Source organism: Sorex fumeus, unplaced genomic scaffold (assembly GCF_029834395.1).
Source record: "Sorex fumeus unplaced genomic scaffold, SorFum_2.1 ptg000003l, whole genome shotgun sequence".
NCBI lineage: Eukaryota > Metazoa > Chordata > Mammalia > Eulipotyphla > Soricidae > Sorex > Sorex fumeus.
In genome coordinates, this window is record NW_026606060.1 from 61,001,558 (window position 1) to 61,143,764 (window position 142,207).

The following is a 142,207-nucleotide window of genomic DNA, read 5'->3' on the forward strand; positions in this document are numbered from 1 at the left end:
GAAGAATTTGATGATAGTTATTTCCAAAACTTTACTGTGCAGGAGAAACTGCTAGAGAAACCTCTCTCTCTCTCTCTCTCTCTCTCTCTCTCTCTCTCTCTCTTTGCTTTTTCAGTCATACCTGGCAATGCACAGGGGTTACTCCTGGCTCTGCACTCAGGAATTGCTCCTGGCGGTGTTTGGGAGACCATATGGGATGCTGGGAATCGAACCCGGGTCAGCCGCGTGCAAAGCAAACGCCCTACCTGCTGTGCTATCGCTCCAGCCTCACTTCTCGTTCTTTTACGGGGCCAGGGATGTTGCCCCTCAGTAGAGCACTTGCTGCCTCTTGCGCCTCTCTCTCAACCTCTTTAGTCATTGTGTGAAAATTTTTTAGTGTAAAACCGTGGTTTACCAAGCTGTTCATAGTACAGTTCAGGCATTCAGTGTTCTGCCCCAGTCCCACCACCAGTGTCCCCGTTCTCCCACCCATCGCCCCAACCTGCCCCACCCGCAGGCACAAGTAAATCTATTATCAGGTTGTTTGTTACAACGGGCGGCAAATGGAATCCTTGAACCTTAGATCAGTGCGAGTCAGCATGGGGTCCCAGTGATGTGACCGAAGTCACTGAAGGTCGACCGTGCTTGCAGGTGCCGGCCTTCTGTGTTCCTCTTCAGGTGCATTGATCTTGGTGGGCTTCTTGGCCACTTTCCCGTCAGATTTTCTTGATCCTACCGGGCTGACCGGACTCTGAAGTTTTGAGATTTTGCATGGCCGCGTGTGAGGCTGAGTGGTCCAGGAGGTGCAAGTCTGGAGTAATTTTGTGGCTCGGCCATGGGATGAGATTCGGTTGTGGAGCTGGGAGGGTGTCGGGTGTGGCTGGGGCTGCTGGGACCTGGTGCAGAATGGGGAATCTGCTGGACTGTCCCCCTGGCTAGAAGCCCTGGAAGTCTCAGTCCGAACCAGCCTCCCTGGGGAGATTCAGCAGTACCGTGTTCTCCTAGAGATGTGACACTGGGACATTTCTCTCTCCAGTCATTTTCACCGAGGGACTCTTTGTCAGCTGATCGTGAAATGTCACTCTCGGGCAGAGTTGATAGGTCAGAGGGCCAGAGGCTAGGCCTGGCTCTCTGTGGACCTCTGAGCAGCACCGGATGTGGGTCTGCTGGGCCTTGAGCACTGCTGGCCCGAGCAACTCTGCACAGCCAGGCCAGGCATCACTGCACGTGGCCCTCCCACGCCTCCTTGCCACTGCTTGGGACTCTGTCCCCCCCTTCCAATAATTCATGTTTACCAGCCACCAGAAGGGGAGACACGGAGCGGTGTTAACAGTTTTATAGGCCAGAAGAACGTTCAGACATTCTTGGACTTGTGTCACTTGTCATCCCGTTGCTCATCGATTTGCTCGAGCGGGCACCAGTGGGCTACACTAGCACGCGTCCCTGTCGCATGCTAGTGTAGCCCATTGGGGTCTACTCCCTCTCCAAAAAATGAAGAGCATCAACCCATTCGTTCAGGGTCTTGACTAAGAAGTAATAGACATTCTTTAATGCTAACAAATACCATGGTTCCTTCCCATCTTTTGCGGTTGTCCTCCCCTAAGATGGCTTCCCTTGAAGGCAGTTGTGTGTGTGTCCGTTTGTAGTGCCGCTGTGGCCACTAGGTGTCGCTGGGCTACAGGCGTTGGTCAGCGGGTTGACGTTGCTGAGGCTTGTGGGCTGTTTGCAAAGACCTTCGGCAAATTAACTTAGGTAGCGGCTGAAGTTCTGGCCTTCCAGGTTACAGCTTGCTTGGAGCACAAGCTGGCTGGAAAATATACCCATCTTATGACACATTTGTAATGTAGCATGAATTATTTTATTGTCTGTTGGGCCAGAAAAGGGGGAGGGGGGAGGAAAAAAATGCCCCAGGAAACTGTTTGGGTTCAGTGACCTTAATTCTTTTGGAGAGTACATGCTGTTTCAATCGACCACGGAATTGAAAATTATTTATGTACGAAATTTCCTTTCGAGTTGGGAATTGCGTCTTGAATCATCGCTAGTTCTTCAGGGTTTAGCACAAAGCTGGACACTTGGGTGGCCGATGTTATGAAGCAACAGTGGCTAAATGCCACAGGGAAGAAGATGGGCCACAGGCTTGGGAAGCCAGACTCTGCAGCCGCACGACCCGCCCCTTGGGGAACTGCATCTGTCAGGAGAGCTCGGGGCCCCTAGGAAGTAGGGGCAGTGAGGAGAGAGAGACTTCCTAGAAAGGGCATTTAGAGATGGAAAGGGAAGGCTAGTCTAAGTGAGGAAGGAAGGTAAATCCAGGTTCAAGGTAGGAAAATTGCAGCACTCTAGCACTGTCCCCCTGTTGTTCATCGATTTGCTCGAGTGGGCACCAGCAACGTCTCCATTGTGAGACTTGTTACTGTTTTGGGCATATCGAATACGCCACAGGGAGCTTGCCAGGCTCTGCTGTGCGGGCGGGATACTCTCGGTAGCTTGCCGGGCTCTCTGATAGGGACAAAGGAATCGAGCCCAGGTTGGCTATGTGCAAGGCAAATGTCCTACCCACTGTGCTATCACTCCAGCCCAGGAAAAATGAAGAAAGGCAGGGCCTTGAATTTTAGCCTTACACTTGGAGATTTTATACACACACACACACACACACACACATCCCTACCTCAAGTGCCTTAGTGACTGTAATCTCTCTCTAGCCCTAGAATTAATAGTTGTTACTATAAAAGGAGATATTAAAGGGCATTAAGATAGGTAAGGAAATAATAATAATAATAAATGAGTTATGCTTTGTCATTTGCTTTGTCTTGAAGGGAGATTTTTTTTTTTAAATTTTAAAATCCTTCTGTTCTAAAGTCTATTCAGAAACCACTTCCACTTAAGTGATATAATATATAGGGCATGGGGCTTGCAGAGCTAGTACTGCATGTTGCTGGCCTGGGTTTGATCCCTGGCAAGTCTGGATGGTTTTCCCAGCCCAGCCAGGAGTGAGGCCCACACACACATGGCCCCGAGACATATATTAGTGAAATTCCCTGGAGGCCCTGATCCAGTGATTCTTGTTGATATTAATGGTACTGATCAATTGAAAATAATTCGGGACACTCCATGGAATATTTTTCATAAGACCCAAAGTTAGCCAAAGACCAAGGATGGCTGAGAAACTTAGAGATCGGGGAACTGAAGAGAACATCTAGCGTGGGGCTCTGAATTGGATGCGAGAGTAGAAGAAGAGAAAAAAAAAGAAGTTAGTTATGGCTTATAGTTTAGCAGCTTGCACTTGGATCACTGTGCCCAATTTTCATGCTAGGGGAAGTGGGGAGGAGCAAGAGGGAGCCCTCTGTTCACAATTTGAGCACCCCAGGGGTGCTTTGGGGTTACTCCTAGTTCAGTGCACACCAGCCCAGGGCAGGCTAGGAACTGGGCACAGAGCCCCTTGAGCTGGATCCCCGTTTGTGGGAGCACTATATTTTATGTGATTTTTTTTCTTGGCTACTTAAAACCACGTTGAATGTAATACTGTTTTTGAAAAGATAGCAATACCACATTGAGACCACGTTTTCTGTTAAGATCAGATGATAAAAGAAATGTTGTTGCATCTCCCACCTTAAAGAATTTTGGGGGATAAGCATCCACTGGAATGACTTAAGGCAAGAGCAAGTTCCCTTGGAAGTCCAGAAATAGAACTTTCGAGACCCTGGAGTGTAGTTAGCGCCTCGATGCATATGAGCGCCAGTGATGCATTTCCCCTGAGTCCTGCCATTCAAGGCCACTTGAACTTTGACTCTTAGACTGTCATTTGTTTATTCATTGGTTTTTGGGCCTGGTTCAGCTGTGCTTGGGGCACACTCCCGGCTCAGTGCTCGGAGATCACTCCTGGCAGGACCCAGGGGACGATTAAACTTACTGTTCTCTCCAGCCCGGGTCTGTGTTTAGGATGTCTATGGTGATCTAATGAAGCACAATCTACTCGTATCCTGCGTGTCAGTGAAAAGTGTTTTCTCAGAATTCTGCCGCTGGGCAATCCTTGTGTTTCACTATCTTTAGCACATGGACCCAGAACAGCAGTGGAGCGAACAACCCTGTATCCAGTGTCCTTCCTCCCAGTGAGTTTCTAACATCTTTGGGCATGACTCATTGACTTTCTATTGCCTATTCCTACAAAACTTCAAGAAATGACAAATAGAACGATCAGAAAAATAAATCAGTAAGAGCCCAGATGTGATTACTATGTGATTCTGACCTATGTAAATAAGAAAATTAAAACCACTTAATACAATATAATAAAATGCCTATTCTCATTTACATATATACATTTCCAACTCTGGAATTTAAGTTATAGTACATTAAATTTGTTTTTTTTTTTATACTTGGATCTTGTTCTGGTAATCACGTCTCACCTGTCATTAATAAAACTTTAAAAACCCTTCTGAGTTAATACATTTTGGAGTTTACATGTAATAGGTAGGACCTACCTATGTGAATTTTTTCCCTATACTTTATGTAAACACTGTGGTTTACAGAGTTGTTCATGATGATTTGTTACAGGTGTTCAGTATTCCAACACCAGTCCCACCGCCATCACACATCCCCTCCACCAACTTTCCTAATCAGCTCTTAAGTCTGCCCCCATAGTAATTTATTTTGTATTGCTTGTTAATAATTTTCTAACAGAATGATCAAAAATGTTTCCTTAGAAGAAAATTAGTGTAAATTGTTGTATTTCACCATGGAGACGTTAAGTCCATATATGAGATATTACCAAGTTTTTGTTACAGGTTAAGCCTTCTGTGTTTATGTTTTGTTAATTGAGATTGGTGACCTTCTACGATACATTCCATCCAATGTGATGCTACTACTGGGTTATCATTAGTAGAATTTGAGGTGTCTCAGGGCTAGGGATATGGCTGCGTACTCCAGGAAGTCTGGACTTTTTTAACAGGGTGGTACAGCTGGAATTAAAATTTTAATTGGGTGGAGGCTTTGGGGTGTGTGCATGACTGCCAGGGCTTCTGGCAGTACAGGGAAATGTGGGGAGGTAGCCATCCCGACTCTGTGAAAGCTGTGAGATTTCAGTCACAGAACCCGCATAGCAATCAGTAGCTGAATAAAGCAGTACTCCTACATAAAAAGAAAAAAAAAAAAGATTGTTTCACTTTTCAACAAATCTATAGTAATTAAAGCAGTGTGGTATTGTGAAAAAAAAAAAAACCTGTATAGCTGAGTTTTTCAGCAGATTAATTTCTGGGTGGGGCTCGGTCCCAAGATATCAGAGTCCAGCCATGGGCATGGTGGTGATTTTGGAGTGTTCTCCTGTTTTTTAAATTGTAGTTCTGGGATTTGTTTTCTTGGTGGCTTCTTAGTAGTTGGAATTGGAGCTTATATATGAATTCAGCATCTACTTCCAATTAATGTAGACTCACTCCCGTTAAAATAAACATTGCTCTAGTATAATTTCATTCTTTTGCTCTTGATCAATGATAATATGTAACATTGGTATATATTAAAAGTATGGGCTGGAGCTACCGCACTCCAGCGGGTAGGGTGTTCGCCTTGCACTGGCCAACCCGAGTTTGATTCCTCCACCTCTCTCGGAGAGCCCGGCAAGCTACCAAGAGTATCTTGCCCGCACGGCAAAACCTGGCAAACTACCCGTGACGTAATTGATATGCCAAACACAGTAACAACAAGTCTCACAATGGAGACGTTACTGGGCCTGCTTGAGCAAATCAATGAACAACAGGAGGACAGTGCTACATATATTAAAAGTATAAATGCGTTAAAATGTTCATTATACATCTATTAAAGTGCATTCACATATGTCTAAATGCATTATAAATACCAAAATACAGTGTCAAGAGTGAACTATTTTTTAAAAAAAACTCTTTCAGGGGCTGCAGAGAGAGTGTAGCGGGTAGGGCACTCGCCTTGCAGTGGCCGCCGACATAGATTTGATTCTCAGCATCCCGTGTAGTTCCTGAGCCCACCAGGAGTTGATCTCTGAGTGCAAGAGCAGGAGTAAGCCCTGAGCACAGCTGGGTGTGAGCCCCCCACCAACACCCCCCAAACACACATGCAGAGCTTTGGAAGAAACTCAGAGAAGGAACAAATAAACATACACACATACACAGGATCTTTCCCCGTAGCCCACAGAGCTACTGTCTGTGGTGTTCCTCACTGCTGCTTGGGACTTGGCTCTCGCCTTAGCATCACTTCAGCCTGGTCCTTTAGGATCTCTTGCCTTACAGATCCACCAGGAATGGCTCATCTCGGTTTTTGCTGAGCTGGGAACAGATCTTACTATTTTTTTTTCTTTTTTCATCACATCCGGCGATGCACAGAGGTTACTCCTGGCTCATGCACTCAGGAATCACTCCTGGCGGTGCTCGGGGGACCAAATGGGATGCTGGGAATCGAACCCTGGTTGGCCACGTGCAAGGCAAACGCCCTCCCCACTGTGCTATCGCTGCAGCCCCCACAGATCTTATTTTGAGGGTCCCATTTGCAGGGTGTGGAGTTCTCGGGTGAGCCCCCCAGCACCTGCCTTGTTTCAGAGAGGTTGACTACGTCCTGGGGTTTTTCAAAACTTCCTTTGTGTCTCTGCCTTACAGCCGTTGCTTATATGTTTAGGTGATGACCTCTGTGTTTGCCCTGATTGTGTGGGCTAATCGTTTTCCCCATGCTGGGGAAAGCTTCTCTCTTGGGGCTGGAGCGATAACACGGCGGGTAGGGCGTTTGCCCTGCACACAGCTGACCTGGTTCAATTCTCAGCATCCCGTATGGTCCCTCAAGCACCGCCAGGAGTAATTCCTGAGTGCAGAGCCAGGAGTAACCTCTGTGCATCACTGGTGTGACCCAAAAAGCAAAAAAAGAAAACCTTCCCTCTCCCTGCCCTCTGGCCTTCCTCCCTCACTTCTTGCCCTGCCTGATGAGCCGTGTTCATTTTCCTTCGCTTGTCTTTCTCACCGGCTGGAGCGATAGCACAGCGGTAGGGCGTTTGCCTTGCACGCAGCCAACATGGCCAACCCGAGTTCGATTCTTCCGCCCCTCTCGGAGAGCCCGGCAAGCTACCGAGAGTATTCGATATGCCAGACACAGTAACAACAAAGTCTCCAATGGGAGATGTTACTGGGCCCGCTCGAGCAAATCGACGAACAACGGGAGGGTCTTTCTCACCATTTTTGTCATGGATCCTTCCTGTCCTCGCAGATGTCAGCTCTTCTCCCAGACGGGTCATTATTTTCCGAGAACTGCGATCACACGGCTGTGGTGCAGTTTCCGCCTCCACGACGGGTCAGGATTTCTGTCCTCTGCTTTCCATTCCCCGTCGCCCTGCTTTTCCCTCCATCTTTCCCATGACTTCCTCTAGGCCCGCGGGTGATGTACAGTAACGGGCGGGATGTCTTTCCTCGAACTCTCGAACCGGGGATCCTCAGCCCGTTTCTAGCGCCTCTTTGTTTTCTTGAGTAGGCGTCACACCTCCCAGTTTCTCTGTCTGCCGTCTGATTTCGTGTTGCGAACCAGATATTTTATTTATTCATTTATTTTCCTATCTTTTTATTTTATAAAGTAGTTCACAATATTTGATTATGTTGAATATTCAAACACCCATCCCACCACCATTACACCTTCTCAACACCATATTTCGAATGTTTCCATCCCGAATCCCCATCCCTGCCCCAAAGCAGAACCGAAATAATATATTTTTATATTTTATATTGTTTGTTAGGAAAAAACACTAAAAATGCTACCAAAAAAAAGTATCATTAGAGGAAAGAGTATGAAGGTTGTCATATTTCACCTAGGGGCCATTAAGCCTTTCTATAAGAGATCACTAGCATTTTTTTAAAGGTTGAGCCTGGTGTGTGTATATATATATATATGTATATATATACACATATGGGGCTGGAGTGATAGCACAGTGGTAGGGCGTTTGCCTTGCACGCAGCCAACTGGCCGACCCGAGTTCAATTCCTCCGCCCCTCTCGGAGAGCCCGGCAAGCTACCGAGAGTATCTCGCCCGCACGGCAGAGCCTGGCAAGCTCCCCGTGACGTATTCGATATGCCAGACACAGTAACAACAAAGTCTCCAATGGAGACGTTACTGGGCCCGCTCGAGCAAATCGAGCAAAATATACACATATATCTGTTAAAAAGTATGTATTTCCCTCTAAGATTGGTTACCTCCTACTTCGAACCCCATTAGATGTGGCGTGGTACTCTTGGAGCATGGGTAAGGTGTGTCCTATGAAGTGTCTCACGGTCCAGGGATAGGAGAACCAAACATTTTAGATGACATCTTATTATCTCATTCCTACTTTGGACAAACTGGCAAGCTACCGAATGTAACCTGCCCACACGGCAGAGTCTGGCAAACTCCCCGTGTCGTACCCAATATGCCAAATACCAGTAACAGTGATGGGTCTCATTCTCCTAACCCTGAAAGAGCCTTGAATATGGCACTTTTAAAAAAATCTCAGGGCTAGGACGAAGGAGACGTTACTGGGGCCTGCTCGAGGCAATCGATGAACAACAGGACGGTCATGATCATCGTGATCATAGAAGATTTGGTTTCTGATCATTCCGAGCTTTCTCGGGGTAGGGTGGAGGTCTTGTCATGCCGCTCAGGGTCAAGGGGTCACTCCGGCAGGATTCTGCCAACCAGGCTAGCCGCTCAGTGCCGGGTTCCTCAGTGCTGCTGGGTGAGCAGAGGTCTCCGCAACTACAGCCAGTGGTGCCCCCGGGACCCTGTGAGGCTGGGGATACAAGCTGGGTCCCTCTGAAAGCTCCCCTCCCCCTGAACTGTCTCCCCAGCCTGGAGATTTTTGTTTTCCAGTTTTTTATAAATTTAATTTTGGGGGGAGGGGAGAAGGTGACTCCATCTGACTGTTTGCATGCTCGGTGGTAACTCCCTACAAGTGCTCAAGGGACCATGTGGCGCTCAGGGTTGAACCCGGGACTCCTCCTGATTGTTCTGGAACAATCAGAAACCAAATCTTCTCTGCCTTCCAGTCTCTGGTCCAGTATATATTTTTCAGTTTTCAAAATTTAATTATTTACTTTGGCGTTTGGGGTCGCACCCGGCATTGCTCAGGGGTTACTTCTGGTTCTGCATTCAGGAATCACTCCTGGAGGTGCTTGGGGGACCCTCTGGAATGCCAGAGATTGAACCTGGGTTGGCTGCGTGCAAGGCAAATGCCCTCCCCATTGTTCTGTCACTCCTGCCTCTGGTCCAGTATTTTTGGGGTGGCAGTTTGGGTCACCCCAGCAGTGCTCAGGGGCAGTCTGTGCTCAGGAGACTGTTTGTGATCCCAGGGATGTAAGTGGGGTGGACCATAAGGGAGGCTTCTGGAACTGCCCAACTCCAGTGTGTGTGTGTGTGTGTGTGTGTGTGTATGTGTGTGTGTATGTATGGATATAGATAGATTTTAGTTGAGGACTGTTTGACAGTTAAAAATAACATTTACAATGCTTAAGTATATTTACATATTTGTTGATAAACAGATTTCTTGTGAAAACTATTGTCCCAATGAGGCTAATTGACAGATATGGTTGTTTCTTTGCAACATGCTTGTAACTCTGCAAAGTCTCTTTCCCTGAGATTTATTTATTTATTATTTATTTATTTTTGCTTTTTGGGTCATACCTGGCGATGCACAGGGGTTACTCCTGGCTCTGCACTCAGGAATTGCCCCTGGCTGTGTTCAGGGGACCATATGGGATGCTGGGAATCGAACCCAGGTTGGCCGCGTGCAAGGCAAACGCCCTACCCTCCAGCCCCTCTTTCCCTGAGATTTTTATTTATTTATTTATTTATTTAGCCCCTTTGATGTCCCTGCTTTTCTTTTTTTAAACTTGTATTTATTTACTCATTTATTTTTGGGTCATCCCCGGTGGTGTGTACTCAGGGCTTACTCCTGGCTCTGCACTCAGGGTTTACTCCTGGCAGGCTCAGAGTATCAGGGATGGAACCCAGATCAATGCAAAGCAAGTGCCCTTCCCACCGTGCTCTCACTCCAGTCCCTCGTGTTTATGTCTAAGCCCGCTTACAACAGGGTCGCCCCCGTGTCTGTGTGACTCACGAGTCCACCCGGGATTGTGCACACCTTACAGTCAGCTGCCGGTGTTCGGTCCTCATGGAGAAGGAGCAGATCAGAGCTGAGGCCGTCCACGCCTGTCCTGTCCCGTCCTCTCCTTTGCCATCACCTCCCTTCTCGGCTCTCGCCCCGCCCCCGAGGCAGCAGGAGAGCAGGGCTGAGCCAGGACCCAACTTGCCCCAAGCGCGACCGCTCCCTGGGCGAGTGGAGAGTTGGTGCTTGCACCGGCCTTTCGCAGATGGCATCCGGCAATGGGTGTTGCCGCCGCCTCCCGCTGCCGCCCGGAGAAGCTTCTGATTGTCGTAACCTGCCCCGTTCTGGCACAATGGCTGTTTCCAGTGCAGCAGGAGGGCCAGGGGAGGTGCCAGGCGGGAAGGCCAAGGGCTCCCATTGTTTCGAGGGCACCCACCTCCTCAGGGGGATGGGCAGTCGGCGCCCGGGCAGCTTTCTCAAGTCTTAGTTAGAGTGGTGGCTTTTACAAGTGGTGTGCACTTTTTTTTTCTTTCTTTTTGGCTCACACCTGGCAATGCTCAGGGATTACTCCTGGCTCTGCACTCAGGAGTTACTCCTGGCGGTGCTCAGGGGACCATATGGGATGCTGGGAATCGAACCCGGGTCGGCCGCGTGCAAGGCCAACGCCCTACCCGCTGTGCTAGCGCTCTAGCCCCCGTCCACATTTGTCATTTTTATTGAAAGAGGTTGTTGATCTTGTATGCCAAGAAGTCGCTGTCTGGCTCATCCATCCAGTTTTGACCCGGCTCTGTGCCCGTGTGGATTATTTTGCAGGCAGAGGCAGAGGCACGGTCTTTGAAATACCATCTTTAGCTTCCTTACATTTAGTGTGATTTTAGTGTGGAGTAAACCCTTCCATCTGGCGGTTCTGATATTTGTTCCAGTTGTTCGTTATTTCTTCCCCCGTCCATCTTTGCTCTAGGCTTAATCGAGTGTGCTATTTTTTTTTTTCAAAGTATTAAAGTTTATTGGAAAGTAAGAGAGGAAGGAAAAGAAACTCCCAATGAGGGGAAGGACTTAGTACAGGACTGACTATAAGTTCTAATCAGGTGCTTTTTTACAGTTCACTTTTTACCATAACTTTTGCATATTATTTCAATCTTACAAGATTTTTTTTGTGTTTGTCCTCAGGCTTATTCACACCTCTTAGTCATCACGGCACATAGTGTAGGATTTACTCCTGGCTCATGCACTCAGGAATTACTCCTGGCGATGCTCGGGGGGCCATGTGGGATGCTGGGAATCGATCCCGGGTCGGCCTCGTGTAAGGCAAACGCCCTACCCACTGTGCTATCGCCCTCAGCCCCAGTGGACACTTTCTATACTCCCAATTTCCACATCATATTATGTGCTGTTTGTCTCATGAATTTTTATTTTTCATAAACCTCCAGTCCACAATGCTTTTTTGTTTTGTTTTGTTTTGCGTTAGAACAGGGTGGCAGACATTTCTGTGATGGACCCTGTCGGTGTTTCAATCCCTGTCGTAGTCTCGGCTACGAGGCACCCGTGGAGTGGGAAAGCAGCCGTGGACAGTGCATGCAAGAATGGGATGCTCCTGTATCCCGTGGAACTTGACGCACAGGAAGTGGCAGAGGTTTAGCCGTTGCCCGAGTTTTCGCCCCTGTGTGAGCCAAGCAGTTGTTGAAAGCGATTAAAAATTTGTTTCACGCTTACCTTCAGTTCAACCAGTTTTTTGAAGCCTTCATTTCTTTATATGGAGGTTTCTGTTTCTGTGTCGTATCATAGCCACTTTGGCTAGAGAATTTACTCTGGTGGGGGAGTGGGGAATGTTTCTTTTCATTTTGGTGGTCTGAGAAAGTGTGTGTGAGTGTGTGTGTGTGTGTGTGTGTGAGAGAGAGAGAGAGAGAGAGAGTGAGAGCAAGAGCGAGCGAGCGAGCGAGTGAGCGAGCGCGAGAGAGAGAGAGAGAGAGATGGATGGAATCTAGGGCCCTCCATGTTAGGCATGCATTCTGCAACCAGCTTACATCTCAGGGCCCTAGTTTGCCTTAGGTATAAATTTTTCCATTGTTTTTTGTTTTGGGGAGGGGGGATCATACCAGGCAGGGCTCGGGGCCTTGCTCCTGACTCTGTGCTCACAAATCACCCTTGGCACCATATGGGGTGTTGAGAGTCAAATCGGGATTGGCTGCATGTAGGGCCCAGTGCTGTACTATCTCTGGGCCCTGGAGGTGGGGTGGGGTTTGTGCCACACTCGGAGGGAACAGCCACATGAAAGGCCAGCGCCTTAATCCTGTCTCTCAGGTCTGTATTTCTCTGCTTTTTTTTCTTCCTCAAGATTGCCCCTCCCTGTGCCCTTGTGATCCTTGTAAAACCAGCAGTGTCCTAACCTTGAGGCCCCTGCACCCCCTCTTCCGGGCCAAGCGTTCTCTAATACTTGGTTTCTCCAACCCGGAAACATCGTGTATTCTGACCGCAAAAACGTGGTCCTAGAAACGTGGCAGAGACCGTGTCTGTTTCCTTTCCTAAGGTGCGTTTGTGTCCTCCAGCCCCTGATCTGGAACCTGCAGGTTTCCGAGCTGGCACCTGAGCCAGCAGAGTGCCCGGCCCAAGCTGCATCCCTCCTGCCCGGTCTGAGGAGCTGTTGGCACCGCACGCAGCTGAGTCAGCCTGACTCATCCGCAGCTCTGAGTGTTTGATGCTCAGCCACACCTCCTGGCCGGGATCTCTCCGAGTCCCGTTTACCCCTGGCTCTGTGTGGATGGTGCCTTGTGTTTCTACTTGCTGACTTATTTGGGAACCCCCTGGTGAGCGTCATGTTGTTATTATTTATTTATTTATTTATTGGTGGTTCTGGAGGAGTCGAACCTAGAACCTTCTACATCTGTAGTCAGATGCGTGGAGCAATAGCACAGCAGGTAGGGTGTTTGCCTTGCATGCGGCTGACCCTGGTTCGATTCCTCTGCCCATCTCGGAGAGCCCAGCAAGCTACCAAGAATATCGCACCCACACAGCAGAGCCTGGCAGGCTCCCTGTGACGTATTCGATATGCCAAAGACAGTAACAACAAGTCTCACAATGTTACTGGGCCCGCTCAAGCAAATCGATGAACAACAGGAAGACAGTGACAGTGAGAGTGGTGGTTCTGGAATTCAAACCCAGGAACATGCTCTTAGTGACCTCACTCGATTTATTGAAAAATGTGCACCAGGATGGACCCCGTATCAGAGGGCTGGCCAGAGCACATGGGTGCAGAACCCAGGCCCTGTGTTAAGGTCATTTCCCCCTGAGTTCTAGCTGGGAAGTTTTATTTTTATTCATTTATTTTAAAAAGTGATCCCTGAGCACTGTCAGGTGTGATCCCTGAGCTCTCCAGGAGTGATCCCTGAGCACCTCCAGGAGTGATCCCTGAGCACCTCCAGGTTTGATCCCCGAGCACCTCCAGGAGTCATCCCTGAGCACCGCCAGGTGTGGCCCCATCCCTCTCCCCTAAATCATGACCGTTGAGGGGAGAATAAAATTGTAAGATCTGGTTCAAACCCAAGTATGCTAACAGTGTCAGAGCTTCTAATTTTGCGTGTTCGCAGCTAGCCAGAGAGAAGGAAGAGCCCCCGGCACAGCGAGAGTGTCAGGAAAGAAAAACGTGTCAGCAAGGAAGCCTCGTGTTCTTTGGACGCGGTCATCAGGAGTTGGTCAGTTCCCTGGAAACTCACGCCCCAAAGCAGTGCAGTGAGGAGGAGGACGAGGCCGGGGTGAGGAAACCATAACCAGGAGGGGCACAAGGAAGAACAGGAGAGAATCCGGCGGGCAGCAGCCCTGGGCCACGGAAGCTTTCTCTTCCTGCTGTTTCTCCCATGTCCTGCTGGGTGCCGGGAAGATGGAAATAGGGTATCAGGGCGTCAGGGCGGCCCCACACAGAAGCATCAGATGGAGGCCAAAAAAAAAAAAATCTGGATTCAAGCCTAGACAACCAAACCATCCTATTAGTAAGCCTCCTCCAATTCTCAGTAAATCCTGGCAAGAAGCTACAGTTCGGGACGCCGATTTTCCTCTTTTAGCCCAACTTTTTGCTCCAATGTGGGGTCAGGCCGCAGGTTGCTGATGCCGGTGCTATGATGGGTTCAGATGTTAATGTTTTTGTTCTGTCTGGGTGGCGAGGTCACCCCTGGCTGTGCTCAGCGCTTCCTCCCGACTCCGCACTCAGGGCTTTCTCCTGATGCTCAGTGCTCAGAATTCAGTGTGGTGCTGCTGGGAGTCGGTCCTGGGTTGGCCGTGTGCAGGCGCCTTGCCCATTCCCTGTCCTATTGCTCATCTCTGGCCAGAGTTACTGATCTCTGGTCAGAGTTTTGTCCTGGGCTCATGCAAATGAATGTTTTGGGGACATGTGGGCGGTACCCAGAGCATGTGCTGTGTCAGGACGCAAATCAGGATGGTGACTTTAGCTGCTGGCCAGGCACGTGCCTTGCCCTGAACCATGATCCCTCAGGCCCCAAATTAATTCTTTTAAAATTTCATTTTGGGGGCTGCGGCAATAGCACAGCGGGGAGGGCGTTTGCCTTGCACGCAGCCGACCCAGGTTCGATTCCCAGCATCCCATATGGTTCCCCGAGTACCGCCAGGAGTAATTCCTGAGTGCAGAGCTAGGAGTGACCCCTGTGCGTCGCCAGGTGTGACCCAAAAAGAAAAAAAAATCATTTTGTTTAGTTTGGGTCATGCCTGGTGGTGCTGAGAGCTCACTCCTGGCTCTGTGCTCAGGGCTCACTCCTCGTGATGCTCGGGGGGCCGTCGTGGGTGTGGAGGATCAACCCAGGTCTGTTATACTATTATGGTGGGGGCTCCCAGGGAATATGTAGTTTGCTTGTTTTGTTTTTGCTTTTGGGATCACACCCGCCGATGCTCAAGGGTTCCTCATGGCTCTGGACTCAGGAATTACTCATGGCAGTGCTTGGGGGACCATACGGGATACTGGGAATCGAACCCGGGTTGGCCACATGCAAGGCGAATGCCCTACCTGCTGTGCTGTCACTTCAACCCCAGGAATATGCTTTTAAAGACGGTTGTGTTACTTTCGGCACCATGGCTCCCAGTGCTGTTGATGGGAGGGTCTCACCTCGGACCCACCGCAGCGCCGTACCTCGGTCTCTCTCCGTGGGCTAACCTCGCTCACCTCTGCCAGGGTCCCTCCCCTCACTGCACACTTGTGGGGTGCACCGGATGAGCGCTCTCGTGCGGAGCTCCACTCCCGGCCCCTCAGTCCTCCTTTGGCCTTGGCTCAGCTGGTGGGATTCCTCCTTAGAGCATTTGCTTGTCCGTGCCGCCTCGGGTCGGAGGGCTGAGCTCATCAGTTTGACAAGACTGAGCCTCTCTGGGCTTCCCACCTGCGCTCTCCCCACGCCGGGCAAGCTGAACTCCTATTCCCCGGCCACCCGGGGCCTTAGTTCCTGCGGGCTCTGGGCAGGCTGACAGCCGAAGTCCTCTCAGGTTCGGGCCGGGGGCTGGGTTCCGGCAGGCAGGATGCAGAGAGGGACACGGGCTCTTGGCTTCACCCCACGCGCAGGTCAGTCTGCCGCCAACCATCTCTGCCATCTCTCGGACCTTGTGTAAGTGGGTGATGCTCCGTCTTCACACACGTCATCGGGATGAGAGAAAGTGCGAGGTATTTGAAGTCATCCCGTTGGCTTGTGTGGAGAACATTCCAGAGTGCGCTCACCCTGAAAGTATGCGCCCGGGCTGTGGAAAGGTGCCAGCGTCACCAGAGGCAGATACAGATGAGCAGCGTCAGGCCCTGTCAGGGCAGCGTGGCCGGGTGGCAAGGTCCAGCAGCGGGCAGTGGACACGGTCAGCCCAGTTTGACAGAGCAGAATGACCTAATAGTGCCCCTGGATTCTGCATTTTCTGTCAAGAAGAAAATAACTGGGGATGATAGACTAAAAAAGTGACTAGGGTCCCCGCGAGAAGAGATATAGCTTTTTCTTTTCTTTTTTTTAATTTATTGTTAGAGATCATTTTCACAATAACCTTCAGAGAGATTAAGCAATTTTTTAAAAAAATTATGACTTTTTGGGTCACACCCAGAGATGCTCAGGGGTTACTCCTGCCTCTGCACTCAGGAATTCCTCCTGGCGGTGCTCGGGGCGACCATATGGAATGCTGGGAATCGAACCTGGGTTAGCTGTGTGCAAGGCAAACACCCTGTCCGCTGTACTACTGCGCCAGCCCCTAAGTGAGAAATCCTGAGAGGTAGGGGAAGTGCGGTGGTGAAGGAGGAACTGAGAGATTATAAATCTTCACATAATTAATTTATTGTTCATATCAGGAGCCAGGGCTGGAGAGATAGCACAGCGTGTAGGGCATTTGCCTTGCATGCGGCCAACCCAGGTTCAATTCCTCTGTCCCTCTTGGAGAACCAGGCAACCTACCTAGAGTATCCTGCCCGCACAGCAGAGCCTGGCAAGCTCCCCGTGGTGTATTCGATATGCCAGACACAGTAACAACAAGCCTCGCAATGGAGACATTACTAGTGCCCGCTCGAGCAAATCGATGAACAACAGGAGGACAGTGCTTCAGTGCTACAGATCAAGAGCCAGTTCTCTTCTCTTGGTCTGTGTCTTTAAACCGAGACTGAATGTTCATATGAGCTGCTGGTACTCGTGTTGGGAATTGTTGCCCCCGTTTGGAAACCAGTAATCTTTCTGTTGATAAAATAATGTTCTTAACTAAGCACGTCTTTCTGGAACACTCACTCAAACAGCACCCGTCATATTTTTGAAAATCAAGAAAGCATGTGGGTGGGATGAAGTCACCTGAATAATTTCCTATAATTACAACCTTAAAGGCCAATTCCTTTGTCTCTTTCTGACTAACTTAAATCTCTCTCTCACACACACATACCACCACACCCGCTGCCACATGCTGTACCTGGAACGCAAATACAGCCCACACTCACCACTATACATACCAGCCCACACACTATACATACTAGCCCACACACTGTACATAACACCCCCACACTCCCCACCACACCCCCATCACACACCACACACACCCCCAACCATGCAGTCCACACACATACACCACTCTCACCACTACACACAGTGAACCTTGCACACAACACGCCCCCAGAAGAACAAATATGTGATTTTTCTTTTTTTTTCCAAATACTTTTCTGCTTTAGTGAGACAGTTGCAGGGACAGGTGTCGGTTTTACCTGTTTCTCACCTGGTTCCTTTGCAGGACTTTGGAACCCCTCATGGGGCTCACTGACCCCCCCCCCCAAAGAACTGGAAGCTAGGAATGACCTGTCAAAGTATGTCTGGCTACTTTTTGGGTTAATTTTGGCTTTGGGGGTCACTCCCAGTGATGCTCGGGGCTTACTCCTTGCTCTGCAACTCAGGAGTCACTCCTGGTGGGCTCGGGGGACCATCTGGGATGCCGGGGATTGAACCCCAAGCCGGATAAGCCTGTAAGTCAGCCACGTGGGGGTCGGCACCTTCCCCACCGCCCTGTTGCACCCCCCTCTCCCCTCCCAGTGCCATCTCTGTCAGCAGATGGTGGAATGACAGTGGCCCTCATTCGCAGGACCAGACTCATCCCTGCAGCCTGGCCATCCCATCACAGTCACAGCGAAGGTCCCCTGCAGGGAGCCAAGCTGGGGCTGTCCCCCGTTCCCGGCAGAACCTCCCAGCCGCCCGAGGAGGGGAGCAGCGCAGGCCTGGCGGGCCGAGGGGGACCCGGAGCTAGGCAGGCCATGCCAGCTGGACCTGCATTCCCAGTGGCGGTGACCGAGAAAGGATTCCAGAGCTGAGCTTATTTTATGTGTCGCGTCAGGGATGTCAGTTTCCCCCGGTGATGGGGGCTGCTGGTGCCCGTTTCTCTCCTCCTTCCCCGCGTCTCACGCCTTCTTCACTTTGACTGGCCTAGGGCCTGGCGTTTTCTTCACTGTCCGTCCCTGTGATTTCTGGAAGTGACGGGGACATTGCCCAGGGGGTCAGAACCGTCCCCGCAGCTCGTCATCAGGTGTGTGCCCCTTTGGTCACAGAGCCAGGGTTTTGCACCCTCCAACCCCCTCTAAGAGGTCAAAAAAGATTTGGGGGTACCTGCGGATTGCGCCTCAGGAACCCCGAAACGCCACGTTCCTGGGCCACACACGAGCGAGCGTCCACCGCACGTGACCGGGAGTCCGGGCGCAGCTGGGGAGCTTGTTGCCTCAGAGGGCGCCAGCGCCTGGGAGAGCTCGTTCTCGCTGGACTTCACTGAATAAGAATGAATTGAGGTCACACTTGGCAGGAAGCAACTCCGAGACCCCCCGCCCCCGAACAAATAGTCCGGCCTGGCGGGGAGCAGGGATCGCAGGCCAAGGGGACAGAATCACGGGGACAGAATAAGCCGGGGAAGGAACATGCGTCCCGGCCGGCCGCTTGCTTCGATGGAAACGCCGTGTTCGCTTTGTTCGAGGGCTTGGCTGGAACACGATGTGAGCGGGGGGGGGGGGGGGGGGGGGGGCTAGGGATGTTGAGGGGGCCTCCACTTCCCTCTGGGAGTGCTTGGGCTGAACTCCCGCAGGGGGTTGCCCCCTGGGAACTGTTCCCAGATCCATACAGCACCCTAGCAGACCCCCATGAAACCGTCTCCAAACAGAGCACAGCTCGACCGTGGTGCTCACTGAGCTTTGTGCCCCGTGGGTGCTTGCTGGAGGCTCCCTGGGGTGGCGGCCGCCTTCACACACATGCTCCTGGCCGGGGTGTTCATTCTTTTTTTCTTTTTCTCTTTTTCCGACCCCACCTGGTGGTGCTCAGGGCTTCCTCCTGGCTCTTCACCCAGGAATCACTCCCGGCAGTCTCAGGGGACCCTATGGGGTGGCAGGGGTCGAACCCGGTTTGGCTCCGTGCAAGGCCAGCGCCCTCCCTGCCGTGTTGTGGCCCGGTCCCACTAGCATATCTCTTTGCTGCCTGGGCCGCGGGGGAGGCTGCCTGAGGGCACCTCCCCCCCACACTCCCCCCAACTTTGTTGCTGGGCTTACACACATCTGTTGGTTCTTCTGTTTTGTTTTTTTGTTTTCTTTTTGGGTTACACCCAGCAATGCACAGGGGTTACTCCTGGCTCTGCACTCAGGAATCACTCCTGGCGGTGCTCAGGGGACCATATGAGATGCTGGGAATCGAACCTGAGTCAGCCATGTGCAAGGCAAATGCCCTCCCCACTATACTATCTCTCCAGCCCCTGGACTTGCACAAATCCGAATGCAGGTGTAGCCCATGTCACATGTGGTACCAGAGAGCTGCCACCGCACCCTTGTCATGTGGACGTAGCAGAGGTTGGTGGTCCGGGGGTCTGGATGCGGGGGACACAGGCAGGCCTTTTAGCAGAGGAGACCCTTCAGACCTCCCCGAGGCCCCTCACCACCCGTGACCCTTCCCTACTCTGCCGGCCCCCTCCTCACTCCAGGGAAGGCTGTTCTGACTTGGCGTGCACCCGTACAACCTAGTTATCTACCTCAGAGCAACACGTCACCTCTTAGGCGTTCGGGGCCTTACGTAAGTTGCTGCATGTGTTACTCATCCATCCCGCTACCGTCCTTTCTGTTCTTGGCTGACCAGGCTGGGGGGAGCCCCCGAGGGCTACTGACTGGCTCTCCTTGGCCCTGCTCACATTGGCCTGTTCCCGGACAGGGCCATCCTGGTGCCCGTCTCTGAGCGTGCTCTCGAGTGTGGAGTGAGGGCCGCCTCGCCGACTGCCCGGGCAGGCGCCGTTCCCGGGTTCCAGATACTGTCCAGTGGCTGATCTTTGTCCTCATTAGCCCATCTGCCACTTCCTGTCGTTCCCCATCCTCGGCCCGACTGGAGATGGTCCCAGCTGCTCCCGCCTCACCCGCTCACAAAGCAGCTACCTCCTGTGGAGGGTCCCGTGCAGACGCGGGTGTTTCCCACACTCGGCTCCCTCCTTCTAAAGCAAGTCCCAAACTTACTTAGCCTGCCACCTCCCCCTCTTTGAGAAAGCTGCTCAGTGCTCTCCCCCTCCCCCAAGAATCCACCTTAAGTAAACAAACTAAATGTGCTCCCAGTTGTCCCTGGGACCCCCCCATTTCCTCATAATTCTGACATCACCCCCACCTCACCCCCCCGAGGACGGTGTCACCTACTTGGAGAAAAACCATCTTTTGAGGGATTGTCTTCCCTTTCAGAGAGAGTTCCATATTCATCACAACACAGTGCCTTTTGCCCACATTTATTCGTTTAAATAATTATTTATTTTAGAGTTTGAGTCCATACCTAGCAATGCTTGCTCGGGTCTCGCTTGGTTCTGCACCTCAGGAATTACTCCTGGCCGTGCTGGGTAGACCATATGGGGTGCGGGGAATTGAACCCGGGTTGGCTGGACGCAAGGCAAGCATCCTACCGGCGGTAATATATGTTTCCAGCCCCTGATATTTACTTTGTATGATCATAAAGTGAAACCAGTATATATGATGTGGGTCACTGTCACTCTCTTCCTGTTGTTCATTGATTTGCTTGAGCGGGCCCAGTGACATCTCCGTTGTGACAATTGTTACTGTGTTTGGCGTATCGAATATGTCACGGGGAGCTTGCCAGGCTTTGCCGTGTGGACGAGATACTCTCAGTAGCTTGCCGGGCTCTCCGAGAGGGGCGGAGGAACTGAACTCATTTCAGCCTGGTTGGTCACGTTGCAAGGCAAACGCCCTACCGCTGTGCTATCGCTCCAGCCCATGATGTGGGTAATTTGGAAAAGTTAGAAAAACATTTAGAATCTATCACTTTGGCACAGGTTGCTGTTAACATTTTTCTGTATATTTCCCTCTACTGTAAATACTCGCGATATACTTTACAGTTAGAATCATGCTGAATTTATCATTTTGATTTTGGATGGTATTTTTTGTCCCACATCTGGTGGTGCTCAGGGGCTGTGTGTCTGACCTTTCGGCTCTGTGCTCTGGGGACTGTGTGTAGGTCGGGATTCAAAGCAGGGTTAGCGTTTAGCATCAAGTGGAACAAGTGCTCTAACCCTGTGCTGTCTCGAATTTGTCATTTTCTACCACAATTTTGCTTAACATTATATTGTCGCGTTCTTTGTGTCATTGAATAATATTTGAAAATACCATTTTAGTAGGTGTATGCCATTTCTTTGTATATCTGTCACATAGTTTAATTATTCTTGGCCTTGGAAGACATTGTCATTTATTTATTGTTTGGTTTGGGGGCCGCGCTCGGCGGTACTCAGGGCTTATTCCTGCTCTACATTCAGGGATCACTCCTGGCAGCCGCCAGGGTCCATGGGAATGCCAGGGATTGAACTCCTGTCAGCCACGAGCAAGGTAAACCCCTGACGAGCTGTACTGCTGCTTTGGCCCCAGGGGAGACGTTTTTTCATACTTAGATATGACAACAGTCAGCAGTCTTGTTATTTAAATCTTCGGGTTTCTCTTTATATTTATTTATTTGCTCTTTGGGTCACACTCGGCAGTACACAGGGGTTACTCCTGGCTCATGCACTCAGGAATTACCCCTGGTGGTTCCCGGGGGCCATATGGGATGCTGGGAATTGAACCCCGGTCAGCCGCGTGCAAGGCAAACACCCTACCTGCTGTGCTATCGCTCCAGCCCCTCTGTTTATTTCTTGGGGCAGCAAATGTTCATGGATTTAGAGGAAAACTGACTCTGGTTGTTACTGGTGGTGGAGGTGGTTGGGAGGAGGGGTGGGAATAGGTGTCATGAGAACCCTGAATTGAGACTCTCTTGTCTTCTGCCTCACTGCCTCCAACCTGGATCCCAGCCCTCTCTCTCCTGGGCATCTCGGGAAGGAGACTCCCCTGGCAGACACCAGAGGGCCGGCTGTGTGTGACAGGGCCGCAGGGCTGCGGGGCCTGCGGGTGGGCAGGGCTGGGAAGGCCTGTCCAGCCTGCAGCTTGCAGAGCTCGGGGACAGAACGCAGTATATTCTGCAGCCTGTCTCATCAAAGGAGGTTCTTCTTTCTTCCTTCTTGTCAAACCCTGGGCCTCATACATGTGACATAAGCTCTTTGGCACTGACCTCCATCCCCGACCATCTTTCTTTCTTTCTGATATCAACACCCCCCTGGATCCTTATACCTCACAGGGTGGACATTTTTCTCAGGCAGATGAAGATCCTAAGACTCAGAGACATTGAAGTTCATTCCTGTCTCACAGCTGTTGAAGGTGGGACCAGGCTTTAAACCAGGGCTAATTCTAAAACTGGCCTACTTGTCTATTTTTGGTGTGTGCGTAGTGAGAGGAGGGGGCGCGTTTGGGCCACACCTCGAGGTGCTTGGGTGCTATTCCTGGCAGGGCAGTGCTCAGGGGAACTCCGTGCTATGCCAGGGATTTGATCAAGGTCAACCAGATGCAAATTAAACACCATCGGCCCTGACCAGCCTGTTTAATATCCATTTTGCAAGCCTGCCTTTCTAACCTGCTTCTGTGGATTCTCTTTAAAAACTTTTTTATTGAATCACTGTGAGATAGAACATTACAAAGCTGTTCATGATTCTGGGAAGGGGGGGCGTTCCCCCGCCCTACCGAGGTCATGAGTTGCCCCCCACGAGCGGCTCTTCAGCACAGCCATGGCTCTAGAGCCACAGAAACCAAATCTCATAATTTTATCTGGCTCTTGGCAGAAATACCTCCAGGCTTAATAAGTAAAATATCAGAAATCCAAAATCGCGCGGCCACTATTGCGGCCGCAACATCATATGGTTCTCATAACTAACTGTAGGAAACAAATTATTTCACAATGCCTTTTCAGCAGTTCTGATTGTTGGGTGTAAACTCTAAACAATAATAGTGCATCTTTTGTCGAAATAATGAATGTAACCAAAGTAGATAGAGTGTTAAGTAGAATTCATCTGCGTCCCAGGCATTGGGAGGGGTGGGAGAGGGGGTATATTGGAGTTCTTGGTGGTGAAAAATAAGTACTGGTGAAGGGAAATGTGTTTGATCATTGCATGACCAAGACTTAAACCTGAAAGCTTTGTTACTTTTCCCACAGTGATTCAATAAAAAAAAAAAGCTCTTCATGATTGGATGTATCATACAGTGTTCCAACACCCATCCCTCCACCACTCCACCAGTGTACATTTCCCACCACCAGTGTCCCCAGATTCCTTCCCATCTCTCTCTCTCTTTCTCTCTCTCTCCTTTTGGGCATTGTGATTTGCAGTATTGATACTGCAGGATTATCAGGTATATCCCTTTACCTGCTTTTAACCCTCAGATCTTGTCCAGTGTGATCATTCCCAGCTATTATTGTCATACTGGTCTCTTCTCTACCTTCCTACCCTCAGCCCCACACACACTTGTGGATAGTTCCAATCATTGACCAGTCCTCCTAACCCCTTTTTTTCTGGCCATTGATATTAGTCTTCTATATATGTGTGTGTGTGTGTGTGTGTGTGTGTGTGTGTGTGTGTGTATAGGCTGGAGTGATAGCACAGAGGGTAGGGTGTTTGCCTAGCATGCGGCCAACCCAACCGACCCGGGTTCGATTCCTCCGCCCCTCTCGGAGAGCCCGGCAAGCTACCGAGAGTATCTCGCCCGCACGGTGAAGCCTGGCAAGCTACCCGTGACATATTCGATATGCCAAACACAGTAACAATTGTCACAATGGAGACGTTACCGGGCCCGCTCAAGCAAATCGATGAACAACGGGAGGACAGTGACAGTGATATATATTATACCACAAACGAATGCAGTCATTCTATATCTGTCTGTCCCTTTCCTTCTCACTCATTTCACTCAGAACATGCTTTTGTTTATTCCGTCTGTGAAGTCCATCGTGAAATCAAACACGCTCTGCTCAGAAGCTGCACCGGTCAGGGGCTGTCTCCCTTTCCACGGTCTGCACTGGGGGTTCGTAGATCCCTTTGCTGCTTGCTCTGTGGCATTCGGGGATGTCCACCTCTCCCCTCTCCCTGGTCTCCTCTGGGTCCTCTCCTGCTGCTGGGGAAAATGCAGGACAGAAGATCAGCAAGGAATCCCACCCCGGGCCGCAGTGCCGTCAGCGGTGTGACCGGCTGTGTTCCACGGGGAGGATGTTTTCACAGCTGCGTGCTGTAGGGACACTGGAGAACTTTGAATTTTTATAAATGCGGGTATCTGCCACGAAGGCGGGGGGGTCACTCGCGTGCTGGAGAGAAGCCGGCCGCCTCAGCTGGTGACAGGCCTCTTGGTGTTTATGGTCACCTTGGGATTCAGATAAGTTATCTCTGCGAACTTGAGGTCAGGAGTCAGGCAACCAAGGAGTGAACTTGCTGAGTACATGATTTAATTACCCCAGATCAATCAAGTCTTGAATGAGTGATGACAGGATATAGTGTGTGTGTATGTGTGTGTGTGTGTGTATATGTGTGTGTGTGTTTTAACATAGTTGCTAGGGGGAAAGGGGCAAAGTTTAATCCTGAGTTGTGCTGACCTTTGGTATCGCTTTTATCTTGTAGTTCCTTATAATTGCCTTCCTGAATTTTCAAAAGGCTGCCGTGAGTGATTTATAGATAAGGCCTCGTTCACTCCTGGCTCTAGGAGGGCTCCTATCTTCAAACAGGGTGACGTCAGTTTACTTTAGAGACAGAAATGAGTTCATTTCTCTGGAGAGATAGGAGCGGCGTGTGTGTGCTTTGCCAAGAAATTCAAATCAGAACTTTGCTCAGAGGAAACAGAAGGGAGTCGCCGGGCACTTACTTGTGCCTTTGGAAATGAGGGCCATTGAACCGCGATCCCGGGGACAGCAGCCGTGAGCTTGGGGGACTCGCGCAACGAGAGCAGCAAACGTCTGCGGAGCATCATGTCATATGCGCATTTCGGGTCTGTCAGAGATAAAATATTAAAATCCGTGTTTCTTTCCCCCAGCACCTTACCTGGTAATTAGAGACACACGGAGAAGGAGCAGTGGCGTGTCTCTTCCAAGGCTGGGGAGACAGCTCGGGGCTCAGGGACACTTGTCTCGTGCGTTTCATCCCCAAGCACTGCCTTCTGTCACCACCACCCCAGCACTGCCAGGGTGGCGCCAGAGACCCTCTGGGTTGATGGACCCAAACACTGAACCATCAGCCTGCTTGGCCGAGCGTTACTCAGAGTGGCCACAGGCCCTTGGAGCACTTCCTCGGACGCCTCCCCACCATGTCCCCCTTAAGAAAGGTTTGGTTGTCAATGAGCCATGTCACCGTTTAAAAGCATTTTGAGGGGGTTGGAGCAATAGCACAGCAGGTAGGGCGTTTGCCTTGCACGTGGCCAACCCGGGTTCAATTCCCAGCATCCCATATGGTCCCCTGAGCACCGCCGGAGTAATTCCTGAGCACAGAACCAGGAGTAACCCCTGTGCATTGCCGGGTATGACCCAAAAAAATAAAATAAAAATAAAAGCATTTTGATTCCAGGGACAAGAGCGATAGCACAGCACAGGGAGGTGCTTGCCTTGTACACAGGTTCGATTCCAGGCATCCCATATGTTCCCTTGAGCACCGCCAGGAGTAATTCTGAGTGCAGAGCCAGGAGTAACCCCTGAGCAGCACTGGGTGTGACCCCAAAACATAAAAAAAAATCATCCCCCCCCCCATAAAACCCATTCTGATTCCAGAGTATAACCAAAGCTCAAATCAGCAAAACTCTCAGGCATACATTAGGAAGAAAATGGTATTTTAAACAGATTCCTCAAGTAATTCCTAAATCGCTGGATTTCAAGAATTGGCAAGCCCAACACTCTCATGGCTTGGTTACTGCATTATCTCCGTTTAATTACAGTGATTTTTCTGTCACCAGAAATTACTTACAGTATTTTTTCCTGTTAATTCTAGCACTTATCTACATTGCTGTATTGTCATAATTATTGCTATTATTTTACCTATGCGAAGTAGTGGCTAACAAAACCTGCCTCCTGTAATTGTTGGGACAGTTAAATCAGAGAAACGGTCTTGCAGACGTAGCTCAGTGTTTAACTGAGACAGAGCTCTTGGTAATGGCAACTATTGATTTTCTTACTCCCGGGGTGGGCTGGAGTGATAGCACAGCGGGTAGGGCGGTTGCCTTGCATGAGGCCGACATGGCCGACCCAAGTTCAATTCCTCTGGCCCTATTGGAGAGCCTGGCAAGCTACCGAGAGTATTTTGCCCGCACGGCAAAGCCTGGCAAGCTACCCATGATGTATCCGATATGCCAAACACAGTAACAAGTCTCACAGTGTTGCTTGGCCCACTCGAGCAAATCTTTTTGACAACGGGAGGACAGTGACAGTGACAAGCAGATAAGGACTCTCGTGAAGGACGGTAGAGTGGAGTGCCTAACAGAAAGCTCTGGAATTAGGGTCTGGGAAGAAGTTCGGTGGCAGGGCACCTGCCCCAGAAATGAGAGGCCCTGGGTTTAATCCCCAACACTATAGAAAGAAAGAAAAAAAACTGGTCTACAGAGGCCAGAGCAACAGTACAGCAGGTTGGGCGTTTGCCAGGCATGCAGCTGACATGGGTTTGATACTCATCACCCCAGATGATCCCCCCAGCACTGCAAAGAGTCACCCCTGAGCATAAGGCCAGAAGTCAGCCCTGAGTACAGCCAGGTGTGACCTGGAAACAGAGCAAAAGCAGAAAGAGTTTGTAGAACCAGTGGTCGGCACCCCTAGTCCAGGCTAGAATCATGTGACCACTTCTGGACCAGGGATGCTTCTTCCATTCCCACTCCTGTACCCCAAGGGGGCAGCTGGCAGTGGGGCTGTTTCCTGCCACCTCTCTGGCCTCACTGGTGGCCTCGCATTCCCTGGCCAGGCTGTCCCCAGGGAACACGCGGTGCGGAAGATCTCTCTGGGGCCCCTTTGCCGCTTGGCAGAGTCTGGGGTGGGTAAGTGGAACAGCCCTCACGCGGGAGCATGTGACAGAGATGGTCCTGGGGTCTGAACTCCTGCAAAAAGGACCCCCCATGCATGTCCTGGACCTTGTCTGTTGCATGAGTAGAACTTGAGATCATTTTCCTTATTCATAGGCTTCGTGTGGGGGAAAACCTGATTTTTTCTTCTTTTTTCTTTTCTTCTCTTTTCTTTTCTTTCCTGAAACGGATCTCATTCGGAATTACCTGAGCGTTTGAAGCGAGCCTAGCCGGGAGCCCTGGCTCTGCCCCTCCGCCCCTCCCCCTGCCAGCATCCACATTCCTGCGCGACTTTCCTGGTTCCCACTGGAACCTCGGGTACAAAGTCCTCCAGGGAACCAGGTAGTTGGCATGAGAAGAAGGATGAGCCCTTTGAGCGAGAACAGCCTGCCATTTAGATTTCAGATGTCTTTTTCTGACTTTTTCTCTTGTTTTGTTTTGTTTCGTTTTAAATTTAAGGTGACTCTTTCACAAACTTCATTCATTTTTTTTTTTCTCTAGCAGGCCCAGTAATGTCTCCATTGTGACACTAGTTACTGTGTTTGGCATATCGAATACATCAAGGGGATATTGCCAGGCTTTGCCGTGTGGGCGAGATACTCTTGGTAGCTTGCCAGGCTCTCTGAGAGGGACACACACACACACACACACACACACACACCCTTTGTGTTATTCAAACTACCTGAGCCACGTTGAGTTAAAAGTGATTCCAGAAAGGACGTATTCCGGGCCCCAAGGCACCCATCAGTGGTCTGAGTAGAGAACACTTAGGTTTGGCTGCCATTACCTGTCCAGCTGGAGAGTACCCAGGTACCCTTGTTCCTGGATGGGCGCTAATTTCCCAGGCAAGCGGGCACTGCGTTCATCCCACAAGAGAGTTGAGTTCAAAGGCTGGCCAGGGTATCTGGATCCTAGGTGTTTGTATGAGACCGCATTGCTCTTTTCTTCCAAATTTTCGTGTTCCTTTCTGCAAACAGTTCTGAATTATCTGCACCAGCACCTCTCAGCCTTGCTTCCTTCCGGCAGCCTCCACTGTCTTGACCCACTGCCCTCCTAGTCTTAGGTGATTTTCCCACCTGTGGCCTGCTTGCAGTATCCCTGGGACCCCCCTGGAGGCCACGAGGCCTCCTGCTGAGGAGCACCACTCTGGTTTGTCGAGCTGATTCCAAATCCTGGCTAGTTGTCCCCATCCTGTAAGCTGAGGTGGGAGGAAGACTCCGGTCCTGGATCTTGTTAACGGAGGACCAGGAGTGCGGCGTTTTGCTTAATTCTTTGGAAGGAGAGAGAAAGGAAGATGGAGAAATGCTCAGTCAGTTCCTCGTAGTGGACGGAGGGAGGGCACGGAGGTGTCTCCTTGGCGGGGGGCAGTCCCCTAGGGTCACGGCAGCCGCTTCTCATGTCGTGGACCCTGTGACAAGTTGGGTTCCCGACCCTGGGTGGCTAAGGGGGTGTGCCTGGGCAGGGAGCCCCAGGCGGGCGAGCACAAAGGACGGGTGACTCTCAGGAGCGCTGGTTAGTCCAGCCCCAGCACTGATGCGGCCAGTCCCCTGGTGGCCAGCGAAGGGAGAGGAGACTCAGGTGAACTGCGCAGCCTCACAGCTAGGAGGGAGCGGGGCTGAATCCTGCCCTCCCCACCCCCCAGCGGGACCTCTCTGGGCTTCTGCAGCCAACCCCAGCAACTGCTTACCTGACACGTGGTGGGAACCTGCGCCCACAGTGCTACCCGCGGGGAGCCTGAGATCAGGTGCTAGCAGTTGCCGCCAGGGATAGTCATTACTGGGCCAGACACTGTGGAAGGGGCATGAGAGTATCCTGGGGTCTTTCAGATGGTCGCTGACACTGTTCTTCAGGGTTCCACCCCCTGACCTTCCTTCCCTAAAATGGGCATGAGGTTGCAGTTTCAACCTGTGACTTGGGGGCCTCAGAAACCGCTTCTCTAGAGGCCTGCGGTAGTTCTTGGGGACTCACAGGAGAGAGCACCCCAGGGCGAGTTTCTGTCCACACTTGCCCGGGGCTCCGTGGAGCTTATCTGCTCTTGCATCTTTCCTGCGGGCTGAAGCAGCAGTGCTGAGGGTCGTCGGGGTGGTCCTCCTCCTGGTCAGGTGGGTGTTCCCGGGACCAGCTGCAGAGCAGAGTTCCTCAGCAAACTTCCTAATGTCCCGGAAGAAGAAATCCTCACTGACCCACTTCCTAAGCTCCTGTTGAGGCGGGTGTCTTCAGACTGTGCCCTTTAGAGAAGGGGAGAAGGTACCTTAGAATGCTCGAGTTTAGGGGCCAGAGTGATAGCGCAGCAGGTAGGACATTTGCTTTACACACTGCCCACCCGGGCTTGATCCCCAGCAATCTATACGGTCCCCCAGACCCGCCAGGATTGATCCCTGAGCACAGAGCCAGGAGTAAGCCCTGAGCATAGCCGGGTGTAGCCCAAAATCTTTTTTTAAAAAAAAGAGAGAGAGAGAAAAGAAAAAGAAAAAAAAACACTAGTGTTTAAAAATAAATTTTTTCTATGAAAATTAAAAAAAAAATTTGGTATTAAAGAATACACACGGCTTATGTGCTTTCATCATTAAACTACATAGTGATAAACAGAGTCAGTAGTGTTTGGGGAAATTTTTTTTTTTTTTTTTAGTTTTTTGGCCACCCCAGCAGTGCTCAGTGGGACCCAATGTGATGTCCCGGGTTCACCCCCACAGTATCTGCGGACCATGTGTTGCATCTGTGACTCAGACCCCAGCATCCCACCTGCAGATCACATGCATGAGCCTTTCGAGTGTTCTGCCTGGCCTGGAAATTTCTATCTGTTCATTATCTGTTGCATAATTGCACCTTCCCAACAACTTTTTGTTTTTTGCAGGGAATGGATTAGGGTTACACCCAGCTGTGCTTAGGGCTCACTCCTGGCTCTAACCTCAAAGACCACTTCTAGCAGGCTCAAGGGACCGCGTGGGGTGCTAGGAACTGACCCCAGGTTGGCTATGTGCAAGGCAGGCGCCCTGCCTGCCAGATTCCCTGTCTGGCTGCCTGATTCTTGAAAGTTATGACGATTCCACCAACTGGATCCCATCGCTGGCTATGGAGCGTGTCCCACTGTTTCTCCAGTCTGGGCCCCGCTTCCTAACACTGCACCCAGCTCTGGAACGAGCTAATACGCCTCTGGAAGTTGAGGAGTTCAGTTAGATGATAGCCGAGGTTAATTTGCAGATGGCTCCGTACTGTCCTTGAGAAAATGAGGCAGAACTTTCTCGTGTTTCACCCTGACATATCAAAAAGCAAAAGATTACTCAGCAGAATATTTTCCAGATCTCTCAACCTGATGATTTTCCCACTCGCCACTTGGTGCGGAGAGGAAGGGAGGGATGGCAGGGGCCCTGTGTCTCGCTCCATCTGGTCCCCCCATCTCTGCACGCACATACCTTTCCTGTGTAGGCACAATGGTTTGGGCAGGGCTGCAGTATTCCACTCCCCCCTCCCCCCCGCCCCCTGCCCCATGCAAACCCACCCCTTAATCCACGCACTGGGTTCCGCCAGGGTTTTAGCTCAGTAAACATCTGCTGTGTGTGCTTCTCAGCTTCAAGCGCTGGAAAGGTTGGAGCCGTGAGGACACTGGTCGTGTTCCCCGGGTGGGGAAGGGGAACAGCCTTAGAAGTGACTTTGGTTTCACAGGGAAAGCTGCCTGTGACCAGGCAGAGGAGTGGAGTCGGGGGAATTCGAGGTGAAATCGATTCACTAAAAATGTTTAGTTGCTGGGACGAGATGGTGAGTGTTTGGTCATAAAGTTTTCTCTGCTTTTTCTGCATGTTGGAAAGTTTATGTTAATAAAATGGGTTGGGAGGCAGAGCCCAATGGTAAAGCGACTCCCACTGAGGAAAGGATTCTATAGGAAACGGTTCCAGATGGGTATGGATCCTTCCTTCGTCAAGGATGAGGCTTTGGGTGGTGAGTAGAGTCGGTGGGTAAGGGTTCCACAGAGACCTGCCCGGATGTGACTGAGGGAGGCTGGCTGGGCCCAGATTGGAGGGAGAGGACATGCACACCCACAGAGAGTGCTCCCCCATGCGTCTACAATCGTGGCAGTGCTCCCCCCGTATGCCTGCAATCCTGCAATCCTGGCAGTGCTGAGCCCAGGTGGAACTGACTGTCTCGGGGCACCATGCTCTTCCCCAGCTCCTGTCTCAGAAGATACTGGGGAGGTTCCATCTTCCAGTGGGAGACAAAGTCCCGTGAGAGGGACGGGCACTCTCGCTTTTCACTGAGTAACCCATCTTTTTTTTTTTTCTTTTTGCTCCACCTGGCGGCCCCTGTGATCTGGCATGATTCATGGCAGTTTTCCCAGATTCCTCCAAGTCCAAGGATAGCATTTGAATCATTGAATTAGGACCTGGGCTTTGGGTTTTGATAAAGGTCAGGGGAGGGTGTAATTCTGGTTTATAAGGATGATTGAAAGGGTCATTTCCTTGACTTGGGAGTTGCCGGAGCAGCTTAATTTCGCCCCTCCCCCCCATGACTTCTTGACTTGGCAGCTTTCTCATGGGGCGTGGGGGGTGGGGGGCCTCCCGGGAAGTGTTCAGGGGGCCTGTGCATGCCAGCCTGACGATAAGGTGCTTGGGCTCCACCATCTGGTTCTGGGGCCTCGGGCTCACTCCAGTGGTGTTTCAGTGGTGCTCACTCCTGCTGCTTCCCAGGGGGCATGAAAGGTTCTTGTAGGAACTGGACATTGGCGCTAGCCCGAGCTGCTCCTTTGCCTGCCCCGACCCTCAGTACGGGCCCCCAGCACTCTGTGCTGCAGAAACTCTCCTGCTTAGCCCATTGCAACGTGAACAGAGAAATGTTTTTTTTTTTCTCTTGAAAATATACATTCAGGGGCTGGAGTGATAGCACAGTCTTGCATGCGGTCGACCTGGGTTCAATTCCCAGCATCCCATATGGTCCCCTGAGCACCGCCAGGAGTAATTCCTGAGTGCAAAGCCAGGAGTAACCCCTGACCATCGCCAGGTGTGACCCAAAAAGCAAAAAAAAAAAAAAAAAATTCACCTGGTTTAAAGGCGTTTAGGGTTATAAAATTGGTTATAAAACTTTTATCCTACTAGTGTTTAAGGATCAGAATTATTCCTGCTATCTAAACAGGGAAATTGATTTAACCTCTCAAGATTCTTGATGAGTGCAAAGATAAACAAAACAAACACTGTCCTCCCGTTGTTCATCGATTTGCTCGAGCAGGCCCAGTAACATCTCCATTTTGGACTTGTTGTTACGGTATTTGGCATTGCCTGGCACCCGGGCCTGCACTCTGCGCCCTCAACCCGTTTCGGAAGAGATTTCAGTGCTCCTGAGAAGCGCCCGCTTTCTGGGTTCCACGCACTCGAGAAAAATGGGAGTTTCTTATGAAAAGAAATATGGAATTACCATATAGTCTGGTAGCTACACTTCTGGACGTCTATGCGAGTTAGAAGAGTCTCTTGAAAAAACATCTTTTTAAGCTTCTGGTTTCTAAAGGTGTTCTACCTGCGGATGAAAATTAGAAAAGGGCTACAGGATCTCCTTATAATTTTCAGTTTAAAAAAAAAAGTTGTCATTGAGAGAATTGTAAATCATGATACATCAGTAAAAATTGGGAGAAGGGACTTTTTGGTAAATGGAGAGAGCATCTGCCTTGGTCCTGTGAGGCCTTGGGTTCAATTCTTGGCACTGCACCACCTAATTATTTATTTATTTATTATTTATTTGTTGAATCACCGTGAGAACAGTAACAAAGCCTTTCACTTCCAAGTCTCGGTCAGTCATACAATGATCAAACACCTGTCCCTTCACCAGTGCGCATTTTCCACCACCAAGAACCCCAGTATACCCCCCTCCCACCCACCCCCCCCACCTGTGTGGCAGATTTCCACTTTACTACGTATTTATTTTTTAAAATGTCCTTTGGTTTACAAAGACAGCACGGAGCAGCCAAGCCGTGCTGAGGTTCACCCGTCAGGGGACAGTCTGAGGGACCACCCAGCAGGCTGCGGGTGGGGGGCTCAGCTTATGGCTGTTTGGATTGTTGCGAACACACGTAGCCCACAGGACCTCAGAGCCAGTGTGGCTGTGACGTGGGGGACAGGGAGGCAGAGTGGGGAGTCTCACCACGTGCCCTGCGCTCATTCTGATACATCTTGTGTTCCGTCTTTGGCTCCAGCGTGGAGTGGGGCTGCGCCGAGCTGTTTCCAAGGGTGGCTGGGGGCTCAGGGGGCTCTGAGGACAAAGTTGTGCTCCGTCACCCTCACTCACTTGCCAGCGACCCTGTTCTCTTAAGCGCGACAGCGCTGCCCCAGGACACGAAGTTGCAGAAGGTTAAATGCAGAAAGCAGGCACCCGATTGTTTCTCATTAAACCAGATATTGAGAGGACAAAGAAGAAGGGAAACCCGTGCCCGCCTTGGTGCGCGTTTGTTTGGGGAGAGAAGAGTTGTTCTCCATAACGTAAGCCATGTGGCACAGCACATTTGATGGGCATAAGGTCGAAGACAACCAATCCCGATAATAGATAACAGTGTAGCACTGTCCGCCGTTGTTCGTCGATTTTCTCGAGCGGGCCCAATAACATCTCCATTGTGAGACTTGTTGTTATTGTGTTTGGCATATCGAATACGTCACGGGTAGCTTGCCAGGCTTTGCTGTGCAGGCGAGATACTCTCGGTAGCTTGTTGGGCTCTCCGAGAGGGGTGGAGGAATCGAACTTGGGTTGGCCAGGCCGGCCACGTGCAAGGCAAACGCTCTACCCGCTCTGCTATCACTCCAGCCCAACTCAAACTCTAGCAACATGTTAATGATTTCTAATTCAGGGACTTAATGGCTCCAAGGTGAGATACAACAATTTTCACACTCTCTCCTCTAAGGAAAGCTTTTTGGATCATTTTTAGTCAATTATTCATCACAAGCAATACAAAATAAATTATTTAGCATCTGCCTTTGGGGCAGGCTTGGGTGGTGGTGGGAAAACTCGAAATAAAGGTGGCGGGAAGGTGTAATGGTGGTGGATTAGTGTTGAAATATGGAATGTACTCTATTACTGTAATGTAATCAGTTACTGAACAACTCTTTGAAAATAAAAAAAAAAATTAAAAAAAACAAGCATAAGCTACGTGGGTTAGATCGTAATGAAGCGATCGTGTTACTTTAAAATCGTTTAGAAGCTGGAGCGATAGCGCCACAGGTAGGGGCATTTGCCTTGCACACGGGCCGACCCGGGTTTGATCCGTATCCCCAGCATTGCCAGGAGTAATTCCTGAATGCAAAACCAGGAGTAACCCCTGAGCATTGCCGGGTATGACCCAAAAAATAAAATAAAATCAATTAATAACGTTCTGGTCGAGACTTGCTGTCTTGGACTCTCTCTGCTTGATTTCTTGTGGGATCAGTGCTGGGAAGCCCCTGTTCTACAGCCTTAAAGGAAGAGCAAGACAGTTGTAGATGAAGGGCTTTGGAAAGGTGAGGCCGTGCACAGCAGGAGACTTCCCATGGCACAGCTAAGCTGGGGTCGGGGGACCGTGCAGAGACGGGGTGTGTGGAGTACTCATTTCTTCTGTTCATGGACAAATCTTTTTCAAAGCGGTTTTGCCCCTTTGTCTTGGCAGGGATGAGTCACACACTTGGTTTTGGTGCTTGCATGCTCTTTGGTGGTCGTGCCACACACTTGTTACCCTGTGTTGGAGGTTCTCCAGGATGCTGTGCTGGGGGTCCCAGTCGGCAGCAGCACCCCAGGACTCTGCTCAGCGTGTGGGCCCTCCTCCGGGGGCCGAACCTGTGACCTCATGCTCGCAGGGCAGCCACTCGACTGTTAACAACATCTTCCCACAGGCGTGTTCCGTTCTTTCCTGTTGGTCATCTCGTCATTTCCAGGACATTTTACTTCTTTTTTCCCAGTGGTCTCAGACAACCCTTCATCATTAAAGGAACGAACTAAAAATAGTCTCCAGAGTTTTCAGTCAAGAAGGGGACCGTGAAGGGGGCTGGAGTGGTAGCACAGCGGGTAGGGAGTTTGCCTTGCACGCGGCCAACCCGGGTTCGAGTCCCAGCATCCCATATGGTCCCCTGAGCTACTGCCAGGAGTAATTCCTGAGTGCATGAGCCAGGGGTAACATACATCGCCAGGTGTGACCCCCCCCCACCAAAAAAAAGCAAAAAAAAGAAGAAGGGGACCGTGTTCCAAAACCCTGGAAGTAGCGGCCTAATGTCAGGGCAGTTTCTTCACCTAAGTCTTGAGTTCCTTGTCTGTGAAACGGGACTGGTGGCATCTTAGCTTGCGGGCAGTGGTGAGAATGAGCACTGATGCACAGGGAGCCACATGCCAAGGGTTTGGTGCAGGAAATGGAGATGCTGGCGGCTGCTCTGTTCGGGGTCAGCACATGGCAAGGGGTTTTTTTGCACCCCAGGTCCTGGAATTCGCGCCCCCCCCCACCACCACCACCACTTTCGCCGCATCTGACCTGGCCCTTCTTCTCTGCCTTGCAGGGCTGCTGAGCGGCCAGACCTCGCCGACCAACGCCAGGCTCGAGAAGCTGGACTCCCAGCAGGTGCTGCAGTTGTGTCTCCGGTACCAGGACCACCTCCACCAGTGTGCGGAGGCCGTGGCTTTCGACCAGAACGCGCTGGTGAAGCGCATCAAAGAGGTAATGGCCCGGAAGGCACCTGCGCTGCATGATCGTTGCCTGCGGTTCCCAGGGCCTCCAGAGCCCTGCACCTCTGCGCCCGGTGGCCACTGAGCCTGGTCCCTCGGAGAGTCATCACGGTCACAGTTGGGGCGTCTGCTCCCACTGATGGGGGGCGGGGAGGGGGGGTCGTTGCCTTTTCTAGCAGCAGCAGATGGCGAAAGAGAAGGGCTCAGGGAACTGGAATGATGGGACCCTGGGTCACCACTTCCCGCACCCGGGAAAGTTACTTTCCCTGTCTTTATCTCCTCAGTTTCCTCATCTGCAAGGTAGCGCCACTAGTGGCAATGCCCCCTGCCCCCGCCCCACCAAAGACTTAGGAGTAAATCACTTGCTCTCACGTTCGGTCTTCCAGGCGACTGGCCGTTTCTGCTCCGAAACTTGTCCTTGACTTTCCCATAGGCTAGCATCCTTCCCAGAAGGAACCCGTGACTGTGGTGTCAGTCACTGTTCCCGCTCGGTGACGCTCCCTGATTGGGGAAAAGTGATGCCACTCACTCACCCACGAGATCTCCAGGGGAAGGTTCTTGCCAGCTCGCAGAGCCAGGGTGAGTGGCAGTGACGGTCAGGGACATGTACCTTTGGCCAAACTGCCTGCTGACCAAATGCCTCCTTATGCTTCCATGGTATAAGTAAATACCTTTTTTTTTATGACAATTTTTATCTTTTTTTTTTCTTTTAAGAAGTTCATCGATTTGCTCGAGTGAGCCCAGTAACATCTCCGTCATGAGATTTGTTGCTACTGTGTTTTGGCATAATACGTCACGGGTAGCTTGCCAGGCTCTGCCATGCGGGCAAGATACTCTCGGTAGCTTGCCGGGCTCTCCTAGAGGGGTGGAGGAATCGAACCAGGCTCAGCCAGGCTGGCTGCGCACAAGGCAAACAGCCTACCGCTGTGCTATCGCTCCAGCCCACGTTAAGTTAAATAAACTTCTTAACTTTATTTAAGAAGTTAAAAGAAAAAAATCACCGTGAGATACAGTTACAAACATGCATGATTACATTTCAGTCACACAATGCTCGAGCACCCATCCCTCCACCAGTGCACGTTTTCCACCACCATTGTTCCCAGTGTCCCTCCCGCCACCCCCACCCCACCCCACTCCCTGCCTCTGTGGTACATACCATCCTTCTTACTCTCTCTCTAATTTTGGGCATTATGGCTTGCCATACAGATGCTAAGAGGTCTTCGTGTTTGGTCCTTGGTCTATTTTCAGCACACATCTCCCATCCCGGGCGATCCCTCCAATCATACTTAGTGGTTCCTTCTCCGTCCCAACTGCCTTTTCCCCCAGCACGTAGGGTCGGTTTCCAATCCATAGTGTGATCCTCCTGGCCCTTATCTCTACTGTCCTTAGGTTAAGCACCTTTTTAAGAGTTTTCAATTGAAGATGGATTTGGAGTCCCAGGGGTTTAAAGCTGCATCAGATAAAGAAAAGTTCAGGAACGCTCTTGAAGAAACCATGTAGGGGGTACCGGAGCCCTAGTCTAGGAGGTCGGGTGTTTCTTTTGCACATGGCTGGCCTGGGTTTCATCCCTGGAACCCGATAATTCGCCGGAGCAGAGAGGCAGGAGTAAGCCCTGAGCACTCACTGGTGTGGCCCCAAAACAAACAAAAAAATGTGTAGACTTTTCTTTTGGGGATACCGGGGGCTGGGGATACTTAGGACATTGGTGGTGGACAGTGTGCACTGGTGGAAGAATGGGTGTTAGATCATTGTATGACTGAAACTTAGACATAAAAACTTTGTAACTGTAGCTCACAGTGTTTCAATTTAAAAAAAAAAAACCTGTAAAGCAAAACAACAAAAAACAGTCGGCCGTGCCCTGGGGTTGCTGCCCATCAGAGGCCAGTGGGCACTGTACCCAGCTGCCTCAGGCATGCCCGTGGAGCAGAGGAAATGCACGCCCCCTTAGGACTCCCTCCCATGACGCACTCTCTCTGCTCCTGAGAAATCCACATCCTTCTGTGCTCACTTCAGACATGGGGACTGGATTAAGTCACTTCCAAATGAGCGAAGGGGAGGACGTCGTCGTCGTGAGATCAAACAGCAGCTTTGAACCGCCACCCCGCCTTGCTCTGGTTTCGGCCCCCCCGCCCCGCAAGCCCCCACCGTACCCCTAGGCAGCCGATGCTGGCTCTCTTAGTGCAGGCCACGTGTGCTATGCTCAGAATCCCACTCTATGTGCATGATGGGCTGGCTGGGACTGGGGGGGCCCTCAACCAGACCCGTGAGGGGCGCCGGAGGGGTCGGTCTGGATGCCAGCGGGGTTAGTCCATAGGGCACCAGGTACCAACGGGAGGCCGGGCCGGGCAAGTCGGCAGCTGTCTTGTGTGACCGGTCGTTGGAGGGGACACCAGAGCAGCCCCCCCCCAAGCCACAGGGAGCATGTACTGACCCCCAAGGCCCCAGAAGGCAGCTTCTCTCTCATGTACCACGCCCAGCTGATGCTCCTGGCCAGCGGGCCACCCTCTGTCAGTTTGGGGGTGCCCTGGCGGCTTGTGGCTCTGCCCTGCCCAAGGCCCACCTCACTCCTGCTGCCAGAGTCAGGGGAAGGAGAGTAAGTAGCATGGATGAGAGGTTGAGGGGCATGGGGGACAGACCTGGTGGTGTCGAAGGACCTGGCAGTGCTCAGGGATCAAGCCTGGGGGTGCTCCTGGGACCTCCTGTGGGGCCAGCTTGGACCCAGGTCAGCCATGTGCAAAACCATCATCCTACCCATTGTCCAATCTCTCCAGCCTAGGTAGGAGGTTCTCAGGGTCAAGACCCCAACGTGTCACCCTTCACACTGGCTGGCCTCAGTCATACCTGGGAGACACCGTCTGTAGGTGGTCCGGGTCATCGCAAACATGTCTCCTCGGCCATCCTTTTATTTGGGTAGGGGGGATACTGCCTTCCCAGGCTTGGAGGTTCAGAGCCAAGCCTCACAGTACTTGCGCCCGAGGGTGCCGGGAGCTGAGGTGGGCAGCGAGCTGCCCAGGGTCCGACCAGGCCCTGTCACACGTGAGGGATGTGCTCGGCCACTTTTTGAGGGTCATCCGGCCCCTCTGGCATCTCTGACTCTCCCTCCCTAACCTGCCCCTGCCAGGCCGGGGCGGCCACCACGTGCCTCAACTGCCTGGGCCCCTGATTGGTCACTGGTTCTCTGAGCACAGAGGGTCCGGTGCACCCCTGGGTCTGGCCAAAAGAAAAACAAAAAAGCCACCTCTGGGCTGGAGCGATAGCACAGCGGGGAGGGTGTTTGCCTTGCACACAGCCCACCCGGGTTCGATCCCTGGCATCCCATATGGTCCCCTGAGCACCGCCAGGAGTAATTCCTGAGTGCAAAGCCAGGACCCCGGGGCTGCTTCGGGACTTAAAGGTCACCGCCCCGACATCCTCCGGGGTCACTCGTGGTGGTACTTGGGGGACCATGTGGTGCCGGGGATCAAACCCTGGGGTTCCCGCCTGCAAAGCTCATGCCCCAGCCCTTTGCGTGGTCTCCTGGCTCTCGTGGTCCGAGCCGCAGGCTCCAGCACTTCCCCTGTCCCCTCCCCCCCGCCCCCCTCATTCCTAGAGTTGTCCTAACACTTGTCCGCACGCTCCGAGAATCGCTCGGGGGTCACAGGCCACCGTCTTCCTGGTGACAGCTCCTGCTTGGAGCATGGCTTGTCCTGAACTAGTTGCTGTGGAGGAAAGGTCCCAGAGGGCCGGTCGACAGTGAACAGGGGCTCCAGCAGGAAAGGCTGAGAGCAGAGTGGGGGGCATCTGCTTCTTGTGGACAGAGGAGCTCGGGTTCCTGGCTGTCCTCACAGATGTTGCAGAGACCAGAGGGTTTTTTTTTTAAATATTTAAATATTTGGGGCTTGGAGGCTTTGCATATCTTGTATTGATCTGTGGAAAAATAACCACAAGATGATCTTCTTTTTGCCAGTTATCATACAGTAGGTCTTATTTAGAAACAGTAGGGGCCAGAGAGTTAGTCCAGGGCTTCGGACAGTTGTCTTGTGGTGCGCCGGGTCTGGATTCAAATACCTGCCAGCACATGCCCCCAGCAACACTGGGGGGGGGGTGACCCTGGGTGTGGCCCAAAAGAGCAAAAATAAAACCTTTAATATATATATCACTGTCACTGTCACTGTCCTCCCGTTGTTCATCGATTTGCTCGAGTGGGCCTAGTAACGTCTCCATTGTGACAATTGTTACTGTGTTTGGCATATCGAATACATCACGGGGAGCTTGCCAGGCTTTGCCATGCAGGCGAGATACTCTCCGTAGCTTGCCGGGCTCTCCGAGAGGGGCGGAGGAATCAAACTCGGGTCGGCCATGTTGGCCGCTTGCAAGGCAAACATCTTACCCGCTGTGCTATAGCTCCAGCCCGAATATGTGTGTGTGTATATAAAAGGTAAAGGTAAAGGCCCTCCCGTTGATCGTCGATTTGCTCGAGCGGGCCCAGTAACGTCTCCATTGGAGACTTTGTTGTTACTGTGTCTGGCATATCGAATACTCTCGGTAGCTTGCCGGGCTCTCCGAGAGGGGCGGAGGAATCGAACTCGGGTCGGCCATGTTGGCCGCTTGTAAGGTGAACGCTCTACCGCTGTGCTATCGCTCCAGCGATATATGTGTGTGTGTGTGTGTGTGTGTGTGTATATATATATATATATATATATATATATATATATATTTAATCACACAGCAGGCTGGCAAACTACCTGAGGCATATTCGATACGCAAAAAACAGTAACAATAACCAGACTCATTCCCCTGTCCCTGAAAGAACCTCCAATACAGTTGTTAGGAAAGACGAGTAAGGAGAGACTGCTAAAATCTCAGGGCTGGGGCGAATGGAGACGTTACTGGTGCCCGCTCGAGTAAATCGATGAACAATGGGATGACAGTGATACAGTGAATATTTGGGGCCATGTTTGCCGATGCTCAGGGGTTACTCCTGGCGGTGCTCAGGGGACCATGTGGGATGCGGGGAATTGAACCCAGGTTGGCCATGTGCAAGGCAAGCACTCTCCCTGCTGCAGTATCGCTTCTGCCCTGCCAGAGGTTTTCCACGGGGCCGGTGTGCCCCGAGCTGACCCTCTCCCATGCTTGGGTAGGTGCTCCCGGGGGAGGAAGGGACTCTGGCATGCGCTCTCTGTTCACACAGTGCGGGGCCCGGACTCGGACCCAGGGCCCACAGTGCCCACCACATGCCTTGCCGTGGGGCCACGTCCCAGGCAGCTGTGCTGGCCGTTTGGGTGCTTCACTGGGTCCCCCCAGGCCCAGACACCCCTCTGCGGCCGGTCAGAAGACAGTGGGGAGCGCTGGGCTGTTCACTCGGTCATTACCGACACCCGGTGATGCAATCCGCATTCTTGAGGTCCGGGGAGCTCTCAGTTTTTCTGGAAAACCCAAAGAAAACTCTGGCCCTTTCCTGAGCTCTTCCTCTGCCGCATCTGAGCAAAGGAAGCCGGGTCACTTCAGAATGTCCAGTATGTGGCAATCGACGCCACCGGGCCTGTGGGGTAATTCATGAGAGCCCTGGCGACGGCCTGCCCATTGTCTGGCCCTTGCGTAACAGGAAGTGGCCATGGACTAGGCAGCTGGAGTGGGCGTGGAAGGTTCCAGAAGGAAGCAGGCAAGTTCTCCTGGGCGCTCTCCCGCTTATAGTTCTAGGCTGGCGGCCCTGCAGCCCTGGGCCGTGTCGTTTGATTGTCACATTCATTCATTGACGATAGGTTCTTTTTTTCATTAGGGGAAGAAATGATGCCCCCTTCCGCCCACCCTGCCCCCCACAGATCATGCTTTAGACCCATTTCCCGGACTGTGCGATTTCCCCTGATGGGGTGGACTGTGGAAGGGAAATGTCTCTGGCTTTCTCAGCCCAAGGCTGAAGCCTTAACGTAGTGTGGTGGCCCTCGGTGTCCCAGGGCAGGGGATCTAGTCAGGCTCCGGCGGCCTGGCTCTGAAGGTCTTCTCTGCGAGGGCTGGGCCTGGTCTCCCGGGGACAGGGCGTGCGAGGGAAACCGTGAGAATACCAGCTCCGCTAGGCCGGTACCCGGCCACCGCCTCGGAGTGTGTGCTGAGTTTGTTACTCTCGAATCGGAGAGCGGAGTGGCCACTCAGCTGCCCTGGCAACTGGAAAAGGGGGTTTTGGATACGTCACTCCTTGCCGGCCGTGGCAGTGAATGGCATGGGCGTGGCATGGGCCTGGTGTAGGCCTGGTGGGTGTACGCGCGAGTGTACGCATGATGTAGGGATGGCGTAGGCATGATGTAGGCATGGTGTGGCTCTGGAGGAAAGCAAGCAAAGCCCAGGTGTGAAATTTTGCTTTGTTTTGGTTTTGGTTTTTGGGAACCCGGTGATGCTCAGAGATTACTCCTGGCTCTGCGCTCAGGAATTAGCTCTCGGGGGTACTCAGGGGACCACATGGGGTGCCAGGGATCCAGCCCGAGTCAGCCACGTGCACGAGAAGTGCCCTCTCTGCTGTACCATCGCTCCAGCCTCCCTGTTGTGGATTCTGTCCCTACCTCAGCGTCTCCGGCCCCACAGCAGTGCCAAGGGACCACCAGTTGCCCAGAGGGCCAGGAGGCAGGGACGCAGAGAGCTGTGTGTTCTGTGTGTACTGTGTGTTCCGTTGTGTTCTGTGTATTCCCTGTGTTCCATGTATTCTGTGTGTTCCATTAGTTCTGTGTGTTCCGTATGTTCCATGTTTTCTGTTATTCGGCATGTTCTATGTATTCTGTGTGCTCTGTGTGTTCCGTGTATTCCATGTGTTTTATTTATTCCATATATTCCATGTATTCTGTGTGTTCCATGTGTTCTGTGTGTTCCACTTACCTCATGTATTCCATGTGTTCCCTATATTCCATGTGTTCCGTGTATTCCGTGTGTTCTGTGTATTCCATTGTTCCGTGTATTCTGTGTGTTCCATGCGTTCTGTGTATTCCATGTACTCCGTGTGTTCCGTATGTTCCACATATTTCGTATATTCCATGTGTTCCGTGTATCTGTGTGTTCTGGTGTCGCCTCTGGGGTCATCTGACGGAGTGGATGCTATAACCGACAGCGCCCCCGCGGAATGGCCCGGGCTCCCCGGAGAGAGGTGCTTTCGCCCGTGTCTCCCTTGCAGGAGGGGAGGCGTGGCGCTCCTAGAAGCTGTCACGGCACGCCGCTGTCTTCAGGACTCAGGCGGCCGCCACGTGTCCCGTGTGTGGTGACGGGTGGCAGCCCTTCGCGGTGTGGCTCCTGGAGGCCTGTGTCCACGTGGGTCCCTCTGTAAGAGCAAGGCCGCAGGGATAGTCACACGGGAGGGAGGGAGGAGGCCAGAGCCGCAGAGTGCGGGGGCGAGGGGGGCAGAGCGCAGGGGTGAGGGGGGCAGAGTGTGGGGTGGGGAGCAGGGTGCCTGCCTGCCTTCTTTTCTTTCTTTCTTTTTTTTGGGGAGGGTTTGTGTTTGGTTTTGTTTTGCTTGGGGCCGCACCTAGTGATGCTCAGGGTTCACTCCTAGGCTCAGGGCTCCTTATGTGGTTCCTGGGGTCGGACCTGGGTCAGCCACATGTGAACCCCCGCCCCCCCCCCCATCGCTCCGGCCCACACTGCCACCATTCCTGATGGCTACAGAACCTCCCTCTGCCTCACTGTGTTTCAGAACCACTTTGACAGGGCGTAGCCGGCATTGCCAGATGGGCTCTTCCTGCTCTTTGTGAATTTGGCTCGTTTGGAAAAGACGGCCTAGGGCTCCCTTGTCAGGAAGGTTCTGAGTCCAGATCCGGCTCGAGGAGCAGTTGTGAATCTCGTGTCTGCTGTGGTGTGAAAGAAGGAAGCGAAGGCACTTAGGCCTGTTATCTTAAAAAAAAAAATTGAGAACGCTCGCACACCCTTTTATAGTGCGCAATTCAGTGGATTTGAGTATATTGACAGAGTTGTGCAAGCTGTACCAGCAACTCGGAGCCCATCTCCCCCCTCCCCAGAGGCCTGTGGTAAGGGGCAGTCACTCCCTTCCAGTCTGCTTCCTGCCTCTGGGAGCGGCCTACCCTGGTCTTTGGCTGCTGTGCAGTCTCCTGTCCCCGCGCCTGGCTGTGCTCACCGGGGCCCCTTGGAGGGGAGCGGGTTGAGTTTCCCTCCCCGCCCCGACCAGGGCTCCAGCAGCCGAAGACCTCCAGAACCAGCCACCACCATGCTGAGACCACTCTCCGCACGCATGAAGGTACCAGCAGAGGAACAAAGGCATGCAGGTCCCTGGGCTGAGATCTCCAAGCCTGCTCAGATCAGGGCTGAGTGTCCTCCACCCAGATCCTCCATCTTCCAGTAGGCGGGGGTCACACCCACCAACTGGCCCCCTGGCGCCGTATAATCCCATCAACGGTCAAGACCCAGAGACTATAAAACCCAGCTCCCGGAAGAGAACAGCGCAGAGTGTCCTGCCTCCGCACCTGGCTGTGCTCACAGGGGCCCCTTGGAGGGGAGCGGGTTGAGTTTCCCTCCCCGCCCCGACCAGGGCTCCGGCAGCCGAAGACCTCCGATGATTAGAAACCACTGATAATTTGAAATTTCTACAGTGCACCAATAAAAGGAGATCAGGTTTTCCCAGAGGGAATGCAATTGCTTAAAGGAAGGGGTGAGATGCTCAGATCACCCTTGTATCCAGAATCATGCAAGGCAAGAGCCTTATCTGCTGTAAAATGTTTTTGGACCGAGAACTATCACTTGTCACTGTCACTGTCCTTCTGTCATTCATTGATTTGCTCGAACGGGCCCAGTAACATCTCCATTGTGAGCCTTATTGTTAATGTGTTTGGCATGTTGAATATGTCACGGGTAGCTGGCCAGCCTTTGCCGCGCTGGCAAGATACTCTCAGTAGCTTGCCGGGCTCTCCGAGAGGGGTGGAGGAATTGAACCTGGATTGGTTGGGTCGGCCACATGCAAGGCAAATACTTTTTTTGTTTGTGGGTTTTTTTTTTTTTTTGCTTTTTGGGTCACACCTGGCGATGCACAGGGGTTACTCCTGGCTCTGCACTCAGGAGTTACTCCTGGTGGACCATATGGGATGCTGGGAATCAAACCCAGTTGGCCGGCCACGTGCAAGGCAAACGCCTTACCCACTGTGCTATCTCTCCAGCCCCACGGCAGATACGTTTTAAAAAATAATTTCAGTCAAAATGTATCTGTCAACATTTCCAGGGATCCAGGCTGGCTGTCCTGCATGCAAAGTGTGCGCTCCATCCCTAAGAGTTATCGCCTGGTCCCATACAAATGGCCTCACTGGATATTCTTATTTGGGGTGCTACGGAGAGTTGCATCCAGGGTCCACACAAGTGCTCCCCTGCTGAGACAAGCCTCAGCCCTTTAAGCCCTGGGTCACAGCCCCGTATGAGTTTGGGGGAGATGCCAACATTTCCATCATTAAGCATGTGCCCCGCTACCCCACCCCCACTGCAGGAGTGATCCATGAACACTGAGCCAGGAGGAAACTCTGAGCCTAGCCAGGTGTGCCCTTAATTCCCTGCTAAATTTTTCTTTTTTTTTTTTTTCTTTTTTGGTCACAACTGGCAATGCTCAGGGGTTACTCCTGGCTCTGTACTCAGGAATTACTCCTGGTGGTGTTCAGGGGACCATATGGGATGCTTGAGGGACCATAGGGGATGCTGGGAATCGAACCTGGGTCGGTCGCATGCAAGGCAAACGCCCTCTCTGCTGTGCTATCGCTCCAGCCCCACCTGCTTAATTTTTGAGGAAACTCTCAGACCGTCTTTCAGAGCGGCACCATTCTGCATTCCCATCAGCCGAATGTGAGGTTCCTGGGTCCCCGCCTCACTCCTCCTCGTCCTTGTCTCCTCTCTCCTGCACATCCCAGGATGACTGCAGCCTCTCTCTGGCTCTGAGGAATAGCTCCCCCATTGGCTGATGTTGGCCATTTGCCCGGGGTCTGTTGCCAGACTGCGTTTCCTTGGAGAAACGTGGGATTTGCAACCCCGGATTCCGCCCTTGGGACAGTGCGGGTTGCTCTGTAATTGGGAAGGTAGAGTTCGCGGACTCAGAACAGGGGAAAGGATGAAAAGCAATGGGGGGGGGGGGGGGGGAACGGAGCTATCAGGGGCTGGAGAGATAGCACAGCACGTAGGGCGTTTGCCTCGCATGCGGCCGACCCGGGTTCGATTCCCAGCATCCCATATGGTCCCCTGAACACCGCCAGGAGTAATTCCTGAGTGCATGAGCCAGGAGTAACCCCTGTGCAAAACCGGGTGTGACCCAAAAAGCAAAAATTAAAAAAAAAAAACAAACAAACAAAAAGGAGCTATCTTTTTTTTTTAGTGGTCCTATAATTCAGAATGTCTTCTGTTTCACTTAATCACTTAACTTCCCGTTAGTCGTCGGTTTGCTCGAGCGGGCGCCAGTAACGTCTCCATTTGTTCCTGTCGCGTGCTAGTGTATCGACACTACCTCCACTACCCAGCCGTCGCCACACTCCAGGGCGCTTTACGTGCGTGAGTCTCGGCCGGAGCTGCCACGCGGGTCCGGAAAGCGGCCGCGCGACACATCACAAGACACTAAATACCCATCTTCCGGAATTGTCGTACCATATTTGATAAGGTTCAAATATGGTAACACCTACAAGGGTGATTAGAGGTCGCCCCAAAAGCCTCTATCCCTCTCGGAAAGACTGGCAAGCTACCGAGAGTATTCCGCCCGCACGGAAGAGCCTGGCAAGCTATCCGTTGTGTATTCGATATGACAAAACCAGTAACTACAACTGGTCTTCTGTTTCAGTACCATGAAAACCAGGTCTCCAGTCATATTGGGTGGAATTTATTGTCTTAAGATACCTTTTTTTTTTTTTTGGACGGGGGAGTAGGTGGGTTTATGGCCACACCAAACTGTGCTCCAGGGGTTGCTCCCCACAGTGACCCGTGGACTGCCTGGTCCTGAGGATGGAACTGGGGTCAGCCACATGCAAGGCTCGTGCCTCGGGACCCTGTACATTCTCTCTGACCTGAATCCACTCTTTAGAAAAAGCTCTGCCCATGGCCATTTAGTTCATTGGAGTCTGACTTTTTTATCCATCTGCAGACCACTCCTGGCCAGCCTAGGGGACATGCGCAGTATCCTGGACTCGAACCCGGGTCGGCCATGGGCCACGGACAGGCCACCCTTGTCCGCCCTGTCCTGCCTGCCCCGCCGTTTCACCACTTTGACCAGGAAGAGCCCGATTCTGTGTCGGCGCTACCCATTAAGTTTGGGGCCTCAGAAAGTTGTGCCCATCCAGAGGAAGGAGGAGGGTGGGCTGGATTTGGGGGTCAGGTGAGGGCGGAACCTCGTGATTTGCTGGGTCACGCCCACACGGCCGTTCCTCTTCACGCCCGTACCCTTCAGATGCCCTCCCGGGAAGCAGCAGAGAAGCACTATCCAGGGAGACCCAGTAACAGCTGATCAGACCCAGTAACAGGAGACTTGAGTCACAGAGATATTCTGAAAAATGAGCTTGGGGGATGGGAGAGAGGGAGCACTTCTAAAAAATTCAGTCTGACGGGGACATCACTGGTGGTGGGACATGGACCCCGGTGAAGGGATGGTTGTCGAAGCATGGTATGACTGACACCCAACAACAAACAACTTTGTAACTGTGTCTCTCACGGTGATTCAGTTAAAAGGGAGGAAAATAATTTGTCTTAAGTCCTTAAGCCTTTTTTTTTTATTATTTAAGTCTCCTAGAAACTCTGGAATTCAGGAACAGGACAGATCACGGCCTCTATCCATCGGAGACTGGAATTTGGTTTGCGGAGGGACATGGCTGACCAACTTATTTTCCTTTTGATCTATGAAACATTTTAAACTTGTTTTTAGCCATTTTTTAAGGGTGTGGGGTTGGGGGACTCAGGTACTGGGGTACTCAGGGCTTACTCCTGGTTCTGCACTCAAGGATCTCTCGTGGCTGGACTTGGGAGGTCATCTGGGATGATCTGGAATGCCGGGTGGAGCAAGGCCAGCGCCCGGCCCCTATGCTCTCTAGCCCTTCATCACTTGCCGTTGTAAACTTAGATGAAAGGCCTCTGACCCTAAAAGTCAGTGCCATTGTATATGGCCATATGTGGCAACATGTCATCGTACCTAGAATATGTTTTTTTAAAAACTGGAGACCTCTGTAGGGGATATTGCTACTTTGAACAGCTCATTTTTACCAGGGCGGATACGTCCTTCCGACTCCCCCTCACAAAAAGAAAAGATCTCTCCTTTAAAAGGTTGTCACATCAAGTATTTGACATCTGATGTCACTGTCCCAAATCAACTTTCATCTGGAAACTCTTGTAGCAAAATTCTCAAAGCAGTCCTCTTGTGAAGCAGATCCCGTTGACTAAAGCTGTGAACTTTCTTTCAAGATATCTTGTAAAGGATTGTTTGTTTATAAGGGGACCACACCTGGTGGTGCTCAGGGGTCACTCCTGGTGAGGTTTGCTGGGGATCAGACCGGGGTCAGACTGGGTGCTTGGAAGGCCAGCACCTAGCCCTGAGCTGCCTTTCTAGCTATCAATGTCTCTCTCTCTCTCCCTCCTTCCTTCTCCCTCCCTCCCTCCCTCCCTCCCTCCCTCCCTCACCCTCTCTGTCTCTCTGTCCCTCCCTCTCTCTCCCTGCCCCCTCCCTCTCTCCCTTCCTCTCTCCCTTTCTCTCTCTCTCTCTCTCCCTCTCACCCTCTCTCTCCCTCTCCTCCTCTCCCTTCCTCTCTCTCCCTCTCTCTCCCTCTCTCTCTCTCTGGGGGGTTCCACATCCAGCTTTATTTCTGGCAGGCTCAGAGGACCATATGGGGTGCCGGGAACCAAACCTGGGTCAGCCTCGTGCAAGGCAAACCTCCTGTTCTGGCCCCCCCCAATCTTAAAGAAAAACATTTTTCCTATCTTGGAAAGTATGGGACTGTGGTAATACTCGTCCTCCTGAGTCCATCAGAGACCAGCGCCACGGGGGACGGCGCAGGTAAATGTTGGTTTCTGCTACCGTGTCCCTTGCAGTGTTGGTCGGGCATCCCTGGCACGAACAGTGCGACTCCGGGAAGATGTCAGTCACAGAAGTTCAGAATGAAAACAAAAGGTGTCGGCAAAAAGCAGAGAGTGACTGGTCAGCAGAGCCCGTTCCCGTGATGGGCGGGACTTGCAGGAGGCCCCGGGTTGCGTGTGGTCCCCTCCTGGTGTCCCCTCTTCTCTGTCCTCGCTGCCCGAGTGTCTCACCTTGCTCTCTCATCTTTCGGGAGAGGCAGGTTCCCACAGCCGCCCCGGTGGTTTCTGTCCCTGCGGCCATCTGGTGCACCGTGTCTTGTTGTCACATCAGCCCCTCCCCGCCGGAGCTGTCATGTTCCGGGAGGGGCGGGGGGCGGGGGGAGTGGGGTGGCTGAGCTCAGAGTTTGGTCCGAGACCACAAAGCCAATGACAGGCAGAGCCCAGATGGTGACCCCCGTCCCATCAGCCGCAGGCCATGTCGAGGGGCTTGTACCGCTGGACTCTGTCTGTGTGTGCTCTGACCGTCTGTCCCTGCTCTTCTCAGCAGAGCTGGGTTGCCCCTCACCTGGGGAAAGGTCAGGTCCCAGCTTTGAGAAGGGGCTCCAGGGAGCCCAACCCAGAGCTTCCAAAAGCACCGCGGTGCCCCTGGTCACTCGGGCTCGGGGAGCAGGGGGGCGGGGAGCCACGGGCGAGAGAGCAGCCGGCCCCGCCGGGCACTTGCGTCCCGTGGCCAGCGCACCCACGCCGGAGACCAGAGTGTCCTGCCGAGACGGGTTTGTCCAGCCCCTGTGTGTCTCCCGGGCTCCAGTCCCCATGCCCGCTGGTGAAGGCCAGCCCCCAGGTCCCTCCGGCTGACGCCTCTCTCTCCTCCTCGCCCCCTCGCAGATGGACCTGTCGGTCGAGAGCCTCTTCAGCTTCATGCAGGAGCGCCAGAAGCGCTACGCCAAGTACGCGGAGCAGATGCAGAAGGTCAACGAGATGTCGGCCATCCTGCGCCGCATCCAGATGGGCATCGACCAGACGGTGCCGTTGCTGGAGAGACTCAACAGCATGCTGCCCGAGGGCGAGCGCCTGGAGCCCTTCAGCATGAAGCCCGAGCGGGCGCTGCGGCTCTAGGGCCCGGGGGAGGGCGGAGGGGGCACCCAGGTTCGAGGCCGGAAGGGGCTGTTCTGTGCCGGCCTGGGCCGAGGGCAGCAGCCCAGTCCGCGGGGTGGGGGGGCCCGGCCACCTTGGAACCGGGACACGGGTAGGGATTCTCGGCCGACTCCGCCCCGGGAACCATCGGTGGGTCCCGTGGCTCCTCCAGGCCTGCAGAGCGGAGCCCACCCCGTCCAGCCTGCAGCGTGGAAGGAGGGCACGGAGGGGCCTTGGCGGCAGCACAGTGTCCCCGTCCTCCCGTGTCCGGACTGTGGTTTGTCCCCATAAAGAGCCTGTTGGATCCAGGTCTGTCTGTGCTCTTGCTCCTTCTTCTTCCCGGTCGCATCTGTCCCGTCGTCAGCCCACCCAGCATCCGCCCTCTGCTATCACCAGGGTCCCTCGCTGTTGGCACGCTCCTGGTTCAGGGTCAGATTTTTCTCCCCGCACTGCAGGACAATGGTTTCTGCGACGAGCTCGGAGCCGGCGCCTGTGTTACTAGTGCTGTCAGCCCCAGAACTTTGACACAAGCCATGCAAATGCCACCCAGGTGGTCTGTGTGGCCTGCGCGGGCCCAAGGGGCCAGCAGCCAGCCCAACGGCACGGGGCCAGCCGGACAGAGGAGCTCTGGATTTCGAGGGGAGAGGAGGGCTATGAAGGCATTCGGGAAGGACAGCGCAGAAGGACTCGGACCTACCCTCTGCGGGTCACAAAAAACAAAGAGTGGGCGGGAGGCCCAGAAGAGGGATGCCTGGGTTCAGTCCCCTGAGCACAGAGCTGGGAGTAGCCCCTGAGCACTCCTCGCTTTAGTCCCCAGCCCCCCCCCAATTAAAATACTGTATTTCCTGTGGGTCCCTTGAGGTACACTGGGGTCTTCCCCAGAACATCTCCCAGAACTTACTTCTTTTTCGGATATCTGTATATTTAGACCCCCTGGTTCCCTTCACACGTCTCTCCTAGGCCTTGGCCCCTTTCCTCTGGCAGTCACCTTAATTTCAGTGTCTATGAGTTTTAATTTTTTTTCCAAATCATAGAAATGAGGGATATCATCTGGCATTTTTCTTTCTCTGATTAATTTCACTCAGCATATAAACTGCGCCAAATGGCATGGGTTCATTTTTCATGGCCACGTAGTATTCCATGTGTATATGTGTTGTGGTGCCCACACACTTGGTTGCTGGGGCTCACCTGCTTGGTTTCAGTGCTCAGACCCACTTAGTTGCGGGGCAGCCGTAGTCACACACTTTGTAGTGTTGCCAGGGATTCCGGACTATGAGGTCTGCACTCGGCATGTGTGGAGAGCTGCTGGCTCCTCACGCAAAGTCCTGTCACCGCACTCCCCAGCACCCTTCCCCTGCTTTGGTCTTTTAACCTGGGTGCTGGGCTTGATCCACCACCGATTCCTTTGTTTACTTCTGCTGGGAAGGACTTTTTTCTCTCACTACTCTTCAGTGCTGTTGATTTTCAGCTGCCGACAGCCCCTGGGTATGGAGCACTCCAGCTCTCCTTCGCTCCCGAGCCGTGGCCCAAGGGGCAGAGTTCGGCAGAGTCGGGATCTCCCTTCATCCTCCACACCTCTGCTGGAACCCCACAGCAGATCTCGAGGGGGGTTCCCTCGCACACGCTGTTCCTCTCCCATGGGGCAGCGTGGGCCCAGCACGCCTGGCACTGCAGCTCCCGCTGGGGTTATCCCCCGACAGTTCCTGTGCTTCCTCTACCTGGTGGCTGTTTCCTTCCTCAGATTTGGGAACTTTCCCGCCATTATTTCTCTGGCTAAGTTTTCTACCCTGTGCAGCTTCTTCTGGGATATGTGTTCCTTGGCTTGCTGCTGCTATCCTCCGGTTTCATTATCTGTTTTTGTTTGTTTTGTTTTTTGTCTTTTGGGTTTTTTTCTTTTTTGGCCACATCTGGCGATGCTCAAGGTTTAAGTGCTCAGGGGACCATATGGGATGCCGGGGATTGAACCCAGGTCAGGAAACGCCCTCCCTTGCCATACCGTCACTCCAGCCTGCATTCCCTGGTTGATTCTTGAGTGTTGCCAGGCAGGGGCCCCTCTAGCACCGAGTTCAGGTCGAGAGCGTGTTCCTGCAGGCCGCAGACGTGTCACCTGTTGGTCTCCGAATAGACCGTGGGGAGATGCCCTGTCAGACCCGCTGATCCCGGCCAGCTTCTCGACAGAACTCTGCTCTCTGGGTGAGCAGCGGCAGCTAGCAGAGGGGGTTGTAGAGGCCCTGCACCGCTGAGCACCCGGTGGGCTTGAGGGGCTGCAGGCGGGCGTGGGGCTGGCACAAGGCCCATCACCCTGACACACTCAGCAGGACGGTGGGATGGGGGTGTGGTATCCCCGCAGTTGTTCCATAGATGTCAGAAATGGCCTGTGGTGTATTTATGAACTTCAGGTGTTCCTCCTTAAGTGTGTCTCGGGGGGCGGGGGGGGGGGGCTGGAACAATAGCACGGCGGGTAGGGTGTTTGTTTGCCTTGCATGCAGCCGACCCGGGTTCAATCTCCAGCATCCCATAGGGTCCCCTGAACACCACCAGGAGTAACTCCTGAGTGCAGAGCCAGGAATAACCTCTGTGCCTCACCAGGTGTGACCCAAAAAGCAAATAAATTAATGTTTTTTTTAAAAAAGTGTCTCCGGTAAATTGTACCCAAATAAAGTTTGTTATCTTGGCTTTTAATCAGGCAGTGCTCAGGGGCCCAGCGGCCATTCTGTGGTGGTCAGCCAGATGGTTCATTGCAGCACAACCCAAGGGTGTGGTGCTGGGGGCCCCCGGGTGACGAGACCCTGCCCAGAGGCTCCTGGTTGCTGGCATGGTTGAACTGCGGTGGGCCATGCGCATCCTGACCCCCCAGACTGTGCTCCAGCCATCCAGAGCTTGGCTTCTCATCCGATGTGAGAAGGTTCCTAGAAGCCAGAATAAAACACTGGCCATAAGCAGCTGGCTGACGGAACAAAGAGGAAAATTCCGAGGTAATATGGAAAATGAAATTTTAATTCATTCACAGTCGGGAAAAAGCCAAAAGTTTCTAGGACTTTCTGACGACTGAAAGACAAAACCACCAAGAATCGAGCTTGTTTGTTCCCTGGGAGCTGGAGAAGCAACTGGAAACTAGCGCGGGGGAGGGGGGAGCTTCACCTCCTCTGTCCAGCCCCCCCCATACCTGATGGTGGGGAGGTGGGGTGCAGGGAGGGGTGTGGGGCGCTCAGCCTCTCATTGGCCGTGCTGCGCGGGTGGGAGGAGCTTGTCTGTCTCTGCCAATGAGGGTTCTTGGCTGGTAGTTGGGCCTTAACCCGTTTCTAGATCAGCACACCAGAGGCCCAGATGAAGCTATTTGCTGTGACTCAGAGACCTCCCAAGTGGCCGCTGTTCTGGGGGATGCTGAGGTGGGGCGGAGGGGCGGAGGGGCGGAGCGTTTAGGGGATGGCGCCTCTCCCCTGAGGTGGGGCCCCCTAAGTCTCCGGGTAAATGAGGAGCAACTGCATCCCGTTCTCATCTGCACATCTTCCTCGACACACCATTTTGGGCTGGATTTTGTTCCGTTTTCTCCTGTTCTAATACTGCTTTTTGTGTTGTTTTTGGGTCAGACCCCATGCAATGCTCAGGGGTCACACCTGGCTCTGCATTTAGGAATCACTCCTGGAGGTGCTCAGAGGACTCTATGGGATGCAAGGCAGGGGCCTTACCCCACTGTAATATCTCTGCAGCCCCCAATATTACAATTTTATAATATACTTTGCTCTTTAGTGTAGCTAGACTAGATCTCAACTACCCGACTAATTCTCCCTAACTTTATTTTAAAAAAATCGGGAGGTGCCACACCCCGCAGTTCTCAAGGCTTACTTTTGGTTCTGTGCTCAGGGGTCACTCCTGACAGACTGCAGTGACCAAATGTGATTCTGGGGATCGCACCTGGGTTTGCTGCATGCAAGGCAAGTGCCCTACCCACTGTACTATCACTCCAGCCTCTAAATTTAATTTCAACTGACCGAAAAATTGGAAATACAACACAAGGTAAACCCCTATCTCTTCTGTGAGTTTGTCAGGAAATGAATGACGTGTGTGTGTATGTGTGTGTGTGTGTGTGTGTGTGTGTGTGTGTGTGTGTGTGTTTGGGGGGGGGCACACCTGGCAATGCTCCAAGGTTGGTCCTGGTTTGGGGGTGGGGGCGGGTAGACAGACCATTTGGTGCCGGTGCTGGAAGCCAGGGCTCCTGCATGCCTAGTGTGAGGCCCGGCCCTGTGCTGCTCCATCACCCTGGCCTTGGGAAGAGCATCTTAAAGGCCTGGCCATCTTGTCTTCCGGGGGTGTTTCTGACGTTTATGGGAACGTTGCTGGTAGCTTTCAAAGAATTGAAGGTTGTCTGCGGAGCTGTGAATACCGCCCAGGGCCCAGGGCCCTTCTCCCCACTGTGCTTAATTCCGTTTCTACATGGATGACGGCACAGCCCAGGGCCCGCAAGACGCTGGCGCGGCCGCTGGGACACAGGCTGCCCACTCGTCCTCCGTCAACTCCCTTCTTAGAAGTTAGACAAAACATGGCCGTGACTTTGGGTCCCCAGGATGGACGGCTGCCTATTACTGGGCAGAAAAGAGAAGTCGAGAAATTCCCCACCCCCGCCCTTTTTATTTTACTTTTTTTTTTTAATTTAGATGATTTAATATTTATGGCGTGCCGCGGTTTCACAATGTTCTCAACTTGGCTAAGCTGAGCGGCTTCCCAGAATCCTCTTTCCCGTTCGCGTTTCTGGTTCGAGTTGGCCACGAGGGACGTTGTTTGCTTGCCGTTAGTTGGTCGAGCCGGTCCCTGGCTGGGGGGGGCGGGGGGCTCTCGGCTTGCCCTCTCGCAGGTCACTGAGACTCCCCGCGCCTTGTGTCCAGCCCCCTCCAGCAGGAGCTGGCCGCCTCCCAGGGCGCAGAGCCCAGGGCCACAAGCCCAGCGCCTCCTCGGCCAGAGGAATGAGCCGTTCTCGGGATGAAGCGTTTCTGGCCATTTGGCTGGTTTCCCTCCTTACCTACGCGAGACCGGGAGTGTTGCCATTTGCAGGATCCAAGCCCGGTGCCCGGGGGGGGGGGGGGGGGGGGGGGGGGCGGGGGGGGGGCAGATCTGGCACCGGGGCTGTCAGATGGTGGAGCTTCCTCTAGCCGCTCCCGGGAGTCCTGTTAGGGAGACCGTTTCCCTGCCGCTTGCCTTGCACTGCAGCCAGGCCCTGGGCATGTGCTTTGGGGGGTGCAGAGGTTTAACCATGCACGAGAAGTCGCTTTTGAGCTTCTTGTCCCTTCTCTGTCCCACGGACACCAAAACCTGCTGCTGAGAAACCCAAATTCCCACCCATGCCAGGTACTCAGCTCCTACTCCAGTGCTCTGTCTAGAAGGGAGGAGTAACCAGCTGTTAACGCACACGCTTCAAACTTGGTGGTGGGGAGGGGAGGTGTAGCGGGGGGATTTGCCCCTAGTCCCGTGTGTGTCCCGTGGCTCTGATGCTGCCATCAGGGTGGCTGGGGATTCTGTTCAGGGTGTCGGTCATCAGCCAGGCCTGGTGGGCCTCACCCCCCGCGGGGTGCTTGCTGCGACCCGGTGTGATAACTTCTCTCAGCCCACTTGGTCTGACTCCGTTTCTGAAACGTTCATTCCCCTGCATCCCCGGCCAGAGTGCAGCAGAGTGGAACCAACTGTCTCCGAGTCTCCCGGGGCCCGGCTCCCCCCAAGGCCACATTCCGCATTGCCCCCCCGGGACTGCATTCCCAGCTGACCTCGTGTTTGAGCTGCAGCCAAAGGCATGAAGCTTCTATTTTGATATCAGCCGACTGGACGCGTCTGCAAGTAACCTGCCATGACACAGTCGCCTGGTTAAACGTCCTCCAGGAAGTTGATGGTGTGGATCTCGCAACACCTTAGGGTGCTGAGGATTAAAGGTGTCAGCGTGTATAAGCCCTCCAGGGCTACGAATAACTTGCTCCGCTCTTTATAGATGCAAAACAATAATATTCACACACACACCAAAAAAAAAAAAAAACCAGAGGGAAAACTGTTTACTAAACCTCAGACATTCCTGCTTGGAAAAACAAAACCGGAGAGAGGACTGAAAATAAAATTCGGTGCCAAGGAGGTTTGGCGGGTAAACATCTTCACGCACTGGTCCATACGCACACCTTCCCTTCACGTCCTTTCCTGGGCCCTGGGGTCCATCTGCTTTTGCTGTTCTTTGTAACGTCGAAGCCCTGGTCCATCGCCCCTCAGACCCCGAGCCCTTGGCCATCAGGCCATTGTCCAGGACGATTTCTGGCTGCATTGCAGGACTAAGCGGCTTGACGTCAGGTTTTCCCCGCAGACTCTCATGGAGACCCGTTCCCTCCGGTTCCATCCAGCCCCAGAGGTGGACCTGGGCTGCCCTCTCCCGATTTCCCCCTTTGTCCCTCGACCCTGGCCACACCTAATCCCACCCTCTGTGTCCTCAGCCCGCCCTGCCCTGATTCTAATCTCCACATCTACCAGAGCTCATTTCGTTCCTTAGTGCATGATTAAAAAAAAAATTGTTCTCTGAGGGTCGGGGGTGGGGGGGCAATCAGTGCCCAGGGGCCCTGGGGGTTACTCCCCACACCTGACCAATTGATTCGGTGCTCGGGTCTAGTGCTAGGGGCGTCCAGGGCGGTGTCCAGTAGGGGTCTGGAGGAGCTGTGGACACTGGACATGGGACTCAGGGCCTCGGGCATGTGCCCTGGACCTGCCTCCCCAGCCCCTGGGTCCTAATTCTCGATCATCGGAAGCTCTGCTTCTAGTTCATGCCCAGAACCACTTCTAAGTACGCTGGGTTGTGAAGGGACACGGGGCAGCGATGGCAAGAGGTCTTTGGTGACAGCTCTTGAATATGGTCCCCCACAGGGCCACTCACAGGCAGATGATCTTGTAAACAGCCGATGGGCACTTCATGCTGATTAATACAGGGAAGTACTGCATTTTCTCATGAGTTCCTTAACAATTCCTGTTCTGGCTTAAAGATTACAGCATCAACTGGACCAGAGACATAGTAGAGCAGGTAGGATGCTTGCATGTGGCCAAACCGGGTACCACGTAGGGTCCCCGAGCCCTCCAGGAGGGATGGATCCCTGAGCTTAGTGCCAGGAATGACCACAGGTCATGACCCGTAACGGGGAGGGAGGGAGGGGGAAGGGAGAGTAAGCATAATGCATGAAATATGTTTATCAGCCGTTTTCCTTTTCAGTAAGGTTTGTGGCCGACAGGTCATCCATGACTGAGGTTTGGGAATCAGATCCTGGGCATGGAGCCCGGTGCCTCAGGGGCTGCTGCAGTTCCCCTCAGGGTGCCCTCCCAGAACCCTTTGTGGTGCTTGCAGTGGATGCTGGGCTCGGTGGGGGGGGTTCCCAAGTGATTTAGGGCTTTCCCTGCATTATGTGTTCAGGAGTGGGGGGCTCTTTGTTTCATTGTATTTGGGCCACACCCAGTAATGCTTAAGGATTACTCTTGGTTCTGCATTCAAGAATCACTTCTGTTGGGCTCAGGGGTCCTATGGGATGCCACGATTGAAACTGGGTCAGCCAAGGCAAGTGCACTACCCACTGGACTACCTTTCTGGCCCCCTGTAGTGTGTGTTTCTCTGCCACATTTGGGAAGTAGGAGCGAGACCCCACTTTGTAAGACACCCCCTCTTCACCCCACACCCCACCCCGCCTCCTCCACGGCCTGGATGCTGCTGTTGACACCGCGCACAGCTGCAAAGAGGGAGCCCTTCGCGTCCTTACGTATAAACAGGTACCAGTTTTGATTTTATTCCATCATATTAACATACATGACACATCAAACAAGAACTGCACAATAGAACCATTCAGCAGCTTGCCTTCTTCCAAAGGAACACGGTTCACGCGAAACAGCTGTACAGTCTGACCACCCAACTTGGCACGTGTCCTTCCCCGTTCCCCAGTGTGTCTCGTGGGCGTCTGGCTCGAGCCTGGACACCACCTCTCCTCCACGCCCGCCACCTCGCACCTCGGGGCTGGCCTCTGGTGCTTCATTCCTTGACAGAAGCAACCAAAGAACGAAGACCGTGGTGACAGAAGAGAGGACGGTGGCCAGGAAGGATCCCCGAGGATGGAGGGCCCCCCCATCCCTCCCCGACACGGACCCACAGAACTCTTGGGGCACGGAGAGGCGGGGCAGCCCGGTCACATCCAGAACTGCAGGTGACAGGGGCGAGCTCGCGTCACGGAGCAGGACACTGCCCCTTCTGTCCTCACCCCGTGCCCAGCCAAAGTGTGTTCTGGGTCGCCTGAGGAAACGGTTAAGTCGCCTCGTCAATGGACCATGCATGCCTCCAACATCGAAAAACCTGAGATTTGAGTCAGCAACTAGCTACGCTCCAGGAAAGGTCAGGGCTGGGCAGCGCAGGCTTCCCCGGGGGGTGGGGGGAGGAGGCCCCCACTCGCCCCTGGCACGGCTGGAAGTCGCTGGAGGCACCCCGTGTCCAGTGGCCCGAGCTGTGTCCACACCGTGACCGCGGGTCAGGGACGGAGGGAGCCTGGTCCCAGCGTCTCCTCTGCTCCTTCTCGAACGACGACACCACTGATGGTAGCTTGCCAGCCTCTCCCCCGGGCCCTTCCTGTCCTGTCCTGTGCCTACGGAACCTCCCTTTCTCGACCCGCGAGCACCAGCACCTGTCGCTCACTACTCGTGGAACCTTCTCAGGTCTTCTGTCCCTGGCACGTCCTGCCTTTCTGCAGTGACACCCAGGGCGTCTCCGCGGCCACTCACCACCGGCCCTGGCCAGGAGCCCGCGGTGCGGTTGCCCCGCTCTCTGCCCAAGGAAAGGCACCTGTCTGCCCTCCCCGCCCCCAAGTTTATTCCTTATTTAAGGGTTGACTGTTCTGGACAGCTTTGATTTAGAGCAGGGGTGAGGGGTGGAGGTTGGGGGTGGGGCTGCCTTCCCCTCCCCCCATACATATTTTAGCTTACAAATCATGATGCTAGACTGATTTTCTAGATGCTCCCCCTCCTCTCATTTTGTGAAACGCTGAGAAAAAAAAAAAGAGGAGAAAAAAGAAAGGAACCGGCCCCGTCCCGCCCGCCCGGGAGCGCGCAGAGACGGTGTGGATTGGTCTGAGTGTCGCTAGCTACCTACCTATTCACAATGCCTAGAAGACAGGCGGCGGGTTGTGGGGGTGGCGAGGCCCCGGCTGTGTGGTCTGAGGTACTGGGTCTGCTCGGAGGCAGATCTCCGCAAGGCCCCGCAGAGCAAGGACGGGGTGGGGGATGCGGGCGCCACTGACCGTTTCTCCGGGATCTACCGCTCGGACGGGCGCTGTCCCGGGCAGGGCCTGCCAGCGCCCCACAAGCTGGCTCAGTGTCAGCGCAAAGAGGGGCAGGGAAGGGGCAAGGCAGAGACGAGCCTCTGAGATCTGGCGGGCACCGTCCGGGCCTCCTCGGATGCCGAGCCACCGCGGGGCGGTCTGGCGTCCACCCTTTGGTGGCTGGAAGGGTGTACAACCGCGCGGCGGCCCCCGCGTGGCTCTCTGACCCCGTGGCTCCGCTTCCCCCCCGATACGGATGTATGTACAGATAAGATATATTTCTCTCTTTCAGATTTACAGGGACTAGTCCGCGGGGGGCCCGGCGCCGCCCGCTCAGGACACCTCGATGATCTCCATGCTGCCGGAGAAGCTCGACTGGCTGCCCACCTTGCCCAGCTCCTCCCGGGCGCGGCTCTCGGACAGGAGCCCCTCGCCGAACTCCATCTGGCAGCTGCGGCGCTTGAACTGCTTCTCGAAGGGGCTCTCCTCGTGCCAGCTGCGCCGCGAGTCGGCGCGGTCGCTGGGCTTGTGCCGCCGGCGCACCGACAGGCCCTGCTCGCCGCACGTGGGCAGCTGGCCGCAGCTGTAGGCCGAGTAGCCGCCACCGCCCCCGCCACCGCCGCCGTACACGGCCGCCGTCGGCGGGTAGAAGTGGGAGGACTCGGCGGCGAAATACCAGCTGCTGGCGAGGGCAGCCGGGGGCGCCAGGATGTCCGAATGCCAGCCCTTGAGGCCGAAGAGGAAGCCGGGGTGGTGATTGTCTTCCACGCTGCCGCTGCGGTGCAGGGGTGGAGGCACCGGGGGCCGCGGGGGCACCCGGGGCGGGTGTGGCCGCGGGCCCTGGCTCTCGGGCGGTGGCCGGGCGGGCTGCGGCCGCTCCTGGTCCGGGCTGCTCTCGGGGGTCTGCTCCGAGACCTCTTCCACCGGGGAGAACTGGCACAGCTTGCCGGGCCCGTCCAGCGCGGCCGAGGGCTTGTAGTAGTCCAGGGCCTCGTCGGCGGCCAGCGCGTGCAGCGCCGCCGAGGCGGCCACGCCGGCCGAGTACGACACGGACTTGATGTCCAGCGAGAAGGAGCGCTTGAGCTTGCTGCTGTCCCCCAGCCTGTCCGGGGGCAGGTGCAGCCCGTTGAGCGCCTGCACCAGGGGGCCGTCCTCGGGCGGGGGGCGCCCGGGCGGGGGCCCTGCGGCCTCTGAGGTAGCGGGGTGGGCGCAGGCGGCGTCCCGGGGGGCCTCGGGGGCGGCGGGGCCCGGCTCTCGTGGTGGTGGCGGCGTTGGCGGGGGCAGCGGCAGCGGCTCCATGGGCGGCACCTTGGCTCTGCTCCTGGGACCTGGAGTGCCACCCTGGATCTTCTTTTCATACTCCAGGAGCTGGCCCAGGAAGTTGAAGTTGGGCGAGATGGTGGGTCTCTTCTCCTTCACGAACCTGGGGTGGGCGGGAGGGAGGACGGAGACACGCTCAGGACACTGGGCAGGGAGATGGGGCCCTCGTGGAAGCGCCCAGACACGGGGGCGGGGAGGGAGGGGAGGGACATTGGTCTACCGGGTCCAGGAACCCCCTTCACGGGGGCAGGCAAGAGGAGCCCTGCATGGGAGACCCCCGGGTGCGTGCAGGCAGGGGCCAGGACTCTCGCTTCGGTCACCTGGTCTGCAGAGAGCCTGGTTGAGGGGCCGGCCCTGCCCTCCACGCGGGGACCCTCCCCTGCACCATGTGATTTATGACCGAGGAGGGCCAGAGACACAAGGGCCATGTCTCTGGCTCTGATCACAGAGCCAGGACCGGCCGCAAATGAAAACTGGGCCCAGAAGGTGGGTGTGAGGCCACTAGAGCGTCAAAGCCGTTTCGGCTTCGTTCCTCTGAAGTGGACGCGACGGGGCAGTCTGTGCGCTGGCTCTGCAGGCGGGCTCTGTGTCCCCGGCACGTGGCAGTGGTGGGCGAGACATGGGGATGACCCCCGCCACCACACGCCTCAGCAGCTGCTCTGCCCCGTGCGACAATGCTGGGACACCCGCGTGCGAGACAGACCCGCCAGGGCACCGGCGCTGATCCCCCCGGGTGGCCCGGCACAGGCAGTCGGGGCTGGAGGGGGTCACTCCTGCCCCTTCCTCAGGCAGACGCCATTTGGGCCCACGTCTGGCAGACGGGACGCACCCCAGTAGGGACTTGTCACCAGCCCCGAGACAGCGCTGGGGGACACGGGCACTCCTCACCCAGCACACCCCAGCCCCGCTGCCTCGTTTCTCATGGGCGGGGGTTGAGGGCAGGTCACTGCGGAGTCCGGCCAAAATGCTACAGACAGAACAGGGTGACGAGCAGCCGTCACTGAGCTCCCGGGTTCCCAAGAGGAGCCGCCTGGGGGAAGGAGCACTGAGCACTGAGCGCGGAAGCTCGCCCTGTCCCTGGCTCCCTGTCGGGCTCACCTGTAGGCCTCGTCCAGGGACATGTCCATCCTCTTCATGATGTAGGCGATGGCGATGGTGGCCGAGCGCGAGATGCCGGCCAGGCAGTGGACCAGCACGCAGCCGTTGGAGGCCTTGGCCTTCTCTGCAGGGTGGGAGGGGAAGGGTCACCACGGGCGCAGGGCTGTCCCCGGGGGTCATGCCCCCGCCCCCCCCACTCGCCTCCTGCGCCGTCCCAGGTCACCTCCCCAGCACTCACATTCTTGGTGACAGCCGGAACCACACAGGAGGGCCCAGATCAAGCGCCTTTTCCCAGCGGGGACCCCAATTTCCTGCCGCTTCCTGCTGCCCTATTTCTTTTTTCTTTCATTGGTTTTTGATGTTCGGGGGTTACTCCTGGGGTGTTGGGTATTGAACCCGGGTCGGCAGCATGCAAAGCTGCCGATCACTGTGCAATCGCTCCTTTTTTTGTTTTTCTTTTTGGGTCACACCCGGTGATGCTCAGGGGTTACTCCTGACTCTGTACTCAGGAATTACCCCTGGCAGTGTTCGGGGGACCATATGGGATGCTGGGAATCGAACCCAGGTCAGCCACGTGCAAGGCAAACGCCCTACTCGCTGGACTACTATTGCTCCAGCCCCAGCCCCCTCCCTGTGCCTCTTTTGATTAAGCCATTGATTAAGCTGATTAAACTGGCTCCCTGGATTTCTTTTTCTTTTTTTGCCTTTTTTTTTTTTTGCTTTTTGGGTCACACCTGGCGATGCTCAGGGGTTACTCCTGGCTCTGCACTCAGGAATCACTCCTGGCATTGCTTGCGGGACCATATAGGATGCCAGGGATTGAACCTGGGTCTGCCACATGAAAGGCAAACATCCTACCTGTGTTTCTTTTTTTTTCTTTTTTTTTTACATTGATCACAAGTAATTTTTTATTTATATGCAAAAATTGCCAGGCTTTGCTGTGCTGGCGAGATACTCTCGGTAGCTTGCCGGGCTCTCCGAGAGGGGTGGAGGACTCACACTCAGGTTGGCCATGTTGGTCGCGTGCAAGGCAAATGCTCCAGCCCCGGCAAGCTTACCCGTGACGTATTCGGTATGCCAAACACAGTAACAACAAAGTCTCACACTGGAGACGTTACTGGGCCCGCTCGAGCAAATCGATGAACAACGGGAGGACTGTGACCGTGACCATGCAAAAATTATTTATTGAGTGCGTCTGCTTTCTTTCAGTTGTCACAACAGACTGGGATGTAGGAACTGACCTCATTCGACAGGGAGGAGATTATTCCTGAAATACTGCCATTTGCCACATGGTCTCCTAGGCTAAAGGTTCTTATTGGCTGATGACTCATTGGGCACGAGCACTCACTGGTTAGGAGTTTCAATGGGTTGTTCTGAAATGCAAATAATCTAATAGAATGTTCCCTCTCTCCCTCCCTCCCTCCCTCCCACCAGGAGTGATGAACAGGGTAGCTAGGATAAGAGTGGAGGAAGGAGCATCAGTGACTTCACCCTTGAAAGCACCATTTGAGTTTGCTTTGGTTAGCCCTGCAAGGCGGGGAGGGCTGGGAACTGCAGGACAGGCGAGAGTGTTTACAAGTCTTCCCGCTTCTTCAGGATGAGCTTCCTCACCAGTGCTGTAATCTGGGGCCCGATCTCCTCCACCAACACAGTTGGATCCCAAGCCCCTACCACCTTCCCATCAGGGGCCACTAGGCCTACCTGTGTTTCTAAGGTGACTTTTCTCTGTATTACCAAGTGGCTCGACTTTATTTGTCAGATTTAAGAAGCAAACCCTGCACAGATTAGGAATTCCTTCCAGCAGGCGCTAGGCGCTAGACCTCTCTGACTGGGCTCATTCTTTCCCTGGTACCCAGCCCACAGGGGGCAGCCTGTCCCACAGACATTGGATGAGAACAAAGGAATGAGGGGTCCCATCGATGATGCTCCCCTCATTGTCTGGGGACCCCCAAGGTGATGGGGAGGGTGATAAAACCGTTTTACACAGTGCTGGGTTGGACTTGACGCTCCACCGTTGTGTGTAAGTGTGTGTGTGTGTGTGTGTGTGTGTGTGTGTGCGTGTGTGCGTGTGTTGCCATTGAGCTAAGTCTTCCTTTTTCACTCCTGGGGCAGGCTCTACCCTACCTTTACCGAATCTCACATCGTTTCTGTAATGAGCCCAACTCCAAGGTACCACAGCCCATTTCATAAATATTCCAGATTTCATTGTTCTACCCAAGACCAATCAAGCAAGACAAAATGCTGGTGAAGTTTCTACGGAGTTATAAAATCCCCAACGGCCCTGCCGTCCAGGAAAATGATAGCGGGGTGTGTGTGTGGGGGGGGTTTGCTTCTCTTACCCCCATTTTTTTATTTTTCTTTTTTTGGGTCACTCCTGGCTCTGCACTCAGGAGTGACTCCTGGCGGTGCTCAGGGGACCATAAGATGCTGGGAATCGAACCCGGGTCGGCTGCGTGCAAGGCAAACGCCCTACCCCCTGTGCTATCTCTCCAGCCCCATCTTACCCCCATTTTAAACTGTACCATAAAGAATAGTTTAAATCCAGACAGTGGTACTGGAATCAGGACAGACTCTCAGATTGGTGGAACACACTTGGAAAGCCAGAGGGAAGTCCAAGTATATGGACAGTTAATCTTCACAAAGGAGAAAGGAATGGAAAGTGAAGCAAGGAAAGCCGATGAGTAAAAGAGCTGCCGGGAAAAGGCCTGTTTCTCACACAGCGTCAAAATGGATGAAAGACCTTGATGTCAGACCTGGGTCCATATAACACACTGAGGAAAATGTGTCATAAAGAATATTTTATGACACTGAATCTAGAAGCACCTTTGATGACTCAAGACCATTTGCCAAGCACACGGAAGCAAAGATAAAACAAATGGGACTTTATCTGACTAAGAAACTTCTCTGTACTGTAAAAGAAACAATGAGCAGGGCCAGAGTGACAGCACATCGGGGAGGGCATCTGTCTTGCACGTGGTCAACCCGGATTAAGTCCCCGGCATCCCATGCGATCCCCCAAGCACCGCCAGGAGTGACTTCTGAGTGCAGAGTCGGGAGTAAGAGCTGAGCATCGCCGGGTGTGGCCCAATAACAAAAACAGAAAAGATGGGGTACAACATCTCCTTCCTCCAGTTTCAGCGGTTGTTGGACATTTGCAAATACACAGTATCAGGCCCGACCAGGCTCCAACTGGGCAGAGGGACTGACTTAGCCAGGGGGGGAGGGCAACACACACAGGATGGCACCTTGGCCATGCCCAGGCTTCTGATATCTCCAGCATGGATGCCTCTTGCTGAAGGATCAAAGAAGGGCGGCCAAACCCCCACCATGGGCACGTATAACACCACCCAGGGAGAACAGGACAACCCGCACAACACTCACCAATGAAATCCACCGATTTGTCCAGCCACGGCAGAATCTTCTCGCAGAAGCTGTCGTTCACGGGCACGCGCAGGAAGTGCGAGTCGGGGATGAAGTCGGGCTTGGGGCAGGTGCTGCTGGCGTTCAGCACGTAGCCAATCCCGTTCTGCTGCATCAGGTCCTGCGGGGTGGGGGGGGAAGGCAGCCACCATGGAGGGACTCTGACGCCATGACAACAGCAAGTTCGGTCCACGGACAATATCCCCAAGCACCATTACAGTGCCCTGACCCTGCCCCCACCCCCACATGCTGTGATACTCCAGAGACGCACGTTCACAGCAGCCACCTTGTAAGGACAAAAACGGGGACTGAAAATAGTACAACTGGGGCTGGAACGATAGCACAGCGGGTAGGGCGTTTGCCTTGCATGCAGCCGACCTGGGTTCAATTCCCAGCATCCCATATGGTCCCCTGAGCACCGCCAGGAGTGATTCCTGAGTGCAGAGCCAGGAGTGACCGAAAAAGAAGGGGGAAAAAGGAAAGAAAGAGAAAATAGTACAGCTGACAGAGAACAAGGCTCCCATCGGCGGCTTGGCTGGCACCAGGGCTGGGGTGACAGGACAGGGAACATTAAAGGCGCCTGCAAGGTTCGCTCAGTGAGAGTCTTGGCAACCACAACCTAGGGCATCTCCCAAATGCAGTTTCCTTAGAAAAGAGCAGGAACTTGGGATTCAGCAGACTCTCACTGTCCCGGAATGTCTCACTCACCTCACTCCCTCTAGTTTCAGGGGGGTGAGGGGGAAATACAGCAACCTGTCTTCGCTGAATCTTGCTTAAACATTCAAGTTTAGTTGCCTTGCATGTGGCTGACCCGGGTTCGATCCCCAGCATCCCATATGGTCCCAGTGCACCGCCAGGAGTAATTCCTGAGTGCAAAGCCAGTAGTAACCCCTGAGCATCACCGTGTGTGACCCACAAAGACAAAATACATAAATTATAAACATTCAAGTTAGGTCACACACAAAAACTTTTCTTCCCTCGTTCCTGTCTCCTGAGGACCTAGAATATTTTTTTTTCATGATAAAGGCCAATTTTTTATTAGTTTTTTATAAAGTGATTATAACATTCATAAGCAAAGAGATTTTAATTTCTCTCAAACACATAAAATTATAAAACATAAAAAATTCTCATTATTTTGTGGTTTCTATGTTCAATTTCACAAAAAAATATTACAATAAAACTAAATTGTAAGAAAATAGAATATTTTAATTAAGGTAATTAATCTGCTAAAGTCTAGCAGGTCTGAGAACAAATCCCACTGCCTGGTTGTGAGCACTCTGCCCGGGGTCGGCTTGGGTGGGGAGAGCACTGGGCAGAAAGTTCGAGTTTCTCCTGAAAATTCCTACAATTATTCCGTTAGCTCATTCTGCTGATGCTCTCTCCGGCCACTATTATTGCAGGGAAGGGTCTACCTGCTTTCCAGAGTTAACGGTCACTTTCATCCACACGTGGCAGCCAATGACTTCCCACCAGCCCACAGAGACCTTCTGAAGATGGACCCCGCCTGGCCTCAGTGTGGCGTGTGAAATGGGCACAGCCCAGCAAACGGTGCCCTCCCTGCCATGGCCCTGCACCCGCTGCCCGGTGTGGAACTTGGAGCCGTGCTGGGCCACTTCCTCTGCAGGCCAGAGGGCACCCAGGGGCCCGAGTTTGCCCCCCGGCTCCACCTGGTCCCCCAACCATCGCACAGGTTCGGGAGCTGCCCCGGGGCACCCTGAGGTGTGGTTCTGTCCAAACACGAGACAAACAAGGCCGTGGCTGGGGGAGATTCTAGTATCAATATGCATTTAAGTTACCATTCCAAATATAGTCATTGTAAGGCCAAAAAAAACCGTGTTTTTAAATTTTATTTAAAATGATGATCTTTACTGTTTTTTTTTCTTTTGTCTCTCTCCCCTAACCCTCCGAGCCTCCCTAGAGCTGTGGCCTCCCTGCTGGGTGGATGTGGGTTCCGGGGGGCTGGGGCAGGGGCAAAGGCAAGGCGCGCCCACAATGGGCAGAGCCCACAGCCTTTTCAAGTCCGTGCTCCCAGGCAGCCACCATCACCCTCCCCAGCGGGTCCGGCCGTCACGGAACTTTTTCTCCATGTGGATCCGGCGGGAGTCCCCAGCCTTCCTGCTGGTCCCTGAGACCCCATGAAGGCACGGGGACCCCCGAGGAAGTCCAGCACACCCTGGGAAGGACCGTCTCACTTCTCGTCTCTGGTATCCCCGTGCCCCGCGGTGACTGGCCTAGGCGACAATTTCGGTTCCCAGTGATAACCCGGGGAGACAGTGCCTTTAAAGGGCTGGAGCGCCAGTTCCAACCCCTGCTCCCTGCGCCCCTTGAGCCCCTACAATGCTGGGTGCAGCTCTGGCAGCCCCCGCCACACACACAATACACCCAGACCTCCGAGCACTGCCGGGGAGAGTCCCATGTGGGAGGCTGTCCGCTGCACCCCAAGGATTGGGGTGTCTGGGACACAGCGCCCCCTGGAGGAGGACGTCCGGGGGAGTACCTACCTGGTTGAGGACATCCCGCTGGCAGCCGAGATAGAGGTTGGGGAGGATCCGGGTGGGCCCGACGTTGGCCACAGGTAAGCAGGGCTGGGAGATGCAGGTGGGGACCACGGCGGCCTTCCCTTCGCAGAGGCCGGGGAAGCAGCGGGAAAACTCGGCGAAGCCACCTGTGGAGAGAGAGAGAGAAAGAGCACAGTCAGGCCGCAGACCCTTCCCAGGAAGGGGGTCGCGACGGGTGGACAGATAGACCGCCGCCCCAGGGTGCCAGGGGACGGGGTGCGTGAGCTCAGAGGCTTTCAGTGTATTTTGTTTTTCTCCACTCCAGCCCCCAAGCAGTTCCTGCAGAAGATCGTTAAGTACTCAGATCCCACGAAACAACCCTGCAGTGCATGTTCCTGCAAAGAAGAGCCACCGGGCGGCCCACCTGAGCTCATCTGTAGTTTGCGACTGTCCTTAAGAACAGTCATAGGGGGCGGTAGGACTGCAAGGAGGCCACGCGGCTCACATGTGACTGACCTGGGTTCGATCCCCTGCAACCCATATGGTGCCCGAGCCTGCCAGGCATGATTCCTCAGCACGGAGCCAGGAGTAACCCCTGAGCATCGCCAGGTGTGGCTCCCGCCCCCCACCCCCACTCACAAATTGTTTTCAGCACCATTCTGCACTGAGCACTTGTCAAATGAGTTTTTTAATGGGGTTTTGTTTTTTTTTTTTTGGTTTAAGGGTCACACCCAGTGATGCTCAGGGGTTACTCCTGGCTCTACACTCAGAAATTATCCCTGGCGGTTCTCGGGGGACCACACTGGATGCTGGGAATCGAACCCGGGTTGGCCGCGTGCAAGGCAAACGTCCTACCCACTGTGTTACTGCTCCAGCGCCCAGATTAGTTTTAATCTTTATGATCGCCGAGACAGGGGCTACTACAATGTCTATTTCCCGAGAAGAAAACAGAGGTTCAGAAAGACGTGGGGTTTTCCTGGGCAGAGCGAGGAGCCCGCCCCACACTGCCCGGCTCTGAGACGCTGCTCCAAGAATGCCACATGGGTCCATGTCCTCTGTCGAGGTTGGGGACAGATGGGGTGCCAGCCAGGTCCCCAAGGGTGGCCGCCCATTGCCCTGGGCCTTTCCCCACCACCGCCCCAAAGTGGTCGGTCCGTTCAATGTACTGTGCCAGCGAGGAGTCTGGGGTGGGGGAACTGTGAGTGAGGCTGCACCCCAGGATAGTTTCCCGAGAGGAAGATCCGTCCCGCCTTACTGACCCCTTGAGCCCCTGAAGGCTCCAGAAAGCACAAAGAGAGACAAAACACCAGGTGAGAGGAAGAACTAAAACCAAATTAGAATGCAAAGCGGCAGCAAGAACCCCCAGCAGACGCCACGGAACAAAGAGGAACAGAGAGGAAACGCTTCTCAGGCCGGGCCCAGTCGTCGCCTCAGAGCAGCTCACAGAACTGGCTGGGCCCTGTGCTCGGGCAGTGCCCATGGGCCAGGAGGGTCCAGAGCGGGGCTCCCGGGCGCCCCCCGAGCACATGGTCCCTGATGCTCATCTCCGGGTGGGGAGTTCTGCTCTCCTCCCCCCCCCCCCCACCGCCCATTCACAGCTTTTTCCATCCGCTGCCCTTCCATTCATCGCTGTACTCAGTGACCTGGTTCCGGGGCCTTAATTAGCACCAGATGCGACACTGCCCGGTTTCCCCGAAGCCTCTGAGAAACGCTGCGGGCTCACGAGCGCGTCAGTGTTGAAAAATGCTGTGTCCCTGCTCTGGGTAAGAGGAACACGGCCCATCTAGGTCATCCGCGGGGAGATCTCCGGGCACCCGACCCAGCGCCCAGGGGACTCGGGTAGCTGACACCGTGTGACGTCACCGCGCACCCCTCCTTTGTTCATTGTCAAAGGCCGGCCTGAAACCCTGATACGGCTCTTGAAAAGGCTTCAAACGTCCTTTGAAAACCGGATCAAGAATGTGACTCCCTGCTCGCCCTCACCGCCTCCTGGGGTCTCTTCAGCAGCCTGGTGGGCTCTGGGGCACGCAGCTCCGTTCCCTCCATACCCGCAGCCAGGGACGGTGGCACCTGCCGCAGAGGAGAGGAGGGAAGCAGGAGACAGACACGTGTGCCCGCTGCGCTTGCCGGGCTGTGGCCAGTCTGCCCTGCTCACATCCCCAGGAGACTGCGTGTCCCCCCCAAGAGCCCCAAAGGCAGGACACGTCTCTCCATCCCCACGTCAGCTACTGATCTGCATGGAGGACACTAGGGGCCAGCTGGAAGGCATTTAGCGCTTCTCTGGTATCCTAATTCCTTCCTGCAGAGGCCAGGGAGCAGGGAGGAAGCTACTTCCTGAGGTCAGGGGTGATGACCTTGAGCCCCCCGCCCCCCGGCCACCGTCTCAGAGACAAGGTCCCTCACAGCTCTGCCGGTTACCCCAACGCAGCTCTCTGCACCCCCCGCAACCCACGCGGTGGTCTCTTCCTTAGGAGAAAAGAGCATTTCCACAGGCATGAAAGCAGTTTATTAAGGCTACCAATTTATCGACGGCTTGGAAAGTTTAGGTCCCTAGGGGGCAGGGGACACAGTACAACGGAGAGGACATCGGTCTGGTTCCATCCCTGACAGCCCATGAGTCCCCCCAAGCCCGCCAAGAGTGATCCCTGGACACAGAGCCTAGAGTAAGCCCTGAGCACAGCCAGGTGGGACCCCAAAACCAACAAGCAAAAGTTTTAAATCCTAAACTCTAGGACTGGATTCCTCTCCTCCCAATCAAGCCAGAGGCAACTCCTCCGAGTTGTTTCGCTGTGCGGGGTTCTTGGGGTGGGGTGAAGGGTTTGGGGAGTGCCTGGGGGACTTTACCCCTGACCCTTCACTCTAAACAAGCAGCAACAGAGAGAGCTTTACCAGAGGACAAGGGGGACCAAAGGTAGAAGCATTTGTCAACCGCAATAGCCTCACGGCGTGAACGGCTTCCACACAGAGCTACAGAAACCGGCTTTACACCAAGCTCTACTTTACAGGATGTGCTAATTTATTAAATCACTTTTGCCACTCAGGGCTTTAGAGTTTTAGAATAGTTCTTAGGTAGTTTCGTTTTTTTCTTCATCAAGCAGAGATTCCCCGTTTGTGACATAAATTTAATCCGTCCTCTCCTCCCTGCAGAACAGAGGTGCAGGGTTTCAGAAGCGTCACCTGCCCCCCTGAAGGAAGGACAGCTCTCTGCATGGTGAGGCAAGACCTGGGCTTTACCTCTGCATGGCACAGACAACATGACGTTGGCATGCAAGTGCTGAGGTTGGGGGGGCGGCGCACAGAAGCTGGGGTGGGCACGATGGGTGCAGCCCACCTGGGTTCAGTCCCTGGCACCATAGGGTCCCTCAAGGATTGCCAGGTGCCTCCCTGGAGGTCCCCAAGCCCCACCACACACCACCGCGTTCTTGAGACCGAGCAGTGAGAAGCCCTGGTCTGTTGGCCGAAATTCCCGGGAGAGCGTTGGGTCGCCAAGACACGTCCTGGGGGAACCCGCGTGCGCCAGTGTGCACGTTGGACGTGACTGCTATGAGTCTGTTCTCTGCCACATACTCCAGACTCGACAGAACATGGTCACAGTTCTTTTCAGGGCTAGCAGACTGGACACAAGGACAGGTGGCACCTGAAGAGCAAAGCACGGGCAGTGCAGCTGTGAGCCCCAAACCCCAACGTGGACCTCGGATTCCCAGGCCGCCAGGCTGCTCTGGGCAAACCAGGCCACACATGCAGGCCACATTCCTGAACCCGTTTTTCCTGCGCTGCCGCAGTCTGTATCGTAGGTGGCCAGCTTCTCCGATGGCGTCCACCGAGCAACATGGAAAACAAGAAAACCCTAATTCTACCCAGAACTGATCCTCACTTGTTTTCCCGTCCCCCACTCTGCCAGCACTGGAGACTGGGCTGTGCTCACGGCTGGGCATAGACTGAAACACTGACCCATCCACTCCACCGCCACCATCAGACTGAGGAGAAAGTGGGCTGCAAAGCACTGAGGAGGAGACCCTCGCCGACCAAGTAGCCAGCATCCAATTGGTCGCTGAAAGCAGCATTCTTCAACCAGACCCCCCACCCCCTGCTTCCCAGCATATCCCACGGGGGCCCTGGGGTGGAAAATGTCATAAATGGGGAAAAAAGGCATGAAACCAGGAGACCTAAGGTTGGGGGGGGGGGGCGGGGCAGGCGGCAGGATGGAAACCAGGGTGGAAGAGGCCACGGCTGGAAGGCTGAAGAAACAAGAAACAGGCAGGGAACAGGGTGGTTATCCCATCCTGTAATCACCCCGCGATGACATGTACCACAAATGAATTAAGGAAGTCGCCAATAAAAAATTACGACGTACTATGATAAGGAAGCTTTTACTTTCTCGTAATTCAGATGATCTAGTTTCTAGTTCTCAAGGCACTGTTACCCAGCTCCAGTAGAATAGCAGAATCAAACTATTTTTTTGTAGTGTTTTAGGAAACGGAGGTATATGTGGAGTTACTGTATCTTCAAATCAATCTTTCAAACCGACAGTACCTAACTGTATTCTTCTCTTAAAGTATGGTCCACACTCCTTTCAGCATAGCACGCGCGCGCACGCACGCACGCACGCACACACACACACACACGTGCGCACACACACACACACACGTGCGCACACACACACACACACGAACACACACACACATGCACACAAGCACGCACACACACCGGGCTCTTAATCAAGGCTGACAGACTGTTCCATGCCATACGATCAGAACAATAATTCCGAAGGGGCAGGGCTGGAACTGCCCTTCGGTCGGCCTGAGCAGGAGCACAGGCAGGTGCGTCCTGCAGAGCGGCCAGCCATAACCGATCTCCTTGCAAGTGGCAGGATCTTCTGCCATCACACGGACGGAGGACTCAGGGAAGATGGCACCTGCTGATTTTCACCAAAATCAAAGCTTCATCCCATAATTAATATGCTACCAATTCAACGTTTCAACCTCCTTTGCTTATCTTCAAAGACTCGGGGCTGGAGAGATAGCACAGTGGGCCGGGCGTCTGCCTTGCACGCGGCCGACCCAGGTTCGATTCCCAGCATCCCATATGGTCCCCTGAGCAACGCCAGGAGTAACTCCTGAGTACAGAGCCAGGAGGAACCCCTGTGCATCGCCGGGTGTGACCAAAAAGCAAAAAAATAATAAATAAATAAATATAGCACTCAAATCCTAAAACTAAGTTTTGATTTATTCTATGATTCCAAACACCAACAAACTAAATCTAAAACTCTCAGTCAAGATCCCAGTCTATTCACTAAGTTCATGTTTCTCAACAAATTCCTGATCCTGTTTCCTCTCCTGTGGAGGCCCATGTCTTGTCCTCCCAGTTGGTGCCCTAATCTCGAACCATGGTCCCCCCATTTATGTGATTTTCACCTATGGCCCCCTTGGAATATTCTGGGGGCTGCCATCCAGAGGCTGGTGAGAAATGCTGCTCGGAGGTGCGCTCCCTCCTCTCCACCTGTCAGGAGAGACTCAGTTCTGTGCTGCTAACGCCGAGGGTCTCCATCCGGTCCTGTGATCCATCCCGGGAGCAAACAGTCTCCGCTCACCCACCGAGGACATGGGTGACATTATTTTTGTTTTTCTTTTGGGTCACATCTGGCAATGCTCAGGAATTACTCCTGGTAGTGCTGGGGGGACCATATGGGATGCCGGGGATTGAACCTGGGTCGGCTGCAGGCAAGGCAGACAGACACCCTCCCTGCTGTACTATCGCTCCAGACCCCACGTGAGGTTGTTTTTGCAATAGGGATGAGTAAACAATTACCCCACCCAATCTTTCAGAACCCCACAGACACTCAACACCAAAACGAGTTTCAATTCTATCCTGTGGCATTAAAAACAAACTTGATCACTTGATCACTCGACTTCCCAGTAATCATCGATGTGCTCGAGCGGGCGCCAGTAACGTCTCCATCTGTCCCTGTCCCGTGCTAGTGTAGCCCAATGGCGTCTGTTCGTTCTAGGAACACGAAGAGCCTCAAACCGATCGTTCAGGATCTTGATGAACAAGTCTGACCATCTGGTAGGCGGGCGGCCACGCGGTCTTTTGACATCCCGTGGAATCCAGTCGGTAACAGCTCTAATCCAGCGGTCGTTTCCAAATCTCATTATGTGTCCGGCCCATCTGATTTTCGACGCCTTGGCAAACGAGACAGCGTCCCTGATTCTTGATCGTCGACGGAGGTCGGAACTCTGAACTCCGACGAGCCATTTCGTCGGTAAAGAAACGAACAGCACCCGGCCCAGACAAGGTCAGACCTGAACACCTGAAGAACCTGCCGTCAGCACTCATCAATACGCTGGCTCGGCTCTTACAATTACAATGGGTAATTACAATGGATCTCATTCCCCAGTAAAAACAAACAACAACCAAAAAAAAATACAACACTTCCCCAAGCAGCACGTCAAGGTGTGCTGTGAGGAATTCAAACGCTTGAGAACATCAGAGCAACCACGAGGGGAGGCATCTGCGGCCCCCGCCTGGGTGACTGCCTGCTTCTCCAGCTTGAACGCACCGTGGATGGCTCGTTGGGGAAAAACGCACCGTGGACAGCTTGTGGGGGAGAAGAGCGGCTTGCATGCCTCTGTGAGCGCCTGCCGCGTGTGGGACCTGGCGCACCATCAGAAGGCAGCAACTGTGTACGGGCTCCGTCCCCGCCACAGTGAATAGCTGATGATGGACATCAGTCTTGTGTATTTTTGTGTTCGAAAGGATTTCCTGATTCCATTCAAAGCCGAAAGCTACACTGGCATGGGTGGGGGCCCCGAAGGTCCTTCCTATCCGGAGACCACAATGCCCAGCTTCAGGGAGAGAGAGAGGGGAGCTTCTTGGGGCAAGAGAAACAGGTTTTGGCGACGCAAGGAAAAAAGAAGTTGAAACATGTAACAGTGCTCTGGTCAACCCCAGCCGTGTGGGGGTATTGGAGCTCATGCTCTGGCGGCCCCAGTGCTCAGGACCACAGTGGCCATGTCCAGAGTCTGCTTGACAGCGTCAGGGCCTGTTTCTTGGGAAACCAACGCCCCAATGGCCCCAATGGGGGAAGGGCTGCTGGCTGTGTCTTCAGATGCCCACAACTCAACGAGTCAGTCAGTCGGTGAGGATGAAGCTGGCCTGGAGAGGGAATCGTCGAAGTCCAGCAGGAGAAGCTGCGGCCGTCCGTGAGTTGCTGGTCAGTCACGCCTCCGGCTTCGCTCTGTGACGCTCGCAGCTCGCAGCTCCCCATGGACCGCGGCTCGCAGCTTTCGAGGGTTTCCCCCAGCAACAGACCCTCTCTGGGCTGCCCACCGTCCCCAGCGAGGAAGGAAGGTCACTGTCCCACCAACACCGCTGGGCCTCATGCCTGAAGGCTGGGCACAGAGCCTGTCTATGAGCGGGACATAGGGCTGGCACAGCTGCCCGCTCTGTTCCACAGGGTCGGGGTGGGGGGTCGCCGGTCAAGGAGATGGCCTTCCGTGATGCCTGGGTCTCGGCCTGGGATGCCACGCAAGCAAGTCTCGTGAGTGAGATTTTCCCTGATGAGATTCTAGTTGAAAAATCACATATGCTATGGGGCTCGAGCGATAACATAGCGGCTAAGGCGTTTGCCTTGCATGCAACAAACCCAGGTTCGATTCCCAGTATCCCATAGGGTCCCCCGAGCACCGCCAGGAGTAATTCCTGAGTGCAGAGCCAGGAGGAACCCCTGAGCATCGCTGGATATGACCCAAAAAGCAAGAGAAAAAAAAAAGGAAAGAAAAATCAGATCTGCTACAAAAATGGCCTGAAGGTCTGTGAACGCAGCAATGAGCTGGAGAATTCTTTGGCGCCAAGATCGCCTCCGTGCCGCGAAGGAAGGGACACAGCCATCCGCGGAGAGGTGAAGGCTGACTGCAGAGCAGCACCTCTGGCCGTCTCTGCTGCAAAGCCTGGGTGCCGATTACCAGGGCAACGTCTGTCCCATCTGTCCCTCTGGAAGATGCTCTGGGACTCCCGACCGCATGGCCAAAGCTTTAAGGTGGCCTGGGGACGGCTGCAAGCCCGAACCTTGCAAGCCCGGTCAGTTCTGCTGTGGTCAGGGCTTTCTCTGACGATCATATCAGAAGCCAGCGTGTCCTTCGTCCCCACTTCCCAAAGGTCCTCGAAGTGACTGCCCAGCAGGGTGGCCACCAGACCTTGGCCTGGCCTTCTCTTTGCGGCTCTGATTCCCTGCCCTTGGCCAGACACACTCACTGCCTGGTGCGCAGAGGCTTCTGGATGGTTCCGAAGGCTCAAGAACAAACAGCTCTAGGCTGTCACGGGCCATTCGGCTGCTCGGAAACTGTCCAACGGCGATTCAGACTTAGAAGCAACACCCGCCCCCTCTGCTGAGAGAAGCAGAAGGTTCCAGAGCATGGATGGGGCTGTCAGCAGTCCCGAGGACTCGTGTCCAGGTGGGGAACTGTGATCTGGGGTCATCCCCGGGAGTGTCCAGCTCTCCAGGTAGAGTTCTTTCCCTCCCTCCGACGAACCTTCTGGAAACACAGCAGTGCCCCTGGGTGGGCGATAACGAGGACCTGGGATGAAAGCACCAGGCCAGGCCCTTGTGGGCACTCGAACTGCTCAAGCCCAGGCTCCTCTCCTAGGGCTCAGCGGTCACCACTCGGTGGGCAGCATGTCTCAAGAGACGCCATGAAGGCCCCAAAGGGAGATTCCCAAGTCCCTTGATGCGATTCGAGAGGCCGGCATGAGCACACACGCACCCAATCAGGGCTGAGGGACTCTACGAGAGCTGTCAGAGTGTCATGCCTTGCACACGGCCGATCTGGGTTCAATTCCTGGCATCCCATGGGGTTCCGTGAGCCCCGCCAGGAATGATCCTTGAGTGCAGGGCCACGACTAAGCCCGAACACCGGCGGGTGTGGCCCTCAAAAAAATAAATAAATACAAAATAGGGGCTTGAGCAATTGCACAGCTGGTAGGGCGTTTGCCTTGCATGTGGCTGACCCAGATTCGGTTCCCAGCATCCCATAGGGTCCCCCAAGCACCGCCGGGAGTAATTCCTGAGTGCAGAACTGGGAGTAACCCCTGTGCATCACTGGGTATGACTCCCCAAAAAACAAAATAAATAAATAAAGTAAAAGCATGGAACAGCTCCCCCCTATCGGAAACCACGATCTCTGTGGCCTTGCCCTCTCTGCTGCTCATCACGTTCAAGAAAGGGGGAGAAAACTCTGGGCATCCGCTTCAACTCCAAACACTTAACAGGCCTGGGATGCGGTGACCCCGACAGGCTTTGTGCTGTGTGAGGTGAGCAGGAAGTGGGGGCCAAGAAGGACGGTCTTTGGGGTTCTCCGAGCACGGGCAAGTGGAGAAACCCCTGCCCACGTGGCACTGACAGACACTGAGGAGAGGAGAGAGGCAAAAACACACGTGCCCAGGGGCTGGAGAGATGGTACAGCAGGTAGGGTGTTTGCCTTACATGCGGCCAACCCGGGTTCGATTCTCAGCATCCCATATGGTCCCCTGAGCACCACCAGGAGTCATTCCTGAATGCAGCAGAGCCAGGAGTAACCCCTGTGCATTGCCAGGTGTGACCCAAAAAGAACACGCGCGCCCTGAAGGAGAATGACAGGATTCGAGTTAAACGGGAGCTGAAAGGAAGTCGTGGGAGGCCAGGAGTGGGGCTGGGGGGTGGGGGGCGAAATCACGTGGCTGGTGTGGCCAGTTGCCCCGCCCCTGCCTTTACCTGCAAGCAGGTGCACGTTGCTGAAGCTCTTCTCCAGCTTCCCCAGGAGGACGGTGAGGAAGCAGTCGGGGGCCAGCGAGGTTGCATCCTCGGAGCTCTGGTCGTACACCACGACCCTCTGGCTGCAGTCAACATCCACCTGCAAGGCACGGGGGGACTGTGAGGGGCAGGGCCGAGAGTGCCAGGGGTCTGAGGAAACAGCGCTGCCTGCTTTTCTGAGCTATCCAGGCCCCTGGGCAGCCGCTACAGACCTGAGCCCCGGGCTCCGGGCTTTGGATCACCCCCGTGGTGCTCAGGGCTTACTCCTGAAGTTGCACTCAGCAACAGTCCTGGGTGGGGGGGCGGTCTCAGGGGGCCAGACGGGGTGCTGGAATTCGAGTTGGGCCAGTGTCCTATCCGCTGCGCTATCACCCTGCCTCGGCACTTCAATCCTTAACAATGAAAGGTGAAGACTTGTAAGATATCTCTATATGCAAAATAGCATAAAACGGTTTAGCGATTTCTGTGTAATGATGAAGAAAGCTGCTGTTCGGTCAAATGAATGAACTCGTGTTATTCCTGAGGAAAAGAAATGGCCTTTACCATCACAGACACACATCTGGGTTTCCCTTCCTCTGGGGGAAGTCTTTTTGTTGTTGACGTTGTTTTTGTTGATGTTTTGCTTTTTGGGTCACACCTGGCGATGCACAGGGGTTACTCCTGGCTCATGCACTCAGGAATTACTCCCAACGGTGCTCGGGGGACCCTATGGGATGCTGGGAATCGAACCTGGGTCGACCGCGTGCCAGGCAAACGCCCTACCCGCTGCGCCATCACTCCAGCCCTCAGACTGCTTTCTTTTCAGCAAAAGTGTGGACAGATAGCGCAAGACGTGGGTCATAGTGACTGGTGCTCTTCTAACTATTATCAAAATGAATACGATATCCACAGAAAAGCGGGTGACTTGGCCCAACGAAAACAACTTAATTTTTTTGGAAATGTAACCAAAGGATCAGGAAACCGTTTTCAGGCATCTGAAGGCATCACCACCTAAGAAGTAAAAAAGCAACCCCCCCTCCCACCCCATCGCCTCCCCCCACCACCACCCCACCGGCCAAGGCGGTGCCCACTCGCCTTCTGCTTCGCCGAGTGCTGGATGAGCTCAGTGATGAGCACTTTGTCCTGCTGCAGCCGCCGCTTCATGAGCTTGGAGCAGTTGATGTTGACGGCTTCCAGGATGTGCGACGTATTGTACTCCACGAACGGCCGGCTGTCGATGAGCAGCACCTTCTCCGTCCCGCTCTCCAGCAGGGCCACCAGCCTCTCCGTCACGATGTGGGTCCCGGTCATGTCCTGGGCCATGGCAGCAGGCGGGCGCTCTCCCACCTCCTCCCTGCACTGGCCACGATGAGGTAATGCTGGTGCGCTCAGAGGCTCAGCCGCGGCATTGCACGACGGCCGGGTGAGGTCAGCTTGGCGTGCACTGGCGGGGCGAGAGTTAAACCCATCTCGGCGAGGGCCTCCGAGTAAATGGTGCTTTCCTGGTCACCTGTGTCGATGATGAGCTCACTCGGTCACCTGTGTCGATGATGAGCTCGCTTGTGCCCAGGGCTTGGTCCACGCTGGCTTCACAGAGCCACGGCTGTGGTCGGCACGGCACAAGGGAAGATGCTCACGGGCCGCTGGGGCATCCCGTTACTCGTCGTCACCTTCGCTCCCTCGTGCCAACAGTTCGCCCCAGTCCGCAAAGCCTACAGGAGAGAGGAAGAGACAGAACGTAAAAACCTGGGTTCAGGGGATGAAAGGGCACCAGGCCAGAGCGGGGAGGGAGTCATCAAATCTACTCGATTCATCTAATTCCATCCTCAATGCACTCTCGTGGAACAAACAGAAATGACAAACAGGTGAGGTCTCTATGGGGAGAGGAAAAACAAAACAAAACGGGCTTGTGGTTGTGTGTTTGACCGCAGAACAAGAAAACACCAAGAAGGATAAGACGAGGCCTGTCGCCCATGAATGACAACCACCTGTGGGCAGGGAGAAGATGGTGACAGAGAAGGGAAAGAGCAGGAACGAGACGCTTGGAGGAATCTGCTCTGCAGGGCCGGGAACTGACTCCAGGCCTGATGCAGGCAAGCCTCACACCTGGCTGCTGAGCGCACAGCTCCCACCCTGCGGGAGTTTCTCCAGAGGCTCCCTCCGTTTCCTGAAGGACCAGCGGGCACTATGAGAGAGCCCACACGGCACCAAGGCTCTTTCCTGGGGGCTGGAGAATCACGGACATGGTGGGAACGTGAGAGCAAGGACAGGGAATGCATTCCACACCCCTGCACACCACGGCACACACACCACAGCACAAACACCCCTGCAGACTGCAGGACACACACACCATAGCACACACACCCCAGCACACAGAGTGGTCCAAACATGGGCTCCCAGAGGGGTCAGAAAAAAGGGGCCAGAAAAAGGAGCATTTACCCACTTCAGCTGCCTTTTTTTTCCCTTTTTGGGTCCATGGCGTACCCAATATGCCAAATACCAGTAACAATGATGGGTCTCATTCTCCTAAAGAGCCTTGAATATAATCTCAGGGCTAGGATGAAGGAGACGTTACTGGGGCCTGCTCGAGGCAATCGACGAATAACAGGATGATTTGTGATTTTGTTTGTGATTGGGTCACACCTGGCGGTGCACAGGGGTTTCTCCTGGTTCTGCACTCAGGAATTACCTCTAGCGGTGCTTGGGGGACCATATGGGATGCTGGGAATCGAACCCGGGTCACCCGCAAGCAAAGCAAACGCCCTACCCGCTGTGCTATCATTCCTGCCCCATGCCTTTTAAGGAAGAGAAGGGGCAAAAATGTGCAATGTAACTGTCATGCCAACTCTTGGCTGACGCCAGGAACTGTGAGGTGCGCCCCCCCCAACCCCCGCCCAATTTCCTGCCTCAGAAAATCTTACACTGGGGCTGGAGCAATTATACACGCGGTAGGGCATTTGCCTTGCACGAGGTCGACCCGAGTTCAATCCCTGGCATCCCAAATGGTCCCTCGAGCACCACCAGGAGCAACCCCAGAGTAGCACTGGTGTGACCCCCCCCCCAAAAAAAACCCTCACCCCTTAGCAGGGAGTCTAGGTCAGTGACTCCCACCATTCTCCGGCCTGGCCCCTTGAGCCCTGGGGTCCCCCTTCACTCCCTGTCCTACGGTCTCTACCTGAGCCTCCTAGTCCCCGGCCCTCACCCCCATCACATCGTTGCTACCTGCAGCTCCCTGGGAGAACCATCCCGGGGCAGCACGCGGCCTCACTTAGGACTGACCCAGACCAAGTCCTTACAACAAAAGCCGCCATCACCGCCCCATCTCCCACCGAACAAGGCTACGGCTCACGCCCCTAAGTCTGGACCCCAGTCGGGCCTTGGGTGCTCGGGCCAGGCCTCCCTTCTCTGCACAGATGCAGTCTCCTGCGCGCCACTCATCAGGGACTCATGCTTTGTCTATGTTGTCACGGGAGCCAGGTCCTCCCTGTGCACCCAGGGCTTCCGACGGGCCATGAGTGGGGGTCTGGGTGCCATGGGACGGGGTGGGCAGCTTCCTGCTCACAAGCTCCATCTGGACAACCCTGCATAGGAAGGAGAAGTGGCCCCAGGGCTCCACACAGCTCCAGACACGCTTCCCCTGGGCCAGGGCAAGGCGACCCCAGAGGCAGAAATGAATGAGGAGCCAAGTCACCAGGCCGGGGAGAGGAAGGAGGACACTGCCCCCTGACTGTCCCTAGCGACCAAAGCTGATACTTGGGCAGCATCACCAGGAGTGGGTCCACCTCCTGAAGGCCCTTCCCCGCCGAGCCCGCACACACAGTGTCAGAGGGTCCCCGAACAACCGTGGCACACAGGGGCGGATGAGGCCGGTGGGACACGCCATCTGTCCCCTCCCTCCCTGAGCCCCACAGCCCCAGAGCTTGTTAATGGGGGCCTCCTTTTCAGCACGGCGCTCTGGCCACCTCGAGGGACACAGCGGCCGTCTGCAGCTGAGGACACGGGGCACAGCACTGACCTCATCCTGAGTGCCGGTGACACGGCCCCGGAATGTGCCACACGGTGGCCCGTTTCCTCTCCGGGGCTGGTCACACAATCCAGCCACACCAGGAAGGATGACGCAGCTGGCCCGGGAGGGTGCCCGGGTGGCACAGAAAGGCGACACCCGAGAGAGGCGCAAGCTGATCCCTGCGGTGGCCCTGGGACTCCGGGCCTGACTGGCTCCTCGGGGCGATAACATCCGGAGGGGACAAAGCCGGGATCTGGGTTAGCGGACCACGGGACAAAGGCGGGCAGAAGCCAGCAAACACCAAGTGCTGGCCGGTCTCAGCCTGGCTTCCCCCCGACAAAATCCCTGAAGCCCAAACCACTGACCCAAAGTCCTTCCCGAGCAGAAGAGTCCAACTCCCCCCAACCCCACCCCCCACACACCCCCGGTGCCCAAGGGCACAGAGAGAGCCCAGTGCTTTGGACAAGTCATCATCCACCTCCAGGAGGGTAACCGGGTTCCACTTCTGCCCCAGGGGTGATTTTCTGTAGCCTCACACCCATGTGCTACACACACCAGGAGCAGGGTACTTTCTGTCTTCCTTCCCTCCCTCCCTCCCTCCCTCCTTCCCTCCCTCCCTCCCAGTCAGACCCAGTCAGAACAAGGCAGAGAGATACAGTAGGTGAGGTGCTGCCTTGCACATGTCTCACCCAGGTTCGATGCCCGGCAGCCCATACGTCCCCCAAGCACTGCCTGGAGTCAGCCCTGAGCACAGAGCCTGGAGTCAGCCCTGCGGACCACCAGGTGAGACCCAAAAACTAAAAACAAAAGATATGTATAAAAATATCTACGTATTATAAATGTAGCTGGAGCGATAGTACAGCGGTAGGGCATTTGCATTGCACGCAGCCAGCCAGGTCAACCCAGGTTCAATTTCTCCGCCCCTCTCGGAGAGCCCGGCAAGCTACTGAGAGTCTCTCGCCCGCACGGCAAAGCCTGGCAAACTACCCGTGATATACTGGATGTGCCAAACACAGTAACAACAAGTCTCATAATGGAGACGTTACTGGGCCCCACTCGTGTCCTCCCGCTGTTCATCGATTTGCCTTACTGTATGCTACGTAGCCTCAGCAAGGCTACGAAACCTTGCAGAGGTTCCCACAACCCACAAATAGACTTAAAGGAAGCCAGGAACAGCCCCGGGCTCTCCTCCCTGCCCTCGGGGGACCTCACTCACGGGTCTTTGCTTTTCTTCCAAAGATGCACTTTACGTGAGTTCAGAAGAAACGCAGGGGACCAGGACCAGGTGCTGACAGGAAGTAAAGTGGCTTCGGCAGCACATGTAATAAACTCGGAATGAAAGTTGGACTCTTCTCCACAGGGAGGACAGTGACAGGCTGAAGCCACAGCGACATTCACATGTGGGGACAGAGTGGGCCCGACTCTTCACTGTCCCTGGAACAGTTTCCCATTTCTGCGGGCGATACAGGACGCACCTGCATGATGCTGAGGGACGGGGAACCAGAACTCTCCCTCTGCCGCGTGTACTGTTAGTTTCTGGCGTGTGTTTCCTATCCCATTCGATCATCCCCATAAATGAGTCTCCGACCGACCCTACACGGTGGTGAGCGGCATCAGGTCCCTAACTCCACGGCCCTGTGCAAGGAGGCCATCGCCCACAGGCAGTGGCCAGGGGAGTGTGGGGCAACCCCCACTCCCGGCGATTCCTGGCCCACTGAGCCAGCGGGTAGAGTGCCAGGGCCAGCACACATGGCGCTGCCTGACCAGCCCTGGGCATCACTCGATGGTGCACGAGAGGTCACAACGCAGTGCTGGGGCTTGGACCCAAGCCGGGCACATGGCCCGGCCTCTCTCCCAGGGCCCTCCATGCGGCACTTTCAAGAGAAGAGCGACCTGCAGCTCACCAGGTCAGCACTGCTACTGCCATCAGGGCCTCTCGCAGTGAGAGCACACATGTTCTGCACCGATTCTGCCAGCCAGGAAGGAGTTTAGACAAGGGTGGGGATGGAGACGGTTGCACGAGGCCCCTGGCGCCCCTTCTCGGGCGAGGACATCCCCCAGGTGTCCAGGCCAGACCCACCACCCCGGCAACCCCCCAGAGAACAAGATGCACTCCCACTCCTGCGCCAGCCTGTCACCGCGGCCCCCCAGCAGCCGCAGGGACACCCCCTTTCACCCAGAAACACTTCGGGAGGGAGGGGACCCAGACCGGGAGACGCCCACAGCGTCCAGGCCAGAGGGTGAGGGGTCTTATTGGTCTGGGCTGGGACTCCAGTTCAGACTCTCGGGGAATGTAATGGGAAGGATGAAATCAGGTGAGAAGTTTACTCTTATTAAAACGTCGGCCAATCTTTTCGATCTTTTTCCTTCCCATAAAATTGAAGAAAACAGGCAATAAGATGACCCCAAGCAGCACTGCCACCAAGCCTGAAATGTGGGCGTTCGATGATGGAAAAATGGAAGGAGTCCACGAGAAAGAGCCATACAGGGGCTGCAGGCAAGGCCGCCTCCCTGACTGACCGCCCAAGCCAGGCCACTGAAGCCAACAGGCCTCAGACACCCAGGGGTCCTGAAGTCCAGTAAGAACCCGGACAGTTGGGGCTGGTGCTATGGCACAGCGGGCAGGGCGCTTGCCTGGCACACGCCCGCGCCAGGTTCAATCCCTGGCATCCCGCACCCTTCCCGGAGCCCCACCAGGAGTGACCCCTGAGCACAGAGCCAGGAGTCAGTCCTGAGCACCGCTGGGTGTGATCCCCCCAAACCAAACAAACCAGAAGCCGCCACCCGCCCCAGCAGCCCCTCACGAAGGCAGAAAAGCCCCTTCGCAGCTCACCATACTCCTGCTACCTACTTAATTACATTCTCTTGCCCTAAATCAAGGCCACACACGCTAGCAAGGAGCAAACTAAGGCACGAGTGTGCAAACCCGGGGACGTTCGCTCAGGCCTCCGAAAAGTGTATCCCACGCACAAGCCCTTTCCTCCAGGAAAATTTTACGCAGCCCTGGGACTAGAGGTACATCAGACAAGTAGCACTGTAGCACTGTCCTCCCGTTTTTCATCGATTTGCTCGAGCGGGCCCAGTAACATCTCCATTGTGAGACTTGTTGTTACTGTGTTTGGCATATCGAATACGTCACGGGTAGCTTGCCAGGCTTTGCCATGCAGGCGAGATACTCTCCGTACCTTGCCGGGCTCTCCGAGAGGGGCGGAGGAACCAAACTCGGGTCAGCTGGGTTGGCTGCGTGCAAAGCAAACAAACATCAGACAAGTATCCAAATTAAATGCCTGCTTTGACGCATCATACATTCAAGAGGCTGGCCCTGACCCGAGAGGGTCTGCAAGGGCCCCCCCGGCCCCTGTGTGCTCAGCTGGCCCTCACCCTACCCAGCTCTGCTCCCGTTTCCAGCCTAGACTTCCCCCACACTGCCCAGTCCACCTGGACCTCCTACAGTCCCCGCCGTGCCCCAGGCAGCCCTCACTGGAGAGAGTGGTCCATCCCCGCCTAGCATCCCTGAAGGTCATGCTCCTGAGCGCGCTGGGCTCCACAGACACTGCACGTTGGGCTGTCCTGAGCCAGCTGACCCCAACAGAAACCCTTCTACGGGGCCCATGGCCTAGCCACTGGAAATGACGCGTCTCCAAGCAATTCAGCCTTTGACTTGAGTGTGAAAACTTATGTGTGTTGTGGCCTGGAGCCACTTGCTTAAAACTGCACGTGCACCCATGGCAAAGGAAAGGAAACAAGAGCAGTGACCATCTATGTCCACCCAACAAGAGTCCTCCCGGCTCTGTTCTTTCTTTTTATTTCCTTTTTGAGGTCTCGGGCTGGAGCGATAGCACAGCGGGTAAGGCATTTGCCTTGCACGCGGCCGACATGGCCGACCTGGGTTCTATTCCTCCGCCCCTCTCAGAGAGCCTGGCAAGCTACTGAGAGTATCTCGCCCACATGGCAAAGCCTGGCAAGCTCCCCGTGACATTCAATATGCTAAAAACAGTAACAAGAAGTTTTGCAATTTGTTGTGAGACGTTACTGGTGCCCGCTCGAGCAAATCGATGAACAACAGGAGGACAGTGCTACAGTGCTTTGAGGCCTCACCTGGCGATGCTCAGGGGTGACTCCTGGCTCTGCACTACCTGGCGGGGCTTCCCTATGGGAAGCCGGTGATTGAACCCTGGTCGGCTGCGTGCAAGGCAAGTGCCCCCCCTACTGTACTATGGCTCTGGTCCCCAGTATCTGGAATCTCTCAATACCAAAGAGAAAACATGAAAGCCAAACCAGATTCTCCAGAAGGTAACTTCAAAACAACTGAGGAGTTTCCCCAGAGGGAGTCACCTTCCCACTCATACCCACACGGGGGGGAACACTGGGGTCGCTCACACACCACACACAAGGACCCCACACACACTGAAAGGAGTAAACAGGGAAGAAGGAGATGAGAGTCCTGAAGGAAAAGAGAAACAGAACCTCAAATCAGACAGACAGACAAACACACACACACACACACACACACACACACGTACACACACACACACACACGTATACATAGGACACGCATCCTAAGGGTTTCACCGGATGACCATAGGTAATGATGTTGGTTTTTTCAAATCTTGGAAAGCACCTTGACCTCTGTGGCCCTGCTCGCATCCCCGCACCCCTGCCCGCACCCCTCCTCAGGCCTATCATGGAACATGGAGGTCCAGGCGGGGGTGAGGAGGGGAACAAAAAAAGACCGAGGGCACCTGAAGACACCAGCTGAGTCCGGGCCTCGCTCAAGGACTCCTTTTGGTGGCGGCAGCATCAGAGAGGGGGGAAGAAACGCTGGCGTCCGACACCCCCAGGCCTGCGGAACCCCAGAGGTTTTTTTTTCTGGATCACACCCAGCGATGCGCAGGGGTTACTCCTGGCTCTGCACTCAGGAATCACTCCTGGCGGTGCTCAGGGGACCATATGGGATGCTGGGAATCGAACCCGGGTCGGCCACATGCAAGGCAAACGCCCTACCCGCTGTGCTATCGCTCCAGCCCCCGACCCCCGAGATTCCTGGGGCGATTCTTAGCCTGGAGCTGAGGGGCACCCCCGTCCCTCGCTGGCCACAAAGAGCAGGGTGCTGGGAGGCTCCCGGCTGCAGGGGCGACACTGGGTACCCGACGGAACCAAGCTTGAGGGCAGGCGGGCATGAGCCTTAACCCTGAACTCCTGAACCCCAGGAAAAATGAAATTCATAAAAATAACCTTCGGGAGGTGCTGGGGGGGCTCAACTCGGGGCCCAGCACAGCAGGGCAACTGCGCCTCCCCAGGGAGTTACACCTCTGGTTCTCCAAAGTCAAATTTCTGTCAAGACAGTTCAATGCGCAGGGCTCCAAGTTTTGCATGCTGGAGGTCTGGGTTTGATCCCCGGCACCCTATGGTTCCCTGGAGCACCACCAGGAGAGATTCCTGAGCACAGAGCTGGGAGTAATCTCAAAGCACTGCCAGGTATGGACAAAACTTGGAGTTTTGGTTTTTTTTTTTCTCAGCTTGCTTTTTTTTTGTTCCTGGGCTCAGGGCTTACTCCAGGCTCTGCACTCAGGGGTCACTCCCAGCAGGGGGTGGGGTGTGGTGCCAGTGTCAGCCACATGCAAGGTGTGTACCCTACCACTATCCTACCTCCCGGCCCCCCGGAACACTTCGAATAGGTGCATGGGAGCCAGGGTTTCACTCTGTGACAGAGGACCTGCTGGGTGACGCCTGTGTATCCCTCCCGGGACCCAAAGCCAGCTGACCCAGAGAGAAATCAAACCGGTCAGCTGGAAGGGCAAGACCTTTCCTCTGGGTTGAAAGGGTTAACAGCTGGTTTTCTTTTTTTCTCAATGAATCTGCTCCCTAACACTCACTCTCTTAAAATGTGTTTCGGTTTATGATGTTTCCAAAAATAAACTGACTTAAGGCCTCACCAATGAAACCCAGTGTGATTCTGGTTCCTCTCCCTGGAAAAGTGTGAATTCCAGAGTCTCTCCATCACTGTCCTGGCTCCTGAGCCCACGCCAGCGGGCCTGAGGCATCCCGGGCACGGCCGTTGCTGACCACACCTGCTTCCAGGGCCCAGAGGCTGAAAATAACTCTGGGACTTAAAAAAAAAAGAGGGGGAGTTGGGGTGGGGCACAAGGCAGACCCAGGGGGGCAGAGGGCACCCGCTCAGCCCCCGTAGGTGAAAGCGAAAGCGACTGAGAGGCAGCCCCTAGCCCACCCCCGATCACGGGAAGCCCGGCAAGGAGGGTCGGTGGGTTGTCTGCCTGTTTATAAACCGGGCCAGGGCTCCGGAGACCTTGTTTCTAACGGCAGCTCCTGTCCGGGGAATCTGGCTGTGGAGCAAGAGTCAGCCGACGTGCCCAAGGGGGGCTTCCCTCGTCGGGGGGAGGCAGCATGGGTAAGGAACGGGAGGCTGGCTGAGCTCGGTGGCGAGTGGCCCAGGTCTTAGGCAGCGGCCAGTCGGTCAAGGCCAGCTCACCAAATAGGGCCACCTCACCAGCCAGGAAACAAGTGAAGAGCTGATGGCCAGGGTCTGCCTGAGTCTGACCCCCAGCACCTCCCCACATGCCAACTGTGGTCCCAGCAGCAGTGCCTCAGTGACCATGGGGCCACGCTGACATGAGAGCCCTGCAGGCAGCATCCCACCGAGAGTGACCCCTGGCTGTGCCAATCACAAGGCACAGGGGGGCAAGTTTATACCCACGGAGCAGGGCTGGGGGGGGGACTGGCACGATCCCCAAGCTGGCACTGTCCGCCCTCCTCAGCCCTCCAAATAGGTAAAACATAGAGGCTGCGAACATGGCAACGGAAACGGGTAACTCCTGGGCACCGGACGGCCTGGCCACAGCAGCGGTGGGGGATTTCCATGACGGTCTCTGGGCAGGGCCACCGCCTCCTCTGGCAGACCCTACCGGTCCCCTCGGGCAATGTTGCAAACAAGGAATGAACAGGAGGAGGGAGGACCAAGCAGTGGTCATGCCACTGGCAACAGGAGGTGCTGACTCAGCTCCCTGCACTGGGGCTAACTCAGCTCCCAGCACTGGGGGAACTCAGCTCCCTGCACTGAGGCTGACTCAGTTCCCAGCACTTGGGGTAACTCAGCTCTCAGCACTGGAGCTGACTCAGCTCCCTGCATTAGGATAGCTCAGCTCCCTGAACTGGGATAACTCAGCTCCCAGCACTGGGACTGACTCAGCTCCCTGCACTGGAACTCCCTGCACTGGGGTTAACTCAGCTCCCAGCACTGGCCTCGCATGGCCTTCCAGAGGCCACGGTCAGTGGTGTCAGGAAGGGCGACCCCAAGGGGACAGGGCCTGGTCTGGACACAGCAAGGACACCAGAAACCGGCCCAGCACCCAAGTGGGGGTCCCCATGTTCCCCTCCTGGTCCCAGAATTGTTCCCCCTCCTTCTCACCTGCTCCCTCCTCCCCCCTCTAGAGTGCAGCAACTCAGCTGACTGCAGTTCCCAGGCCCTTCCATGTGGTCGGGGACGCCACCTTTCCTCCATCTTCATTCACTCTGAGATTGTAAGATTATTACACTCCCCTTCTCCGTCTGAGGCTGAGTCCTATCACTCAATCGTTCTCCAGCAGGGTGGGGTTGGGGGTGTGTGCACACGTGCCAGGCCCTCCGAACAAAGCGAGCGGTCAGCTGTGTGTGGCCAGCCGTTCTCAGACGCCCCCAGCGATCGGGTCAGCCTTTCAAACCCTCTGTTAATTTGCTACTGTAAAACAGTTACTGGGTTTGGGGGGCAGGTGGGTGTAGAGGGTAAAAGGTTTCCAGTTCGGCCTTTCATACAGGGTCATACTGAATCAAGATCACTAATTCTGGGACTGGAGCGATAGCACAGCAGGTAGGGCATTTGCCTTGCACGCGGCCAACCCAGGTTCGATTCCCAGCATCCCATATGGCCCTCTGAGCACCACCAGGGGGTAATTCCTGAGTGCAGAGCCAGGAGTAACCCCTGTGCATCGCAAGGTATGACCCAAAAAGCCAAAAAAAAAAATCTCTAATTCAGTATCTTACATTTTTATAGGCCCCGACGATCTAGAGACAACGAAAAGGTCCATTGAAACCTCAGCACCAGACACAAACTCTCCACGTCTTCCTGCAAGGTCGGGTGAAGAACCATCTTTGTATCCCCGAGAGCCAAAAATCCCAGAAGTGGAGCAGCCGGATGCAGACCTCAAAGCAGGGGCTTCACGGCCGGCTCTGCCCTTTCCCGCACCCACCGGGAGCCCAAACCCAGCCCAGAGACAGGAGAGGGCCGGAGCGACAGCACAGCGGGCAGAGCACTTTGCCTCACATGCCGCCGGCCCAGGTTTGATGCCCAGCATCCCATGGGGTCCTACTAGCACTGCCAGGAGAGATTCCGAGCACAGAGTCAGGAGTCAGCCCTGAGCATCTCTGGTGTGTCCCTACCCACCCACCCCACCTTGCAAAATAAAAGAAAAATCACGAAAAAACAAGAGAAGGGAGAGAAGACCGGAGTGGAAAACTCAGCAGCTCCCAGGAATTCAATTCTCCTGGCTGCTTTCCAGGCATTGCCCTCACAATTTGAGTAACTGAGCGGACAGCGGTGAGCACTAACCCACAGGAGACGCTGAGTACCTAGGAGAAAGCTCGGGTGCTGTGGTCTCTGCAGCCTCCAGCCCTCTTGTTCTGCCTGACAATTCTCTAGCGGTGCCAACTGGGTTGGGGCACACCCCCCGCCCCCATCCATGAGCCCCTCCTTACTATCAAAGTTTCTGATTCACACCCCAAAAATTACCAACCTTGACTGTGACTGTGGTTTCACAGCTGAGCCCCTTGGGTCTCTTAAGCCAACAGGCGGCTCCACGGAGAAATTGGGGCAGGAGGCACTGCTCCCAAGTCTGCTTTATGGGGTCAAGGGAAGAAAAATGCCACTGAGACACATCTTAAAAAGATGTCGTGGGGCTGGAGCTATAGCACAGCGGGTAGGGTGTTTGCCTTGCACGCAGCCAACCTGGGTTCAATTCCCAGCATCTCATATGGTCTCCTGAGGCACCGCCAGGAGTAATTCCTGAGTGCATGAACCAGGAGTAACCCCTGTGCATCGCCGGGTGTGACCCAAAAAGGGGGAAAAAAAGATGCCGTGGGGCTGGAGCGATAGCACAGTCGGTATGGCGTCACCAGGTATGACCCCCCCCCCCCAAAAAAAAAGATGCTGTGACAGCAAACATCATACCAGGACTCATCCCAGAGAAACCAAGACTCGCGGAAACGGGCATGAGTGAGCAGAGGAAAAGAAGAGGGAAGAGAATCCCAGGGGAAGGACAGGCACAGGCCAAGGGAGAAAGTTGAAGCCCAAGAGACACCGGGACGGAGTCTGCCGCTAACTGCCACGCAGGCATTCAAACGTCCCCTGCATGAAATGCCACAGAAAGGTCCTCTGAGGAAACACAAGGCAGGGAAGGGTCCACAATGCCCTGGGAACAGTGCTCGCTGTTCTGAATTCTGTGGACATCAGCCAATCTGCCAAGACCAACACAGAAAATACCAAGTGGGAGAGGACGCCTGTTTGCTGACTGAGCACCCGCCAGGCTCACTCAAGCCCGGGCGACTTCCCGGCTCCCTCTGCTCACAAGAACCACACGGGAACCAGAGATGCCCAGCCCTGCCGCCAACCCCCCTGTGGATGGATTCGTGGGGTCTGGCGTGGAAACTGCATTTGCAGGGAGGGCGAGGGACGGTGCAGCCACACCCCGGCACCCACGGATGCTCCTCCCAGACTATCCTTCTAGTGTTGCTCGTGGGGCTTGGGGTACTGTGTGGTGCTGGGGACGGAACCAGGATCCCTGCAGGCCGGGCCCGTGCTCTGCTCACGGGAGCATCAACCCAGCTCCGAGTTCGCCTTTTTCACAAAGATCCCAGATGAGGCAGCAGGCAAGCCTGAAACACATTCCCAGGAGTACCCCTTCGCTCCTCTTGACGTTCACACTTAGTGAGCCGTCAGGACTGACAGACTTTTCATCTGTGTGTGTGTATGTGTCAACCCAGCATCCCATGAACAGGAGAACTGGCAGTGAGCCAGGCCGCCCTCTCCCCAGCTCCAGGGGAAGCAGTTCACTGAAACGCGCCCCTCTGGCCGCATGCCTGAGGGCTATGGGGAGGGGGGAAGGCTGGAGCCTCCATGGAGCCTCAGGCTTCCCAGTTTGCGCCCCCCCCCCAAAGACCCAGGAAGCAGGGTGGGAAGTAACACGCCCTCCCAGGACTCTGCCCACAGCGCTGCCACAGAGAGAAGCGGCTCTCAGCAGAATGCCAGCCTGCCAGCTGCAACGGGGACCTGGCTGGGGGTGCCCTGGGGACGGAATGACAGAGACTCAGAGGAAGTGGAGCCGGCCTCGAGGCAGAAGCTTCTGGGCCTCAGTGGTAGCCAGAAGAGGCCGGGAAGAAAGTCAGCGAGCAGGACCCTCGCCAGACACTCTGATGGCGGGGTCAGGGCTAACGAGGCCCGGCTGCACCTCCCACCTGCTGGGATGCACCAACAGCCTGATGCACTGCAGACCCCAAAGGACTCTCCGGGACGGGGGCGCCCGCTCAACGGCTCTGTAACGGCAACAGGCGGCGATGTGACAAACATCAGCGATTTGGTTGGGTTTTCCTGCCGCTCTGGCTTCTTTACTTGGGGGGTGGAGAGGCCACACCCGGCCGTGCTCAGGGCTCAGTCCTGGCTCAGGAGCTCAGGGATCACTCGGGGCCGCTCGGGGGACCACACAGCCCTACAGGGTGCCGGGGACCCAAGCCAGGTCAGCCGCCTGCAAGGGGAGGGCCCTGCTCGCGTCACTGTCGCTCCCACTCCAAGGACAGCCCCTTTAGTTGGAAGGAAGCAACACGGGGATCCAGTGACTCGGCCCCCCACGGGGCTGTGTTTCGGGGCCTGGCTGGGCTTCTGACTCTGTCACCGCAAGGAGACCAAGCTCTTGTCACCGCAGGAAGAACAAACAATCCAACCCAAGGTAAGACCCGGAAGAGCCCGCTAGTAAAGCACTCTGGCCAAAGGCGTCGTGGAGTGGCCGGTGTCTTGTGGACTGGGCTTGAGACGTCCGTGTGTGCAGGACAAACAGTCCAGACGCTCCGAGGGTTTGAGATGGAGCAGAGACTGACCCGGACGAGCTAAGGTGAGCTAGATGTCACCGAACAACTTCCAGGTACTGAGCGGCATTCCCGGCGTTCCCACTTGTAAGGGCTCGCATCTGTACTTCCTGTGAGCCAACCTGGGGAGTATCGTTTAATGAAAGGACGACGGAAACTGAGACAAGCCACATGACACGGGCGAGGGGGCAGGGCTGCCCATCTCAAGGTCATGCCCACAGCTCCTGGAAAAACAGAAGCTAATAAAATCAGGTCGTTTTCAGCCGGAGGCACAGTTCTATGAGCGGGGGCATTCACCTTGCATGGGGACAACCCCGCTTTTTTTTTTTTGGTTTTTTGGGTCATACCTGGCGATGCACAGGGGTTACTCCTGGCTATGCACTCAGGAATCACTCCTGGCGGTGCTTGGGGGACCATATGGGATGCTGGGAATCGAACCTGGGTCGGCTGCGTGCAATGTAAACGCCCTACCCACTGTGCTATGGCTCCAGCCCCCCGACCCTGCTCTCGACGCCCAGCACTTCACACAGCGCCCTGAGCCAGCCAGGAGTGATCCGTGCGTGCAAAGCCACCTGAGCCCTGGACACCACTGCGTGTGATCCCAAACAGAGCCAAACCGAAAGGTGGCGTTCAACCGACGAAGCGAGGCATCTCTCACACCTGACCTTCCTTATGAACACGTGACTCAAAGACACACCAGGCTGCAGGGGATCCCTCAGCCTCACAGAGCTCGCTCCCTCTCCACACAAGCATTTCTGAACTTCGGTTCTGTACAAACTACCTGCTCAGCGCCTTGGGAGCGGGTGTAAGACAAAATCAGAAGTGACAGGGACACAGATCTGCTGGCCCAGGGATGTGAGGATGGAAGAAAGCCAAGAAAGGGGCTGGAGCGACAGCACAGTGGGTAAGGCATTTGCCTTACATGCAGCCGACGCAAGTTCAATGCCCAGCATCCCGTATGTTCCCCTGAGCACTGCCAGGGGTAATTCCTGAGTGCAGAGTCAGAAGTAACCCCTGTGCACCGCCAGGTGTGACCCCCCCCCCAAAAAAAAAAGAAAGCCAAGGAAGTCTTGAGGAGAAGCCTCAAAGTGCAGGGGTGGGAAGTCTCACTGACATCCACTTGCTTTGGGGGCCCTTCTGGCCCAGCACCTTAGGGTGCAACAGTCTCTGTGGCGAGACCACCTGCTGGGTCCACAGGAAGTCCCTGCACCATCTCAGGGTCCTCGCCCATCTTTCTTATTATTTTCTTAGTCTCTTTTCCTGGATCGAGACCTTCACCCAACACGGGATTCGCCTATTAATCTCATGTTGAAAACGGCTTCTTCCCTTTAACAATATGCCTTTCAGATTCAACCACATCGGTGCCGGTATTTATAGTCATTTATGAGGAGATATGTGTTGGTTTTCATTCTCTTAATTTTGTTTTTGGCAGGAAAAAAAAAATCTTCCCAAAGAGTTTGTTCTGCATATGAGTCTAACATTGTTTTTTTAATGGTTAGATGCAATATCCACCTTGAGTTCATTTTTCTATAAGTTTTATGTAAAGTATAAGGCATAGTTTGATTTTTTTTAAAGACATGGCATACGACACCCAATGGTTTCACCATCCATTCTTTGGGGGTGGGAGGGTTGGGGTGGGCAGGCTAGGATTATATTCATGGCTCTACCTCAGAGCCACATCCCAGGCCAACACCTGAAGGAGAACAGTGTGTGTGTGTGTGTGTGTGTGTGTGTGTGTGTGTATGCGTGTGTGTGGCAGGGGGCGGGGAACAATTCCTATAACTCTATTGACAACCCAATGACACCTGAAGGAGAACTGTGTGTGTGTGTGTGTGCGCGTGCGTGTGTGTGTGTGTGTGTGTGTGTGCGCGCGCGTGCGTGTTTGTGTTGGGGGACCGGGAACGACTTCCTATATCTCCATCAGCAATCCAGCAACACCTGAAGGAGAACAATGTGTATGTGGGGGTGGGTGGGGCGGGGGGTGGGGAACGACTTCCTATAAAGCTACAGTGACGGAGTGTGATACGAGTCAAAGAACAGGTACATAAATCAATCACACAGAACAGATTGCCCAGAAACAGACCCACAGAAAGAGTCAACTGACCTCTGACAAAGGAGCAAAGGTAGGACCAGGAGCCAAGAGTTTCTCTTCCACAAATGGTGCCCAAAGCTTCTCATACCAAAAACCAAACTAAGTAGTTGCCAGCACCCTTAACTTCTTGAAATCTAAAATTTCAAGTGGCAAGACCCAAAGAACAAAAGCTGACAAAAGATATAAGCGACAAAAAGAAAGCTAAAAAAAAAAACCTCACAAAATTAACTCAAAATGGACACATCAAATCAGCAATGAGGCATCACCTCCCCCCAGCAAGAATGGCCGGAAACAAGAAGTGCTGGCAGGAATGTGGCAAAAAAAAAAAAAAAGAAGGGAGGGGGGAGACAACTCTCTTCTGGTAGGACTGTTGTTGCCTGTCAGCCTCTAGAAAACAGACCAGAGACGTCAAAATGCTAAGAACAAGAGTTCCCCTTGGAACCTGCAATTCAGACCAGCCCTGTAAAAGCACTATTCTAGAAGGATATGTCTAAAACTATGTTCATTCTAGCATTATTTATTATAGCAAAGATCTGGAAAACACCTAAGAGTTCAAGAGCAGATTCGTGGATCAGGAAATAAGGGGTGTGTGTGTGTGTGTGTGTGTGTGTGTGTGTGTGTAAGCATATACACATATACACCATGGAATACTACTTAGCTGTGAGAAAAGGTGAAATCACTCAGTTCACCGCTACTCCGATGGAATCGAGGGTGTCATGATAAAGTGAAGTGAGTCCGAAGGAAAAAGATAAATAGATGATCTCATGCATTTGCAAAGTACAAGGAAACAAAGCGAGGGGTGAGTCAGCTGCCAATGGAAACATCCCTGAGGTCAGGTCAGCAGAACTCTGACCTACTGTGTGGGGGCGGTGAGCGTGCAAGGGTGAAGCAGCGGCACTGCCCATCTAAAACAATATTTAATATTATTTTTAAACAACATTTAATATTGTTACAAATCATATTTAATAGTTAAAATCTGGGAACAGAAGGACACTAGTAGAACAGAAGGACATCAGACCTAAGTGTAAAACACAAATTCCAAGCTCCTAGGATGTATTATTTGAAGAGAATTTGGCAGGGCTTGGGTTTGGTGATTAATTTTTAGATACCACAAAGGCAAGAATCGTCAAAGTGTCTGCTCTGCAAACACCCTACCAAGAGAAAGAAAAGAGAGACCACAGATTGACCAAAAAAAAAAAAAAAGACGCCAAACACATACCTGATAAAAAGCCTCATCCAAAATATATGAAGAACTCAGAAAACCCAACAGCAGCAAGGCAACCTGATTTTCAGGAACGGCTCCAAGGACTTGACGTAGTCGCCATCAAGGATATGCAGCTGGCAGATTAGCCATGGAGGGGACACTCTGTGACACTCACCAGGGCAGGGCAAACATGAGAGGCCACGGCCCACCCTTCAAATGGCCCAAGTCCAGAACTCACACGGCAGCCACAAGACTGACACTCAATGCCGGAGCAGAGGCGAAACGGTCCAACTCCTGGAAGGCAGTGTGGCAGTTACCAGGAAAAGGAAACATTTTCTTAGCATAGGTATGGAAATCCTTAATATTTATGCAAGAGTTAAAAAAATTTCACGTACATGTAAAAACCAACAGGAACTACGCACAGCGGGGAGGGAGCTTGCATTGTATTACACAAAGCTGACGTGGATTTGATCCCCAGCATCCAGTGTGGTCTACTGAGATCCACCAGGAGTGATCCCTGAGTACAGAGTCAGGAGTAAGCCTTAAGCACCACCAGGTGTGACCCCCAAACAGAAACAAACAACAACAGCAACAAGAACTCATAGGTGAAGGTTTAAGAGCAATTTGGTTGATAAGAGCCAAAGCTTGAAAGCAACCGAGGTATCTTTTAGTACACGAATAGACAAACCTTCACGTTATCACATCACACAGTGGAATATTATTCCATGCTAAGAAGATAAGAACTGACAAGTCATTAAAAAAAAAGTAACAGCAGGCAAGTTACATACATATTCTAAACAAAAGAAGTCAATCTAAAAAGACTCTATATGCTGGATGAGCCCAACCATCTGGTGTTCTGAAAAACGCCAAACTATGGGCACAGTAAAGAGATAAGAGACACCCTAACCTGAGAGAGGGAGGGAGGGAGGAACCAGCAGAACCAAGAATATTTTTAAGGTAGAATGACTGACACTATAATAGCCAGGATGTCAGCAAATGACATACATGTGCCCAAACCCATAAAAGGTATCAAATCCAGGAGGACCTACGCTAAACTAGGGACTTTGGGTTTGAAAGGATGTGTCAAAATCAGGTCATTTATTGCAACCAAGGCAGCACTTCAGGCTGGTGGATCGTAGGGACTTTAGACACATATGGGGCAGCAGCGGTGAGTGAAATCTTGTGACTTCCTCCTAGAATTTTGCAGTCACTTAAACTGGCTCTAAAAAATCCCTTTAAAAAAAAAAAAACAACAAAAAACCATCAGGGATGGAGAAATACGCTCAGAGGCCAGGAACCCCAGGTGCCACCCCCTGGCATAGCCCGGCCCCCCAAGCACCAGGACAAGCACAGTGAGTCAAAGCCAGAGTAGCCTCAAGCACACCTGGGTGTGCTCCAAGCCCTGCTTTAGCCCAAATCCACCCTAAGGTAAAAAACTAGACCTCTCCTTCAACAGGATTGTCGCCATCCACGAAACGGAATCAAACGAAAACTGAGTGCAGAAATCAGAATTGTGCACCATGGTAGAAAATATAGCTATTCCACAGGAAACCAGACAGAGTCACTGTGTGGTTTGGCCACGCCACTTCTAGGCACCCAAAGTTCCAAAGTTCCTAGATAAATCATCTTTCTCAATGAAATGATCGTCATGTTACAAATGCATTTTCAGTTCTTGAATGTGATTTACAGTCCGGGCTAAGAATGACCCAGCCGGCAAAGCCCATGTCTGGCATACACAAGGCCCTGAGACGGATCCCTATGGTACCTAACCCGGCCCTCAATATCCTACCCCATCCCTCACCCCTCACCCCCCACCAAAAAAGGGGGGAAAAGCAGCATAAAGATTAATTTAGCCAAGGCAGCTCTGAATGTTTTGTCAGGGGCCGCTCTTGGTGATGTTCGGGGGACCATTTGATGCTAGGGATCACGGGGTTGATGAACATACATCCCTGGACTGTCTCTCTGGACCAACTTTCCACCCACCACGTGGTTCTCTAAAGTTGCCTCATTTCCCCATAGGACGCCCTGATCACAGAGCTCTACACAGATGGTATTTTAGCAGAAGGGCTTAGTTATCGTCCACCAGGACCTGGTGACAGGGCACAGATCAATGCGGGTGGCATAGATGAACCAGGTCCCCTGGGTCCGGCGGCATGTATGAGAGCAATTCACTCACGCCGGCCTGCCGCAGAGGCTGCGCCCACTGGGCAGTGCGCTGACCTTTGCCTGTTTACTGGATTACCTCATCGGTGAGCCCAAGAACAGGCCAGGGGGGCGCGTCACATTCACACAATGTCTCTCTAGGAGTCCGAGAGTCAGTACACAGGGCGGGGCATGTGCCTATGCGGGCAGCCAATTCAGGTTCTATCCCTGGCACCTCAGATGGTCCCCGAGCCCTGAGCGCTGAGCCAGGACTAAGTCCATGAATGGCTACAAACAAACAAAAAAAAATGCACAGGATCTAACTCCATATAACGCTCCTTAAAGACGGGCCACCTGGGGCTGGAGCAATAGCACAGCGGGTAGGGAGTTTGCCTTGCACGAGGCCAACCTGGGTTCGATTCCCAGCATCCCATATGGTCCCCTGAGCACTGCCAGGGGTAATTCCTGAGCGCAGAGCCAGGAGTAACCCCTATGCATTGCCGGTTATGACCCAAAAAGCAAAAAAAAAAAAAAAAAAAAGACAGGCCACCTGCTTCAGAGTCTCTGTGAGGGGAACAAACATTCCAACCTACCCAGGGCTTGATTCTTCTCAGATTCAAGACCTCTCATGGCACCACAATCACACCTCTGTTTGTCTTCTAACCATGCGATGAAGAGCCCACTTAAAAGTTACGGAGGAGCGGGAGATAAATCAGGGAGGGAGGGTTTCTTCAAAGCCGGCAGAACACAAAACCAGAACTCAGAGAAGATGGATTCTCTAACTTGGTTGCTTCGTTTGCTCTATGAATTAAAAAAAAAAAAAATGTTGTCCAGTGAACTTTGGCTTCTATTTCCTCACGTCCGTAAGTTTAAAGAAAAACAACTGCTGGCCATCTCGTGGGCAAAAGATAAACTCTACCTTGCAACGACATGCCAGGGCAGGGGTTGGGTCTGCTGGGCTGGAAGGTGCCCGCACCAAAGAGCACACGAAATGAGAGACTCATCAGAACATCGAAGCACTCACTTTGGAGCGGGTTTCCGACTCCTAGTAACTGGATATCATTTAGCGATAGCACGGCCGGTAGGGCGTTTGCCTTGCACGCGGCCAACCCAGGTTTGATTCCTCCGCCCCTCTCGGAGAGCCCGGCAAGCTACCGAGAGTATCTCGCCAGCACAGCAAAGCCTGGCAAGCTCCCCATGACGTATTCGATATGCCAAACACAGTAACAACAAGTCTCACAATGGAGACGTTATTGGGCCCGCTCGAGCAAACCGATGAACAACGGGAGGACAGTGCTACAGTGCTTTTGGGAGATGCAAAAAAAAAAAATGCTTAGGGACGCAAGAACCAGAATTTTAGAGCATCGGACACTGATGCTGCTTCTCATCCATCCCAGCCCTGCTCCAATAGAAGGGGGCGGAGGAGAGAACCCGTGCTGGGTCCTCACCACGGCAAGAGGCCTTCCTCCTCTGGGCCTGCCTCTTTGGGGCAGGGTGTGAGGGCTCACCCGACAGTGCCCTGGGCTGACTCTGGGCTCTGTGCTCAAGGACCACCCAAGGTGGGGCTCGGGACACCGAACCGTGAGATGGTGGTATGAGGATCGCACCAGGGTCAGAGAGACGCAAAGGAAAAGCATGTTACGCCCTAAACTATCTCCAGCACCTCACTCAGCTTTTATAGTCTGACATGGTCACACAACTGAGCTGAGAGAAGGTCTAAGTAGCTGATTCGCATTTTAAAAAGTCAGATAACCTGATTTTAGAATGAGACCAAAAATCACAATCACAATCACAACCATCCTGTTATTCGTCGATTGCCTCGAGCAGGCCCCAGTAATGTCTCCTTCGTCCTAGCCCTGAGATTTTTAAGAAAGTGTCATATTCAAGGCTCTTTAATCACACTTAATCACTTCCCGTTAGTCGTCGATTTGCTCGAGCGGGCGCCAGTAACGTCTCCATTTGTCCCTGTCGCGTACTAGTGTAGCCCAATGGCATCTCTTCGCTCCGGGAACATGGAGGGCCTCAAACCGATCGTTCATGATCTTGACAAAGAAGTCTGACCATCTGGTAGGTGGGCGGCCACGCGGTCTCTTGACATCCCGTGGAATCCAATCAGTAACAGCTCTAGTCCAACGGTCGTCTTTAAATCTCATTACGTGACCAGCCCATCTGATTTTCGACACCTTGGCATATGAGACAGCGTCCCTGATCCTTGATCGTCGACGGATGTCAGAACTCCGGATTCGTTCTCTCATTTGAGTGAAACGTGATATTCCAAGCATAGCTCTTTCTATTCTTCTTTGGGAGACCTGAATGGCGTTCTCATCTTGTTTGCGTAGGGCCCAGGTCTCTGAGGCATATGTTAATGCAGGAAGAACAGTGGAATCAAAGAGATGTGCCCGGAGCCGGAGGTTCTTCGTCCTCTTAGCTATTTCTTCGACGTTCTTGAAGGCGTTCCAAGCCGCTCTCTTCCTCCTGCACAGCTCGGGTGCCAGGTCATTTGTCATGTTGACCTCTCGACCTAGGTACACATAGCTGTTGCATTCGGAGATGGTCGTTCCATTGAGAGCGAATGGGGCGTCAGGAACAAGGCTGTTTCTCATAAACATTGTCTTCGTAAGATTCAGCTGTAGTCCTACCTTTCCACACTCACGGTCAAAGTCGGCCAGCATTTGTGCCGCTTGGCTGATGTTTGGTGTTATTAAAACAATGTCATCAGCAAAGCAGAGGTGGTGTAGTTGCCGACCATCTATCAAGGCTCTTTAGGAGAATGAGACCCATCATTTGTTACTGGTATTTGGCATATTGGGCACGCCACGGGGAGTTTGCCAGACTCTGCCATGTGGGCAGGTTACATTCGGTAGCCTGCCAAGTTTGTCCAAAGTAGGAATGAGATAATAAAATGTCGTGCGGCCGCAAATGTGGCTGCGCGTTTCCGGAAGCTGGGTTTTATAGTCTCTGAGTCTTGGCCATTGATGGGATTACACGGCACCAGGGGGCCAGTTGGTGGGTGTGACCCCCGCCTACTGGAATTTGGAGGATCTGGGTGGAGGATGCTCAGCCCCAATCCGAGCAGGATACCAAAAAAAATAAATAAAATGTTGCTGACAGTCAACAAGTCCATGAAAAGGTGTTCGCCACAAATCAAAAGCACAACGAAAACCACAACAAGCTGTCAACTCACACCCAGAAAACTGCCTACAACCAAAATTTTAAAATTTTGGTTTGGGGCCACACCCACAATGCTCAAGGGCTCGCGCCTGGTGGGGATCGGGGATCAAACCCAAGTCAATCACGTGCCAAGCCTAGTCCTCTGTACTACTGCTCCAGCCCCAAAATATTTTTTAGAAAGAAAAAAAGACACCAAAATGCCTAATTTAGGGCCAGCAAAGCTGTGGAGAAACAGCCTGTCAACTGGTAGGTGGTATTGAATACAACACGCCATGATGGGAAAGAGCAGAGTGACGCCTCCCAAAACCCCAAACAGACCCTGAGTGATCCAGTCACTCCACGACAAGGGTCTTTACCTGCTGGGAGTGGACGCAGGTTCTCAAGGGTGTTTGCACACTGTGGTCCGAGCACGCTATGCCGACTGAAGAGCAACCCCAATGTCCACGAAGGAACAAACCAGAATGGTGGCAGAGGCAACGGCTACAAGGCTGCTCTGAACTCTGTGAAGGGTATGACCCCCGTGGCCTCGGATATGGCTCAGGGGTGAGCACCTGCCTCCCCAGGGTGAGGTCCTGGGTTCCATCCCTGGCAACACACACAATAAATATACTGAAAATGAAAGAGACAAAAATCCTGTCACAAACCCGGAGGACCTCGTACGGAGTGGGTTATGAGGAGACACCGTGTGGCCCCGGGGACGCAGAATTTGCAGAGACAGAGGGTGGACTGCCAACGAGCACAGCAGGAGAGATCTCTGGGTTTGCAAACGTCTCTGCAGGTACAGCTCAACCGCACTCTCTGAAGTGACCAGCGGGGCTGGGACTCCCTGGGACAGGACACTCTTCCCATCGGGTCCACCCGCCACCACCCACAACAGCGGAGACAAGAAGTTCAATTTTGTTACCCACTTTGACAACTGTTTTTTTTTTTGTTCTGGTTCATGTTCTTGTTGTTTTAGGTTTTGGGATGACGCCAGCGGTGCTCAGGGCTTACCCCTGGCTCTGCACTCAGGGAATCACTCCTGGCAGTGCTCGGGAGACCTTATGGGATGTCGGGGATCGAACCCAGGTCGGCCGCACGCAAGGCAAACGCCCTCCTCCCACTGTGCCATCGCTCTAACCTCTGCTTGTGCAATGTTCTTGGAAAGGACAGAAAACCGCAGCAGGTCTCATTTTCCCTGCCGTGCCCCTCCCAATGCCATGGCGGGCGTTTTCAACCAATGCCCTGTGCGGAGAGGCTGGTCCACAGATGTACAAGACGTGCCAGGAGTTGCCCCTGGACAATCTCTCTGCACCTGAGGCCCCGGCGGAAGCAGCCGGGAGCAGCCCATTTACACAGTGCTCTGAGCACCAGGCAAAGAGAAAGGGCAGGAATGGACGCCTCTGAGCAGAGCCAAGTCCTGGGCCCGGGACCGTGGACGCTGCTGGGCCGGCCCCAGCTGAACCCCTAGGACCAAGAATGCCAAGTCGTGGTGGTTTCTCATCATCACGAAGGGCTGAGAATTGGCTGGCTCCAAGGATTGGCTCCTCCAGGGCCCAGGTTGCGGGATCCTTCCTCGCTCTCTGTCCGCCGTCACCAAATACCTGTGCCCGCCGACGCCAAGGATGCCACTGGCTAAGAGAATGGAGCTTTTGTCCAGAACAGAGCACCAGTAGGCTCAGGATGAGTCAGGGCGCTTGTTGGAAGAAGGTGGGTTCTACAATAAAAGTCACTGATTTCCCAATAAATTTCAACTCAACACACACGCACAACTTTGGAGGAAGCGGCTCTTTACTGGTGAGTGACTGTCCCCCTTGGTGGCTGGAAATTCTCACCGCCCCCTCCCCCCCCCCACCTCCCAGCCCCTGAACCGGGTTAAACTTGCGGATGGGTCAATTCCGTTCCTGCAAAGAGGCTTGGCCACGTGAGCACTGAGAAGCCGCCCGCAGACCGCTCACTGCCCAGAAAAGCTGCCCGGGTAGGTCTCTCTAGGGCTCTGGTTGTGGCCGAGGCGAGCAGAACAGGGGCTTTCCACGGCGCGTGTTTTTATTGTCAGTTATAAAACCGAGGAGCTATAAAATCGCACTTCCTGGCTATTTACACCAGCAAGGCTCTGAGTCACTCATCATGGGAACAAACGCTTTCATTAGGCACTTTACAGGGTTTCTCACTACAAGGGAAAGTTCCTGAGAGCTGAATCTTCTGAGAGGAACAAACTGCGGCCCTACCTTAAGCTACTTAAATATGCGTACGGACATGAATCTTCTTCTGAAACATACACCCCAAACTGGAGGTGCCTTTTTGGCCCCTGAAATATCACAGTTAATGCTTCGCCTCAGGATATCTCGGTACTTTCCGATCATCAATAAAAGTCAGCGGATTGGGGCTGGAGCGATAGCACAGTGGGTAGGGCGTTTGCCTTGCACACGGCCAACCCGAGTTCGATTCCTGTCAGCACACAGGAACAAATGACACTTAGGTCACAGTTGAGAAACCAAGGCCTGGTTGTAAATCAGCTTTAAGGGCTGGAACCATGCACAGTGGCGAGGGCACTTTCCTTGCACGAGGCAGACCGGGATTCGATCACGGCATCCAATGAGTACCGCAGGAGTGATCCCTGAGCACAGAGCCAGCACCGGCCCCCAAACAAAAACAAACACAAATTAGATCTAGTTGGGGTTAACAGACAATGTTGGGTATGAAGGACGGTCTCTGGGTCAGCCGGGACCCTTGGGGCCTGCCTGTCTGCCCACCTGTGGTACACACAGACCCCAATCGACGTCTCTGCCCTGCGCCTTACCAGGAGCCCTACTGGTCTGGGCAGCCCCAGGGACGCAGGGAGGACGCACTGGCTCAGCTCAGCAGCCCCCAGAGAAGCGCAAGTCTACACTGGGTCGCTCCTGGGTGCGGGGCCGTCTCCTGCAACAACAGTTCAAGCAGGTAGTGCTCCAGAGACTGCTGGACAATGGCTTCTGGGAAAGACGGCTGTTAGGCGAGCACAGGGGGAAGAAATGCTTGCTCTGTCCCCTTCCTCCTTGCCTTGAAAAGGGATGCGATGATGGTGATGAAGCAGCCCTTCTGCGGCCCAGAGGCAGTGGGCGAAACACTAAAAAGGTAGCAAAGGCAAAGCCCAGAGAGTCCCTGGGGCCTTCAGGACAGAAGTGAGCAGGTGACCAGTCGAGAAGGCCAACTTCCTGCCACCTCCTCGGAGCTGCAGAAAAACAAATCTCTCCTGGCTGACCGCTCCAGTGGCAGTTCTCTGTCAACTGCACCTAGAAGTAGTCCTGACTTTTTAGAAAGACTTTAGGCTCAGAGCTCCGCCAGCCTCACCTCTCACTACAAACCTGCTTTCTGCTTACGTACGCGACATGCGACTCAGGTGACAGACTCCAGTCCTCAGGCACAGTCGACAGAGACCAATGACAGCTACCGCGCCTCAGTTACCTAAACGCTCTCCAGGCCCTGCTGATGCCCAGAGCACTGCCGGCTGCTGCGGGGAACCATTTCTCTCTTGTCACCTGAGAAAACGGCTGAGTACTCTTGACTTCCGGGCACAGATGTAGAGCCTGGAAGACCGCCAGGAGCAATCCCTGGGCACAGAGCCAGGACTGGCCCAAAAATAAAATCCAGAAGAAATGAGCTCTACAGGTAGTTGGGGTCTCCAGACACAGTTGGGAGTGAAGGGCAGGGCACATGTACCCATAACACGCACTCGGGGCTTTGCTCAATTAAAAAAAATAAGAGAGCAGGGCCAGAGCAGAAAGGCCTTTCCAGATTCTACCCAAGGCACCTCTATGATCCCCGAGCACTGAACCAGGAGTAAGCCCTGAGCACTGTCAGGCATAGCCCAAAAACAAGAGAGAGGAGAGTGAGAGAGAGGAGAGAGGAAAGAGAGGAGAGAGGAAAGAGAGGAGAGAGGAGAGAGGAGAGAGAGAGAGAGAGAGAGCACATGCAAATGCTCATTTGGTTAAGAACACAATAACCAATCGGGTGAACAGGATGGTCATGAGATGGCAGTATACCACTGACAGCCCAGGAAACACACGTTATACATTCCTGTGCTTTTAGACTTTTCCTAAGGTAGCAGATTTAAGGCAGGAACATTAACTTCACCTGTCCTCGTCTGCACTTCTATGTTCATAATGACACAGACTCTTGGTCTCATCTATTAAATCTCCAGAACTTCAGTCACCCAGTGACTCACTAAGAGTTTAGAGAAAATGAAGTCAACTGACTTTTTTTTTTGGGGGGGGGGCAGGGCCACACCCCCCAGGAGTTACTCCTGGCTCCGCACTCAGAAATCACTCCTGGTGGTACACGAGGGACCATATGGGCCACCGGAGATAGAACCCAGGTCAGCCACATGCAAAGCAAACGCCCTTACAAATGCGCTATACTATCACTCCAGCCCCGAGGAATCAAACATCTTAAATACTGTCAAGATGAGTTTTTCTGAAAGCAGAATGATTGCCAACGTAGAAATAAAAAGGCCCTGGATGCACCAGGCAGCCCATCTTTCGGGGTGCACTGGCTGGAAAGAGATGAGAAACCAATCGAGTTTAGTATAGCTGGCACCCGCTGGACAAAAAATCAGTACAGAATCCAGGGCAATGCCACGGCGTTTCATCAAACTGAAGCGCACGCTGCCAACGTCACTCCAAGTCAAGGCCTTGCCTAGATGGCTGGTTTTTAGCTTCGCATGAGCACAAATCTGCACACATGGCAGGGCTTACTGCTCGGTTTTTATTATCCCAGCAGCCACGCCAACTAATCATGGAAGGTCTTCTTGAAGGCGAATGCTTGGCAAACACAGACAAGTGCTGCTGGGTTACTCGGTATTAAGTGACTTTTCTGCATCTCTCAACTTCTCCAAGCCACCACCCGGCGGAGGGCCCAACGGTAACGCTGACGGAAACTGCTGCTGCTCTCGCGTGAACCCAGGCTGGGGCGCAACGCTACGCTCAGACTGATTCTATTCTTCGCTGCCAGTCGATCATTTGCATTTTCTCCAAGTCTGTTTGCGGTTTGGGGTAGAGCTCACAGGGCTGGGGCACAAGCCCTGTGGGCGGCCACCACATTCACAAAACACCCCAGGACAGGAGGCCACCCGCCACCACTCCCAGCCACCACCTGCCACCACTCCAAGCCAAAGAGAAGTGAACTCTTAACAAACGCCCTAATGAGGGACCGGATTGATAGATAGCACAGCGGGTACGGTGTTTGGTCCCTCAAGCACCGCCAGGAGTTATTCCTGAGTGCAGAGCCAGGAGTAACCCTTGTGCATCGCCGGGTGTGACCCAAAAAGCAAAAAAAAATTCCAATGCCCTAATGAAACAAAAACGATCGATTTTCTTAAAACCAGCTCTTGGGAGGGCTGGAGCCATAGCACAGCGGGTAGGGCATTTGCCTTGCATGCAGCTGACCCGGGTTTGACACCCCGCATCCCATATGGTCCCCTGAGCACTGCCAGGGTAACTCCTGAGTGTAGAGCCAGGAATGACCCCTGTGCACTGCCTGGTGTGACTCAAAAAGCAAAAAAAAAAAAAACCCAGCTCTTGGGAACTTGGTCATTTTGATGCCACGTTGACAGCCAGGCACCCTAAAAAACAGGCACCTGCCCCATATGTGAGTTGCCACCAGAACGACCACACACACCCTCTCGGAGGGTAACTCCCAGGTCTTCTGACTCAAGTCCCGGGAACAGCTTCTCACCATGGAGAAAGGGAGGCGAACACTTACTTCAGTGGGGGAAAGGGACAGACTTGAGTATCTCTGGCCAATGATCATATCTGAGCTTCTAGAAGAGCACAAATTCGAACTTATTAAGAAAACTTGGAACTCGACACCAAAAACTTGACCACTTCCCGGTTCTTAGGGTTTTTTGGATAAGACTAATGGTCATATGAATGAGTGCGGTTTCATGGGGACATTGTGTAATCAAAACGCATCCACATTTGAAAGATTTGCCTAACTCAGTAAACCACCCCCCCTCGCCTCCCCCCGACACACACACACACACACCATGTATAACGTTACAAAAGCACACACAGGTCAAAGATCCATTCAAAGTTCAAGATGGGACGATAGATTTTTATAACATTCCAGACAGAGCCTGAAATATTCATCGATATGGTCTGAAATCCAACACTGCAACCAAGAGTTGGTTGGGGTTGGAGAGCCAGCCGAGAGCAAACACAGAGGGAAGATGAATGCCTTGCATGCAGCCGATCCTGGTTCAATTCCCAACTCTACATCATGCTCCCAGCAGCACCGCATGAGGCCCTAGGGGTTCCCAAGCCTTAGTATCAGAGCAGGGCTGCATCCTTTGAACTCCAGGCCCACTGGGCTGAGAATCATGAGAATCACAGGAAGTTCCCCCACCCCTTTCCCACCCCTGAACCTTCTAAGCATCACTTGGGAAGTCACTGTCACTGTCCTCCCGTTGCTTTCATTGATTTGCTCGAGCGGGCCCAGTAACATCTCCCTTGTGAGACTTGTTGTTACTGTGTTTGGCATATCGAATACGTCACGAGGAACTTGCCAGGCTCTGCCGTGCGGGCGAGATACTCTCAGCAGCTTGCCGGGCTCTCCGAGCGGGGCGGAGGAATTGAAGATGCAGGAATCAAACTTGGGTCAGCCAGGTCGGCCATGTGAAAGGCAAACGCCCTACCCACTGTGCTATCGCTCCAGCCCCACTTGGGAAGTAAAAAAAAAAAAAAAATTAAAACTCACTTGGTTCTGATGGAATGAATACTCCCTAACACACACAATTATAAAAATAGGCCACAACATTTTCAATTGTCTCTGTGTTAACAGGTTTTCTTCAGACTCAAACAGAGGATCAGACCCTAATAGGCAGAATACACACTGTAGCACTGTCCTCCCGTTGTTCATGGATTTGCTCGAGAGGGCCCAGTAACAACTCCATTGTGAGACTTGTTGTTACTGTGTTTGGCATATCAAATACGTCACAGGTGGCTTGCCAGGCTTTGCCGTGCGGGCGAGATACTCTCGGTAGTTTGCCGGGCTGTCCGAGAGGGGCAGAGGAATCGAACCTGGGCCGACCAGGTCAGCCACATGCAAGGCAAACGCCCTACCCACTGTGCTATCGCTCCACACACTATTATCGCAAAAACCCAGCCAGGTTAATGGCTAGCTTCTGTTTCTCACTACCCATTTCTGCTTTGGAATCCAGTAGTCATTAAAGCACATTACTCATATCAATCTCTGTAGATGAATTGGAAATTGAAGGATTTCACAGCTTTAGTGTCTATTTTACTTTGACATTTCGACACGTAGACAAAAGACCTTAGGAGTCCTCGATTTTTAAGAGCGTGGAGATGTCCTACTGCTGGAATGTTCAAAAACTGCTGATTAAAGGGCCAGAGAGATAATACAGGGCTTAAGGAGCTTGCCTTGAACACGACCGACCGGGTTCAATTCCTGGGATCCCATATGACCTCCTAAGCTCCACCAGGAGTGATTCCAGAGTGCAGAGCCAGGAGTTAAGTCCTGAACACCGCCAGGGATGGCCCCAAAACCAATAAAAAATAATAATTACATAAGGAAATAAAAACTCCTCTCGCCAGAAAAAGCAGTTTCCAGTGTGCGCTCAGAAGAGGAAGAGCATCTGCAAACAGGTCGGGGGACCTGGGCTCCAGCTCAAGTCACTTCTTACTCGCTCTGGGGTCTGGGACAGTTCATCTAAGAGCTCAGTTTTCTCATCTGTAAAATGGGTAACTCAAGTCGTCTTCTGAGGATAAGACAAAATATGTCCAGTTATAAATTACTAGGATATTATCATTCCAACGTCTCGAAGCTGAAAGAGTCATAGGCACTTCTGACTGTATTCTCCAAACATGGAACTTGAAAAAAAACACAAGGTGGAGACTCTTCCTTCTTTTCTTTGTCATCAGGTTGCATTTAGGCACCCTGAGTTACAAAACTGTAAGAGAGCTTCAGACATATGGTGTTTCAATACCATACCTGTGCCAAAGCCTCCGTGTCTCTCCACAAAGGGAGATTTGTGAATAGCCAGTTAGCTCAAAGGTCCAACCACTTCATCTCACTGTATTAAATTCCCAGTCCGAGAGTTAATACTGGCAATGCATAATTAAACTAATTATTGTACTTCGTTTCCAAGTACACACAGAACTTATAGTAAATATCAATGTACCCATCATCTAACGTCAACAAATACTAAAAGCTTATAAGTACTATTTTAATTTTCACTTCTGTGTGTTGGTGCTAGATATCCTGAAGGTTTTCTTCTTTAAAATAGTGGGCCTTGGGGCTGGAGCGATAGCACAGCAGGGAAGGGCGTTTGCCTTACATGCGGTCAACCCGGGTTTGATTCCCAGCATCCCACATGGTCCCCCGAGCACAGCCAGGAGTAATTCCTGAGTGCAGAGCCAGGACTAACCCCTGAGCATTGCCGGGTGTGACCTAAAAAGCAAAAAATTTTTAAAATAAAATAAAAAATAAAGACTCCATTTCCTCCCAATTCCACATTTAAAAAAAAATAGTGGGCCTTTATTTTGCTTATAAATACTTTCACATAGGGAGCAGAGAGATAGTACAATGGGTAGGGCGCTTCCCTGACCCGGATTTGATCTCGGCTCCCCAGATCGTCTCCTGAGTGCAGAGTCGGGCTGAGTCGGGCTGGTGTGGCCCAAAAGGCAATACGTATAAACAAAAAATACATACTTCCACATAGATCTTTTAACAGATGAGTCTTAAAAATATAGCACTGGAGCACAGTCCTCCCATTGTTCATCGATTTGCTCGAGTGGGCACCAGTAACGTCTCTATTGTGAGACTTATTACTGTTTTTGGCATATCAAATACGGCTCTGCCGTGCGGGCGCGATACTCTCGGTAGCTTGATACTCTCATAGGTTGCCGGGCTCTCCATGATAAATACAAAGTTTCATGATTATAATTCTTAAATGTCGCTGAATACAATCCCACATCCTGAATTCCAAAGGGTTACCCCTCAAAAAACTGTCTGCCTGTAGTTTGTCCTGTATCATCAAAGGGGAATAATATTTTCGAGTGAACATCGGGTTTGTCTCTAAAGGAAGAAATAACACCACCCTTCCCTTTTTGGGGAGGCAGGGGGACCCCCCAAAAGCACTCAAGAGACCTGGGGGGGGGTCCCTCCTGCAACTCTTGGTCAGCCAGGTCAGTGAGGGCCCTTGCAGTTCTGACAACCACCCAGGTGACAAAGCAACACCTGGGGGACGGTGTACACTGTCGGGGGGAACGAGGGTCGACCACATGTAAGGCCTGGGCCTCTATCCCTACACCGTCTCCAGCCCGTCGACGCCATGCTCCACATGCCATGAACAGTTCAGGACGCAAAGCCAAGAAAGATCTTCCTGGGAAATGTTTCTTCCCCACAAAGCAACCAACAAAAATGAAAGAAACCCAGTAAATACATTAAAAGCAGCAACAACAGGGGTTGGAAAGAGAGAACCAGAGGTGAATCGCTTGCCTGGCATACGACCAACCCCTGGTAGTATCCCCAGCACCATTGGGTGTGATCCCTGAGCACAGAGCCAGGAGTAAGCCCTGAGCAACACCAGCTGTGCCTCACAGCCCACGCCCCCAAAATACCAGCAACAACAAAGGAGACAGTGCAGAGGTCAAGAACCCCATAAACTGTCGGTAGGATATAAATTAAGACAACCCCTTCTGTGCTTCCTTGAGAAGCTGAGGAGAGTTTTAGCTGCCTTCTGACCCAACACCCCACCCTGGGGAATCTCTCCCATCTGTCAAAGGTTGGAAATTAACACCAAAGTTGGACTCTTCCCATGTTCATTGCAGTGTTGCAGTAACAGCAACCCAAGTACCTATGGATACTGATCACTGGATACAGGTTTATACAATGGAGTACCATTCAGCTATTTTCCTTAAAGATTTAAAAAAGTAATTGTGTTATTCCTAACAAAATGGAAGGCACTCGAGGGAATTCTGAGAAGAAAAAGACAAGTAGTGATGATTTCCCCTGGGTGTGCGTAATATATGGATATAAATTAGTAATATATGAAGATAAATTAGTAAATAACAGATACATAAATACATAAATAATGAATACATCAGAGGGCGTTGACCAGGCTCGGGCAGGGGAGGAGAGAAGCCCTACCCAGCTGCCATTTTGAAGGAACGAGGTCAGGTCAGCTCTGGGGTGGCAGCGAGGTGACATCAGGGTCCAGGCCTAGTCAGGGGCGCCCACAGCCTCCGGCTCTCAACTCATAGCTCAAAACAGGGTGCTACGGGCAGGAGAGATAATCAACCCCTACCCCCACCCCCCATTCCATAACAAGTAACCGTTGTGTGGCTTAACTCCATTTATTCAGCAACTACTTATCAAAAGCGGCAAGAAACACACACTGCTCTCTCCTGCGTCTGCCCCCATTGACTCAGAAGGAGAAAACAGATCATTCCTATTCATGACCTTGCAGTAGTCCTTTGCAATTTATAGATTCTTGCTTCCGCACAAGGCAGCTGGCCCGGTCCCGAGAACAAGCCCACCAAGCCCGAGCTCCACAGGCCTTCCCAGGAGCTAGGGGTCCCCTCAGGCACTAGGGAAGGGGACACACAGTACCCAGGAGCAAACTCAAGAGCCTCGCCCTTGAGCGACGTCCCCAATCCCAAAGCAATTTACCTTCTCAGAGGCTCACCTCAAGTGGTTCAAATATTCTGGGAGATGAACACCAATTAGGCGCACACAGGGAGATAGTCAAGGGCTGAGGGTCCTGGGGAGGGCGCTTGCCTTGCACACAGCCGACCCGGTTTCATCCCATCTGCCCCATTTGGACCCCTGAGTCCACCGGGAACTGAGAGCAGGACCAGGAGTAAGTCCTGAGCACTGCTAAGGGTGGCCCAAAAACAAACAAAAATTCAAGAGCTTTGGTTCTACAGATGTACACATTTCATCAAAATCACTGGGGAAATTCCCTGCCTCTAGTTCAGCAAACGTCTTTTTTGTAGGGTAAAAAAATATACAACGGGGGCTGGGGCAATAGCACAGCAGGTCGGGCGTTTGCCTTGTACGCAGCCAACATGGCCGACACAGGTTCGATTCCCAGCATCCCATGCGGTCCCCCGAGCACCGCCAGGAGCGATTCCTGAGTGCATGAGCCAGGAGTAACCCCTGAGCATCGCCGGGTGTGACCCAAAAAGCAAAAAAAGGAAAAAAATGTACAACGAACTGAGGCCAGAGCAGTAAGACAGCAGGTAGGACGCTTGCCTTGTGCATGGCCAATCCAATCCGAGTTTTTGGCACAGAAACCAAAACTAAAAGAACAAAAACAACTACACAAAGAAGGGAGAAACGAAGGAATCTATTTCCTGTTTTGGTTGTTTCTGCTTTGGGGCCACACCTGGCGAAGCTCAGGGGTTACTCCTGGCTCTGTCCTCGGGAATTACTCCTGAGTGGTACTCAGGGGATCATCTGCGAGGCCAGGGTCAGAACCTATTTCTTAAAGAAAGCTTGAGACAGGACGGGAGAGCCAGCTCAGGGTAGATTTAGCTCAAGTTTGGTGTGCCGAGCGCTGAGCCCCGGGCATTGCTGGGGGAAAATCCTCAGCACAGAGCCAGGTGCACCCCTGCTCGGGTCACTGGGGGTGGTCCCCAAAAAAACAGAAAGAAAAAGAAAGCCTGAGAAGCATTTTATAAACAAGTTCAAGAACGTGAGCTAGCCACTAGGAAAATTCTCCTTCCCACTGCAAAGGTCGTCGCAGCACCTGGCAGTCTACAACCAAGACCAGAGCCCCCCACTTCACAACTGACTTGCTGCTTCCGGTTCCTACAACCTAGGTGCACGCGTGCCAAACACCCAAGTCTGGGACAGTCGGTTCAGCAGGATTCCTCACCTTCACTGCTTTAGAGAGACCCAAGAGAGCCAAAGGAGCGCAGACCATCTACGCCCACCCTTACCTCACTTCCGGTCCCCGGTGAATGCCCCGATACCCTAGCTCTCCAACGGGTCAGGATGGATACAAAGCATGCATCTTTCGTTTCCGACGCTCTACCAAAGGCACCCGCAAAACAGTGTCCTTGGAACAGAGCTCCACTTTGTAGCGCCACGGTGACACAGTTCCTGAAGGAGGATTAACCTAAGGACACAGCACATCCTGACCCTGGGGACAGCCTGAGCAACGCTCAAAACCTCATTACCAAAAGGCTTCTTGGCAAACACCAAGAGAACCGCAAACTCCTAATGAGTGAAAAGTTCAAAGCCTGCATGTCTCATCCTCAAGAACATCCTTTTAAAAAACAAGAACTGGTTAATGATGAAATCAATTCCTCTGTGCATTTCCCTTCAAACTGATGTGGACTGCAAATAAGTATGAGACCGCTCTATCATTAGCAATATTCATCAGTTCTGCCCAAAAGAAAAAAAAAAGAGGGGCTCTCTCTCATCCCCTTGGCCCCAGACATCTTTCTCCTGGTCAGATGCTCGGTTATTTCTTGCAGTGTAGGCTTGTCTGTCTTCTCCCTTTGGAATGAAAGTTCTGTAGGGCCAAAACCCCGATCTTTTCTCTTTTAGGCGCCACCCATTCTAAGAACAACAGAACATAAGAGAGGCTTGAGGGCTGGAGCGATAGCACAGCGGGTTTGCCTTCCACGTGGCCGACCAGGGTTCGATTCCCAGCATCCCACGTGGTCCCCCAAGCAATGCCAGGAGTAATTCCTTAGTACAAAGCCAGGAGTAACCCCTGAGCATCGCCAGGTGTGACCCAAAAAACAAAAACAAAAAAGAGGATCAAGTAAATCTGCTGAATGAAGAGTTGGAAGAGCCACCCCTTTGGGCTCCATTTCCTTTCCTCCACCATTCTTTCACATTCTTTTCTTCCCTGGGAAGGCTGAAACCCTGAAGGCCCACGGTTTGGCACTCTCAGGAATAAGTCTGACGGTGGCCTGGCTATGCACGTAAACATGCCCACCCCCTCCTTATATTCTGATCATCTATCTCTCCTTACAAAGGGCCAGACCCAGGTGCCAGCTCTCCATATCCACCGCCGCCTACGCAACGCCTCCAATCACTGTTCTGCTTGACTGATTCCTACCTATCTTAAATCCAGAAATCAATGCAGTCCACAACTTAAACTTGGCATAATTTACCCCTCTCTTTCCAATAACCCAATTGAGGTTGCATTGGGCTTTCCCTTAAATGCACCTTTGGCAACTTCAAGTTTTATACTCTCCTGTGATTTCGGCATATGCTTTACTTTATCCACGCCGGTTGCCCCAACATGAAGTCTTTTGTGCAATAAAAAAAAATCTTGTGACCGTTCAGTGAGATCTATAATGAGAGATCTTGCCTACAAATGGACGAGAGGACTCACTACCCTCTTCCCTCTGCCGAGGTATTTGTAGGGTATTTCTTCTTTTCACCCCCTTCTTCCTTTCGTGCCAAGATGTATCTCATTTCCTTCTGATCAGACCTCTGACAAGCTTTCATTCTTTCTTTGTACCTGTCCTTGGTAATCGGCCTTATAGCCTTCTTTGGGAGCCACTCCTGTTTCCTCCATTTATTTAATTAAATTTTGAACTCCCTTTCTCAGTTTGCACATGAAAAAGGTCTCCTCTTTCAAACCTAATTCCAACCTAAAACTGCTTCTTTAAATCCAGCCAATTTCTACGAACTTCATTTCTTCACCAGAGCCAGGCCCCAATCCTCTGGGCCAATAGAACATTTAAAAAAACCAAAACAAAACAAAAAGCATGCACATTCAAGACCATCATATAAACATTTACATTTGGCTTTGGAATTTATCATATGACTTTGGGCAAGATGGACCCTTTGGGTTGGTATTTTGGGGGGCTGGGGGGGCAGGGTTTGAACTCAGGACATCATCCAACGGAAGCACAAACGTCTCATACCACTGAACTATATCCTGGGCCAAGATTTACTTTCCAAATTGTTTCTGCTTAGGTCAACGGCAATAACATTTTCTTTAATGACGGCAGATATGTCTCTCATTCGGTGAACTTTTTTTAAAGTCAATCAAGCATGAACAGTGGTTTTCCTTACAAGCCTTTTTAAGCTGCATCTCAGCTTTTCCTATGCTTGAGATCTGTCCTGAAATCTGGGTTGTTTTCCCCTGATTTATATTTCCCCATCTTCTAGAGCTTCTGACTCGACCTGTTTACCCTCTTTCATTGACTTTTTCCATTCAAAAAAAAAACTTTTTCTGGAGTACACAGAGCATTTTTTTTGTAAAAAAAAAAAAAAAGGTTAAAAGTCCAAACAACACAGAACAGAAAACCCTGCCATTTTTTCTTTTTTTAAAAAAAAGATACTTGAATCCTGAAGGAACACTTGCATTTCTGGGGCAAATGACACCGGTCATTCTAAGGAATCAAACTTTAAGTCAACTACTCGGGTTGAAATAGAACACTTCAACACTGGACAGCCACGTAAATCAACTTCATACTCCCAAAAGCCAAAAGTTCTTATCGGATTCAATTCCCAAGACAAGCATGTACAAAAAATAGCACCCAAAGTAATTTGTGGGTCAACGTGAGTCTTCCCCTGCGCCCAGATCAGAGGGCCCTTCACCCCAACCCATCCTCAGTGCTACAAGCCTGAAAACCGTCAGACGACTAAAGCGCAGAGGCAACGGATCTTGTCCTCGCCTCCGTTCTCAGCTGCCATGATGTTTCTGGCCAGTGACCCCTTATCCTCATTCTCACACGACTATTTTTACTTTCTAGTCACTCAAGTATTTCATCTGTGATGGCAGGTTTCAAGAGTCCAAGCCGCATTTTATTTTCTCACACGCTATTTAAGACAGGATCAGCAGAATTAAGTGTCAGCTCTTTTATTTTTTTCCTCCCAGGTGACAGGCCAAAATTCGCCTACCTCGAAATCAACATTCAGACTGTGCTATTTAGCCCACATTTTTACAGATGTCAAATGTTAACTAAGGGGCAGGAAGGGGGGCGAAGTTAATGACAACCTTCTTCCCCCAGTCCTAAGTTCCACCTCTTTATTTAAAACCAACAAAAATTAGACATGTTCACCACAGTGTGTCTAAAAATCCCAAGATGGAATATTAAAATCTCCTTTTTCCACTGCCTTTGGGGTGCTCCTCCCCCCCAAAACAAAATACACAACCCCTCAACCCACAAGGAGGATGGTGCTCACCACTGCCAGGCTTCTCAAGGAAAAACCCATCACTTAAAAATAAAAAAAAAAAAACGTTGGGAGTTCTTGGAAAAAAAAATTCCTTAAAAAAGAAAAATTCTGTTTTCTAATGTAATTTGTAAATAGCATAAAACCTTTAAGGAACCAGCTGTCACCTGTGAGCGGTGTTCCCCATCCGCCCCCCCCAAAGCATTTCTCTAACCACCTAAGCTCCCCGAAAGAGTCATCAGGTTTATACTAGATGGAGAAGGGTGTGTGTGTGTGGGGGGGGGGGGGGGGTGGAGACTAAAAAGGAAAGAAATGAAAAAGGGAAAGAAAGGAGGAAAAGAGAAAGGAAGAAGGAGGAGAAACCGGGAAAGCCAAGAGACGTACCTGATCATTTTCTAAACAGGTCTGATAGGTTCCCTTGTAAGAGCAGAGTATTTACTTATAAACTTTGAAAGCTCAAGTGGCAAGCCGGAGCCCTGGGTAAATAAAAAAATATTTAAAAAAAAAAAAAAAAAAACTTCGCAAGGGTTTAAAAAAAAAAACCTGCACCTTCAGTCACTTCCCCTTGCTTGCAGGGGAGCCGCGGCGGCAAATGCGATTATGCAACAGGTTTTTCCTAGCGCCCGCAGCCCGGAGCCCGGAGCTCGGAGCCCGGCGGGAGCCGCTCGCGCGCACCCGGGGCCGGGCCTGGGCCCCCGCGGCCCGGGGACTCCGCGGGCTCCATTCATTGCGGCCCGGGCGGCGTCTCCGGCGCGGGCAGGCGGCCGGGCCGGGTCGGGCCGGGCCGGGCGCGGGGCTAGGGAGGTTTGGGGGTCCAGGACTTTCTCGGAAAAGAACGCCAACCCAGCCTCTCTCCACGCCGGGCTCGGGGAGCCGAGCACGAAAACGTGTGCGCGCCCGCGTGTGTGTCTCTGTGTGCGCGTGTGCGCGTGTGTCCTGTCCCACACCCCCCCCCCACCCCGGGGCTCCTGCCCGGGACCCGCGACGGGACCCCGAAAGCCGTAGCGGGGAGGGGAAGGGGGCTGCCTCGAGCTTTCCTCCACTTTTTTTCCCGGAGAGGGAAAGTGACCCCCACGACCACCCCCCCCCGATGCCCCGGGACCACCCCGCACCCCGCTACGCCGCAGCCCCCACCGCCCCCCCCCACGCCCCGCGCGCCCGGGTAGGAAAACCGAAGCGAGGTTTGGGGGTTGCATTATGTTATTTTTTGGGGGGATCGATTTTGGCTTTCGGAAAGTCGCCCCGTGGCCGCCCAGGTGGCCCCGCTGCCGCCCCCCCTCCCCTACCCAAGGCGACCCCCAGGCCGGGCCAGCGGCGCGCCTGCGAGTGAGCAGCTCGGCCCCGCACCCCCCGCCGGGCCCCGCGCCCCGCGCCGCCCCGCTCGGACCGTCCACCCCGCGGCCGCCGCCCCCGCGCCCTCACCCCCACCCCCCTCCCCGGCCACCCCCGCCGCGGCCACTTACTCTGGGGGTGCGGCGGCGCGTCCCCCCGCGTCCGTCCCGTCGCTCCGGCGTCCGCGCGTCCTGGGCCGGGGCCGCGCGCGGGCTCCCCGAGCGTCTCCGGGCCGCGGGCCGCCGGCGGGGGGCGGGAGCGCGGGGCGCCGTTTGCAACTTTCTGCGCCTTCTCTCCCACCCCCACCCCCCCAGCCCCGAGCGCCGGGCCGCAAACAACGTGGAAAACGGGGGTGAAGGGGTGGGTGGGGGAGAGGAGGGGTCGCTGACGGGAGAGCACCCCCCCCAGGAGCTGGCGTGGGGGTGGTGGGAGAGGGGTGAAGAGGGGTGGGGGGAAGTCTCGGGCGAGGTGCCACTGAGCGTTGGAAAAAGTAAAAACTAAAGACTTAAATAAAAATTAAAAAACCCCAAATCAAAGCCGCTCCGAGCCCCCCCCAACTCCCCAGGCGGGGAGCCGCGGAAAGCGGGGGAGAGGCGGGTGGGGGGCGGGTGGGGGTGGGGGGAGAGCCGGAGTCGCTGGTTCAGGAAACTTCAAGCGCCCGATGAGGTCATCGGTTTAAAAATAAAGAGATGGCGTCACTTGAAACCAATCCCAGTGAATGAACTCAGCGCAGCCCCGGGGAAAGGAGGAGACAGGCGAGGGCAGGGCGCGGGCCGCGGGGCGGGGCCCCCGCGCGGGGAGGGGGCGCGGCCCGGCCCCCCGGAGCCCCGCGACGACGCCCCGGCAGGTCGGGCGGGGGCGGCGCGCGGGGAGGAGCCGGCCCTGCGCGGGCGCGCCCCGCCAGGTAGGGGTTGGGGGTGGGGGGTCGCCTCCCAGTTCTGCCGGGGGCCCGGGGGCCTCCGGAACGGGGGCGGTGGGGGCGGGGGGACTCTTCGCAGCCGCCTCCCCAGCGAGGGGACTTGCAAACAATGATCCGAGCGGATCCCTCTTTTATTGAGAAGTCGGACAGATGATCCCCAAGACTAGGGCACAGCCGGGTGTCCGGAAAGAAAAGTTGCAGGTACTTGGGTGAAAAAAAAAAACACAAACCACAAATTCCCCCCCAAAGCTCCAAGTTAGGCCTTCAGCTGGCAGTGTTGAGCCCCCACACCACCCCGCACCCAAACAGGGAAGGGCTCCCCACTTTTCCTGTCCTTTGCGGGGATGAGCTGCTCTTTCGGCCGGGTCCCTGAACGTGAGCAACGCAGACATCTCTTTAGATTAAAAAAAATAAATAAATAAAGGCTTTTCGCCACCGTGCACAGAGTCTTGCCGCCAGACCCTAGGAGAAGGTGCGGCAGACCCGCACATTTAGTGTTTTTTTTTTTTAAACAGTCTGGAAAACTCTATAGAGCCCAAAGGTGGTGACAGCCCAGCCCTTGGAACCGAGAGCACAATCAGAGCTTTGATTCCGGTGTTCCCGGAGCGTTCGGGGAGCGCGGCTCCTGGGAAGTACTCACGTGGCGATCCCTGAACAGACGTGATTAATGACGGAAAAGCACACAGCCAGGAGCCAGGAGGGATGTGTAGGGATCTTCTAGTTCCTGAAATACTCCCTTTGCAATATGCTACCTTGGGGGGGGGCGGGGTGGAGGGGTGGCTCGTCCTGACCGGGCACGGCCTGGGTGGGTGGGGGGCGTGTGTGTCTTTTCCGTTGACACTACTAGAACTGAAAAACAAGCTTGAATCATAAAAGATCCCTGCTGCTGCAGGCTTTGCCTTTCAAAAATCCTACCACCCAAGTGCATTCTTGATGAACACGTCGGGCTCAGGTTGGGGGTAAGCCTCGCGCAGCTTCCGGCCCAGTTCTTTAAGAGGAGGAACCGCCCGCCTTTTGGAGCTGGGGAGACCGCCGACCGCACGTTTGGGGGCAGGAAATGAAGCCCCGAAAGGCCCCAAGGTGCAGGGGCGACCTTCAGCCTCTGCCTTTGACCTCGTGAGCGCTGGGCGGAGGGGAAGGGCTCCCGGTCCTCTGCTGGCCAGCGCGGGTCACTGCAGCCTCGCTGAGTCTACCTGGGCTCTGCAAAGCCGCCTGGAAGAAGCTTCCCCCCGCCCCTGCCCGGCTTGCTTTGGAAACGGGGGAAGGGTATAATTGGACAAGATCTGGGTAGCGAATCCGCTGAGCTGGAGTTGCTGGGAGTCTTTAGGGAAATAATGGCAAGTTCGGGGAGCCCTGTGCTAGAGGAAGCGGAGCAGGGTGGTGTCTGCAGGGTTGCTTCTGCAACCCGCCCGGCTCCTCCGGAAACTTGTCCTTGGAACTGACAAGTCCTGAAACTCTCCCCAGCTCTCCCTTTACTCAGCAGTTACCTTGGAGGGCTTTCCACCAGTCTCTGGGGCCTCCAGGGCGAGCTTCCCCGGAGGGAAGCTTCTAATGAGTGCAGGAAGACAGATTAAGACTAAGCTGGTGGTTGAGAGAAGTTCATGGTTGGAAATTCTTAGCTGATTGGGTAAGAGATTCCAGAGGAGAAACAGGACAATGGAGGCAGGGATTGTCCCGATGAGCTTTGACCTCATCCTCAAAGAGAGTTAAGATTCAGTCTTTGGGTGGAGGAAGGATTCCCGCACGGAGATCCTGTGGAACTGGAGTGGGGCAGACCTGTGGGTGTCAGGGACCACATCTCTGCTGGTCGCAGCCAGCAGGCATGTACAGTGGGCATGAGCAAAAGAACTGGAGCCTCCTGATGAATTCAGCTGGCAGGAGAAATGGCTCCTTCCTACCCCAGCAGACTAACCCTGAACAAGCTTCCTCAGATGTGTGGGTTTTGTTCCTCCTCATACTACTGAGAGAGTTCCTCTAGATGCTACAGCAAAAATGGGAACACAAATTGAAAATATGATACCGTGTGCAATTGCTCCAAAGAACAGGCATTATTTAGATATCAATCTAACAAAACATACCCAGGATCCATATACTGAGCACTGTAAAAAGTGCTGATGAAATAATTAAAGAAGACTGAAATCGTTAGAGCAACTTCCTCTCATAGACTGGAAGATCCAACAGTATATCTACCCATCCTTCCCAAGTTCAACCTTAGATATAACAGGATTCCTCTCAAAACCCCAGCAAAGATATTCTGTTTCAATACCAGTAAGTGTAGAGCTCAGTACTGAGTTAGGGCCTAGTACTGAGTTAGGACTGAGTACTGAGTTAGAGCATAGGATGGAGTTAGGACTGAGTCCTGAGTTAAGGCTTAGTACTGAGTTAGAACTGAATACTGAATTAGGGCTGAGTACTGAGTGAATAAGACTGAGTACTGAGTTAGGGCATAGTAGTGAGTTAGAACTGAGTACTGAGTGCATAGTAGTGAGTTAGGACTGAGTACTGAGGGCGTAAGACTGAGTACTGAGGGCGTAAGACTGAGTACTGAGTTAGAGCATAGTTCTGAGTTAGGACTGAATTCTGAGTTAGGACATAGTACTGAGTTATGACTGAATACTGAGTTGGGATTGAGTCCTGAGTTAGGGTACGGGACTGAGTACTGAGTTAGGGTTTAGTACTGAGTTAGGATTGAGTCCTGGGTTAGGGCATAATACTGAGGATTGAGTTAGGACTGAGTTAGGACTGAGTCCTGAGTTAGGACTGAATCCTGAGTTAGGACTGAGTACTGAGTTGGGTTTAGGACTGAGTTAGGGCTGAGTCCCGAGTTAGGACTGAGTTAGGGTATAGTACTGAGTCTTGAACACAGAGACCGGGAGGGCCCTCACTTTCGGTGCTTCAGTCCTCTTGAGGTTTTAATCCATGCCCGGCTGAGGTCTGATAATCAGCATTGGCAGCCGAGTGCCTACTGCCCAACTACCAGTCTGTGCCAGCACTGTGCCAAGGACTCAGGGACCACGGTGTCAGTCAAGAGACACTGGGCCCTTTCCCTGGTGGGGCGCACTTCTGGCCAGGAAGGAGGCAATAAATCATAGAAGCAATGGCCTGGACTTGGTGGCATGATGACTCCTCCCGGGGACAGCCCTGGTGACGGCCTGCACCCGAGCGGGCGAGCGGGCGGGCGTGATTAAGGAGATGCACCCAAGGAAGGGGCGCTAGAACATTCGCCAGCATGGGGATGTGGGCGGGGTTCTCGGAGCTTTCCAGGGAACCAGAGAACCTGGCGACTTGCTTCTAGGGGACGTGGAGTTCCCAGAACAAAAGGGCGGAAACTGGGGTCCAGGGGTAAGTTCTGGAAGGAAGAGGCTGGAGAGACAACACTACAGCAGGGAGGGCATTTGCCTTGCGTGTGGCCAGCACGGGCCCCATCCCCTGCATCCCATATGTTCTCCTGAGTACCTCCAGGAGTAATTCCCGAGTGCAAAGCCCAGAGTGACCCCTGAACATTGCCAGATATGGCTGAAAAACATTAAAAAAATTTTTTTAAATATAGGAGTATTACTATTTATTCAGCCATTGATTAGGCTGATTGAATTGGGCATGAACTCCATTATTTTTTAAATTTTTACATGTGAACAAAAGTCGGCAAGAACCAGATCCCATGGGATGTGATAACACAGGGAAAGGGCATTGCCCACCTGTTCTAAGAGATTCACACCGCTTCACCTGTGATCTGATTTACAAAGAAATATTGGCAAGGAAGAATTTTAGTTCTGGGGGCTAGAGAGAGAGGATAGCAGGCAGGATGTCAGTCTTGTCCAAGACCAACCAAGAGTTGATCCCTAGTCCCACATATGGTCTCCCCCTGGGCCCCACCAGAAGAAATTCGTGGATTCAGAGCCAGGAATAAGTCCTGAACACCAGTGGGTGTGGCATGAGCTCCCTGCACTCGAAAAAGAAGCGAATTATAGTCCTATTCTTAACTTCTTTTGAGGGTTGGCAGCCAGGGCCTCAAACAGGCAAGGCAGGTGCCCTACCAATGAGCTACATCCCTGCCCCGATATTGGGTCTGATAAAAAGAATTTGAACGATATAACTACGTTTAGCAGCTCTCCTTTTAGTAGAAAGGGAGATTTTTTTTGACCACTTAGTTATCCCCAGGTTTTTAATCAAGGATTTGTAGCCTAGGGTTCACAGGTTGCCAGAGAGTATGTGATGGGCTTCAGAGGGTCTACACAAAATGTTGTGCGTCTGTGTCTGTGTGTGCTTGTGTATGTGTGTGCTTACATGTGTTTTTGTGTGAGTATAGGCTTAACTTTCAACATCTTTCAAAAAGACTTAGTCTATCTATCTCCCTCCCTCCTCTCTCTCTCTCTGTCTCTCTCTCTGTCTCTCTCTCTCTCTCTCTCACACACACACACACACGCACACGCACATGCACGAAGGCTGACTTCATGATTAAGTTTGGGCTGCGCTTTTTGGGTAAGTTGTCCTGCCGTTGTCCTGCATCTCTGGCACCAGACCAACAAGTCACATTTCTGGAGAAAAGTCAGTTCTGCCTCCCTAGGGTGATGCGATGCTGGAGGAAGGCAGAGTCCCCGCAGAGGAGGCAGGAAGAGTCCCAGGGTCAGCTGCTGAAGGAACTTCAGGGAGGAAAAATGTTACTAATGTAATGTGAGCGCTAGAAAATTCCTAAGCCATGACCACATACCACCCCACTCACTTTACTCATAAGAAAGGGAAGGTCCAGAGAGGTTAAGTAGCATGCCTGAGGTGCCACAGCTAAAGGCTCAGTTGGGGTAGAAGCAATTCTCCCAACTGCCACCACAGTGCTCCAGGCTCCTAAAAGGTTACCAAGAACCTAAACCAAAAAGCACCAAATAATCCGATGGAAATTCAGTCTTTAGTTCCATTTAATTCCCGTGAGCAAATGCTCATTCCAAAGGAATTGAAGAAAAAGAAAATTCACGAGATTCAAAAACATACAAAGTCAAGAGAAATGAGAAAACCTAGGTCAGGGGTTATGGAAAGATAGTTCAGTAGGCAGGGCACTGGCCTTGCATGTGGCTGACCCGGGTTCTATTCCCAGCACCCTATATGATCCCCAAGGCTGCGAGGAGTGATTCCTGAGCAGAGTCAAGAGTAAGCTCTGAGCACCACCAACTGTACCCCACAAGGCCCCCCAAATAATAAAAAGAAAAAGAAAGAAAAAAAAGAAAAAAATCAGGATAAAGTGAGGATGCAAAGCCAAGAACAAGAACACAGAAGTGACCTCGAGTTATCAGCAAAAAACTTTTTTTTCCTGTGGCAAATGGATACATGAAAACAATAAGTTATAAAAGCAAGATTCCTTTTCACTTATCAATTCAACAATTTTTTCTTCAATCCCAGAACTGGGTCAAGGGTATGAAAACATAGATTTTCTTTTCTTTTGCTCCCTCCCCTTCCCTCCCTCCCTCCCTCCCTCCCTCCCTCCCTCTCTTTCTCCCTTTCATACTTCGTTCCTTCTTTCCTTCGTTCCTTCTTTCCTTTTTTCTTTCCTTCTTTCCTTTCTTTCTTCTTTCCTTTATTCCTTCCTTCCTCCTCTTTTGTTCTTTTTCTGTTTGAGGGCCATACCTGGTCCTGCTCTGGGCTAACCCTAGCCCTGAGCTGGAATCAGCTCCCTATACGGCAGGCCCCTTCATCCCGAGCTCTCTCCAGTCCCAAAGGGCTGCTGAGTTTTAACTGATTCTTTGGTCTTCCAACTACCCTTGTCTCAGTGCACTCCGTTCTTGTTTGTTTTGTTTGGGGGCCACACCAGTGGTGCTCAGAAGTTATTCCTGACTTTTGCACTCAGGAGTCATTCCTGGTGGGCTTGGGGGACCACAGGGATACCGGATGCAAGGCAAGCCCTGTATTACCTCTCCCACCCCAGTGTGCCGTTTTAAACCCTCAGTGACTTTCTGGACAATGACGACATGCGATAAGAAGCTTCACAGTTCTAAATATAAACATTTACCTGTAGGGAAAAAAATCAACCAAGATATTCAAACCCAGTGAAGACATGATTCAAACCCAAATTTCCCCACCTCAAGCCCAAGTTTTCTCACAGGAGAGGCTGCCGAAGAGAAGTGATTCAAAATCCCACTTAAAAGGCTGGAGAGATAGGGGCTGGAGCGATAGCACAGCGGGTTGGGCGTTTGCCTTGCACACAACCGACCCGGATTCGATTCCCAGCATCCCATATGGTCCCCTGAGCACCGCCAGGAGTGATTCCTGAGTGCAAAAGCCAGGAGTAACCCCTGTGCATTGCCGGGTGTGACCCAAAAAGCAAAAAAAAAAAAAAAAAAGGCTGGAGAGATAGTGCAGTGGGTAGGGTGCTTGGTCAACCTAGGTTCCATCCCCCTGGGGTGCTCCCTAAACAAGAGTGAGCCCTGAGTACTGTTTGTTGGCTGTGTGGCCCCAAATAAAGAAAAGAAAACAAAACAAAAACACACATTAACAACCATATTCCTATTTAAGATTATACTCCCATGATAGCACAGCGGGTAGGGCGTTTGCCTTGCACGCGGCCAACATGGCTGACCCGAGTTCGATTCCTCCGCCCCTCTCGGAGAGCCCGGCAAGCTACCTCGAGTATTCGATATGCCAGACACAGTAACAACAAAGTCTCCAATGGAGACGTTACTGGGCCCGCTCGAGCAAATCGATGATCAATGGGAGGGCCTTTACCTTTACCTCCCATGATGATGATAAATGTGTCCAGAGATATGCTCCAAATATTGGGGATAAACGGGCACTGCTCAAGCTGGAGCACACGGGTCGGCCAACTACCGTTTCCAGCTCGGCCACATACCAGCTGTGTGAGCGAAGGGAAACCTTGTTTCCTCCGCTGTAAAAATGCAGGTACTTCGTGCCAGTGTCCCTGCTTGCTGTGAAGTTCAAGTAAATACCGAGAAAAGCACCAAGCACAGTGGCACGGGCCGCTGGACATGACATTCTGAGTCCTTCCTCCTGAGGAGGACCGACTGTAGGGACAATTTAGGATGGAACAATAGGCCGAACTGGGATATTAAAAGAGCATGGGAAGCTCATTCCACAGGAAGAGGAAACATACAGTTGGAGACATAGCAAAGAAAAGGTGTTTGAAATAGTTTAACTGAAGCAGAACATTTGTACTGAATAGTATATAATAAGCCTGGAAAGCAGTTTGCGGCCAGATTCCATAGGGCCTCTGCCAAAGAATTTAGCTTTTATATCATAAGTAGCAGGCAAATGTGGTTTCTTTTTAGAATCGTGCTTTCTTGGCCTTATTCTCTATTATGAAGCAATACATAACCATCATGAAAGGCCTGTGAGGAAAGTGTGAAGAAGAAAATACAAATCGCTTTATTCAATGGCTACTCTTCAAAGAGATAAAATCGAATTTTTATAGCCTTGGGTGGTATTTTGATCCAGCAATTCTTTTACCATGCATGTTGCTTATTTTAATTCTAAGTAATGAGATTTATAAATACATAGAAAACATTAAGCACATGACTGTTGTCTTTAGGCAAATATTTGTCTCTCAAAAATGGAATTACAGATTTGGGATGGTGAGATGACCATTTATGATAACTCCTGAATGCTGGAACAAATCAAATTTGAGCTACATAGTTATAAGGTACCATGATTGCTTATGTTTTTCATTTGGCTTTTTAATATAAAGAAGTTACTTAATTTTTCAAAAGAAAGGATACCACCATACTGCCAGGGATGGTCTCTGGGGGAATATGTGGGTGGATCTTCTCCATGTAAGTATTTGAACTTAGAAATTGATGGAATAAAAGTGATATTTATTGGGGGCTGGAGCGATAGTACAGTGGATAAGGCACTTTCCATACATGTGGCTGACCAGAATTTGATCCCCAGAATCCCATATGGTCCCCTGAGCCTTCCAGGAGTGATTCTTGAACACAGCTAGGAGTGAGCACTAAGCATGCCAGTAATGGCACAAAACACACACACACACACACACACACACACACACACACACACACACACAGGATTTGGGGCAGCTTCACTTGACCAAAGCATTACTAGAAAGATCTTAGGAAGGGACACATGGAACAAAGGAGACCATATGGGACTCTGGTGACAATTTGGACATTCAGGGCCAAGACTGACGCCACTGGGCTGGACTTGGAAAGAAAGTAACAGATACAAGAGGTAGTACAGGGACTGGAGTGATAGCACAGCGGGTAGGGCGTTTGCCTTGCAGGCGGCCGACCCGGGTTCGATTCCCAGCATCCCATATGGTCCCCTGAGCACTGCCAGGAGTAATTCCTGAGTGGAGAGCCAGGAGTAACCCCTGTGCATCTCTGGGTGTGACCCAAAAATAAAAAAAAAAAAGAGGTAGTACAAAGGGAGAATTGATAGGACTTGATGATTCAGGAGCTCTGAAGGGTGACAATGATGAATGAAGGGTGACATGCTAAGGTGTCACCTCCAGCGATTTACATATGCTTTCATTTCCTGGGCTCTGAAGCAGGGTTGATACTTGGACCTCACTCACAGGATTGTTCTGGGATTAAATGAATGACGTCTCCAAAGTTTCACACAATGCCTGGAATGTATCCTCAGTGAGGGTGAGCTGCTATTGTGTTCCAAGCTGTGACCCTGAGTTGGTTAGCAATTTTCTCAGCAGAAATGGGGCCATGGGGTGCGGGGTTTCTGACGGTGGCAGGGACATGGGGTTGAGCTAAGTTTTAGACCTGATGATTTTAGGCTTACGGTGGAAATATTGAAAGTGTTCAGGAAGGAGCCAGAGTTGCCTGACATTTTGGACAATGGGTACCTTCATCTTGGTGCAAAGAAGCGGAGCATGGGTTCCGACATAAAGTATCACCTGACTATTAGAAATGACCCCCTATACACTATCTTTCCTGGGGTTAGCTTCCTGACTGAATGGTCTTCCATACAGAAGGCTTTGAAGCCAGGTCTGTTGAATCCCAGTCCTTCCACTTACTTTGGTCTGATTTCAGGAAAACTGATTTTCTGAACTTCAGTTTTCTCCCTCATAAAATGGAAGAGTAAAAACGTCTACCTTATAAGGCTGATAAGAGAATTAAATGGAGAAACCTTTTTTGAAACTCAAGCTGTAATGTAAACTATGGTATGAATGCCCATGACGGTTCCTCATCACCCTGGCCTGAGGTGAGGGGTTACAGGGGGTTTCTTTCCCACCCTATATGTGCTGAACATGAGACGTTGTCTCTGCTGAGCACCGGGCACTTTGTTTCCTTAGCTTGGGTCCTGGCTCTTTCCTTATTTTCAAACCCTTTGGCAACTTATTCACCCCGAATATGTGAAAACCACGAATGCAAAAGCGTCATTTTGGGCCAAAATGGCTAGTACAGATTTGTTTGGGGAGACTTTCTGTATTGGTTTTCTATTGCTGCTCTAAAAAGGTTATCACAGAGCCCGGACAGATAGTATAGTGGGTAAGGCACTAGCCTTGCATGTGGCCAACCTGGGCTCTGTCTCTGGAACCCAAGCCCAGCTAGGAGTGATCTCTGAGCACAGAACCAGGAGTCAGCCTTGAGCACAGCCAGGTGTGACCTGAAACCAAACAAAACGTTACCACAAAATGAGTGGTAGAGCAGTAATACGATTTTTTTTCTTGCAGTTCTGGAATTTTAAAGTCTATAATGCTCTCATAACCTGAAGCCAAGATGTCTTTCTATGAGATTCTGGAGGAGGGTCCATTGTCTTGCTCTTTCCAGTTCCTACAGAACATCCCATAGGCCCCTTTCTCATCTCTAAAGTCAGCAACAGCAGACTGCGTTCTTGAGATATTACCACCCCTCTCTGTAGATCTCCTCTCCTGGAGGATACTGTCTGTCTGTCTAATCAGTGAAGATCTGCTGACAAGCAACATTCATTCCTCTTTTCTTTTCTTCCTTCCTTCCTTCCTTCCTTCCTTTCTTTCTCTCTCTCTCTTTCTCTTTCTTTCTTTCTTTCTTTCTTTCTGCCTTTTGAGTCACACCTGGAAATATCAGGGGTGAATACTGGCAATACTCAGGTGAATTTGCACTCAGAAATCACTCCTGAAGGTGGACAGAGGACCATATGGGTTGCCGGGAATCGAACCCTGGTCAGCTGCATACAAGGCAAAACACTTTCCCCAATGTACTATCGCTCCAGCCTCTCATACCTCTATTCAACTTTCCAATCCCTCCTGACCATAGACCCTAACACCTTCGTAGGTTCTGAGGATTTAGATGTGGGCTTATCATTCTATCTACCATACCCTCCACAAAGGAAATTCCAGGGAGTTTTGTCCTGGTTTTATTCCTCTGCCTTGTAGGAATGGATGTGCTCTGAGATGAACCATCAGACGAAGGGGGTACCTTGTACTAAGATGTTTCTTCTAATTTAATCCTGGTTCTGCTCTGCACTAGAAAGTGTATTTGTAACTAAGCACAATAGATATGAGCTAATTAAATTTTTTTAAAAGAATCAATGATCTTGGTGAATCTTCTCCAGCATGAGAAATCTTATCAGTCCTTCGTTTTATCAATGAGATGAGCATCCGTCGCATTTCTGGGACTCACGCACCCCTTCCACCAGCCATGATCATTGCCCCTACATTTCTTATTTCTAACAACCTCTCCCCAGCGCTGTTTCCATTTCTGTTCCCAGTGATGATTAATGGACAGCAGGGAATGGCCTTAAACAGACAGGTGGAAGCTATCAGATTGCAAGGCAGAGCATGTAAATATATCAGAGACTGGAATTGTTTTTAATTTTACCTTTTCTTTTTTTAAGGGGCAGAAGGCCATCAGTCCCATTTTAGAAATATTGTGCACACAAACACTGTGATAGGAAATGAGTAAAACCCCAATGCCTTTGGATTTTACCGTGAAATTCAGCATTTCTCTTTTTTGAGGTCTATCTTGGAGGCATACAAATGATCTGCACACACACCCCTGCCCCCAGTGAGGGTCCTTTCATTTTTTTTACATGTATGATGCTCATTTTCTTCCAGGTGGGACACTAGCCCAGAAGATGGAGGGGTCAGGTAGCTTGAAAACCAAAAAAGGTTAGAACTAAATTGTCCTATGACTTGTACAACTTTTGGATCTTCAAGAGAAGAAAAATTTGTAAATCTACAACTGTACCTCATGGTGTTTCACTAATAAAAAATAAATAAATAAATAAAAATAAAAAATGAAATCACGAAAAAAAAAAGAGAAGAAAAGTAGAATTAACAGTATTGAGTGTCTCTTGTCAAGCACCACAGGACCTCACTTATTCTCACAAAGTCTTGTTATCCCCACTTATTTTAAATTATTTTTTAAAATAATTTACATTAAAATTTTAAAATATGACGCCACTGGGATTTACATATTTATATTGAGGTTCAGGTTTACAATGTTCCAATATTAATCCCAGTGTCAATTTCCCCCCACCTTTTTTTTAGTTTTTGTTTTTTGCACCATACCCAGCGGAGCTCAGCGCTCACTCTTGACTCTACATTCAGGGATCATTCCTGATGTGGTTCAGAGCATCCCTATGGGGTGCCAGGTGTTGAATGCAGGTGGATCACACATGTGAAAGTCAAGTGTCCAACCCGCTGTGCTATCCCATCCTCCTAGCTCCACTTTTTAAACATATAAATCAAGGCTCCAAAATGCAAACTTGAGACTCTGCCAATCTACATTTAAAATGCGGCAGCCTGGAATCAGAGACCAATTCTGTCTGGTCCAAAGTCCATATGACTTCTCGCCACCACCCCTCAAACGACTCTTCTCTGAGCCCCCAATCTCCTTTGCACAAAGTAAGAGAGTTGACTGGGCACATCTCTGATACAGCTCCCGGTGGTCTCCTTTAAACAAAGTAAGTATTGGGGCCAGAGATAGAGTACAATGGTAGGTCAACCTGGTTTGATCCCTGGAACCCCATATGATGTCCCTAAGGAGTGATTCCTGAGCATGAGCCAGAAGTAAGCCCTGAGCAAAGAAGGAGGGGGAGATAAAGGAGGAGATGAGGAAGAAGGAGAAAGAGGAGGAGAAGGAGGAGGAGAAGAAGGAGAAGGAGAAGGAGTAGGAGAAGGAGAGGAAGAGGAGGAAGAGGAAGAAGGAGAAGGAGAAGAAGGAGGAGGAGGAGGAGAAGGAGGAAGAGGAGAAGGAGGAGGGAGGAAGGAGGAGGAGGAGGAGGAGGAGAAGAAGAAAAAGAAGAAGAAGAAGAAGAAGAAGAAGAAGAAGAAGAAGAAGAAGAAGAAGAAGAAGAAGAAGAAGAAGAAGAAGAAGAGGAGGAGGAGGAGGAGGAAGGAAGAAAGGAGGAAGAGGAGGAGGAGGAGGAGAAGAAGAAGAAGAAGAAGAAGAAGAAGAAGAAGAAGAAGAAGAAGAAGAAGAAGAAGAAGAAGAAGAAGAAGAAGAAGAAGGGGAGGAGGAGGAGGAAGAAGAAGAGGAGGAGGAGGAAGAAGAGGAGGAGGAAGAAGAGGAGGAGGAGGAGGAGGAGGAGGAGGAGGAAGACGCAAGAAAGCCATCTAAGAGTCATATTCTCAGGAACTTTTACGAGCAGGGAGCACAATGAATGAGCAAAGCAATATTCATAAGAAGATGTAGTCCAGATAGTGTGGTCCAGATAGATGTGGTCCAGATAGTGTGGCCCCTCAGGCACACCCAGACAGGGGCTGTCCAGGGGAGGCTGCAGTACGCGGGAAAGGCAGTGTGAGAACTGGGGCAAAGACAAGGTCCCTTCCCTGGCATTCTGGAGCAGTCTTGCTTGGCCTTCTCTGCCATTGTGAAATCCTGGGATGAACCTTTCACATAGTTCAACCATTCTATGCTTCGGAGGCTGCGGTGATGTCCTTCCAGATCACGTCATCTGAATGACACTTCATCTTTATTGGCACAAATAGGAGGGGTCAACCCCCACTGGTATGCAAACAGTGCCATGGAGACTTGCTTCAAGCCATGGGAAGTTTCATGCAAAACCAGTTTCCCAATAGGGCAAATGTTGTGTAAAGGTGTAAGAACCTTGAGAAACTAGTTAGAGGCAAAACCTGTCACTGCAAGAACCAGATTTGAGTGGGGACACTTTCCTGTAGCAGCGCATGGTCAATGGCCAGCTCCAGCCCCCCACCTGCAAAGACCCTATGTATACAGAAGTATGTTTTCCCAATACTTTGGTCCAGAGGCCATGAGACCATGTTTTGGGTAGAAGAAACACCTTACCCTCATACACCTCTAACTGTCCACCCTCACACAGTTGGTACAAAACTCTAGGTCTTGGATCGTACAGCAGGTTAAGTGTTTGCCTTGCTCGCAGCCAACCCAGGTTCAATCTCCAGAAACCCAGAGCCCCCAGTCACTGCCAGGAATGACCCCTGAGTACAGAGTAAGGAGTAAGCCCCGAGTAATACCAGAGTGAAATGCCAAAACCAATAATATGACTCAACTTTGTAAATCACAGTGTGTTTAAAAAAAATTTTGTTTTTGAAGTAACTCTAGGTCTGAAATATTTCTCTGAATTCTGGATTCTTCCTCACCCTCTCACTGCTCTTTCCATTTCTCCAAATTCCATCTAAACTGTAATCTGGGAATTCAATCCCTAAGAGAAGGCATCACCTGATGTGGTAGTAGGTTAAATATTTACTGTAGGCTTGATATGTCCAGAAATAACGCTAGGTCGAGGGATATTTTCCCAAATGGCTGGAGACACGGTCTGTGTAGAGGCGCCAGATGCTAAATTGTGAATAGCCGGTTTGGTAAAGTGAGGAACTGGTAACTCTGAAAACAATTAGGGGAAGTTTCCTGTAGGCAAGGTTTAGGAAAAACCCGAAAGAGGGGTCTCCATGGGACAACCAGGGAAGAGTCGTGAGAAAACATTCTCGAAAAGAGAAAGACCATAACCCAAGGCAGGAAAAGTGGAAGATTTATTCATGGAAAGCTGAGCCAGTCCTATCTGGAGAAAGGGTGGCACAAGAATGCACAGCAATAATTAGTGAGGAGTGAGATCATGCTGATAAGGTGGGCCGGTCAGCAGGCCTAGCCAATATGCAGTAAGCTCCGATTAGATATGCTGCGTTGCACTCCACATCTTGACATAATAGCCAAGGCTCCTGGAGCTCACCGTGTCCCCAGCACCGTGCACAGCTCCTGTAACCATCGAGACAGCCCTCTGAGGTGTGCGGTGCTAATATGTCTATTTTACAGAGGAGGAACAGCAAGCCCAGAGAAACTAAGTAACTTGGTCCAGGTTACTTAATTCCCGAGCAGGAAAACCTGAATTTGAGCCAAAGGAGGGAGTTCAGAAGGTGTGTTCTGAGCATCCGATGTGTCAACTGAAGACCTCAATCGGTCCCCCACGACGGAGGTGCTGTTGTCTTCCTTTTGCCATTTGGGGGTCCAAGGGCACTCAGAGACAGTGAGTTGCCCCAGGTTGTTTGAGCTGAGCAGGTCCCCTGCTTTCCAAGTCCACTGACCTTTCAGCACGCAAAACTTCCCTGAGAGAAGGGACGTCTAGAAGGGGATCAAATTGGGGGTGTGGGTAGGGGGATTGGACACCAGGAAATGGTCAGAAGCCCCCTTGATGAGAGCAAGAAAGACTGTCCAGCACTGGGCAGAGTTGAACTGTTTCAGGAGTTTGGACTTGGTCAGGCACAGGCCTGGCCAACTCCGGGGGGAGGGACTTGTGCATGAGAAATCAGGGCAGGGAAGGAGCTAGAAATGGGAATGATGGGAAAGAGGGAGGAAACCGATCAATACTTGGAGAAAACTCAGCATGAGGTCAAGAAAGGCGATTAGATCCAAGACTTCGTTGCCTCCTGCCTAAAGAAAGACTTGTGGACTATGGATAGGAAGCCAGAGGCTCAAAAAGCAGCAAGTCTGGGGACTCTGGGGGTGTTTGGGGACATGTTCGGAAGAACCATGACTGGAGGAAATGACTGAGGGCTGGCAGGGATGTGGGCAGGGAGTTCAGGTAGGGGTTGGGCTGTCCTTCCTGTCTGACCCCCTAAATGGTGCCACACAAGGCACAGAGAAGCAGATGGCAGGGAAAATAGGCTTTTGAGAGCCAGGCAAGCCAGGAGGCAGCTGAGAATAAAAAAATGTAGTCCAACGGCAGAGAGAAGGCCCCGGGCGAGCCACAGGCCTGGACAAGCAGTGAGGGTCATGCAGAGATCCAACCCAAGGGACGCCGCATGACTACAGTCCCCCGAACCAAGGGGAAATGACCACCCAATATTTACCTGTCCTGCCTCTGGTATTTGAGGGTGTTCCCTTATTGCAGGAGTCAGGGCCACCTTTAAACCATGCATTCTGGAAGCTCACTACCAGGAAGCTCCCAGTAACATCGGCACAGAAAAAGAAATGAAACATGGAAAAGGTCTTTCTACTAATGGTAAATTCCACAATATTTCACCAAAAGCAAACTTTTGATATTTTTTCTTTACTTTTTTTTTAAGGAAGACTTGGGGCCAGAGTAATAGCACCGGGGGGGGGGGGGGGGGGTGGACGCTCTTGTCTTTCACGCAGCAAACTGGGTTTGATCCCCCGTCACCCTTTATGGTCCTCCAGGGCCTTTCAGAAGTGATCTCTGAATAGAGTTGGTCATGAAGCTTGAGAAGTGCCAGGTGTACCCCCAACACCCCCCCTACACACCCCCAAAAAAGAAAGAAAAGGAAAACTTTCCTCCCCGGAGATGGTGTCTACAGAGCCCACAAAAAATCCAAGTCCATCTGATTTAGCATCTCCCGAACTTACCCTTTCTGTCCAAATCTTGATTTTCTTGCCCAAGTTGGTATGCACTGGTGAGGGCAGGAAGGAGGGGCCTAAACACCAGGACGCTGGCCCCTGCCACGTGGAAGGAGACCGGGACAGTCAGCGGTGGCCCGTTGGCAGTAGAAACTCCTCTTCTGGTCCTTCTGCTCCTCGAGTCCTTTTCCAGAACCTGGAGGATGTGATCCATCAGCCATGGCCCCACCCACCCTGCCTGAGCTTCGGGCCTGACAGAATGAGGAAAGCGAGGCCAGGGCAGCTCAGCCAATGCCTGGGAGGGACTTAGTTGGCAGAGCCGAGATTTCAGTTCTTGCTTCTGACCCTTTGCACATTGCCTTGGAAGGCTCCAGAGCCTTCTGGGAAAGACTTGACAGAGACCCCCCTTTAAGCCCATAGAGTAGCTTCCAGGACCAGTCTAGAATGCAGATCGGGGTCCTCCATCCCGCCGGCAGCCTACAAGCACCAGCGTGCTCTCTGATACAGGGAGGTCAGGCGCCTCCTCGTTTTACAAGCAAGAGAACAGGGACCCGGTGTTGCCCAGCTCCCTGCCCCAGGGCATACACCTGGATAATTGCAGAACAACCTCTATTAGCTTGACCAAGACACCCCAACTGCAATATTGGCAGTTCTGGTAGTTTTCCCCAAGATTTGATCTGTTTTACTATTTTTTAAATTGTATTTAAAAGGCCAGATCAGAGGTCCAGAAAAAAAGGTATTAACAGAGTTAATATGTGCATGGGGGGGGAGGAGGGGGAGGACAGGGGAACCTCATTGGCTCAAACCATTGGAGACTTCCTGCTTGACTGTCCCCAAAGCTCAACTCCAAGCCCTCCCTCAGTTCTCAGGTAGCGACTCCCTAGTTCTGGGGCTCCCTAGTCCTTTCTGTCACTGCCCCCATGCTGACCTCAATCTCTGCCTCTGGAATCCTTGATTACCCATGTCAACAGCCAGCTGGTTGGCTTGGGTGGGGCCACCAAGGCTTTGGCAAGACAGAGGAATGACAGTCCAGCTCATCACAAACATATTTATCAGGCAAACTTCAGGAAAAACTGGTTGCTCAAGCTTGCCTCCTCAAGACAAATACTTTTGTGTCAAATAGATGTACGTAAGCGGTTCCATTGCCACACTCTCGGGGGAGGTCACTCAGCCCCCACCCAGATAAGAACTTCTCTCGGCTCTCAGCTCATTCAAGCTAGAAAGCTAAACAGGAGAACAGGTGATCCGCTTCCATCAAGCCTGTGGACCTTTTTGATCTCATCTCTGGCCATTTCCTGAAAATGGAGCGATACCGGTTTTGTCCTTTCAAGCCCGAGGGTCAAGGACCATAGCATAGTAGAGCCATATGAGACTGACAAACCCAATCCGGCCCCTAATTCTGTAGGTGAGGAAATGGAATTCTACCATCATTAGGGGCTTGCTTGCCTCCAAACCAGCCCCATCACGCTTCATTTCTTTACAAGACAAGATCACACTATTAAAAAAAAAACAAAAAATACTTTAAAAAAATATTTTTTAGGGGCTGGAGCAATAGCACGGCGGGTAGGGCGTTTGCCTTGCATGCAGCCAACATGACCGACACAGGTTCAATTCCCAGCACCCCATGTGGTCCCCTGAGCACCGCCAGGGGCAATTCCTGAGTGCATGAGCCAGGAGTAACCCCTGAGCATCGCCGGGTGTGACCCAAAAAGCAAAAAAAAAAAAAAAAAAAAAAATTTTTTTAAAAATCACACTATTGGCACCAAGGAGTTGGTGGTTAACCTAAAATCCATGGTATTCTTCATGTAAACCACTGACAGAGTTGACTTTCCCTTCAGGGTTGCAATGCTACATTTCCTAAAATTCCCTTCAGGAATCCACGTTTTCCCTTGGCATGACATGCTGTCATATTGGCTTCCATATCGCAGCGTTGAGCTGGATTTTGATTCTGTTTTAGCCATGGTAAGTGTGGGAAAGAGGAAAATCTTGCTAATAAGTTAATAAATAATTTTCTAATAAGCATTTTTCCGTGTTTACTGGGTCCTATTTAATGGTTATGTTACTCTAGATAAGACTCGGTATCAAAAGTTTGACTTGGGTATCGTCCATCTGGTTGTTCATATTCTTGAGCAGATGAACTGACCTCCCCCTTGCACCATGAAGGAGCTCTGAAGAGACCCACACACACAACTTTGTGCTGTGAGATGTGCCATTTAATAGGTTTTCTTAGATTAGCCAAACGATCTGGAGGTGTCAAGGAATTTAGGAATGGAAAGGAAAAGATTTCCCAAACTCCTTTATCCTCAAAAGGACATGGATTGTGTATAATTAAGTTGAAAATTAAGTTGAATGAAGTATCTGTGATGGTTTTATATATTAGAAGGAGCCAGAAAACTAAGAAAATACCCCATCCTAACCCCCATGGTTTTCTTGCCTTCAACCCTCAAGTCTACTGAAAATGGCTAACATTTATTAAATACTTATGGGGTGTGGAAGAAAGGCAGGAAGGTGGGAAGAGCAATGGAAAGGGGAAGGGAAGGGAAGGGAGAGAAAGGAAGATAAGAGGAGGGGAGGGGAAGGGAAGGGAAGGGAAGGGAAGGGAAGGGAAGGGAAGGGAAGGGAAGGAAGGAAGGAAGGAAGGAAGGAAGGAAGGAAGGAAGGAAGGAAGGAAGGAAGGGTTTGTTGACTGAATGAAGGAACGTTGAACTGTAGTCCAGTTCTAAGGAAATCGGGCAAGGCTGATGGAATCCCTTGCCGGCAGCGGCCATCACAGGATCCCAGAGTGACCCCAGAGTCCCCCCTCCCCCCCACCACTCAGTCATGAAGGAGCCAGGGAGAATCACAGCTCCTGCAGGGAGCAAGAGTGAATTTCAGAGCACTGAAGCAGAGGGTGCCAGTTGGCTGTGATGTGATCCTTTCTGAGAGGGACATTTTCACTGCAGCCAGATCAGAGAGCACACGAGCGCTCCACACTCGGCCACTGCTCTGGTGCTCAGCCCACGCCTCCACTCGCTGCCCTGGTATCTTCCAGAGACAAAGCCAGCAGTGCTCTGCCTTACATCCCTCTCCAGTCTCAGTACCGATGGAGATGAAATCTTCATCTAAGCTCACGTCCCTCCTCCAACCCCCACACAGATGGAGATGAAGTCGTAATCTAAACAAATCTTAAACCAAGCTCCTGCAATGCTACCAGGGTGATATTTCTGACACGCAGAGCCAACCGTGCCATCACCAGGTTTAAGATACTAGGTGGAGGCTTCTTTTTGTTAATCCTAGAACCAGTATAAAGAACCAGTCCTTGTTAATTAGGCGCACTTCCAAATTGCCTCCTGCTCTTTTTGGTAGAGTCATCATCATGATATTTATATGTGGGGCGCTCCCATTTACCGTGTGTCCTTGAACATCTTTAAAACCCATCAAACATTTGGCAAATAAAAACCTAGGCTTTGGCCCAAATAGCACCTCAGCCTGGAGCCCTAACACGGAACTTCTGGCCCTATTAGCCTAGGAACTCTGGGGGTAGCACTGGGACTCCTTAGGCACTACTTGGGGTCCTCTTACCCCCCTTCCTAAACAAAAACATACTTTTGATTATGTGCGTAAGCCACTCCAATGGCTTTCAACCCTGCAAGAGGACAGTACTTGGTTCTTTGTAGCTGCTGCCCCCTGCCTTGCCTCTTCCTGCCTTAGGGCTACTCTCCCCTCTGCCTGGATGCTCTTCTGCCTTTTCTTCTCCCTTTGTGCCCATTTGAATCTTATATTAGATGGGTTCTTTCACTCCCTTCTTGGGGAAACAGAGAGGGGGGAGAGAAAGAAAGAAAGAAAGAAAGAAAGAAAGAAAGAAAGAAAGAAAGAAAGAAAGGAGAAAGGGAAAGAAAAAACCAAAGAAACAAAGAAAGAAAGGAAGAGAAGAGAGAAAGAAAGAAAGAAGAAAGAAAGAGAGAAAGAAAGAAAGAAAGAAAGAAAGAAAGAGAAGGGGAGGGAGGGAGAGGAAGAGAAAGAAAAAAAGGAAGAAAGAAAGAAAGAAAGAAAGAGAGAGAAGGGGAGGGAGGGGAAGAGAAAGAAAGAAAGAAAGAAAGAAAGAAAGAAAGAAAGAAAGAAAGAAAGAGGAAGGGAGGGAGGGACAGAGGGAGGGAGGGAAGGAGGGAGAGAAGAAAGAAAGAAAGAAAGAAAGAAAGAAAGAAAGAAAGAAAGAAAGGAAGGAAGGAAGGAAGGAAGGGGAAGGGAGGGAGGGAGGGACGAGGGAGGGAGGGAAGGAGGGAGAGAAGAAAGAAAGAAGAAAGAAAGAAAAGAAAGAAAGAAAGAAAGAAAGAAAGGAGGGAGGGAGGGAGGGAGGAAGGAAGGAAGGAAGGAAGGAAGGAAGGAAGGAAGGAAGGAAGGAAGGCAGGCAAGCAGGCAGGCAGGCAGGCAGGCAGGCAATAACCCCCAGGTCCATGAAAGAGTTAAATATAGAAATGAAGCCACAAAAGTGCTAGAACTTTCAAAAAATGAAACGTTTTAATCTTGTAATGGTCAAGGCCTTCCCTAACTGACACAACCCCCCTCCCCGTGCCCCTGGGGGTCTCCCCACAGTCCGGCATTTGCTCTGTGTCAAGCAGGTCAAACACTCTGCTCTATCCAGTACAACAAGCTCTGTGCTGACCCCGAGCAGCTTCTGGAAGGCTCTGGCTGAGAGTCAGCTGTTGCCGGGGCGGGCGTGCCTGGGAAAGGCTCAGCCCTGGGCCCATGAGGACGGATCATCTCCATCCTGACGGTGCAGTCTCAGGCAGACGCCCGGACCTCTCTCCCGTCACAGAGCCAGCCTCTCTCCGAACACGCTGAGCTAGTGACCTGCTTTCTTTGGCACATTGATTCATGGGGACATTACTCATAGGCCTGGTTGGATGACACATCCCATAACACTGTCATTTTGTGGATGGGGTCCTGGGTAAAAATATCCAGGAATTTCCTGTCATCGGCCTGGCCACCTGTCCTGAGAGGGTCAGGGAGTGAGCTCTGGGGAGGCAGCGCCCCTGAAAAATGGCCGAGGTGGTCAAACCCCTGCCCCAGCCTGCCTCCAGCACCTCATCTCTAGCGATGGCATCTGTGGATACAAGCCGGCAGCCTGGGGGGGTCCCTCCACATAGTGGTCAGCAACAGGTTGAGCAAACGCCTGGAGAAAGGCTCTCACCAGCATGCAAAGGACAGCAGGAGGGAGAGCAGCAGCCTAGCTAAGGGCCCCCACTTTACAAGCAGGAAGCAGAAAGAGAAGAAGAAGAAAGCAAGGTCGTGAAAAGGAAGGGAAGTCGGCCCGGGGTGCGGGTCAAATGTCAGGGAGGGGACAGCCAACGAAGAAGCCAGGGGGTTCGAGGTGTCATCCGTGTGCTGGGAGAGGGCGCCTGAGGTCAGAGTTCAGGGGAGCAGGCCAGGGGAGAGCAAGCAGGGGTCTGGGCCTCACCGGGTTCGACCACAGCTGAGCTGACCCTCAGCCAAGCCCCGCAGGCTAGGAGAGTCCCACCAGGAGGCCTGGGCTGGTCCAAGACAGACCTGGACACCCGCTGAAGGGACGAGGACAAAGCTTCCACCCTCTGCGGGTCCCTCTCTCCGAGGAGGACGCAGCCCAAGGAGCCAGTGTGTGAACAAGGGCAACGACACTGCGGGAGGGGGGCACCGAGGCCCAGGCAAGGCAGGCCGCGGTGCCAAGGCCAGGAAGAAGTGCCCGTTTCTTGCGCAACTGCCGGAGCCCGTGCGTCAACGGCACAAGGCCATCTTGGACTGGCAGCCGCCCAGCTCGGAGCCGTGGGGAGGCAGGCGGCCTCCAAGCACAGGATGACTTTCTTCTGCAGTGCAGAGACACAGGTTCGAGGGCAGCGCGCCAGGGCCAGGCCAGGCCGGGCACGAATGCCCCAGGGAGCTGTCTCGTGCTCCAGCGACCAGGGGCGGGAGGGTCCAGAAAGCTCTGAGTCTTTGGCCTGGCAACACGGGGAGGGCAGCAGGAGAACCTGGGGACACTGTGGCCTCCTGCCTTTAGGGCTTCAAACTCCCTTTGCTACCACATTGTCCGTTGGAGCACTGGGCCCCAATCCCTGTTCTGTGGAGGCCGCTCACTTCCGCACTTCCACGAACGCTACCCTGATAGGGAAGCGAGGTGGCATCACAGAGATGGGCATGGGGAAATGGAAAGGCACAACAGGGCTTAGCGTGGGCATGGAGAATAAGTGCAGGCCCCCCTCTACATCAGCAGAAGCTCCCAGAAAGGGACAGCCCGCGGAAGGCTGAAAGAGAAGGGGAAATAGATGGTTTCACTCAGATGAATATAGCACTGTCCTCCCGTTGTTCATTGATTTGCTGGAGCAGGTCCAGTAACGTCTCCATTGTGAGGCTTCTGTTACTGTGTTTGGCATATCGAATATGTCACGGGGAGCTTGCCAGGCTTTGCGGGCGAGATACTCTCGGTTGCTTGCCGGGCTCTCCGAGAGGGGCAGAGGAATTGAACCCGGCTTGGCCGGGCCGGCTGCACGTAAGGCAAACGCCCTAATGCTGTGCTATCGATCCAGCCCAGATGAATATAAAATAACATAATATGAGACTGACACCCAAGGACAGTAGAGACAAGGGCCAGGAAGATTGCCCCATAGTTGGAAGCTTGTCTTATGAGCTGGGAGAGAAGGCAGCTTGGGATAGAGAAGGGATCACTAAGTCAATGATGGTTGGAGGAATCGTTCAGGATGGGAGATGTGTGCTGAAAGTAGATAAAGGACCAAACGTGACAGCATCTCAGTATCTATATTGCAAACCATAATGCCCAAAAGGAGAGAGAGAGAGAGAGAGAATGGGGGAAATTGCCACAGAGGCAGGGGGAGAGGTGGAAAGGGGGGTATACTGGAGACATTGGTGGTGGAGAATGTGCACTGGTGGAGGGAAGGGTGTTCGATCATTGTATGACTGAAACTCAAACATGAAAGCTTTGTAACTCTATCTCACAGTGATTCAATTAAAAATTTAATTAATTAATTGGAAAAAAAAAACCACAGACCAGCAAGCAAAGCAATGAATCCACCTGACCTCAGGCACATGCTGCCTGCAGAGAGCAGGAAGCGTCAGGGAGGACATGGAAGGGCACCTCAGAGACGCGGAGAGCAGGCGCGGGAGAGGGAAGATGTTTGCCTTGCATCCAACCCACCCGGTTCCACCCTGCGTAAGGTCCCCTGAGCACCACCAGGTGTGATCCCCGGGCACAGGGCCAGGAGGAAGGCCTGAATGTGGAGCAAATCGATGAACAACGGGAGGACAGTGCTATATTCATCCCTCACTCTTCACCTTGGATTGATTGAAGCTAAGAGCTGAGCATGGGGGGAAAATACAAAGCCTATTAACAATGGGACTAGCAACACAGGTTAGTTTATGAAATTAGAATTGAAGGGAATCCTTTGACAGCTGTTTGAGATACATTTGGAGTGTTTCTTTGATTGTGTGTGTGTGTGTGTGTGTGTGTGTGTGTGTGTGTTGTCCTGGGCATTGAACTCAGGGTCTCATATATACTTGGAAGGCAAGTGCCGTACTCCTGAGCCATATTCCTGGCCCCAGAATATGTATTTCAAGAGTCGCATGTCTTTCTCCCCCAGAAGGGAGCATAACATGACACTCGACATAACCATACTGCCAGACCCCGCACCAAGCTGTTTCACTAGGGTGGCCCCAGATGGGGGCAGGTGAGACCCCTCCCCATCCCAAGGGATCCAGTAGAAAACCTCCAGAACTCAACTGCCACCCTGCTCACGCTCGGGCCGAGCCTCACCCATGAGTGAACCTGTTCCTGGACCACACGACACTTCATACCACACACGACACATACTCCAGGAGTACCATACCACATTTGATGGGGTTCATAGTAGGAGGTAACCAATCTTAGAGTGAAATTTTTTTACATATATATATATTTATGCACACAATGCTCAATCTTTAACAAGATGTTAGTGATCTCTTATAGAAAGTCTTAATGGTTCTTTGGTGAAATACAACAATCTTCACACTCTTTCCTCTAAGGAACTTTTTTGTACCATTTTCAGAGGTTTTTCATAACAAACAATACAAAATACATTATTTCAGTTCTACTTTGAGGCAGTGGTTGGGTTTCTGGATGAAAACATCCAAAATATAGTGGTGGGAAAGTGTAGTGGTGGTGGGATTGGTGTTTGAATGTTAAATGTAATCAAATATTGTGAACTACTTTATAAAATTTAAAAATTTAAAATTAAAAAAAAAGAAGTATGTACTTCAAAAGG

At 52.7% G+C, this 142,207-nt stretch overlaps 2 protein-coding genes across 5 annotated transcripts in view; one reads left to right on the top strand and one right to left on the bottom strand.

The window, feature by feature from the left end:
• Nucleotides 1-49,703, top strand: part of BORCS5 (BLOC-1 related complex subunit 5) — a 64,073-nt gene extending 14,370 nt beyond the window's left edge. Inside the window, exons 3-4 of the mRNA XM_056117478.1 lie at nt 35,412-35,569; nt 49,450-49,703. Of these exons, the coding sequence (XP_055973453.1) occupies nt 35,412-35,569; nt 49,450-49,680 (389 nt within the window). The 3' untranslated portion in view covers nt 49,681-49,703. The remainder of the gene's footprint in view (nt 1-35,411; nt 35,570-49,449) is intronic.
• A 7,759-nt stretch (nt 49,704-57,462) lies between these two features.
• Nucleotides 57,463-117,910, bottom strand: DUSP16 (dual specificity phosphatase 16). 4 transcript variants are annotated; one of them, XM_056117978.1, is made up of 8 exons: nt 117,437-117,910; nt 116,358-116,449; nt 78,201-78,817; nt 77,088-77,226; nt 67,343-67,506; nt 64,803-64,962; nt 61,422-61,545; nt 57,463-60,426 (listed from the first exon to the last, which is right to left on the bottom strand). In XM_056117978.1, exons 3-8 carry the CDS (start codon nt 78,426-78,428, stop codon nt 59,337-59,339), a joined length of 1,905 nt encoding a protein of 634 aa, XP_055973953.1. In that variant the 5' UTR covers nt 78,429-78,817; nt 116,358-116,449; nt 117,437-117,910; the 3' UTR covers nt 57,463-59,336. The 4 variants fall into 4 exon arrangements, with proteins under 4 accessions (XP_055973953.1, XP_055973942.1, XP_055973972.1 ...); XM_056117967.1 differs by lacking the exon at nt 116,358-116,449; XM_056117997.1 differs by lacking the exons at nt 116,358-116,449; nt 117,437-117,910 and adding an exon at nt 98,270-98,371.
• Nucleotides 117,911-142,207: the final 24,297 nt, after the last annotated feature.

Bases quoted from the DNA above. Each gene is read 5' to 3' on its own strand.
- DUSP16 (XM_056117967.1), bottom strand. From the start codon at position 78,428: ATGGCCCAGGACATGACCGGGACCCACATCGTGACGGAGAGGCTGGTG. The intron at 77,227-78,200 runs GCGAGTGGGCAC...CGTGCCTTGCAG, and splicing joins AGCACTCGGCGAAGCAGAAG to GTGGATGTTGACTGCAGCCA. The intron at 67,507-77,087 runs GTAAAGGCAGGG...CTCTCTCCACAG, and splicing joins CAACGTGCACCTGCTTGCAG to GTGGCTTCGCCGAGTTTTCC.